This window comes from Gossypium hirsutum, chromosome D04 (assembly GCF_007990345.1).
Source record: "Gossypium hirsutum isolate 1008001.06 chromosome D04, Gossypium_hirsutum_v2.1, whole genome shotgun sequence".
NCBI lineage: Eukaryota > Viridiplantae > Streptophyta > Magnoliopsida > Malvales > Malvaceae > Gossypium > Gossypium hirsutum.
The window spans coordinates 26,409,946-26,544,382 of NC_053440.1; the positions used below are offsets into that span (position 1 = coordinate 26,409,946).

Below are 134,437 nucleotides of genomic sequence, written 5' to 3' on the forward strand. Positions count from 1 at the left end.
ATTCTTTCCTCATATGGACCCAAACCCAATCTCCGGGTTCTAGGACAACCCGTTTGCGCTCCTTGTTTGCTTTGTTAGTGTTGGCATCATTTGTTTTGGCTATTCGTTGCCTAGCCTTCTCATGTAAGGATTTCACCAACTCAGCTTTCTGTTCACCATCTAAATTAACAATGTGTTCAAGTGGTAATGGCGCAAGATCAAGTACTGTTAGTGGGTTAAAACCATAAACAAGTTCAAATGGAGAATAACCAGTTGTAGAATGAATAGATCTATTATATGCAAATTCAACAAACGGTAGGAATTCTTCCCAATTTCTAATGTTCTTTCCCACAACAGATCGTAATAAAGTCCCTAAGATCCGATTAACTACTTCGGTTTGGCCATCAGTTTGGGGGTGACATGTAGTGGAATAAAGTAATTTAGTACCAAGCTTACCCCACAATGCCTTCCAAAAGTTGCTAAGGAATTTGACATCTCTGTCAGAAACAATTATTTTAGGGATGCCATGAAGTCTTACCACCTCTTTAAAGAATAAGTCTACCACATATGTAGCATCATCTGTTTTGTGACAAGAAATAAAATGTGTCATCTTTGAAAACCTGTCAACAACAACAAATATACTATCTCTTCCTTTCTTATTTCGAGGCAAACCTAGAATAAAATCCATGGATAAAATCTACCCAAGGTTAAGTAGGAATCGGTAAATGAGTGTAAAGGCCATGAGGCATTACCTTAGATTTTGCTTGTTTGCATGTAATGCACTTGGAACATACCTTTTCGACATCCTTTTTCATATGTGGCCAATGGAAGTGTTCTTGCAAGATGTCTAGTGTTTTGGCCACTCCAAAATGTCCCATCAAACCCCCACTATGGGCCTCATGAATCAATAAGTCTCTCATGGAACACTTTGGTATGCATAACCTGTTTATATGAAAAAGAAAGCCATCTACAAGATAAAATTTTTCAAAAGTAGTATGTCCACAATTCCTATAGTTAAGGCCGAAATCAGCATCATCATCATATAGCTCCTTAATATGTTCAAACCCTAAGACTTTAGCATTCAATGTAGTTATTAAAGTATATCTTCTAGACAAAGCATCTACAACTACATTATCTTTACCTGTTTTATATTGTATCACATAAGGGAATGTTTCAATGAATTTTACCCATCGGGCATGTCTTTTACTTAACTTACCTTGTCCCTTTAACCATTTAAGGGATTCATGATCTGTGTGTATGACAAACTCATTAGGCAGCAAATAATGTTGCCATACTTGAAGTGCACGAACCAATGCCAAGAGTTCTTTGTCATAAGTTGAATAGTTTAACTGTGCACCATTCAATTTCTCACTAAAATAAGCAATAGGTTACTTATCTTGCATTAAAACAGCGCCGATTCCAATTCCTGAAGCATCACACTCAAGTTCAAAAGTTTTAGCAAAATCAGGTAATTTAAGCAAAGGAGCAGAACATAACTTAGCTTTTAGAGTTTGAAAGGCCTTTTCTTGGGTTTCACCCCATTTGAAACCCACTGATTTCTTTATAACCTCTGTCAATGGGGCAGCAATAGTAGAGAAATCTTTCACAAATCGTCTATAAAAACTAGCTAAACCATGGAAAGATCTCACCTCAGTTACTGATTTAGGAGTCGGCCACTCCTTAATTGCCTTGACTTTGTCCTCGTCGACATGAATACCTTGAGCACTAACTATGAAACCTAAGAATATTAGTTTATCACAACAGAATATGCATTTATCAAGGTTGGCAAATAATTTTTCAGCTCGCAGAATATCCAAAACGGTTCGAACATGGAAAACATGATCATCGAAAGTCTTGGAATAAATTAAGATATCATCAAAGTAAACTACTACAAATTTACCCAAGTATAGCCTTAAAACATGATTCATCAATCTCATAAATGTACTAGGTGCATTAGTAAGGCCAAAAGGCATAACTAACCATTCATACAATCCAAATTTTGTTTTAAAGGCTATTTTCCATTCATCCCCTTCCCTCATTCGAATTTGATGATAACCGCTTTTTAAATCAATTTTTGTAAATATTATTGAACTATGTAATTCATCAAGCATATCATCAAGTCTAGGAATTGGATGTCGATATTTTACCCTTATCTTGTTGATTGGGCGACAATCAACACACATACAAAACGTACCATCTTTCTTTGGTACCAATAAGATAGGAACAACACAAGGGCTTAGGCTTTCACGAATGTACCTTTTATCTAGTAACTCCTCAACTTGTCTTTGCAATTCCTTTGTCTCCTTGGGATTGCATCTATAGGCTGGTCGATTTGGAATCGAAGCTCTGGGTACTAAGTCAAATTGATGTTCAATCCCTCGTAAAGGTGGTAAACCTTTAGGGGCCTCACTAAAAACATCCTCATAATCCTGCAAAAGAGACTGAAACACACTAGGAAAATTTTCGTTAACGTTAGATAAAGATAAATAATTTTGCCTAAACCTCACAATGATACAAGGCTGTTTGTTGAGTAGGGCTCTCCGCACATCTTTTTTTGTTGCTAAAAGATTTTTTTCGTTCATTTTACCTCTTGAGGATTCACTCACCTTTGGGCTTTTTAAATTGTGACTTTTTTCACTATTAGCCTCTTTTCTCTCTGTCTTTTGTACTTGCCCTTTCTCCCTTACCCCCTCACAAAATTTCATCATCCTCTATTGATCTTTGTATACATCAGTGGGATTTAAAGGAGCAAAAGTGAATTTCTTACCTTTAAATACGAGGGAGTATCGATTAAGTTTACCTTGGTGTGTAACATCACGATCAAATTGCCAAGGTCGTCCAAGGAGCAAGTGTACCGCATGCATTGGGACCACATCACACCAAACTTCATCTTCATAATTGCCGAGCTTAAAAGTGACCAAGGACTATTTTGTAACTTTTACTTCAGAACATTCATTAAGCCATTGAAGGTGATATGGCTTAGGGTGTTTGGTACAAGGCAACTTTAAAGAATCCACCAAATAGCTACTCACTACATTCGAGCAACTCCCACTATCAATAATGAGTGAACATAAGTTACCTTTAATAAAACACCGAGAATGGAAAATATTGGTCCTTTGGCTATCATCATCTTTTATCTGAATGTTAAGGGTTCGGCAAACTACAAAGCAATGGAAATTAGCAAAGTCCCTTTCCTTTGGTGGTTCGACCAACTCGTCGCCATTATCACTGTCATCTACAAGTTCTGGCATATCTGGATCTGTATTATCAGAGTCGGAAGTGTACTCACCGTTATCTTTTAGAAGAAGTAATCTCATGTTAGGGCATTCTCTACTATAATGACCACGCCCTTTGCACTTAAAGCATTCAATCTCACGAGTCCTCTTCGTACTCGAATCACCTAAATTGGGCTGATTAGAAGGTGTTTGCGTTTTAGCAGGAGCCCCTTTTTTCCAATCTGATTGCTTACTTCCATTACTCAAAGAAGACTTGTTAGTAACAAAAGGGGATTTCGAACTCTTAAAATCAGAATTGGAGTTGTTACCTCAGTAATATTGTGAAGTCGAGAAGGAACCAAACCTTTGTTCCTTTAGTTGTTGCTCGATCTCAATGGCTTTATGAATTGCTTCTTCCAAATCAATGTAAGTTTGTAGCCTCAATGTATTAGCTATCGGCCTGTTCAAACCATCAATAAATCGAACCATAGTTGTTTCCTCATCCTCCTCCACATTAGCTCTCTGAATGAGCATCTCCATCTCCTTAAAATATTCATCCACTGTCCTACTACCTTGAATAAGTCTTCTAAGCTTTGTTTTAATCTCCCTATAGTAGTGAGGTGGAACAAACCTTTTTCGCATAATTTGTTTCAACTCCTCCCATGTCGAAATCTCACCTTCATAATTCCGATGACGATTTACCCCAAGTTGAGTCCACCAACTTAATGCATAATCTGAAAATTCCAGCGTTGCTAACGCAACTTTCTCATCATCCGGACATTTATAATACCTAAACATTAGTTCAATCTTAGATTCCCATTCACAATAAGCTTCTGGATCATTCTTACCACAAAATTGGGGAATTGTGAACTTCGGTTTTGCTAAGGAGGGTTGCCCACGATCATGAAAATCAGCATCAGTTCTAGGGACACGTCGAGGACCGTGTCTATGAGTAGGAGGTGGGTTATCCCTATCTTCTGTAATTGGATCCCGATAATGAGGATCTTGATTCATTCTCACCTCATTGAAAGTGGTACTCAAGGTGCGAAGTGTGGTAGCGTGTTCATCTAATTGTTGTTGGAGTTTTTGAAACATGTCATAGACATCATTATGGTCAATATCACCTTTAGACATTTTCCAAAAACCTGCAAAAATAAACACTCAACACTCAAAAATAAAAGTTAGCAAACTTCACCGTTAATCACTCAAAAAGAAAATTCAAATTCTCAATGAGGTAGAATTCAGTCTTGTGAGTCCTTTAGGAGAGTTTATATCAACCAATTAGAGAGTGGATGAACCGATCTACCAAAGAATCCTAATATGCACTAGGATGCCAAAAACTGACGAGACACCAATTGATTCGTGTTGCACCGAGGAAGAATTGGGCACACGTTTAAATCCTACAAACACAAGAAACAAGAAAGTGTTAGATAGCGTAAAGGAAGAATAAAGGCAAACAAATGAAAACCTACAGCTAAGAATCAATAAAAATTGTTGAAAACAGAAAACCCGAAAAATTGCAGAGTAACTTGACAACTTCATTCGAGGTGTTCCCGATCTCAAAAAATCATGAAAATAAATCTGGAATGTCCTTAAATATTGAATTTTTGATCTGGAAAGTTTGGGCACTAAACTCAACCCACTGAATGTTTTTTTAAATTTTTATTGGATTTCGTCTTTTTTTAATTTTTTGACTTTTTTGACTATTTTTTGCGGGAATAATTTTTTTATATTCAATCACAGTGCCAAAAATATGTATGTAAAATTTCATATCAATTGGACAACGTTTACCCACCCAAAAATATGTATGTAAAATTTTAGATCAATCTGGGTAAAACTGCTATTTTTGCTTTAAAAAATTGAGATCGGTTTAGAAATCAACCAAGAACACCCAAAACACCCAAAATCTGATACCAAATGATACGGGTTTGCACGCGGACCAAGATCGAGTTGCCAAGTCACGGGAAACTCCTACGAAAACCCTAAACAATCAGATCCGAAACGAAACAGAAAATTAAAAGATTAGAACTTTGAATTTTCAGATTTGAAATAAAATCCCCAAATCAGTAAAGAATCAAATTGAGAATAGAAATAAGTGTAATAAGGGTTCTTGAAACCCTAAAGAAGATTGTGATTCTGCCCAATTGAACACCAAGATAGTTTTCCCCAAATTTCGACAATCTACTTTCACCCAAAAAGAGTATGGAAGAACCCTAGAAATTGGGGATTTTTGGGCTGATTCCTTAAGATAGAAAAAGGCTGAAAACACAATAAGAACAGAAAATAAATTAGATAAAGATTCAGCACAAGCAGAAATAAAGAAAGAATTGACAGCAAGAAATTAAAAGATAAGTCCTAAGAAGCCTTGAAATCCTAAAAGATCTCACAACTCCCTTCAAACGGCTCTAATCTCCCCTCCAAAGAATATCAATGGCAAGAAGAAGGCTGAAGATGGCTCCCACAATCAAAAGATTGTTAAAACAACTTCTAAAGAAAACTCAAGAGAGAATTCTTGGAGAAAAACTCAAAGAGAATTCTGCACTTAAACAAATCTGAAATTTTTGATATAATTGAGAAGTTGTTTACAAGGTGGCTAGCCATGCCTTTAAATAGGCCTTATAACTAGTCCTAATCTAATTAGAAAACTAAAATAAAAAAACTCCTAATTATTTTAATATGGAAATTCAGCCAAGGGTCTTTATTTGGGACTCTGGGACTGAATATTTACATAAAAATTAAACTAAGTAAAAATAAATAAATAAATAAAAATAAAAATAAAACTTTACAACTCGGGCCACTTTGACAATTTGGCCTGATTTTCAACTAAGTATGGGTGGATTTCTTGATTGGGCTTGGAATCTTCTTATTGGGCCTTGGCTTCAAGAATTTGGGCTTGTGATCCATCTCCTACTGAAATTGAATCGTTGATGCTCGTAACAGAGATCCAATGCGCTTCAACTGCAAGATTTGGTTTCTTGGACCAAGATTCCCAATATTTGAAATCTTGATTTTCCCGTTCTTTCATGTACGCATCTAAGGCCTTGCTAACAAACTCCTGAATGGTCCCATTTAGTTTGGAACGCATTTGTCGGGCCTTTGATCTCATATCAACAGTCATGGTCCATACAAGAAGGTAAATTCCATATATCACCTTTACAATCAAATGAACAAAACTTTTTATAAGTTAATGCCTTATCACATAATCGAATAAAAAACACACATGTTTTGAAGCATTCGGTCATCTCAAATTGCATTCACAAGTCATTGTTTAAACAAACTGAATTCGAACGATGGGTCAAGAATTGTAAGTTTTCATCACAATCGGGAAAATGAAAAGATTCACATGTTTCATGATTTTTCATACTTGAACCTTGCAATTGCCGTTTGGCTATAACTTTTCCAACAAACTTATCAACAACACAATTTCCAATAGTGACACTCTCTTTTCCATCTTGTAAAATAATTAGATTATCATCAATCAAAGATTGAAAATTAATCACATCGAAATATAGGTCCTTTCTAGGACTCAAGTCATGAACAAAGTCGTCAATACGAGTCAAATGGAGTTGTTTAGGGAAAAGAGAAATCTTACCTTGCTTACCATTAGAGGTGGGAAAATGATGATCGGTTTTATCTTGTTCAATCCTTGCAAACCTTCTCTCCTCGAAAATGTAGTCAAGAACAAACTTTTTATTTTGATTAACCAGAAATAATGATGAAACACAAAGATAACTTGCGCTTTTCAAAGTGTTGCGTTTACAATCATGAAAGGGATTAATGTCACCATGGAAGATGGACTCAAAGGGTCATGCTGAAACGTTATTCAAACATTGAACGTATAAATCGATACCAGGTTCAAAAGCATGAGTTAATCTTACCCTTTCGAGATGAAACATGAATTTCATGTACAGCCACGTAAAATGATCAAGGAACGTTTTTAAATTGGAATCAAAATTGTCAAATTTTGTTTCCTTAGACAAAGACCAAGCATCAAACAAATTGTTCGCACAAACTTTAGGATGCTTGAGTTTCCCACAAAACGAACCAAAATAGCAAATTCTAGGTTTGAACACACGAGTTTGATTACTTATTCCAAAGTGTAGCAAAAGTTTCATTTTTGTCATTAAATCAAACTTGCCAAACCAAGAAGATTTATGCATACATAGAATCAAACAATCAAACTTCTTTACATTCTTCAGAATAGATTTGCACAAATTCAGGGATTTCTCACTAGGCAGTAATTGATTCACAAAATCATCACAATCGAACAATGTAATCGCTTTTCATGAATAGCCATTATCATGCAAAATCTTATGTTGTGTGTGTTGATCTAATAAGGAAACAACTCCTCATGCTTCCACTTAGAATGAGTTTTCATCACAAACGAAGAATAACAATTAACCACATCAAAATAAGGAAATCTTTTAAAACCTAGGTCATCGAAAATTTTATCGACAACTTTCAAACTTGTCTGTAGCGACTCTATTGCTAAAAATCCTTGCCTTGCTTATCTTTAAGCACTTATGGTGGGGTTTTGTCTTCAACCTTACCTTTTTTGGTCAGATGAAAGCATCTTTCATCAGGAAGGTATTGAAGTTGAAAATTATCATTCGGTTTTCGAAAACCTGAAAAGATACAACACGAGGAAAACTCACATGTTGGTTAGTGGAAACATTCCTCACTTGTTCTCGCTCACTATCTTCTTTTTCTTTCGTTTCTTTTTCTAACTCATTTTCTTTTTCAATTTTCTCTTCTTTCTCACATTTTTTTGTGATTTTTTCTTTCTTTTTATCATTTTTCTTTTCTTTTTCGTTTTCCTTTCTTTCTTTTACAGCTTAATTCTTTTCTTTTTCTTTTGATCAATTTACAGAAGATTTTATTCTCATTTGATCCTCCAAAACTTTTTTTGGTGTCAACGGGGATAAAGTAAAATTCTTTCCCAAACACTTGAACATATACCGATTAGTATACCCATCATGGATGACTCTTCGATCATATTGCCACGGTCTTCCAAGCAACAAGTGTCCCACGTGCATGGGAACTACGTAACAAAGCACTTCGTCCTCGTACTGCCAATTGAAAAAGTAACGCACACTTGTTTGGTTACTTTGATTTCACCATTGTCGTTGAGCCATTGGAGTTTGTAAGGGCTCAGATGTTCGGTGGTCATTAGGCCTAGTCTCTCCACCATGAGGGTACTTGCCACATTGGTACAGCTTCCACCATCGATAATCAAGCTAGAAATGTTTCCTTGAACTTGACACTGGGAGTGGAAGATGTTTTCTCATTGCTGCTCGTTTTTGAGACTTTGAATACTTAGACTTCTTTTGACAATAAGGAGCTCTCTTACACACACGGGCATTGATTCCACCTCTTTATGGTATGTTGTTTCAGCCTCATTCCCACTCATGCTTCGTTCCATGCCTTTTGTCAAAGAAAATGTGATATGAGTCACAAAAGCCCAATCCAAGTTCAAGAATGTGATGGGCTCAAATTACCACAAGGCCCAATAACGAGATCAAAGGCCCAAAAAATGTATTCCAAACTAAATGAGACCATTCAAGAGTTTGTTAGCAATGCCTTAGATGCATACACGAAAGAACAAGAAAATCAAGATTCACTTGCTTGTTTTCAAGAAAATTAAGAAACCGAATCTTGGTCCAATTTTACTGTTTGGAGCAATTTCAAGAGTCAAGAAAATCAAGATTTCAAATCTCTGAAATCTTGGTCCAAGAAATCGAATCTTGTAGCCAAAACGCATTGGATCTCTGTTACGAGCATCAACGACCCAATTTCAGTAAAAGATGGATCACAAGCCCAAATTCTTGAAGGCGAGACCCAATAAGCAAATTCCCAGCCCAATCAAGAAATCCATACATACTTAGTTGAAAATCAGGCCAAAATGTCAAAGGGCCCAATTTGTAAACATTTTATTTGTTAATTTAATTTTTTAGGCTCTAGAGATATTACATGTTAAATTCGGCCCAAAACAACCCATTTAAGTGTTAGGCCGAAATTCTTTTATTATTTTATTATTTAGGGTTAATTTTTAAGTTTTCTAATAAGGTTAGGATTAGTTTGAGGCCTATATAAGTGATGGCCGGCCACCCCTTATATACACTTCTCAAATATATTAAAAATTTTAGATTTGTTTAAGTGCAGAATTCTCCTTGAGTTTTTCTCCAAGAATTCTCTCTTGAGTTTTCTTTAGAAGTTGTTTTAACAATCTTTTGATTGTGGGAGCCATCTTCAGCCTTCTTCTTGCCATTGATATTCTTTAGAGGAGATATTAGAGCCGTTTGAAGGGAGTTCTGAAATCTTTTGGGATTTCAAGGATCCTTAGGAATTTATCTTGATTTTTATTGTTGTTCGTTCTTTTAAGTTTTCTTGCTGTTTGCGTTGAATTCCTTTGACTAATCTTTTTATTCCTTTATTTTTCAGCCATCAAAATCTTCAAGGTCTTATTCGGTGGTCTTATTGGCAGCAAGAAACGTTCATTGTTGTCCCTTTTAATTGATCTTATCGGCTGCACATCCTATTCCCAATTAAATTTGGTTTGCTAAAAAAAATGGTTCTTGAATCCTATTTTCTTTAGTTTCAGAATTAATTATCCTTGTTCGTTTCAGCCCATTCTCAAAGATCCAGATCTATTTTGCATGATATTTGACATCAAGAAACGTTCTCATCTCTTCAATTTCAATTGCTCTTGATGTCCCAATTCCCTATTTTCTGTCCAATCGGTTTTGTTGGAATTATAAAGTTAATTTGCTGTTTTGTGTTGTTCTTTTAGATTTGGCAAATTGGAGCTGATCTAAATTGCTATTCCGTGTTATTGGCTTCCACGAAATCTCTTTCATAAGTGCTTTTGTTTCTTGCTCATCTCTTGCTGTTTTAGGGTTCTAAGTTTAAATCTTGAAATTCTGAAAACTGATCTTACTGTTTCGTTTCAGATCTGCTCATTTAAAGCCTTTCGTAGGAGTTTTCCCATGACTTGGCAACTCGATCTTGGTCTGCGTGCAACCCCCTATCAAAATGTATAATCCTCACCAAAAACCTCACTATTTCACTTACAAAGAAAATTAGAAGGCACTCACACTCGTGTTTGCACTCTTTTACGGCTTTTACTAGCACTCTAATGCACTTACATGCTCTTGCCTTTTACCACTCGATCTTTCTCTCACGATTTCGTATTTAATCTCTTTAGACTTACTTGCTTCTTTGGGGTCGGTTTCAAAGTGGTTAACAAGGGAAATAATGTAGAGGGGTATAAGGTAGCCTGAAATAAAAAAATTAAAGGTGGTTTGAAGTGTGGTGTTTTAAAGAGGGTAGATAGAAAAAGTAGAAAGAACAAACTTTGCTTCATCGAGAAACAAGAATATGATCACAAAACTTTCAATACTTTTTTTAATACTCAAAATTTTTTAACTTCGTATTCTTTTTTTAATTCAAATACAATTGAATAATACAAGAGAACTTTGAATACAACTTGAATTTTTTTTTTAATTCAAAACTTTTTTTACGAACCTATTTCGGGATGAATACAAACGTTGGTACTCCTCATTTTAGTAGCTCTAATACCATAAGATGTGATCCAGCCCAACTAATGTGATCCGGCTCGGATGATTGAGTCGATTCACTTGATTGCTCGATCATCGACGAGGAGTAGTTGGAGTTGTCAAAATTGGGTGATTTAGGCTAAGGTTTGTGGAAGCTTTGAAAGGGGTTTAGACGAGTGGTTTGGTGTTGGTAGGTTTAGTTTAGATTAGAAACAAGGTAGGATAGAAAAGGTAATTGATGGAGATGGAAAATAGAACTTAAATGTCAAGAAAGTTTCAATACTATAATGAGTATCGCCCCAAATCTTATATGGTTTAAGGTGAAAAGATGGAAACAGGAATATGGACGTCGACCCGTTACTTAACAAAGTAAGAACCGAAGGTATATTAAAATGGATAAAAGCCACACCAGGATTGGTGATAAGTTTGGAAGAAGTTCGGTTGACGCCACTAGCACGCTAGATAAGCCAAATCGAGACTTGTACAAAATTGGAGAGGAGAAAACCTCACAGGAACAATAGTTCATTCAATAAAATTCAAAAGTTCTAACCTTAAAATGATTGCAAAAGCAACTATTTATAGCCTCTAAAATTCCTATTGAAATTCGGCTATTGATGTGTTCACACAACAATTAAAAGGGTTCCCACTAAAAACATTAAAGATGATTCATGAGTTCGGCAGATTCATGCATTAGCTGAATAGACACTTTCTTCCCCATTGGTATGTACATGCATACTTAGCCATGAAGAATCCTTAATTCCATGAATGTTCAGCCTTTAATTGCCTTTTAATCCCCCTTGGCTGAATGCTAGATTCATGGGACATGCATCCCTCTTAATTGAAGCTTTAATGATGACTTGAGTCATGAATGGCAGCATGTACCTTGAAAATTCGTTCTCCTCTTTGTGCATGCACATTATTCATTCAATGTGCTGAATTTATGTGTCAACTCCCCCCTTGGAAGTTCTTGAAGGTGAAGGTGCCATGCATATGCTTTAATTGAATCATAATAGCGTCTTAAGCACATAGATGGGCAATTGGCATTTAACTGATTCAGCCCCTTCTTTCGATGCATGTATGTGCTGGTACATGGGCTGAATTAATGAGCTTATTAGTCATGAACTTGGAGCATGTATCTTGGAGATTCAAGGCATGACATTAAATCTCGTACAATTCCCTTTGGAGTGCATAAATGGACAGATTCGTTCCTCTTGATTAATTCCTATATGAGCAAAATTGACAAGCCACAATCTTCACCTTTAAGGAATGCACATGACATGAATTTGGGCTTCCATGTGATCGGTCACAATGCACCTTCATTGAAGCATCTTCATTGTTGTCCATGCATGTATTATCTTCAATGCTGTCCATGCATGTACCTACAAACAAACAAATTAAATTCAGCTAAGAAATTTAGATCAAGACAAATTAAATTCGGCTGGACAAAATTAATTGAAACATGAATTTAATTTGTCCCAAACTTAGACACAATTAAATAACTAATAAACAACTATTAAATATGTGTAAGACACAAATTAAATTTAGCAGCAGCTAATTAATTTGTCTCTTCTTTAGACACATTTAAACCAACCATTAAACTTAAAAACACAAAATTAATAAGTTCAAATTGAGACATATTTATGAGCTGAAACTTATTAACTAACTTAATTTAAAGCATGAAATTTATTCCAGCAAGTAAATCAAATAAAATAAAAAGATGGAAAACGAGTTCATTGAGCTAGAATCGAGCTTATTTAAGCTCAACGAGCTAAATTTGAGCTAGGTAAGCTTGTAAAAGATGATAAGCCTCGCTTGGGAAGCTGATCCAAGGGTGTTCTCAAGTGGGATCGTATCATTCCCTCCCTCTTTGGAGCGATATGTCCCCAAATCAGGCCACTTGCTCGAAAAGAAATTTTACATCGTCACCAGCCCTTTGGTCGATGGAATGTGCATAGTTGCTCCCCAAAACCTACAAATCAGACATGCCTTGAGTAGGACACAAGTTATTTTTATGCCCTCCCTCTTTAGGGGGGAACCACTTCGAAGTGTCACCTACACAAAAATTAAATAGATTAGTGACACCATGGTTTATAAGTTCAAAAGGTCTTCTTAAGATCTTATGCAAAAATTGAACAAATGAACCAATGCCGGTATCAAAAGTAGAAGTTGATTTTTCCTTCCCGCAATGAGTTAAGAATTTCTTCGTTGGAGATATACCAGAATCAAGAAGCATTCGGGAATTATAATTTTGGACAACAAAAGTCCATGACTTAAAACCTTTGAACAATGATGTAGAACCAAAGCTTTGATTTACCATTTGCAACTTGTCATAGTTCAACAACTTTGTTTTTAGATTTAAAGTCATAACATCAAGCAAGCACAAATGGTTCACACATCTATTCACACAAAATTCAGAATGCTTGATTGCATTCAATGATGATCCAAAATAACAAAATGTTCGATAGTTATGGTCTCAAAAATCAAAATCCATTGGTTAAAATCCCTCGATCAATAATAAAGAATAATAAGCACCTGGATTAAAAATGAAGTTTTTGCTTACCATCTCACATTGACTTGAATATTTCTTAGCTGGCAGCTTGGTAGGAACATGAAGCAAACTACAGTTATAAGTATGCAATTCATGTTTGAATCCCTTAAACCACAATATGGAGCAATTTCTAGAATCATAAATTGAATTTTAACTTTGGAAGCCAACAATATTCACATGCTTTGTCTTTACACATAGCGATAAAATTCGGAAAAGATGAGAAGGTTCAACATATTTATTCCAAACAAAATTAGAGTACTCACCTTTATTTAGCAACAACTTAAGATAACTTGCTTCGGGCTTAAACACACGGTTTTGGTCATTCTTTGTTAAAAACAACAAAGGCTTTTTCAAACATGCAAAATTTATACAACAAGGTAGATCCGTCACACTATCACCATGTTCATTTGAACTAAGCACTTTGCATAGCAACCTTTTATTACACAAGCTCGAAATATTTTCATGATGATTGAATCTCACTTCATCCACATATTGATCGATGCAACAATTATCATTAACAAAATTTTCCTTGCCATCATTAAGATCAACCACATCAAGGTATAGTTCTTTTCCAAAACCCACGTCATAAGCAATGTCGTTACTATGAATCAAATAAGGTTGATTAAAGGATATAGAAACCTCACCTTGCTTACTTTTAGGCATAGGTGGACTAGGGCCACCCAGAATGCAACTTTCTCCACCCAAGATGAACCGTCGCTCCTTTGGGAGGTAAAGTAGTTGAAACTCGTCACATGGATCATTAAAAACCAGAAAGAAAGAAACAGAACAAGGACAACTCATATGGGGGTTAGTTAAAATTTCGTTCTCTTTTTCTTGTTCTCGTTCACTATCTTCATTTCCTCTCGTTTCTTTTTCAACATCTTTTTCTTTTTCAATTTTTTCTCAATCTCAAATTCTTTTTCAATTTTCTTTTCTTCATTTTCTTTTTCTCTCACTTTTTCGATTTATTTTTCTTTGCAATTTCTTTTTCTTTTTCTTTTTCTCGCTCGCACTCTTGTTCTTTTTCTTCTTTTTCATTTTTGTTACAATGTGAAGATGATACAAAAGAGTCAAAAAGATAATCGTTTGGCTCAAAGAAAGAGACAGTATTTTCGTAGGCTTCTCGTTCATTTCTTCGGGAATAATCCTTTGGAAAGGACTTCTTTGAAGCGTACAAGGAATAACTCGTCCTTTCTCGTTCGTCATATCGAAAAGTCGCAAGCTCAAAGCTGTCGCATCTTGAATTCCTTGATGAATAGGAATCGCGATAAGAATTCCTTAGCAGGTAGTCTTTAGATGTGTATCACCGTGATGATCTCGGCTCTGTTTCTTGACTTGGTGGATTTTGTTTCTGTCGGGCCTTTTCTTCCACTCGGTCCAAACGTCTTTTTAATGGGCTTAGTTTTTCCTCCAACATTCGGTCCATCTCGTTCACCAAGTATTGAAATTCATCAATAGAGGATTCTTCTCGAGACATGATTTAATTGCTGAAAAAGAATAGTGATTAAAACAAAACAAAAATTAAATACCTCACCACAAAAATCTCACGTTTCACTCGCAAAGAAAATTGGATAGCACTCCACTCGTGTTTACGCTCGTTTAAGGGCTTTTGCTCGCTCTAATGTACTCACCACTCGTGCCTTTTTTTGCTCGTCTCACTCTCATGAATTCGTATTTTGTTTCAAGAAGACTTATTGCGGCTTAGAGGGTCGGCTTCAAATGGGTGCAAAGGATAACGTTAGGGTGTATAGGGTAGGCTGAAACAAGGAAAATAAAAATCAAAGTATGTGTGGCGGTTTGGGGGGGTAGAAGGAAAGGTAGAATGAATGGATGTTCGAAAGTAACAAGAAATGATAACAAAATAAAACTCACAAGACTTTTCACTTTTTTTTTATACTTTGATTTTTTTGAATCTTTTTTTTATTTTTTTTCGATTTTTTTTTACTTTTCCACTTTTTTGATTTTTTTGTTCAATTACAATATGCTGAAATACAAAGAAAAAAATTACAACCTGAATTTTTTTTTGAGTTTTTTTCACATTATGAACCTACTCCGAGCTTGATACGAACGTCAGAATTCCTCATTTTAGTAGCTCTGATACCAAATGATGTGATCCGGCTCGGTTGATTGAGTCAATTCACTTGATTGCCCGATCGTCGACGAGGAGTAGTTGGAGTTGTCAAAATTGGGTGATTTAGGCTAAGGTTTGCGGAAGCTTTGAAAGGGGTTTAGATGAGTGGTTTGGTGTCGGTAGGTTCAGTTTAGATTAGAAACAAGGTAGGATAGAAAAGGTAATTGATGGAGATGGAAAATAGAACTTAAACGTCAAGAAAGTTTCAATACTATAATGAGTATCGCCCCAAATCTTATATAGTTTTAGGTGAAAAGATGGAAACAGGAATATAGATAAGTTCGGAAGTAAGAACCGAAGGTATATTGAAATGGATGAACGCCACACCAGGATTGGTGATAAGTTCGGAAGGAGTTCGGTTGACACCACTAGCACGCTAGATAAGCCAAATCGAGACTCGTACGAAATTGAAGAGGAGAAATCCTCACAGGAACAATAGTTCATTCAATAAAATGTCAAAAGTTCTAACCTTAAAATGATTACAAAAGCAACTATTTATAGGCTCTAAAATGCCTATTGAAATTCGGCTACTGATGTGTTCACACAACAATTAAAAGGGTTCACACTAAAACATTAAAGATGGTTCATGAATTCAGCAGATTCATGCATTAGTTGAATAGACGCTTTCTTCCCCATTGGTATGTACATGCATACTTAGCCATGAAGAATCCTTAAGTCCATGAATGTCCAGCCTTTAATTTCCCTTTAATCCCCCTTGGCTGAATGCTAGATGCATGGGACATGCATCCCTCTTAATTGAAGCTTTAATGATGACTTGAGTCATGAATGGCAACATGTACCTTGAAAATTCGTACTCCTCTTTGTGCATGCACATTATTCATTCAATGTGCTGAATTTATGTGTCAAATCCCCCCTTGGACGTGCTTGAAGGTGAAGGTGCCATGCATATGCTTTAATTGAATCATAATGGCGTCTTGAGCACATAGATGGGCAATTGGAATTTAACTAATTCAGCCCCTTCTTTCGATGCATGTATGTGCTGGTACATGGGCTGAATTAATGAGTTTATTAGTCATGAACTTGGAGCATGTATCTTGGAGATTCAAGGCATGACATTAAATCTCGTACAATTCCCTTTGGAGTGTATAAATGGACAGATTCGTTCCTCTTGATTAATTCATGTATGAGTGATACGAGTCACAAAAGCCCAACCCAAGCTCAAGAACGTGATGGGCTCAAATTACCACAAGGCCCAATAACGAGGTCAAAGGCCCGAAAAATGCGTTCCAAAATAAATGGGACCATTCAAGAATTTGTTAGCAAGGCCTTAGATGCGTACACAAAAGAAAAAGAAAATCAGGATTCACTTTCTTGTTTTCAAGAAAATCAAGAAACCGAATCTTGGCCCAATCTTGCTGTTTGGAGCGATTTCAAGAATCAAGAAAATCAAGATTTCAAATCTTGGAAATCTTGGTCCAAGAAACCGAATCTTGCAGCCAAGGCACATTGGATCTTCGTTATGAGCATCAACGAACCAATTATGGTAGGAGATGGACTACAAGCCCAAGTTCTTGAAGGCAAGGCCCAATAAGACGATTCCAAGCCCAACCAAGAAGTCAATATCATACTTAGTTGAAATCAGGCCAAATCGTTAAAGTGGCCTAATTTGTAAAAATTTGATTCTTAGTTTCAATTTTAGACTTTCTAAATTAATTGTTATGTAATTATTCAGTCCAAGAGGCCCAATTTAAGGCCCTTGACCGAATTTCTCTTTAATATTTAATTAGGAGTTTTTTTAGTTTTAGTTTTCTAATAGGATTAGGAAAATATTAAGGCCTATAAATAGGCATGGCCGGCCACCCTTGTAAATACATTAGAAACACTTTGAAAATTTTAGATTTGTTTTGAGTAAAAATTCTCTTTGAGTTCTCCAAGAATTTTCTCTTGAGTTTTCTTTAGAAGTTGTTTTAACAATCTTTTTGATTGTGGGAGCCATCTTCAACCTTCTTCTTGCCATTGATCTTCATTGGAGGGGAGATTAGAGCCATTTGAAGGGAGTTGTGAAATCTTTCGGGATTTCAAGGCTTCTTAGGACTTTATCTTAATTTCTTGCTGTTCATCCTATCTTTTAAATTCTGCTTGTGTCGATTTTTATTAACTAACTTGTTTGCTGTTCTTATTGCATTTCAGCCTTTCCAATACTCCAAGATCTCTTCATCATTCAAAATCAGATCGGCCCCCTTTGTTCTTGGCAGGAAAGATCGTTCAAGATCCCTAATGATACGAGTCACAAAGGCCCAACCCAAGCTTAAGAAGGTGATGGGCTCAAATCAAGAAAATCAAGATTCACTTTCTTGTTTTCAAGAAAATCAAGAAATCGAATCTTGGCCCAATTTTGCTATTCGGAGCAATTTCAAGAATCAAGAAAATCAAGATTTCAAATCTTGGAAATCTTGGTCCAAGAAATCAAATCTTGCAGCCAAAGCGCGTTGGATCTCCATTACGAGCGTCAACGACCCAATTTCGGTAGGAGATGGATCATAAGCCCAAATTCTTAAAGCGAGGCCCAATAAGCAAATTCCCAGCCCAATCAAGAAATCCATACATATTTAGTTGAAAATCAGGCCAAAATGTCAAAGGGCCCAATTTGTAATCATTTTAGTTGTTTAAGTTAATTTTTAAGTTTTAGGAATATCACATGTTAAATTCGGCCCAAAACAGCCCAATAGGATGCATGGCCGAATTTTCCTTTGTTTTTTTTAATTAAGTTTAAATTTTTTAAGTTTTCTAATTAGATTAGGATTTGTTAGAGGCCTATATAAGCATTGGCCAGCCACCCGTTGTAAACATCTTATTATTATTTTTTTCTATCAAATTTTAGATTTGTTGAGTGCAGAATTTTCTTTGGGGTTTTCTCCAAGAATTCTCTCTTGAGTTTTCTTTAGAAGTTGTTTTAACAATCTTTTGATTGTGGGAGCCATCTTCAACCTTCTTCTTGCCATCGATATTCTTTGGAGGGGAGATTAGAGCCGTTTGAAGAGATTTGTGAAATCTTTCGAGATTTCAAGGATCTTTAGGACTTATCCTTTAATTCTTGCTGTTTTCGATTTCTTTCTTTACTTTTCTTTGCTTATACTTGTGCCGATTTCTCATCTAATATTTTGCTGTTCTTGTTTGTTTTCCAGCATTGATTAAACTCAAGATCTCATCGTTTAAGTTGTTCTCCTATTGGCAGCACCCATTCGAACCCAAAAATCCCCAATTCCTAGGGTTTGGCCGATTGGATTTCTTTCAATTTGGGAATCAATTGATTGCTGGAAATTGGGCATTCTTGGCCGAATCAATTTGTTGACCGATTCGCAATCTTTCTATACTTCCAATTTCATTTGATTCATCTATTCTATTTCTTTGTTTCTTGCTGCTCCTTTAATTGAATTTGGGGATTTAATTTCAGGTTTGATTAGTTTAATCTTGTTATTTGTTTTAATTTTCAGATCTGTTCGTTTAGAGCTTTCGTAGGAGTTTCCCGTGACTTGGCAACTCGATCTTGGTCCGCGCACAATCCTCTATCACCTAAATTCCATTGTTCTTGCCGATTTCTCCTTTTCAAATTTGGTTGAATTCGGTTGCTGGAATTTTGGGGGAAATTAATTTGCTGTTTCAATTTGGGCAAATTGACATCTCCTTGGGCTCCAAGAACCGTTTTCGATTCTTAAATCTTTCTTTTGTTCTTGCCATACATACCCTATCTTTTATTCCATCAATTTGCTGGACTTTTAAAATTAACTTACTGTTTCTGATTGTTCTTTTCAGATTCAGCAGATTGGGGTTTTATTCGATTACCAATTCGTGTTCTTGACATCCAAGATTTGTTATTCTTAGCGGTGTTTGTTTCTTGGCTGCTCTTTATTGTTTTGGATACTATCTATTTAGATCTAATCGAATCTAATCTTAGTTTTCTGTTTCATTTTTAGATCCAATTATCTAGAGCCTCGTAAGAATTTTCCCGTGACTTGACAACTCGATCTTGGTCCACGCAAAACCATCTATCAATGAGCAAAATTGACCAGCCACAATCTTCACCTTTCAGGAATGCACATGACATGAATTTGGGCTTCCATGTGATCGGTCACAATGCACCTTCATTGAAGCATCTTCATTGTTGTCCATGCATGTATTATCTTCAATGTTGTCCATGCATGTACCTACAAACAAACAAATTAAATTCAGCTAAGGAATTAGACCAAGACAAATTAAATTCGGCTAGACAAAATTAATTGAAACATGAATTTAATTTGTCCCAAAATTAGACACATTTAAATAACTAATAAACAACTATTAAATATGTATAAGACACAAATTAAATTTAGCAGCAACTAATTAATTTGTCTCTTCTTTAGACACATTTAAACCAGCCATTAAACTTAAAAACACAAAATTAATAAGTTCAAATTGAGACATATTTGTGAGCTGAAACTATATTAACTAACTTAATTTAAAGCATGAAATTTTCCAGCAAGTAAATCAAATAAAATAAAAAGATGGAAAACGAGTTCATTGAGCTAGAATTGAGCTTATTTAAGCTCAATGAGCTAAATTTGAGCTAGGTCAGCTTGCAAAAGACGACAAGCCTCGCTTAGGAAGCTGATCCAAGGGTGTTCTTGAGCGGGATCGTATCACCAACATTAATTGTCGAGTTGATCTAATTTGCCCTATCATCGTCGAGAAAGTATCGTTCAGTTCTAAAAAATGGATGAATTTGGTTAAGTATAGAAATATAAGTCAATGCCTAAAAGATAGATGGATTTTAGATGGAATAAATTTGGATGGGCTCGGTTTAACAAGTAAGATAGATAAGGTAAGTGATGTAGATGAATGATAGAACTTAAGCGTTAAGAAAGATTCGATACTATAACGAGTATCGCCCTAAATCTTATATGGCCTAAGGTGGAAGATGGTTGGTAGATGGATAAGAGAACGCCACACGTGATAAGTTTAAGAACAAGTTCGGGATGTGATGCGATCTCAGTTTAGTAGTTGAACCCGAGTCGTTTAGTTCCCGATCGTAAACGAAGAAGTATATTAGACAAGAAGAAGAAAGAATATATTTGTGTTCAAAGAAGTAAAATAAGTTTGATCAAAATAAGATGTGGATTTGGCTTAAGTCAAAATGGTATGATTAGTATGGTCGAATTCGGTTTAGGAATAAACAAGAAATGGTATTTGGTTTAGGTACAATTTGGTATTTAGGAATTGGTACGAAATGGTATGGAAGTTGGTACGAAATGGTATGGTATTTGGTATGAATTGGTAATGGTTCAAAAAGGTCAAGAATGAACCAACACTAAAGAAGAGTGTTGACCCGAAACTTATAAGACCAAATTGAGTTGGAAATGGTGGATAAGGACCTTGACCCAATACTTAGTAGAGTATGAACCAAAGGTATCAAAGGTGAATGCCACACTCGGGTTTAGGGAGTGATAAGTTCGAAAGAAAGACTCAGAAAGATGCCACTAGAAACTAGATAAGTCCTACGGGTCTCGAACGAAATTTGAGAGAAAATGCCTCACAAATTTTGGCAGCAATTCATTACTTAAAATGTCAAAAAGTCCTTTACAAAGTAAAAATTCAGCTATTTATAATAATCTCCTAAGCTAGCCGAATGGCCTCTTACAATCCTTAAAGAGTAAGCAAATGAACCACTTAAATGTGCTACCTAGATTCGGCTGAACTTGACAAGCTTCTAGAACTCTCATTGAACCTTGGCCACTTTGAATGGTGCATGAAGGAGTTAGGTTCGGCCAATGTACATAAATGATCTCATTTAAGTTGTATCTTTTGCTGAAAAGTGACCAGACATTAAGATGGATTCGAACGGCCAAATGAAGTGTAAACACTCGGTTTCAAAGAGTCATTATGTGTGAACATTCCAAACCGAAAAGCCAAGAGTGTGAACTTCATGTGTGAACGGCATTATGCTGGTTCTTGAATCATTTAAAATTAGCTGAACATTATTCATGCATGTAACGCCACATTCATTGAACCTATGGTTCATGCACCTAGCTTAAATGCTTCCATCCACATTCGGCCAACCTACACAACATGAAAAAATGAATTTAGTTAATCTTTATTCAGCTGAATCATATATTAAAAACATAATTTAGACAACATTAATCCATAAAATTAAAACAAGACACAATTAATTAAACTAAGTCTAATTAATTCGGTTTGGACAAGACAAATTAAAAACATGTATTAAGACATATTTATAAGCTGTAGGAAATTAATTTGACTTAATAACATGTAAGAAAAACACAATTAATCATGCATAATTAATTCCGACCAGATTTGAGACTAATTAAATAGCAAAAATTAATTGAGCTGGATTTGTAAGTATTTGAGCTAAATTGAGCTGATTTGAACTCATTGAGCTAAATTGGAAGTTAATTCAGCTCGTAGTAAAGTGCACGGAGTGTTCTTCGAGTTGGTTCAAGCTTCTTCGATATGCCCAACTAAAATCTCGCCCCAAACTTTGTCAACTAAAGCTGAAACAGCCTCCTTGAATTGTTTAGCTCGTGATCTAGTGATGGGACCTCAAGGCAGCTCCAAAGGCTCCTTGCTCGGGCTAGGTAGGGCTTGAGGCATGGCCGTATCAGGATGACGCCACTAGCACACTAGGTAAGTCACTCGAGACTCGTATGAAATTGGAGAGGAAGTTAACCTCACAGAAACAAAGTTTCATTTAACAAATTGGAAAAAGTCCCACTAATTGTTTACAATGATGACTACTAAAATTCAGAATCTATTTGTTCACACAATAATAAAAGTGTTCACACTAAAGCATTAAAATTTGGTTCATGTTTGAAGATGGTGCATGAATTGGCCGAACCATCATGTTGCTTCACTTGATGCATTCATGCATACTTAGCCTTGAAGAATAGCCATAATTCTATAAATGTGCAGCCCTTTAATGCTCTTACATCTCCCTTGGCCGAATGAAGCTTTAATGTGCCTTGAATACTTGATGATCATCTTGAATCTGCATGAAGCATGCATGAAAACGACCCAATGCATGTTCCTCCATAAATACGGTCCATGAATCTTCAAATGCATGAACATTTATCAGCTTCCTCTTGCATGAACGTCCCAAATACATGTGCTCCTTTAAATGCCATCCATTGAACCTCAATTGTGCATGCACTCTTCTATGCTTTGCACCAGGCCGTACATTAATCTTGTATTAAATACATCTTCACATTCGGCTGAACCTAGTTCATATAATATCAAGACAAATTAATTAACATACAAAGATAAACAATTAATTATAGACTAACTAGTATATTAAGTTCGGCTAGCTAAAATATGTGAAAATAATTAATGAACTGATTTGAGCTAGGGAATTCAGTCATAGCTGTATCAAATTGAATAAATTAAAAATAATACTTAATTTATTGAAATGATAAAAGAAACGGGCTGAAAGTAAGCTAAATTGAGCTCAAACGAGCTAAAATAAGCTCAAGTGAGCTGATTTGAGCTGAGTGGAGCACGGGAAGCTAGCAATGAGCTAAGTTTAGCTTGCAATAAGGTGCAAGAAGTCTTCAAGGAGCTGGACCAAACTTCCTCATTGACATCGATCTTGTTCTATTCCCAAAATCGAGTGATTAAAGCTGAAACAGCTTCTTGGAATTGCCTAGCTCGAGCTCGAGTCATTAGGCCTTTAAAATGCTCAATGGGGTCTTGGTTCGAATTCGTTGAGCTCCTGGGCGTGCTTACATCACCATAACCCAACCATTTATTTCTAGCCTACCTTCTTGTCCTACAACAATTCCTATCCTTAAATCGACAACGCTTTGCAAATCGACCCACAACGACTGCTTATAAGTCTAACTAGTCCTTTTAAGAACTTAGAGAGGCGAAGTGAGTGAAAAAAGACAAGAGAAAGTGAGACTATTCAAGCATGTAAGAGCCAAGTGAGTGTGATTTCTTTGTGGATGAATAGAGAGGTTTTTTTTTGTGAGTTCCTAAAATGTCACAAAGTCCGAAAAGAAATCCAAATGTAAAAGGTGGGTTCCATCCCATAAGAAATGTTGGAGTAGGTGTGCTAGATCTCACCCTTCAAGCACTCATGCGAGAAATGGAGTGATTATTCGATCGTAAACTTGAACCAATTAAGATCGATTATTTCGAGTCGAGACACGAGAATAGCACGTGGCAAGTCTGAAAGGTGTAAGGCAAGAGCACGAGCGTCCAAACTAGGATCCCTATGAAGAAAGTGATCAAGAATGTGATCATTCATCTGCCTGAAGTGTATGCCAACGAGGCCGACAATGACATCGGGGCCCTAGAGATCAAGATCATCCAGATGATAACCTTAAGAATATTAAGATGACGATTCCACCATTCCAAGGTAAGAATGTCCCTAAAGCTTATTTGGAGTGGGAAAAGAAGATTGAGCTCATTTTTTAATATCACAAGTATTCGGAGAGCAAAAAGGTGAAGCTCGTGACAATCAAGTTTTTGGAATATGCAATTGTGTGGTGGGACCAGCTAGTAACAAGTCGAAGATGAAATGGTGAAAGACCCATCCCCACTTGGGCTAAAATGAATTCTGTCATGCGAAAATGATTTATTCCTTCGTACTACCATCGGGATTTATATCAATGACTCCAAAACCTTACTCAAGGCAATAGAAGTGTTGAAGACTATTATAAAGAAATGGAGATAGCAATGATCCGAGCTGATATCGAGGAGGATTGACAGGCGACAATGGCTAGATTCCTTGCGAGTGTAAACTGTGACATCGCCAACATAGTTGAATTACAACACTATGTTGAAGTGATGGACATGGTCCACATGGTAATTTAGATTGAAAAAAAAACTCAAACGAAAAGGAGTTAGTCGATCCTATGCCAATCCCACCACTAACAAATAGAGCCAAGGAGTCAACAAACCCCCTATTCAAACAAAAGAGCCAGTTGTAGCAGCTAAATCTAATCAGACCGTTGTCGAGTCAAGTCAGAATAGAAATGAGCAAGTGCCAAATCACACGAGAGACAAAATGTTTCAAGTGTCAAGGCCGGGGGCACATAGCTAGCCAATGTCCCAATCGATGTATTATGTTGGTAAGGGCCGACGGTGAAATTAAATCTAAGGAGGAGGATAAAAATGAGCCTAAAATGCCATCTGATGATGAAGAAGAAGATTTAGAGTTACCGGTTGAAGGTGAAATCCTTGTGGTGAAACCAAGCCTCAGCATCCAAAGTGCTAAAACTGATCAACAAAGGGAGAATATTTTCCACACAGGATGCCACATCCAAGGCAAGGTATGTAGTATGATCATTGATGGTGGAAGCTGTACTAATTTAGTAAGTAACATACTGGTGGAAAAGCTAGGTTTTGCCACGACCAAACACCCAACTCCATACAAGTTGCAATGGTTGAATGATGGAGGCGCGCTTAAAGTGACAAAGCAAGCTGTGGTAGCATTTTCCATCATGAAGTACCAAGATGAAGTGGTGTGTGGTGTAGTTCCCATGCACGCAGGACATCTCTTTTTGGGGCATGCATGGCAGTTTGATAGGCGCGTGATCTATGACAGTTATACAAATTGATATACATTTAAGCATCGTGGCAAAAATGTAACCTTAACGCCACTGACTCCAAAAAAAGTGTACCAAGATCAATTGAAATTGAAAGAAAAGAAAGAAAAAGTACAAGAAAAAAAGATTGAAAAAGAGAAAGAAAAAAATGATAAAAAGAAAGGAAAAAGTGAGAGAGTGGAGGTAAAAGTACGAGAGGAACAAGAAAGTCAAAAAGAAAATGAGAGTGGTAAAATGAGCGTATTTGCGAAGGAAAAAGAAATAAGGAAGTCTTTGTTGTTGCACCAGCTCGTGTTTGTACTTATGTACAAGGATTATTTTTTCGATGCTAACGAACTTGATAACTCTTTGCCTTTATGATAGAGGGTTGCGCGCGGACCAAGATCGAGTTGTCAAGTCATGAGAAAACTCCTACGAGGATCTAAACGAACAGATCTGAAATCAGAACAAAGAATAAGATTAAAACGAATCAGTACTGAAATTAAAATCCCCAAAAACAATTAAAAAGAACCAAGAACCAAAGAACGAATGAATAGATGTTTTCGGGGTTCAAGAAGATGAAATCGAACTCCAAGATTGACTCCCCACAAGCCGAATCTGTCTAAGAACACAAAAACAGTAAGTAAATTAAAACAATCAGAAATTTAATTGAATATTAGGGATTGGAACGGTAAGAAGAAAAGAAATAAAATAGATGGATCAAACGATTTCGGAAGTATAGAAGGAATGCGAATCTGCCAAAAAATCAATTCGGCCAAGAATGCCCAAATTCCAGCAGCCGAATTTTACCCAAAAAGAGGTGGCAGAAATCGGCAAGAACCCTAGAAATTAGGGAATTTTGGATCGATTCTCTACTGCCAAGAAGGGGGCCGATTAGACGAAGAGTTCTTGGAGTTTAAACAAGGCTGAAAACGCAAATAAGAATAGCAAAGAGATTAAATAAAGATTCGGCACAAGCAGAACAAAGAAAAGAAATTGAATAGCAAGAAATTAAATTAAAGTCCTAAGAAGCCTTGAAATCCCGAAAGACTTCACAACTCCCTTCAAACGGCTCTAATCTCCCCTCCAAAGAATATCTATGGCAAGAAGAAGGTTGAAGATGGCTCCCACAATTAAAAGATTGTTAAAACAACTTCTAAAGAAAGCTCAAGACAGGATTCTTGGAGAAAACCCCAAAGAAAATTCTGCACTTAACAAATCTTAAAATTTTAATGTATTTGAGTAGTCAATACAAGGGGTGGCCGGCCATCCTTTAAATATAATCCTAATATCATTAGGAAACTTAAAAATTAAACCTAATTAATAAAAATAATAAAGGAAATTCGGCCATGCACTTTAAATGGACTGTTTTGGGCCGAATTTAACATGTAATATTCCTAGAGCCTAAAAAATTAAATTAACAATTAAAATGTTTACAAATTGGGCCCTTTGACAATTTTGCCTGATTTTCAACTAAGTATGTGTGGATTTCTTGATTGGGCCTGGAATCTTCTTATTGGGCCTCGCCTTCAAGATTTTGTGCTTGTGATCCATCTCCTACCGAAATTGGGTCGTTGATGTTCGTAACAGAGATCCAATGCGTCTTGGCTGCAAGATTCGGTTTCTTGGACCAAGATTTCCAAGATTTGAAATCTTGATTTTCTTGATTCTTGAAATCGCTCCAAACAGCAAAATTAGGCCAAGACTCGGTTTCTTGATTTTCTTGAAAACAAGAAAGTGAATCTTGATTTTCTCGTTCCCTCGTGTTTGCATCTAAGGCCCTGCTAACAAACTCCTGAATGGTCCCATTTAGTTTGGAACGCATTTGTCGGGCCTTTGATCTCGTTATTGGGCCTTTGATACGGCCACGCCTCAAGTCCAATCTAGCTCAAGCAAGGAGCCTTTGGAGCTGCCTCAAGGTCCTATCACCCGATCACGAGCCAAACAATTCAAGGAGGTTGTTTTGGCTTTAGTTAACAAAGTTTGGGGCGAGACTTTGGTTGGGCACATCGAAGAAGCTTGGACCAACTCGAAGAACACTCCATGCATTTTACTACGAGCTGAATTAACTTCCAATTTAGCTCAATGAGCTCAAATCAGCTCAATTTAGCTCAAAACTTGCAAATTCAGCTCAAATAATTTTTGCTAGTTAATTTGTCTCAAATCTGGTTGGATTTAATTATGCATGATTAATTGTGTTTTTCTTACATGTTATTAAGTCAAATTAAATTCCTACAGCTTATAAATAAGTCTTAATACATGTTTTAATGTGTCTTGTCCAAACTGAATTAATTAGACTTAGTTTAATTAATTGAGTTTTGTTTTAATTATTTAGATTGATGTTGTCTAAATTTCGTTTTTAATATGATTCAGCTGAATAATGATCAACTAAATTCATTTGTTCATGTTGTGTAGGTTGGCCGAATGTGGATGGAAGCATTTAAGCTAGGTGCATGCATCATAGGTTCAATGAATGTGGCGTTACATGCATGAGGAATGTTCAGCTGATTTTAAATGATTCAAGAACCAGCATAATGCCGTTCACACATGAAGTTCACACTCTTGGCTTTTCGGTTTGGAATGTTCACACACAAAGACTCTTTGAAACCGAGTGTTCACACTTCATTTTGCCATTCAAATCCCTATTAATGGCTGGCCACTTTTCAGCAAAAGATACAACTTAAATGAGTTCATTTATGTACATTGGCCAAATTTAACTTCTTCATGCACCATTCAAAGTGACCAAGGTTCAATGGGAGTTCTAGAAGCTTGTCAAGTTCAGCCGAATCTAGCTAGCACATTCAAGTGGTTCATTTGCTTACTCCTTAAGGATTGAAAGAGACCATTCGACTAGCTTAGGACATTATTATAAATAGCTGAATTTTTTTACTTTGTAAAGGACTTTTGACATTTTAATTAGTGAATTGCTGCCAAATTTGTGAGGCATTTTCTCTCAAATTTCGTTCGAGACCCGTAAGACTTATCTAAGCTTTTAGTGGAGTCTTTCCGAGTCTTTTCCGAACTTATCACTCCTTAAACCCGAGTGTGGCGTTCACCTTTGATACCTTTGGTTCATACTTTCCTAAGTATCGGGTCAAGGTCCTTTTCAACCATTTCCAATTCATTTAGGTCCTATAAGTTTCGGGTCGACACTTTTCTTTAGTGTTGGTTCATTCTTGACCTCTTTGAACCATTACCAATTCGTATCAAATACCATACCATTTCATACCAATTCCATACCATTTCGTACCAATTCCCAAATACCAAAACGTACCAAAACCAAATACCATTTCTTAATTATCCTAAACCGAACTCTTCCATTCTATTCATACCATTTCGACTTAAACCAAATCCACATCCAACTTTCCACGAACTTATCTTACTTCTCTGTACACAAATATATTCTAACTCCTTCTCGTCTAATCTACTTTTTCGTTTACGATCGGGAACCAAACGACTCGGACTCAACTACTAAACCGAGATCATATCATTTGGTATCAGAGCTGGTAAAAACGAGAAGTACGAGCACTCGAAGTCAATTTGAAATAGGTACGTAAAAAAAAGGAGTTCGAAAAAAAATCAAAATAAAAAAAAATCAAAAAAAATTTGAAAAGAAAAAAAAATTGCATACGGTCTAGGTGCGGACGAAAAGAACGTGAAAGATCCGTAAAAAAAAAAAGAGTCTGGAGACACTTCAACAAAAATTTTTCCAAAATCACATTCTACACTCTTTTATATCCTTCTTAGTGAAATTTCACGCTATTAAAAAAAAAATTTTAGTGTTTCGAGTTTGTAAGTTTGATACCTCTTTCTACTCATCTTCTTTTCTTCTACGCTACACTTATCCTAAAAGCCTTTCTTATTTCTTTTAGCCTACCCATAACCTAACATCGATCCTTTGTTAAACCTTTTGAAGCCGACCCACTTGGCTTATGCTCGTCGGTCTCGGCCATTCTTGAATCGCCTTAATCTTTTCGCTATCTACTTCGAGGCCCTCCGAGCTAACCACGAAACCTAAAAAGATAACTTTGTCAGAACAAAATGTACACTTTTAAAGATTAGCATACAAAGTCTCTTTTCTAAGAACTTCCAAAATAGCTCGCAAATGAATTACATGCTCATCCATCGATTTGCTATAAATGAGGATATCATCGAAATACACAACGCAAAACTTACCAATGAAATTTCGTAAAACATAGTTCATAAGTCTCATAAAAGTGCTAGGGGCGTTGGTTAAGCCGAATGGCATTACCAACCATTCATACAAACCAGGTTTCGTTTTAAAAGCGGTTTTTCACTCGTCACCTTCGCGCATTCGAATCTGATGGTATCCGCTTTTGAGATCAATTTTTGAGAATAACTTGGCACCACTTAACTCATTGAGCATATCAATTAATTGAGTTTTGTTTTAATTATTTAGATTGATGTTGTCTAAATTTCGTTTTTAATATGATTCAGCTGAATAATGATCAACTAAATTCATTTGTTCATGTTGTGTAGGTTGGCCGAATGTGGATGGAAGCATTTAAGCTATGTGCATGCATCATAGGTTCAATGAATGTGGCGTTACATGCATGAGGAATGTTCAGCTGATTTTAAATGATTCAAGAACCAGCATAATGCCGTTCACACATGAAGTTCACACTCTTGGCTTTTCGGTTTGGAATGTTCACACACAAAGACTCTTTGAAACCGAGTGTTCACACTTCATTTGGCCATTCAAATCCCTCTTAATGGCTGGTCACTTTTCAGCAAAAGATACAACTTAAATGAGTTCATTTATGTACATTGGCCGAATTTAACTTCTTCATGCACCATTCAAAGTGACCAAGGTTCAATGGGAGTTCTAGAAGCTTGTCAAGTTCAGCCGAATCTAGCTAGCACATTCAAGTGGTTCATTTGCTTACTCCTTAAGGATTGAAAGAGACCATTCGGCTAGCTTAGGACATTATTATAAATAGCTGAATTTTTTTACTTTGTAAAGGACTTTTGACATTTTAATTAGTGAATTGCTGCCCAATTTGTGAGGCATTTTCTCTCAAATTTCGTTCGAGACCCGTAAGACTTATCTAAGCTTTTAGTGGCATCTTTCCGAGTCTTTTCCGAACTTATCACTCCTTAAACCCGAGTGTGGCATTCACCTTTGATACCTTTGGTTCATACTTTCCTAAGTATCGGGTCAAGGTCCTTTTCAACCATTTCCAATTCATTTAGGTCCTATAAGTTTCGGGTCGACACTTTTCTTTAGTGTTGGTTCATTCTTGACCTCTTTGAACCATTACCAATTCGTATCAAATACCATACCATTTCATACCAATTCCATACCATTTCATACCAATTCCCAAATACCAAAACGTACCAAAACCAAATACCATTTCTTAATTATCCTAAACCAAACTCGTCCATTCTATTCATACCATTTCGACTTAAACCAAATCCACATCCAACTTTGCACGAACTTATCTTACTTCTTTGTACACAAATATATTCTAACTCCTTCTCGTCTAATCTACTTCTTCGTTTACGATCGGGAACCAAACGACTCGGACTCAACTACTAAACTGAGATCGTATCATTTGGTATCAGAGCTGGTAAAAACGAGAAGTATGAGCACTCGAAGTCAATTTGAAATAGGCACGTAAAAAAAGGAGTTCGAAAAAAAAATCAAAAAAAAAATTGAAAGCGTATACCATCAGATTCGAATGCGCGAAGGTGACTAGTGGAAAACCGCTTTTAAAACGAAACATGGTTTGTATGAATGGTTGGTAATGCCATTCGGCTTAACCAACGCCCCTAGCACTTTTATGAGACTTATGAACTATGTTTTACGAAATTTCATTGGTAAGTTTTGCGTTGTGTATTTGATGATATCCTCATTTATAGCAAATCGATGGATGAGCATGTAATTCATTTGCGAGCTGTTTTGGAAGTTCTTAGAAAAGAGACTTTGTATGCTAATCTTAAAAAGTGTACATTTTGTTCTGACAAAGTTATCTTTTTAGGTTTCGTGGTTAGCTCGAAGGGCCTCGAAGTAGATAGCGAAAAGATTAAGGCGATTCAAGAATGGCCGAGACCGACGAGCATAAGCCAAGTGGGTCGGCTTCAAAAGGTTTAACAAAGGATCGATGTTAGGTTATGGGTAGGCTAAAGAAATAAGAAAGGCTTTAGGATAAGTGTAGCGTAAAAAAGAAGATGAGTAGAAAGAGTATCGAACTTACAAACTCGAAAAATTTTTTTAATAGCGTGAAATTTCACTAAGAAGGATATAAAAGAGTGTAGAATGTGATTTTAGAAAAATTTTTGTTGAAGTGTCTCCAGACTCTCTTTTTTTTTTTACAGATCTTTCACGTTCTTTTCGTCCGCACCTAGACCGTATGCAATTTTTTTTCTTTTCAATTTTCTTTTGATTTTGATTTTTTTTTCGAACTCCTTTTTTTTACGTACCTATTTCAAATTGACTTCGAGTGCTCGTACTTCTCATTTTTACCAGCTCTGATACCAAATGATACGATCTCGGTTTAGTAATTGAGTCCGAGTCGTTTGGTTCCCGATCGTAAACGAAGAAGTAGATTAGACGAGAAGGAGTTAGAATATATTTGTGTACAAAGAAGTAAGATAAGTTCGTGCAAAGTTGGATGTGGATTTGGTTTAAGTCGAAATGGTATGAATAGAACGGAAGAGTTCGGTTTAGGATAATTAAGAAATGGTATTTGGTTTTGGTACGTTTTGGTATTTGGGAATTGGTATGAAATGGTATGGAATTGGTATGAAATGGTATGGTTTTTGATACGAATTGGTAATGGTTCAAAGAGGTCAAGAATGAACCAACACTAAAGAAAAGTGTCGACCCGAAACTTATAGGACCTAAATGAATTGGAAATGGTTGAAAAGGACCTTGACCCGATACTTAGGAAAGTATGAACCAAAGGTATCAAAGGTGAACGCCACACTCGGGTTTAAGGAGTGATAAGTTCAGAAAAGACTCGGAAAGACACCACTAAAAGCTTAGATAAGTCTTACGGGTCTCGAACGAAATTTGAGAGAAAATGCCTCACAAATTTGGCAGCAATTCGCTAATTAAAATGTCAAAAGTCCTTTACAAAGTAAAAAAATTCAGCTATTTATAATAAAGTCCTAAGCTAGCCGAATGGTCTCTTTCAATCCTTAAGGAGTAAGCAAATGAACCACTTGAATGTGCTAGCTAGATTCGGCTGAACTTGACAAGCTTCTAGAACTCCCATTGAACCTTGGTCACTTTGAATGGTGCATGAAGAAGTTAAATTCGGCCAATGTACATAAATGAACTCATTTAAGTTGTATCTTTTGCTGAAAAGTGACCAGCCATTAAGAGGGATTTGAAAGGCCAAATGAAGTGTGAACACTCGGTTTCAAAGAGTCTTTGTGTGTGAACATTCCAAACTGAAAAGCCAAGAGTGTGAACTTCATGTGTGAACAGCATTATGCTGGTTCTTGAATCATTTAAAATCAGCTGAACATTCCTCATGCATGTAACGCCACATTCATTGAACCTATGATGCATGCACCTAGCTTAAATGCTTCCATCCACATTCGGCCAACCTACACAACATGAACAAATGAATTTAGTTAATCATTATTCAGCTGAATCATATTAAAAACGAAATTTAGACAACATCAATCTAAATAATTAAAACAAAACTCAATTAATTAAACTAAGTCTAATTAATTCAGTTTGGACAAGACACATTAAAACATGTATTAAGACTTATTTATAAGCTGTAGGAATTTAATTTGACTTAATAACATGTAAGAAAAACACAATTAATCATGCATAATTAAATCCAACCAGATTTGAGACAAATTAAATAGCAAAAATTATTTGAGCTGAATTTGCAAGTTTTGAGCTAAATTGAGCTGATTTGAGCTCATTGAGCTAAATTGGAAGTTAATTCAGCTCGTAGTAAAATGCATGGAGTGTTCTTCGAGTTGGTCCAAGCTTCTTCTATTTGCCCAACCAAAGTCTCGCCCCAAACTTTGTTAACTAAAGCCGAAACAGCCTCCTTGAATTGTTTGGCTCGTGATCGGGTGATGGGACCTTGAGGCAGCTCCAAAGGCTCCTTGCTCGAGCTAGATTGGACTTGAGGCGTGACCGTATCAGCCTTGTGGTAATTTGATCCCATCACGTTCTTGAACATGAGTTGGGCATTTAAGACTCGTATCATTCCCCCTTCCTCAAAAAGATTCGTCCTCGAATCTAAAAAATCAAATGAGGACAAGTCAGCCACATTAAAAGTAGAACTTACATTGTACTCACCAGGTAGATCAATTTTATAGGCATTATTGTTGATTCGCTCGAGTACTTGGAAAGGTTCATCGCCCCTTGGGTCCAACTTGGTCTTCCTTTTTGTAGGAAATCGTTCTTTCCTCAAATGGACCCAAACCCAATCTCCGGGTTCTAGTATAACCCGTTTGCGCCCCTTGTTTGCTTTGTTGGTGTTGGCATCATTTGTTTTGGCTATTCGTTGCCTAGCTGATATGAACTCTTTTTGTGATTGATTCGAGTCGTTAGTGTTTGCTCGATCGTGAATTTGAGTAAGGCTAAGTTTGTTTCAAAATAGAAGAAAGGCTACAAACAAATGTTTAAAAGGGAAATGGGTTTAACAACGAATGGAAAAATTTGGCTAAAGGCAGAGAATGAACCAACAATAGAGGTTGTTGACCCGAGACTCAAGGTAGCTCTTAGGTGAATGACAGTATAGGAAAACAAAAAAGAAAAGACCTCGACCCACTATCAAGAATGATAGGAACCTTGGTATATGATGAACGCCACACTATGAAAATGATAAGTTCGAAAACAAGAAATGGATAGACGCCACAAGCTAAGCTTGATAAGTCAAATCAATTCCGTAAGAACAAAGAGAATTGGATAGCTAACAATTCAAATATAACATCTATATTCAGCCAAAAGTTCCCCTCTCTATGGCTGATTACATCTATTTATAATGCTAAAAACAAGGTAACCGAATGGTCAAAAACATCCACTTAATGTGCCATAAAAACTGATGTCTTTTCTTATTCTTTGAACCAAATAACTCCTTCCATAAAATCACTTTAATTCAGCTGATTTGAATGTCTTTAATGGCTTAGAAAATGACTCTTGAGTTGTCCTTGGCTAGTTGAATAGACACCATCTCTTAACCAGCTCCTTAATGACATTCAAAGGATTGATTAATTTCTCTTGAAAGCTCCAAAAACGGCTGGAAGTGGAAGAGTTGCTGCTGAATTTTAAAGGGCATAAAATGCTCTTTAAAAACTCCTTTAATGATTTTAAGCTCCCTTTATAACAGCCCCTTTAAGTGTAACTCAAAAGAACTTGAACAACCACTTAATTAAATGTGTAACAGCCTTGAATTGTAACCACTATAAGCTAAAAAGTCACCTGCAATAAACACATTAAAATGAGTTTATTAAACAAATGAAAACACTTATTAATCATAATAAACATTAAACTTACTTAAATAAATGAACTAAAACATATATGCAATAATTATTCCAGCAACTAGTTTAATTAAAGAAGTATAATTAAATGAACTTAACTCATGCATCAATAAATAATCCTAGGAACTAGATTAATTAAGAACAACACTTATTAAATAAAGTTCAACAAAAACACTTATTAATTAAAACTAAGATGAGTTGAATAAATGTCCAGCAACTCATTTATTAAACTAAGATGCTTACATGCATGGTTTTGAAATGCAAATTTAACTAACATGAAAGTTACATAATTAAACTAACTTGACTTAATTTAATGATGCAAACTTAACTAACATGAAAGTTACATAATGCATGACTTTATTAAATGCAGAACACATATTAATGATGTGCAAACTATGACATAATTAAAAACACAAACTAAAATAACTAAAAATTAATGAATCAAAGTCCTTATTTTCCAGCTGCCAAATTGACAAACTGAAATTAAAAACTTCATTTTGCACTTGGGCCCCTTGAGTTTGGGCCAATCTCGGTAGCATCGAGTTGTGTCGTAACATGATGTGACCGGGATCGCATCACTAGCCTTCTCATGTAAGGATTTCACCAACTCAGCTTTCTGTTCGCCATCTAAATTAATAATGTGTTCAAGAGGTAATGGCACAAGATCAAGTACTGTTAGTGGGTTAAAACCATAAATAAGTTCAAATGGAGAATAACCAGTTGTAGAATAAATAAATCTATTATATGCAAATTCAAAAAATGGTAGGCATTCTTCCCAATTTCTAATGTTCTTTCCCACAACAGATCATAATAAAGTCCCTAAGATCCGATTAACTACTTCAGTTTGGCCATCAGTTTGGGGGTGACATGTAGTAGAATAAAGTAATTTAGTACCAAGCTTACCCCACAATACTTCCAAAAGTGGCTAAGGAATTTGACATCTCTGTCAGAAACAATTATTTTAGGAATGCCATGAAGTTTTACCACTTCTTTAAAGAATAAGTCTGCCACATGTGTAGCATCATCTGTTTTGTGACAAGGAATAAAATGTGCCATCTTTGAAAACCTGTCAACAACAACAAATATACTATCTCTTCCTTTCTTAGTTTGAGGCAAACCTAAAATAAAATATATGGATAAATCTACCCAAGGTGAAGTAAGAATCAGTAAAGGAGTGTAAAGGCCATGAGGCATTACCTTAGATTTTGCTTGTTTGCATGTAATGCAGTTGGAACATACCTTTTCAACATCCTTCTTCATATGTGGCCAATGGAAGTGTTCTTGCAAGATATCTAGTGTTTTGGCCACTCCAAAATGTCCCATTAAACCTCCACTATGGGCTTCATGAATCAATAAGTCTCTCATGGAACACTTTGGTATGCATAACCTGTTTATTCGAAAAAGAAAGCCATCTACAAGATAAAACTTTTCAAAAGTAGTATGTCCACAATTCTATAGATATGGCCAAAATTAGCATCATCATCATATAACTCCTTAATATGTTCAAACCCTAATACTTTAGCATTCAATGTAGTTATTAAAGAATATCATCTAGACAAAGCATCGACAACTACATTATCTTTACCTGTTTTATATTTTATCACATAAGGGAGTGTTTCAATGAATTCTACCTATCGGGCATGCTGTTTACTTAACTTACCTTGTCCCTTTAACCATTTAAGGGATTCATGATCTGTATGTATGACAAATTCATTAGGCAGCAAGTAATGTTGCCATACTTGAAGTGCACGAACCAATGCCAATAGTTCTTTGTCATAAGTCGATTAGTTTAATTGTGCACCATTCAATTTCTTACTAAAATAAGCAATAGGTTGCTCATCTTGCATTAAAACGGCGCCAATTCCAATTCCTGAAGCATCACACTCAAGTTCAAAAGTATTGAAAAATCAGGTAATTTAAGAAGAGGAGCAGAACATAACTTAGCTTTTAGGGTCTGAAAAGCCTTTTCTTGGGTTTCACCCCGTTTGAAACCTACTGATTTCTTTATAACTTCTGTCAATGGGGCAGCAATAGTAGAGAAATCTTTCACAAATCGTCTATAAAAACTAGCTAAACCATGGAAAGATCTCACCTCAGTTACCGATTTAGGAGTCGGCCACTCCTTGATTGCCTTGACTTTGTCCTCATCGACATGAATACCTTGAGCACTAACTATGAAACCTAAGAATATTAGTTTATCACAACAGCATGTGCATTTATCAAGGTTGGCAAATAATTTTTCAGCTCGCAGAATATCCAAAACGGTTCTAACATGGAAAACATGATCATCTAATGACTTGGAGTAAATTAAAATATCATCAAAGTAACTACTACAAATTTACCCAAGTGAAGCCTTAAAACATGATTCATTAATCTCATAAATGTACTAGGTGCATTAGTAAGGCCGAAAGGCATAACTAACTATTCATACAATCCAAATTTTGTTTTAAAGGCTGTTTTTCATTCATCCCCTTCCCTCATTCGAATTTGATGATAACCGCTTTTTAAATCAATTTTAGTAAATATAACTGAACCATGTAATTCATCAAGTATATCATCAAGTCTAGGAATTGGGTGTCGATACTTTACCGTTATTTTGTTGATTGGACGACAATCAACACACATTCGATATGTACCATCTTTCTTTGGTACCAATAAGACAGGAACGGCACAAGGACTTAGGCTCTCACGAATGTACCCTTTTTCTAGTAACTCCTCAACTTGCCTTTGCAGTTCCTTTGTCTCCTCGGGATTGCATCTATAGGCTGGTCGATTTGGGATTGAAGCTCCGAGTACTAAGTTAATTTGATGTTCTATCCCTCGTAAAGGTGGTAAACCTTTAGGGGCCTCACTAAAAATATCCTCATAATCCTGCAAAAGAGACTGAAACATACTAGGCAAATTTTCGTTAACGTTAGATAAGGATAAATAATTTAGCCTAATCCTTACAAGGATACAAGGCTGTTTATTGAGTAGGGCTCTCCTTACATCTTTTTTTGTGGCCAAAAAATTTTTTCCGCTCATTTTACCACTTGTGGATTCACTCACCTTTGGGCTTTTTAAATTTGGACTTTTTCCACTACTAGCCTCTTTTCTCTTTGTCTTTTGTACTTGTCCTTTCTCCCTTACCCCCTCACAAAATTTCATCATCTTCAATTGATCTTTATATACATCAGTGGGATTTAAAGGAGCAAAAGTGAATTTCCTACCTTTAAACACGAGGGAGTATTGATTAAGTTTACCTTGGTGTGTAACATCGTGATCAAATTGCCAAGGCCGACCAAGGAGCAAGTGTGCCGCATGCATTGGGACCACATCACACCATACTTCATCCTCATAATTCCCGAGCTTAAAAGTAACCAAAGACTGTTTCGTAACTTTAACTTCAGAACATTCATTAAGCCACTGAAGGTGATATGTCTTAGGGTGTTTGGTACAAGGCAACTTTAAAGAATCCACCAAATAGCTACTCACTACATTGAGCAACTCCCACTATCAATAATGAGTGAACATAAGTTACCTTTAATAAAACACTGAGAATGGAAAATATTGGTCCTTTGGTTGTCATCATCTTTCATCTGGATGTTAAGGGTTCGGCAAACTACAAGGCATTGAAAATCAGCAAAGTCCCCTTCTTTTGGTGGTTCGACCAACTCTTCTCCATTATCACTGTCATCCAAAAGTTCTGGCATGTCTGGATCTATTTTATTAGAGTTGGAAGTATACTCACCATTATCTTTCAGAAGAAGTAATCTCATGTTAGGGCATTCCCTACTATAATGACCACGCCCTTTGCACTTAAATCACTCAATCTCACGAGTCCTCTTCACACTCGAATCACCTAAATTGGGCTGCTTAGAAGGTGTTTGCATTTTAACAGGAGCCCCTTTTTTCCAATCTGATAGCTTACTTCCATTACTCAAAGAAGACTTATTAGTAACAAAAGGTGACTTTGAACTCTTAAAATCAGAATTGGAATTGTTACCTCGGTAATATTGTGAAGTAGAGAAGGAACCAAATCTTTATTCCTTTTATTGTTGCTCGATCTTAATGGCTTTATGAACTGCTTCTTCCAAATCAATGGAAGTTTGTAGCCTCAATGTATTAGCTATCAGCCTGTTCAAACCATCAATAAATCAAACCATCGTTGTTTCCTCATCCTCCTCTACATTAGCTCTCTGAATGAGCATCTCCATCTCCTTAAAATATTCATCCACCGTCCTACTACCTTGAATAAGTCTTCTCAGCTTTGTTTTAATCTCTCTATAATAGTGAGGTGGAATAAACCTTTTACGCATAATCTGTTTCAACTCATCCCATGTCGAAATCTCACCTTCATAATTCTGATGACGATTTATGATATAGAGGCGTGCGCGGACCAAGATCGAGTCGTCAAGTCACGAGAAACTCCTACGAAAGGCTCTAGACGAATAGATCTGAAAGGAAACAGCAAGATAAGTTTAAACCAATCAGATCTGGAATTAAAATTATCAATGAATAGCTAGATTAAAGAAACTCTTAAAGACGGCTTATTCTTGGAAGCCAAGAACCGATTTATGCTTAGAAAGTGATTTCCCAACAGCCGACCTATTAGATTAAGAAAGAAACAATGAATCAGATCTCAGATCAATAGAAAAAATAACAATTAGATTAATAATGGAAGATTAGGGCTTAGTGCGATAAGTAGAAGAGGAAGAAAAATTGATGAAGTAAAACGAATCTTGAACCCCCAAATCAGATTGCGAATATGTTTAATTGAATTCCCAAGATGAATTCCCCTAAATAACAGCAACCGAAAACACCCCAAAAAGATTAAACAAGAATCGGCAAATCCCTAAAATTTGGGGATTTTTGGATCAAGTAATTGCTGTCAATAAGAAATCAATTGAATGAGGCGATCTTGGAGTTTAATCAAGGGTGAAACACAAACAAGAATAGCAAAGAAGTGAGAAGAAGAATCGGCACAAGCAATAATAAAGAAAATAAATTGAACAGCAAGAAATAACAATAAGTCCTAAGAACCCTTGAATTCCCGAAAGAATTCACAAATTCCTTCAAACGGCTCTAATCTCCCCTCCAAAGAATATCGATGGCAAGAAGAAGGTTGACGATGGCTCCCACAATCAAAAGATTGTTAAAACAACTTCTAAAGAAAACTCAAGAGAGAAATCTTGGAGAAAACTCAAAGAAAATTCTGCTCTCAACAAATCTGAAATTTAAGAATAAATCTAAGTGTGTTGTGTACAAGGGGTGGCCGGCCATACCTTTAAATAGGCCTCAAGTAATCCTAATCTAACAAGTAACTAATAAAATTAAACCTAATTAATAAAATAAAAAGGGAAAATTAAATTAAACAATTAAAATGTTTATAAATTGGGCCCTTTGACATTTTGGCCTGATTTTCAACTAAGTATGAAGGAACTTCTTGATTGGGCTGGAATTTGGTTATTGGGCCTCGCCTTTAAGAATTTGGGCTCGTGATCCATCTCCTTCCGAAATTGGGTCGTTGATGCTCATAACGGAGATCCAATGCATGTTGGCTGCAAGATTTGGTTTCTTGGACCAAGATTTCCAAGATTTGAAATCTTGATTTTCTTGATTCTGAAATCTCTTCGAACAGCATAATTGGGCCAAGATTCAGTTTCTTGATTTTCTTGAAAACAAGAAAGTGAATCTTGATTTTATTGTTCTCTCGTGTATGCATCTAAGGCCTTGCTAACAAACTCTTGAATGGTCCCATTTAGTTTGGACCGTATTTGTCTGGCCTTGGATCTCGTTATTGGGCCTTGTGGCAACTTGAGCCCATCACTTTCTTGAATTTGGGTTGGGCCTTTACGACTCGTATCATTCCCCCTTCCTCAAAAGGATTCATCCTCGAATCTGAAAAATCAAATGGGGACAAGTCTGCCACATTAAAAGTAGAACTTACATTGTACTCACCAGGTAGATCAATTTTATAGGCGTTGTCGTTGATCCTCTCGAGTACTTGGAAAGGCCCATCGCCCCTTGGGTCCAACTTAGTCTTCCTTTTTGTAGGAAATCATTCTAGTACAACCCATTGCGTCCCTTGTTTGCTTTGTTGGTGTTGGCATCATTTGTTTTGGCTATTCGCTGCCTAGCCTTCTCATGTAAGGATTTCACCAACTCAGCTTTCTGTTCGCCATCTAAATTAATAATGTGTTCAAGAGGTAATGGCACAAGATCAAGTACTGTTAGTGGGTTAAAACCATAAATAAGTTCAAATGGAGAATAACCAGTTGTAGAATAAATAAATCTATTATATGCAAATTCAAAAAATGGTAGGCATTCTTCCCAATTTCTAATGTTCTTTCCCACAACAGATCATAATAAAGTCCCTAAGATCCGATTAACTACTTCAGTTTGGCCATCAGTTTGGGGGTGACATGTAGTAGAATAAAGTAATTTAGTACCAAGCTTACCCCACAATACTTCCAAAAGTGGCTAAGGAATTTGACATCTCTGTCAGAAACAATTATTTTAGGAATGCCATGAAGTTTTACCACTTCTTTAAAGAATAAGTCTGCCACATGTGTAGCATCATCTGTTTTGTGACAAGGAATAAAATGTGCCATCTTTGAAAACCTGTCAACAACAACAAATATACTATCTCTTCCTTTCTTAGTTTGAGGCAAACCTAAAATAAAATCTATGGATAAATCTACCCAAGGTGAAGTAAGAATCGGTAAAGGAGTGTAAAGGCCATGAGGCATTACCTTAGATTTTGCTTGTTTGCATGTAATGCAGTTGGAACATACCTTTTCAACATCTTTCTTCATATGTGGCCAATGGAAGTGTTCTTGCAAGATATCTAGTGTTTTGGCCACTCCAAAATGTCCCATTAAACCTCCACTATGGGCTTCATGAATCAATAAGTCTCTCATGGAACACTTTGGTATGCATAACATGTTCATACGAAAAAGAAAGCCATCTACAAGATAAAATTTATCAAAAGCAGTATGTCCAGAATTCTTATAGATATGGCCGAAATCAACATCATCATCATATAGTTCCTTAATATGTTCGAACCCTAAGACTTTAGCATTCAATGTAGTTATTAAAGCATATCGTCTAGACAAAGCATTTGCAACTACATTATATTTACCTGTTTTATATTGTATTACATAAGGAAATGTTTCAATGAATTCTACCCATCGGGCATGCCGTTTACTCAATTTACCTTGGCCCTTTAACCATTTAAGGGATTCATGACCTGTATGTATGACAAACTCATTGGGTAGCAAGTAATGTTGCCATACTTGAAGTGCACGAACTAACGCTAATAGTTCTTTGTCATAGGTCGAGTAGTTTAATTGTGCACCATTCAATTTCTCAGTAAAATAAGCAATAGGTTGCTTATCTTGCATTAAAACGGCGCCGATTCCAATTCCTGAAGCATCACACTCAAGTTCAAAAGTTTTAGCAAAATTAGGTAATTTAAGCAAAGGAGCAGAACATAACTTAGCTTTTAGAGTTTGAAAGGCCTTTTCTTGGGTTTCACCCCATTTGAAAGCCCACTGATTTCTTTATAACCTCTGTCAATGGGGCAGCAATAGTAGAGAAATCTTTCATAAATCATCTATAAAAACTAGTCAAACCATGGAAAGATCTCACCTTAGTTACCGATTTAGGAGTCGGCCACTCCTTAATTGCCTTGACTTTGTCCTCGTCGCCATAAATACCTTGAGCACTAACTATGAAACCTAAAAATATTAGTTTATCACAATAGAATGTGCATTTTTCAAGGTTGGCAAATAATCTTTCATCTCGTAGAATATTCAAAACGGTTTGAACATGGAAAACATGATCATCTAATGTCTTTGAGTAAATTAAAATATCATCAAAATAAACTACTACAAGTTTACCCAAGTGAAGCCTCAAAACATGATTCATTAATCTCATAAATGTACTAGGTGCATTAGTAAGGCCGAAAGGCATAACTAACCATTCATACAATCCAAATTTTGTTTTGAAGGCTGTTTTCCATTCATCCCCTTCCCTCATTCGAATTTGATGATAACAACTTTTTAAATCAATTTTTGTAAATATAATTGAACCATGTAGTTCATCAAGCATATCATCAAGTCTAGGAATTGGATGTCGATACTTTACCGTTATTTTGTTGATTGGGCGACAATCAACACACATACAAAACGTACATCTTTCTTTGGCACCAATAAGACAGGAACAGCACAAGGGCTTAGGCTTTCACGGATGTACCTTTTGTCTAGTAACTCCTCAACTTGCCTTTGCAATTCTTTTGTCTCCTCGAGATTGCATCTATAGGCTGGTCGATTCGGAATCGAAGCTCCGGGTACTAAGTCAATTTGATGTTCAATCCCTCGTAAAGGTGGTAAACCTTTAGGGGCCTCACTAAAAACATCCTCATAATCCTGCAAAAGAGATTGAAACACACTAGGCAAATTTTCGTTAACGTTAGATAAAGATAAATAATTTTGCCAAAACCTCACAAGGATACAAGACTGTTTATTGAGTAGGGCTCTCCTCACATCTTTTTTTATTGCCAAAAGAATTTTTTCGCTCATTTTACCACTTGTTGATTCACTCACCTTTGGGCTTTTTAAATTTTGAATTTTTTTACTATTAGCCTCTTTACTCTCTGTCTTTTGTATTTGCTCTTTCTCCTTTACCCCCTCACAAAATTTTATCATCTTCAATTGATCTTTGTATACATCAGTAGGATTTAAAGGAGCAAAAGTGAATTTCTTACCTTCAAATATAATGGAGTATCGATTAAGTTTACCTTGGTGTGTAACATCACGATCAAATTGCCAAGGCTGTCCAAGAAGCAAATGTGCCGCATGCATTGGGACCACATCACACCATACTTCATCCTCATAATTGCCAATCTTAAAAGTGACCAAGGACTGTTTCGTAACTTTGACTTTGGAGCATTCATTAAGCCATTGAAGGTGATATGGCTTAGGGTGTTTAGTACAAGGCAACTTTAAAGAATCCACCAAATAGCTACTCACTACATTCGAGCAACTCCCACTATCAATAATGATTGAACATAAGTTACCTTTACTAAAACACCGAGAATGGAAAATATTGGTCCTTTGGTTGTCATCATCTTTCATCTGGATGTTAAGTGTTCGGCAAACTACAAGGTACGAAAAATCAGCAAAGTCCCCTTCGTTTGGTAGTTCGACCAACTCTTCGCCATTATCACTGTCATCTACAAGTTCTGGCATATCTGGATCTGTTTTATCAGAGTCGGAAGTGTACTCACCATTATCTTTTGGAAGAAGTAATCTCGTGTTAGGGCATTCCCTACTATAATGACCACGCCCTTTGCACTTAAAGCATTCAATCTCACGAGTCCTCTTCGCACTCGAATCACCTAAATTGGGCTGCTTAGAAGGTGTTTGCGTTTTAGCAGGAGCCCCTTTTTTCCAATCTGATTGCTTGTTACTCAAAGAAGACTTATTAGTAACAAAAGGTGGTTTTGAACTCTTAAAATCAGAATTGGAATTGTTACCTCGATAATATTGTGAAGTAGAGAAGGACCCAAACCTTTGTTCCTTTAATTGTTGCTCGATCTCAATGGCTTTGTGAACTACTTCTTCCAAATCAATGTAAGTTTGTAGCCTCAATGTATTAGCTATCGGCCTGTTCAAACCATCAATGAATCGAACCATAGTTGTTTCTTCATCCTCCTCCACATTAGCTCTCTGAATGAGCATCTCCATCTCTTTAAAATATTCATCCATCGTCCTACTACCTTGGATAAGTCTTCTCAGCTTTGTTTTAATTTCTCTATAGTAGTGAGGTGGAATAAACCTTTTACGCATAATCTGTTTCAACTCATCCCATGTCGAAATCTCACCTTCATAATTCCGATGGCAGTTTACCCCAAGTTGAGTCCACCAACTTAATGCATAATCAGAAAATTCCAGTGTTGCTAACGCTACCTTTTCATCATCCGGACATTTATAATACCGAAACATAAGTTCAATCTTAGATTCCCATTCACAATAAGCGTCAGGATCATTCTTACCACGAAATTGGGGAATTGTGAATTTCAGTTTTGCCAAAGAAGGTTGCCCACGATCATGAAAATCATCATCCATTCTAGGGACACGTCGAGGGCCGCGCCTTTGGGGTTGGTTATCCCTATCTTCTTTGATTGGATCTCGATATTGATACGAACTCGTCTCGTGATGTTTTGAGTCGTATGTGTTGCCCAATCGTGAATTGAGTAAGGATGGATTTGTTTCAGTTTTAAAATGAAACAAAATAGAGATACTGGCTTCAAACAAAGGTAAAACAAAATAAAGAGGAAACAATAACAAATTAATTGGCTAAGACCAAAAATGAACCAACAATAACAAATTGTTGACCCGAATCTCAAAATGGTCTTTAGGTGTTTTCGGTTAAAGGAAACAGGAAAGGAACCTTGACCCACTATCAACTATGATAGGAACCAAAGGTATATTGAACGCCACACCAAAGGTGATAAGTTCAGCAACAAAGAAAAGATGGACGCCACAAGCTATGCTTGATAAGTCAAATCAATTCCGAAAGAACAAAGAGAATTGGATAGCTCACAATTCAAATATTTCATCTATATTCAACAAAAAGTTGTTCCCTCTATGGCTGATTACATCTATTTATAATGCTAGAACAAGGTAACCGAATGGTCAAAAACATCCACTTAATGTGCCATAAAAAACTGATGTCTTTTCTTATTCTTTGAACCAAATAGCTCCTTCCATAAAATCACTTTAATTCAGCTGATTTGAATGTCTTTAATGGCTTAGAAAATGACTCTTGAGTTGTCCTTGGCTAGTTGAATAGACACCATCTCTTACCAGCTCCTTAATGACATTCAAAGGCTTGATTAATTTCTCTTAAAAGCTCCAAAAACGGCTGGAAGTGGAAGAGTTGCTGCTGAATTTTAAAGGGCATAAAATGCTCTTTAAAAACTCCTTTTAATGATCTTTAAGCTCATTTTTTTAACAGCCCCTTTAATTGTAACTCAAAAGAACTTGAACAGCCACTTATTAAATGTGTAACAACCTTGAATTGTAACCACTATAAGCTAAAAAGTCATCTGCAATAAACACATTAAAATGAGTTAATTAAACACATTAAAACACTTATTAATCATAACACATATTAAACTTACTTAAATAAATGAACTAAAACATATATGCAATAATTATTCCAGCAACTAGTTTAATTAAAGAAGCATAATTTAAAGAACTTAATTTATGCATCAATAAATAATCCTAGGAACTAGATCAATTAAGAAGCATCTTATTTAATAAAGTTCAATAACTAACTCATGTATTAAAACTTTAAGATAAGTTAAATTAATTGATCAGCAACTTATTTATTAAACTAAAACAAGTTAATTAAAAGAAACAAATTCAGCTTGCAATAAATTGCAAGTAATGCCTTTTGAACGGTTTGAAGCACGACTATCAAATCCGGCCACTCCCTCTTCCCAAGCTCGTTCCACATAGCTTGCTATTGCATTTCGAAATCTCTTAGCTCGTGATCGAGTTATTGGTCCTCGTGGCAGCTCAATGGATTCGGTAGTAATTTCTCGGGCTAAGGTTGCATCAGATATTGAGGTTCTTGATTCAATCACACTTCATTGATGGTAGCAGTCAAAGCTCGAAGTGCAGCAGCCTGTTCATCCAACTGTTGTTGGAATTTCTTAAATATGTCACCATTATTATCACCTGTAGACATTTTTTTTAAAAACCTGCAAAACACTTAACACTCAAAAATAAAAGTTATCAAACCTCACCGTTAATCACTCAAAGGAAAATTTAAATTTTCAATGAGCTAGAATTCAGTCTTGTGAGTCCTTTAGGAGAGTTTATATCAACCAATTAGATAGTGGCTGAACCGATCTACCAAAGAATCCTAATTTGCACTAGGATGCCAAAAACTGACGAGACACCAATTGATTCGTGTTGCACCGAGGAAGAAGTTGTGCACACGTGTAAATCCTACTAACACAAGAAACAAGAAGGTTTTAGATAACGTAATGGAAGAACAAAGGCAAACAAATGAAAACCTACAGCTAAGAATCAATAAAAATTGCTGAAAACAGAAAAACCCGAAAAACTACGGAGTAACTTGACAACTTCGTTCGAGGTGTTCCCGATCTCCAAAAATCACGAAATTAAATCTGGAGTGTCCTTATATATTTAATTTTTGATCTAGAAATTTTGGGCACCAAATTCAACCCGCTGAATCTTTTTTTAAATTTTTATTGAATTTCGTATTTTTTGATTTTTTTGACATTTTTGACTGATTTTTTTGTGATATTAATTTTTTTAAATTCTATCAAAGTTCCACAAATATGTATGTAAAATTTCAAATCAATCGGACAACGTTTACCCAATCAAATGAATTTTTTTTGAACATTTTTTCTGGGTAAAACTGCTGTTTGTGCTTTAAAAAATAGAGATCAGTTTAGAAATCAACCAAGAACACCCAAAACGCCCAAAATCTGATACCAAATTATATAGAGGCGCGCACGGACCAAGATCGAGTCGTCAAGTCACGGGAAACTCCTACGAAAGGCTCTAGACGAATAGATCTGAAACGAAACAGCAAGATAAGTTTAAACCAATCAAATCTGGAATTAAAATTATCAATGAACAGCAAGATTAAAGAAACTCTTAAAGACGGCTTATTCTTGGAAGCCAAGAACCGATTTATGCTTAGAAAGTGATTTTTCCAACAGCCGACCTATTAGATTAAGAAAGAAACAACGAATCAGATCTCAGATCAATAGAAAAAATAACAATCAGATTAATAATGGAAGATTAGGGCTTAGTGCGACAAGTAGAAGAGGAAGAAAAATTGATGAAGTAAAACGAATCTTGAACCCCCAAATCAGATTGCGAATATGTTTAATTGAATTCCCAAGATGGATTCCCCCAAATAACAGCAACCGAAAACACCCCAAAAAGATTAAACAAGAATCGGCAAATCCCTAAAATTTGGGGATTTTTGGATCAAGTAATTGCTGTCAATAAGAAATCAATTGAATGAGGCGATCTTGGAGTTTAATCAAGGCTGAAACACAAACAAGAACAGCAAAGAAGTGAGAAGAAGAATCGGCACAAGCAATAATAAAGAAAATAAATTGAACAGCAAGAAATAACAATAAGTCCTAAGAACCCTTGAATTCCCGAAAGAATTCACAAATTCCTTCAAACGGCTCTAATCTCCCCTCCAAAGAATATCGATGGCAAGAAGAAGGTTGAAGATGGCTCCTACAATCAAAAGATTGTTAAAACAACTTCTAAAGAAAACTCAAGAGAGAAATCTTGGAGAAAACTCAAAGAAAATTCTGCTCTCAACAAATTTGAAATTTAAGAATAAATCTAAGTGTGTTGTGTACAAGGGGTGGCCGGCCATGCCTTTAAATAGGCCTCAAGTAATCCTAATCTAACAAGTAACTAATAAAATTAAACCTAATTAATAAAATAAAAAGGGAAAATTCGGCCAAGCATATATATGGGCTGTTTTTGGGCCGAATTTTACATGTATGTTCCTAAAGCTTAAAAAATTAAATTAAACAATTAAAATGTTTATAAATTGGGCCTTTTGACATTTTGGCCTGATTTTCAACTAAGTATGAAGGAACTTCTTGATTGGGCTGGAATTTGGTTATTGGGCCTCGCCTTTAAGAATTTGGGCTCGTGATCCATCTCCTTCCGAAATTGGGTCGTTGATGCTCGTAACAGAGATCCAATACGTGTTGGTTGCAAGATTTGGTTTCTTGGACCAAGATTTCCAAGATTTGAAATCTTGATTTTCTTGATTCTTGAAATCTCTTCGAACAGCATAATTGGGCCAAGATTCGGTTTCTTGATTTTCTTGAAAACAAGAAAGTGAATCTTGATTTTCTTGTTCTCTCGTGTATGCATCTAAGGCCTTGCTAACAAACTCTTGAATGGTCCCATTTAGTTTGGACCGCATTTGTCTGGCCTTTGATCTCGTTATTGGGCCTTGTGGCAACTTGATGTGACAGCCCAAAATTGACCCTAGTCGGGAAGTGGTTTCGGGACCACAAAACCGAGTTATAAAAATAATTAATTGCTATGTTCTATGTTTATTATGTGTGTGTACATGCATATGTGGAAGTTTCATTCCCTAATTTTGCCAATTGCATGAGGAATTATTAAATAGGGATCAACATGAGACATGGTGAAATATGATAGGCTAATTTTAAAGGGCTTATTAGTGCATGTCAACACAAGGGTGGACTTGCATGTCAAATTGCCCAATTCCCTTATAGTGGCCGGCCAAGATGGATTGATGATGGGCAATATATTTGTTGAATTTGATATTATAATAAGAAATTGGGTTATTGGAGTTATAATGAATAAAAGAAAGAATAAAAGAAAAAAGAAAGGTAATGAAAACAAAGCTTGTATCCTTGGTTCTTCTTGGCCGATTGTAAAGAGGAAGATAGGAGGGATGTGACAGCCCAAAGTTGACCCTAGTCGGGAAGTGGTTTCAGGACCGCTAAACCGAGTCACCGAAATGTTGAATGTGATATTTATTGTCTAGAATATGTAATTATGAATGTGTGAAAATTTCAAGCTTCGATTTAGTCGATTGCATGTGAATTTAGTCAATAGGACTTATGTGAGAAAATTTTAAAATGTGATAGGTCAATGTGTGAGGACCTATTAGTGCATGTGGACAAAAGGGGGGACTTGCATGTCAAATTTCCCCCCTAATGAGTAGTGGCCGGCCATGACAAGGAATGATGGGCAAAACATGTCATGAAACATGTTTTGTTAATGGAAGAATAAAATAAGGAGTATGGGTAATAAAGAAATGGAAACAAAAGAAAAAAAAATGTGTGGTTGCCCCCCCATTGCCGTGAGCTAAAGAGAAGAAAGGAGAAAAATTTGTGTTCATCCTTTCTCACCTTCATTTAGCCTAAATTAGAAAGAAAAACAAAGAAAAAAAATTTCTCATCCTTTGGTTCATCCTTGGCCAAAAATTTTAAGGAGGAAAGAAGAAGAAAGGTGAAGAGATTCGGCCATGCATGTAGCTAGGCTAAGGTATGTTTGATGATGTTCCATGAGATGCATGCATGTTTTAGTTGTTAGCTTGAGTTCTACCTAGCCCATGGTCTAAATCTTGCTATGTGATGGAAATGGCACTTGACCATGGATGCATCATTCTTGGTTGATGTTTGATGTTGTGGTGATGAGGCATGAGGATGAGTTAAGATTCGGCCTAGGTGGAGGTTGTGTTAATGCCATTGCATGCAAAATATGAAGCTTGTTAATGATGCATGTGATGATGGCTTGATGATTCTTGAACCTCCTTTTTAGCATTTTTGTGTGAGCACATATGTGCATTGGTTGCTAAATGGAGAAGAATCGGCTAGCAAGATGTGTGCTAAGGCCGAATGTAACTTTGCATGTTAATGAGCAATGCATGTGTTAAATTGATGAAAAGGGGGAGGATGCTTTACTAGTGTGTATATGTGTGTATTAAGTGTTGAAATCGACCCCAAAAATAGACATGCATATTCGGCCAAGGGGAAAGAAATTAGCTAATATGTTGTGTTGATGCATGATTTTTGCACGTATGAGACTTTAATGTCTAATGTATAAATATGGGCTAAGTGCCTTGTGTTCATCTTTTTGATGCCTAAATGATGAAATCAATTTATTTGTTTAATTAAGCTCAAGAGCAAAGGGGAAATAAATCCGATAAAGGGAAGGAAAAAGTGGTCGAATAGCTAGCGGAATCGTTCGACAACACCCAAGGTAAGTTCTTGAGTAAGAGAGCTTAAATTACGATGTGATTAAATCATGTTTTAAGCAAATTAAAATCATGCTCTATGAGTGGCTATTGAGCCGAATGTGCAAGGATGGTGTGTGCCTTGTGTTTGAGTTTTGCTAATGAAAAAGAAATACGAATGTGCCATGAATTATTGTTAGAGGTGCATGATTAATTGAATGCTGTCCGGGCTAAGTCCCGAAGGCTTTGTGCTAAGTGAATATATCCGGACTAAGATCCGAAGGCATTTGTGCGAGATACAAATTCCGGGTTAAGCCCCGAAGGCATTTGTGCGAGATACAAATTCCGGGTTAAGCCCCGAAGGCCTTTGTGCGAGATACTAAATCCGGGTTAAGTCCCGAAGGCATTCGTGCGAGTTGTTAAATCCGGGTTATGTCCCGAAGGCATTGTGTGAGTTACTAAAACCGGGCTATGTCCCGAAGGCATTTGAACGAGGAGCTATATCCGGTTAAATCCCGAAGGTACGTGATTTGGTAATGAATGAGCTTGCTGTAAAATTCCAGCGAATACTCGAAAAACATCCCAATATGGGGATATGTTACGTATGTGTTGAATTTAATCGAGCCCTTACAAATAAATGTTCGCTCAGTTGATAAACGAGCTACCGGCCTTCGGCTAAGTTAGTTTATTGTGTATGTACATAAGGGTTGTTAATGTTGTGAAGCAAGTTTGATATCGGTAAATTGCGTATTATGAAATATTCCGTTTAGCTAAATGTGTGCTATTCTTTGTGTATGCTGGAATTCCTTGCTCAAAACTTACTAAGCATAAATTGCTTACTCGTTACATTGCTCCTCTGTTTTATAGATTTTTGGTTCTCCAGCTATCGGACTCGGGATCTTGAAGTCGAAGTCGCCCACACTATCAAAGGCTCTTTTGGGTACTATTTTGGTTGAATTTTGATATGGCATGTATAGGACTACCCATTGTTGTCTTTCGAGTACTTTATGAAATGTATAAGTGTACAGCCATGCGAAAATGGCTTGTAGAAGTGGAGTATGGCATTAGACCATTCGTGTTTATGAATGTATAAATGGTTTCATGATGTAACTATAGCTGGAATGGAAGTGTTGAGCAAATGATCAGCCATTGGAATGGCTGAGTATGATCATATGTGGGCATATGTATGACAAGGCCCTAGTTGGTCCATGAAACCCCGAAAATAGGTAAGGTTTACTTTGAAAACAGAGGCTGACAGCAGCAGTGGTGTGGATTGGAAAAATCACAAGAATTCGTAGGAGTGGAATTAAATAGTGAATAAATTATGTAATCGAACCTTGATGAATCTACTTTCATATGAAAGTAACGAAACAATCATATGAACAGTACAGTAAGAGATATTCAGGTTCTTGTGGGACAGGGCCAGAACAGTTTCTGGATTCCCTGTTCCGACTTTGGAAATTCACTATAAATTTACCAGAGATAATTAGGAGTCATACCATATATGTATGGATTCCTCTCTGAGTCTAGTTTCCATAGAAACAAACGGCATCAGTATTGAAGCTCTGTGCAGAGAGATATCCAAGTTGTAATGAGCAAAGGTCAGTGTAGTCGACCCCTGTAACATGGGAGACTTTGACTAATAAACTGTACTAATTGGCCCAACCAAAAATTCTAGAAAAAAATACATAGATGGGAACATGAGTCTAGTTTCAGGGAAAAATCACAAAACTGATTTTCGAGTTGTGAAACTCAAGATATGATTTTTGAAGCGACTAGTACTCAGACTGGGCAGTGTCTGGAAAAATTTTTCAAAGTTTGTTAACATCTCGTGTCCGACTCCGGTGTCGGTCTCGGGTTCGGGGTGTTACAAGGGAAACATTCGGTCACTTGAAGCTTGAGAAGGTTAGTAAAAATTTTGTTAGTTTTTGAAATTTTAAGTTTAGTTTAAGTCAATTAGCTAGTTCCATATTAGCCCATTTGAAAACTTGGAATTTTAGACGTTGGTTTGAGCTTTCGGTTGTGGTTGTCAAGGGAGGAAATGAGATTTTGTTTGTCTTCAACAATTGATTGGTATATAAGTGTTAAATGTGAGAAAATTTTGTTTGGGTAATTGTAATAAATAATTAGAGGCTTAATTATCAAAAGGTTTCGGTTTTGATATTATTTTTATAAGCATAATTAGTTCAATTTGATAATAAGGTATGAGGTGATAAGTAAAATTTTTATGGTGGTTTAGGTTTAATGACATTCGGCTATGGTATTTGACAATGGTAAATTTTGTTGTTTCATGATAAAGATAGATGAGTGTTTGAGCTATACAAATAATCATATGTGAGCAATGGGTGCTAAAGGGAAAGGAATCGACCACCTTATTATGTACCAAGGCCGAATGTGTACTTGAATTAGGAAGTTATTGAGTAATGTTTGTACCTTAAGTGATAGAATAGAGTGAATGCTTGGAATGTGATATGTGTGAATTATATGTTAAATTAAGGTTTGCTAAGCTAGCTATTAAGGTGAAATGCAAATGTTAGTATTTGATTTGGTAATAATCTGCTTGGGGACAGCAGCAGTAAGGTGATTTTGGAAAATCGCCATAATTTGTAGGAGTTGAATTAGAAGCTGAGTAAATTATGTCATTAAAGCTTGAAGAGTCTATTTTCTTACAAAAGAAACTATAAGAACTAAAGAGTTACCGATCTTGAGATATTTGAAGTATTGTGGGGCTGAGTCAAAATGACTACTAGATTCCCTGTTCTGTTTTTAGGAAATCATTATAAATTGTACAAAAATGATTATAAGATAAAATTTATATGCTTAAACTCCTTAATGAGTCTAGTTTCAAATGAAATCAAATACAACACATTTGGAATTCTGTAAAATGAGAAATTTGATTCGTAGTGAAGAGTGGTCAGATTAGTCAAACAGTGAAACAGGGAAAACTTCAAGAAAAATCTGGTATTGATTGGCCAAGCCTAAAATTCTGAAAATTTTATGGACGGAATAGATACGAGTCTATATTCAGGGAAAATTAACGGCAAGTGATTTGGAGTTTTGTAGCTCCAGTTATAAATAATTTAGTGACTGCTGCTCAGGGAAAACAGCTCGTAGTGAATATGTGATTTTGTTGTAAACATTAATGAAAATTTGCTAATGAATTATTTATTGATTTTTATAAAGCTTACTATAATCTATGTGTGTGAAAGTCGAATCAATTTATATATTATTCTGAAAGTAATACTTGAATAGTCGATTAATGACTATTTTAAAATTTGTTGAACTTAAGCTCAAGAGCAAAGGGGAACTAAATCCGATAAAGGGAAGGAAAAAGTAATTGAATAGCCATTGAAGTCGTTCGACAACATCCGAGGTAAGTCTTCGAGTAATGACCCTACTTGAATTATATTGAAATGATTAGTCATACTATGATGGATAGCCGAATGTGCATAGAGACTATGTTATAAAGCCAAATGAAATCATGCTCTTTGTGTGTGGCTATTGAGCCGAAATTGGAAAGGTTTAATAAATGTTTTGTGTTTGAGCCTTAGTAACGAAAATGAAATATGGATGTGCTAAGACTGTTGATTTATGTGTGCATGAGCATTTGAATATATCCGGGCTAAGACCCGAAGGCATTTGTGCGAGTTGATATATCCGGGCTAAGACCCGAAGGCATTTGTGCGAGTTGATATATCCGGGCTAAGACCCGAAGGCATTTGTGCGAGTTGATATATCCGGGCTAAGACCCGAAGGCATTTGTGCGAGTTGATATATCCGGGTTAAGACCCGAAGGCATTTGTGCGAGTTGATATATCCGGGCTAAGGCCCGAAGGCATTCGTGCGAGTTGCTATGCCCGGGTTAAGACCCGAAGGCAATTGTGCTTGTGGTAATATCCGGCTAAATTCCGAAGAAACTTGGGTATGAATGTGAGCGTTTTGTTCTGTAACAAATTCAATTAATACGCTCAACAAACCCAAACGATAAGGTATGTTTGCATGTGATTCGGAAAAGTCGATTCGTTTTAAGTAGTATTCGTTCAATCGACTAACGAACTTTTGGGCTTTTATATGGGTTGATACCTTGTGTGTGTATATATGTTGACGAATTGTGAAGTAAGCATGATTATGAGAATGTGTATTAATAAAGTGATTCATTTAGCTATGTGAATGTAATACTTTAGTCAAAGCCGATTTCATTACTTGAAACTTACTAAGCTTTAAAATGCTTACCCCGTTGCTTTGGCTCTCTGTTTTATAGATTTTGTTCGTTAGCTATCGGATTCGGGATCATCGAAGTCGAAGTCATCCACACTATCAAAGCTCTTTTGGTACTCTTTTAGTTGAACTCTGGATATGGCATGTATAGGACTACCCCTTGTTGTTTTAAGCACTTTTTGTGATGTATGTGTGTACAGCCATGCGAAAATGGCTTGTAGAAGTGGAGTATGGCATTAGACCATTTGTGTTTATGTATGTATATATGGTTTCATGATGTGACTATGGTTTGGAATGGAAGTGTTGGGCAAATGATCAGCCATTGGAATGGCTAAATATGATCATATGTGGACCTATGTATGACAAAACCCTAGTTGGTCCATGGTAACCACGAAATAGGTAAAGTTTACCTTGAAAACAGATGCTGACAGCAGCAGTGGTGTGGATTTGAAAAATAACAAAAATTTGTAGGAATGGAATTAAATAGTGAATAAATTATGTAATCGAACCTTGATGAATATATTTTCATATGAAAGTAACGAAACAATCATATGAACAGTATATTAAGAGATATTAAAGTTCTCGTGAAACAGGGCCAGAACAGTTTCTGGATCTCCTGTTTCGACTTTGAAAATTTACCATAAATTAACCAGAGATAATTAGGAGTCATACCATATATGTATAGATTCCTCTCTGAGTCTAGTTTCTATAGAAACAAACGGCATCAGTATTGGAGCCCTGTACAAGGAGATATCCAAGTCGTAATGCGCAAAGGTCAGGGTAGTCGATCCCTGTAACATGGGAGACTTTGACTAATAAACTGTACTAATTGGCCTGACCAAAAATTCTAGAAAAAAATATGTAGATGGGAATATGAGTCTAGTTTCAGGGAAAAATCACGAAACTGATTTTTGAGTTGTGAAACTCAAGATATGATTTTTAAAGCGACTATTACGCAGATTGGCAGTGTCTGGAAAATTTTTAAAAGTCTGTTAACACCTCGTGTTCGACTCCGGTGACGGTCTCGGGTTCGGGGTGTTACACTTGAGCCCATCACTTTCTTGAATTTGGGTTGGGCCTTTATGACTCGTATCAATTTACCCCAAGTTGAGTCCACCAACTTAATGCATAATCTGAAAATTCCAACGTTGCTAATGCTACCTTTTCATCATCCGGACATTTATAATATCGAAACATAAGTTCAATCTTAGATTCCCATTCACAATAAGCTTCTGGATCATTCTTACCACAAAATTGGGGAATTGTGAACTTCGGTTTTGCCAAAGAAGGTTGTCCACGATCATGAAAATCAGAATCGGTCCTAGTGATACGTCGAGGACTGCGCCTATGAGTAGGAGGCTAGTTATCCATATCTTCTTTAATTGGGTCTCGATATTGAGACTCTTGATTCAATCGCACCTCATTGATGGTAGCAGTCAAAGCTCGAAGTACGGCAGCCTGTTCGTCCAACTGTTGTTGGAATTTTTTAAATGTGTCATCATTATTATCACCTCTAGACATTTTCAAAAACCTCCAAAAATAAACACTTAACACTCAAAAATAAAAGTTAGCAAACCTCACCGTTAATCACTCAAAAAGAAATATCAAGTTCTCAATGAGGTAGAATTCAATCTTGTGCGTTCTTTAGTAGAGTTTATATCAACCAATTAGAGAGTGTATGAACCAAACTACCAAAGAATCCTAATTTACTCTATGATGTCAAAAACTGACGAGACACCAACTAATTCGTGTTGCACCGAGGAAGGATTGTGCACACGTTTAAATCCTACTAACACAAGAAACAAGAAGGTGTTAGATATTGTAAAGGGAGAATAAAAGCAAACAAACGAAAACCTACAGCTAATAAAAATTGCTGAAACCAAAAAACCTGAAAAACTGCGGAGTAACCTGACAACTTCGTTCAAGGTGTTCCTGATCTCCAAAAATCACGAAATTAAATCTGGAATGTCCTTAAATATTGAATTTTTTATCTGGAAAGTTTGGGCACCAAACTCAACCCTCTGAATCTTATTTTAATTTTTTATTGGATTTCGTATTTTTCAATTTTTTTGACTTTTCGACTGAATTTTTTGCGGGAAATATTTTTTTTATATTCAATAACAGTGCCAAAAATATGTATGTAAAATTTCAGATCAATCGGACAATTTTTACCCACTCAAATAAATTTTTTTCGAAAAATTTTTCTGGGTAAAACTGCTGTTTGTAGTTTAAAAAATAGAGATCAGTTTAGAAATCAACCAAGAACACCCAAAACGCCCAAAATCTGATAAAAATGATAAAGGATTGCGCACGGACCAAGATCGAGTTGTCAAGTCACGAGAAAACTCCTACGAGGTTCTAAACGAACAGATCTGAAATCAGAACAAAGAATAAGATTAAAACGAATCAGCACTGAAATTAAAATCCCCAAAAATAATTAAAAACAGCCAAGAACCAAAGAACGAATGAATAGATGTTTTCGAGGTTCAAGAAGACGAAATCAAACTCCAAGATTGACTCCCCACAAGCCGAATCTGTCCAAGAACACAAAAACAGTAAGTAAATTAAAACAATCAGAAATTTAATTGAATATTAGGGATTGGAACGGTAAGAAGAAAAGAAATAAAATAGATGGGATCAAACGATTTCGGAAGTATAGAAGGAATGCGAATCTGCCAAAAAATCAATTTGGCCAAGAATGCCCAAATTCCAGCAGCTGAATTTTACCCAAAAAGAGGAGGCAGAAATCGGCAAGAACCCTAGAAATTAGGAAATTTTGGATCGATTCTCTACTGCCAAGAAGGGGGCCGATTAGACGAAGAGTTCTTGGAGTTTAAACAAGGCTGAAAACGCAAATAAGAACAGCAAAAAGATTAAATAAAGATTCGGCACAAGCAGAACAAAGAAAAGAAATTGAACAGCAAGAAATTAAATTAAAGTCCAAAGAAGCCTTGAAATCCCGAAAGAGTTCACAACTCCCTTCAAACGGCTCTAATCTCCCCTCCAAAGAATATCTATGGCAAGAAGAAGGTTGAAGATGGCTCCCACAATCAAAAGATTGTTAAAACAACTTCTAAAGAAAGCTCAAGATAGAATTCTTGGAGAAAACCCCAAAGAAAATTCTGCACTTAACAAATCTAAAAATTTTAATGTATTTGAGTAGTCAATACATGATACGAACTCGTCTCGTGATGTTTTGAGTCGTATGTGTTGCCCAATTGTGAATTGAGTAAGGATGGATGCGTTTCGGTTTTAAAATGAAACAAAATAGAGATATTGGCTTCAAACAAAGGTAATAAACAAAATAAAGAGGAAACAATAACAAATTAATTGGCTAAGACCGAAAATGAACCAACAATAATGAATTGTTGACCTGAATCTCAAAATGGTCTGTAGGTGTTTTTCGGTTAAAGGAAACAGGAAAGGAACCTTGACCCACTATCAACTATGATAGGAACCAAAGGTATATTGAATGCCACACAAAAGGTGATAAGTTCAGCAACAAAGAAAAGATGGACGCCACAAGCAATGCTTGATAAGTCAAATCAATTCCGAAAGAACAAAGAGAATTGGATAGCTCACAATTCAAATATTTCATCTATATTCAGCAAAAAGTTTTTTTCCCTCTATGGCTGATTACATCTATTTATAATGCTAGAACAAGGTAACCGAATGGTCAAAAACATCCACTTAATGTGCCATAAAAAACTGATGTCTTTTCTTATTCTTTGAACCGAATAACTCCTTCCATAAAAACACTTTAATTCAGCTGATTTGAATGTCGTTAATGGCTTAGAAAATGACTCTTGAGTTGTCCTTGGCTAGTTGAATAGACACCATTTCTTAACCAGCTCCTTAATGACATTCAAAGGCTTGATTAATTTCTCTTGAAAGCTCCAAAAACGGCTAGAAGTGGAAGAGTTGCTGTTGAATTTTAAAGGGCATAAAATGCTCTTTAAAAACTCCTTTAATGATTTTTAAGCTCCCTTTATAACAGACCTTTTTAATTGTAACTCAAAAGAACTTGAACAGCCACTTAATTAAATGTGTAACAACCTTGAATTTAACCACTATAAGCTAAAAAGTCACCTGCAATAAACAAATTAAAAGGAGTTTATTAAACAAATGAAAACACTTATTAATCATAACAAACATTCAACTTACTTAAATAAATGAACTGAAACATATATGCAATAATTATTCCAGGAACTAGTTTAATTAAAGAAGCATAATTTAAAAAAAAAACTTAATTTATGCATCAATAAATAATCCTAGGAACTAGATCAATTAAGAACAACACTTATTAAATAAAGTTAAACAAAAACACTTATTAATTAAAACTAAGATGAGTTGAATAAATGTCCAGCAACTCATTTATTAAACTAAGATGCTTAAATGCATGGTTTTGAAATGCAAATTTAACTAACATGAAAGTTAGATAATTAAACTAAATTGACTTAATTTAATGATGCAAACTTAACTAACATGAAAGTTACATAATGCATGACTTTATTAAATGCAGAACACATATTAATGATGTGCAAATTATGACATAATTAAAAACACAAACTAAAATAACTAAAAATTAATGAATCAAAGTCCTTATTTTCCAGCAGCCAAATTGACAAACTAAAATTAAAAACTTCATTTTGCACTTGGGCCCCTCGAGTTTGGACCAATCTCGGTAGCATCGAGTTGTGTCGTAACATGATGCGACCGGGATCGCATCATACCCTCCCTCTTGAAAACGATTTGTCCTCAAATCGGGCCACTTGCTCGAGAAAAAATTTTCAAGATCATGACCCCCTTTGTTCATGATCCGGACAGAATTATTTTCAAAATTCTGAGAACCACAAATGGCTCAGCTAGAAAGAAGGTCATTTGCATGCCATCCCTCTTTAGGAGGGTACCACCTAACATCGTCACCTACAAAACAATAAAACAAATTATTGACACAATGAAGGTTAAACACAAAAGAACTTTCCAGGATTTTAGTCACAACTTGAACAAATAAACTCAAAAGAACAACACATGAATCAATACCGGGATCAAAAATAGAAATTGGTTTTACCTTTTTCTTCGATGGAAACAAACCTGATTCACAAGGTATTTGAAGATTATAGTTTTGAAAATTAGAATTCCATGGTCCAAATCCCTTGAACAATGATATGGAACAGCATTCTCCGGGATCAAAGACAAAGTTTTTGTTCACCATTTCAATTTGACCAGAAAAATTTGTGGCTAGTAACTTATGAAGAACTTGAAGCACATTAAAGTTAAAATCATGCAACACATGTTCGAATCCATTAAGCAACAATATACAACAACCTCCAGAATAAAAAATTTGATTTTGACTTGGCAAGCCAACGAAATTCACATGTTTGGTTTTCGAACTAAATAAAGATAAAACTTGAAGCAAATAGAAGGGGTCAACACATTGATTCAAAATACAATTTTGCTACTCACCTTCGCTTGACGTCAACTTAGGAATACAGGCTCCGGGTTTAAAAAATGGTTTTGTTCGGTCGTTTCGTAACGTAACAAAAACTTCACTTTCACCAAGACATCACACATGCCAAATAAAGAAGATGTAGGGAAAAATAAATTCAAACAATAAAATCTCTCAAATCTCATGCAAATATACGAAGATTTCACACTAAGAGTTAAAAAAGTTTCATTACCATCACGATCAAACAAATTGAGAGTTTCACATGAAAACTCACATGATCAGATTTTGTATTTGTGGATTTAATCGAACAACATCAAAAGATTTTTCAACACAAAACTTATTGAGTGAACAACTCTTCATGCCTCCACTTAAAACGAATTTATCAACCACAAATAGCGAGTAACAATTAACCAAATTAAAATAAAGAGATCTTTTTAAAACTAAGTTATCAGAAATTTTATCAACAACTTTCAAACCTGATTGCCATGATTCATTGACTAAAAACTCCTTACCTTGCTTACCTTTAAGCGCTTGAACCTTACCTTTTTCGATCAAATGGAATCGTCTCTCATTAGGAAGGTAATGAAGTTGAAACTTGTCATTTGAATCTCTAGAAACCTGGAAAGAAGAAACAATATGAGGACAACTTGCAGATTGGTTAGTAAAAACATTCCTCGCTTTTTCTTGTTGACTTTCATCTTTTCCACTCGTTTCTTTTTCAACTTCTCTTTCTTTTTCCACAATATCTTTGTTTGTTGAAAACTCACTTTCACTCATCAATTCTCTTTCATTTTCAACAACACTTGTTTCTCGCACTCTTTCTTTTCTTTCTCCAATCTTTTTCTCTTTTTCAATTTTTGTTTCTTTTTCGATTTCTTTTTCTCTCGTCACTCTTTTTCTTCTCTCAATTTTATTACAAAATGGAGATAATACAAAAGAATCAGAACAATAGACTTTTCGTTGGAAAGAAGTGGAAGAATCTTCATAAGAGTCACGATCAACTCTTCGTGAATAAACCTCCATGGATGAGTTCTTATACGAAACACATTCACTTCTTCGTAAGGATTTTTTCGTAGATGAATACTTTGTTGCATACGAAGAATGACTTGTGCTTTCTCGTTCGTTACCTTGATAGGCTTCAAACTTGTAGCTGGATTTATTTCAGCCTAAATTCCTTGAAGAATAGGAATCTGGATAAGGGTCTCTTTTCACATATTCGTCGAATGTTTGTCTCCTTGATGATCTCATTTTCGTCCTTTCATTTGGATAAATTTTCTCTCGTTGGGTTATTGCTCGATGACTCCGCTCTTCGACATGATCCAATCGTTTCTTGATAGGTTTGAGTTTTCAATCAAATAGATGCTCCATTTCATGCGTAAAGGCTTGGACTGTAAAATCTGGCACACTTCCTCCAACAATTCTTACAGGACGGAATCCAACTCCCTTGTCTAAATTTTTTTCTAGACTTCGTGACATTTTTAAAGAACTCACAACAAAAAAATCTCACTATCCACTCACAAAGAAATCTCACTTCCTTGGCTTTTTTTTCTCTCGAATAAACTCACTACTCTCTTGCCTCTTTCCACTCACTCCTCCTCTCTAAGTTCTTAGGAATTATTTAAACTTAATAGGCAGTTGTTGTGGGTCGGCTTACAAACTTGATGTTTGGGCTTGGAAAGAATATTGTAGGACAAAGGAAAGTAGGCTTGAAATAAAGAAATGTAAATGTTTGGTGTGGCGAAAAGTAGAAGGTAGTAATGACTAAAATTTTGGGCAGCAAACAAAAACTAAATTTCAAAACTAGCTCTTTTTTTTTTCAAATTTTTTTTCACAATTTTTTTTTCAATTTTTTTTCACAACTTGATATCCAATCTTTTAAGTTCGAATGGAAACTAGTTTTTTTTTTTGAATTTTTTTTGAATTCTTTTTTGAGTTTTTTTCGAGAAACTACTATACCGTAATGCCGACAACGTCGATTCTTACTCCAAATTCGCTAGCTCTGATACCAATTTGATACGAACTCGTCTCGTGATGTTTTGAGTCGTATGTGTTGCCCAATCGTGAATTGAGTAAGGATGGATTCGTTTCGATTTTAAAATGAAACAAAATAGAGATATTGGCTTCAAACAAAGGTAATAAACAAAATAAAGAGGAAACAATAACAAATTAATTGGCTAAGACCGAAAATGAACCAACAATAACGAATTGTTGACCCGAATCTCAAAATGGTTTGTAGGTGTTTTTCGATTAAAGGAAAAAGGAAAGGAACCTTGACCCACTATCAACTATGATAGGAACCAAAGGTATATTGAATGCCACACCAAAGGTGATAAGTTCAGCAACAAAGAAAAGATGGACGCCACAAGCAATGCTTGATAAGTCAAATCAATTCTGAAAGAACAAAGAGAATTGGATAGCTCACAATTCAAATATTTCATCTATATTCAGCAAAAAGTTTTTTCCCTCTATGGCTGATTACATCTATTTATAATGCTAGAACAAGGTAACCGAATGGTCAAAAACATCCACTTAATGTGCCATAAAAAACTGATGTCTTTTCTTATTCTTTGAACCGAATAACTCCTTCCATAAAAACACTTTAATTCAGCTGATTTGAATGTCGTTAATGGCTTAGAAAATGACTCTTGAGTTGTCCTTGGCTAGTTGAATAGACACCATCTCTTAACCATCTCCTTAATGACATTCAAAGGCTTGATTAATTTCTCTTGAAAGCTCCAAAAACGGCTAGAAGTGGAAGAGTTGCTATTGAATTTTAAAGGGCATAAAATGCTCTTTAAAAACTCCTTTAATGATTTTTAAGCTCCCTTTATAACAGACCTTTTTAATTGTAACTCAAAAGAACTTGAACAGCCACTTAATTAAATGTGTAACAACCTTGAATTCAACCACTATAAGCTAAAAAGTCACCTGCAATAAACAACTTAAAATGAGTTTATTAAACAAATGAAAACACTTATTAATCATAACAAACATTCAACTTACTTAAAAAAATGAACTGAAACATATCTGCAATAATTATTCCAGGAACTAGTTTAATTAAAGAAGCATAATTTAAAAAAAACTTAATTTATGCATCAATAAATAATCCTAGGAACTTGATCAATTAAGAACAACACTTATTAAATAAAGTTCAACAAAAACACTTATTAATTAAAACTAAGATGAGTTGAATAAATGTCCAGCAACTCATTTATTAAACTAAGATGCTTAAATGCATGGTTTTGAAATGCAAATTTAACTAACATGAAAGTTAGATAATTAAACTAACTTGACTTAATTTAATGATGCAAACTTAACTAACATGAAAGTTACATAATGCATGACTTTATTAAATGCAGAACACATATTAATGATGTGCAAATTATGACATAATTAAAAACACAAACTAAAATAACTAAAAATTAATGAATCAAAGTCCTTATTTTCCAGCAGCCAAATTGACAAACTAAAATTAAAAACTTCATTTTGCACTTGGGCCCTTCGAGTTTGGACCAATCTCGATAGCGTCAAGTTGTGTCGTAACATGATGCGACCGGGATCGCATCAATACAAGCAGTGGCCGGCCATCCTTTAAATAGGCCTTAAAATAATCCTAATCTCATTAGGAAACTTAAAAATTAAACCTAATTAATAAAAATAATAAAGGAAATTCAGCCATGCACTTTAAATGGACTGTTTTGGGCCGAATTTAACATGTAATATTCCTAGAGCCTAAAAAATTAAATTAACAATTAAAATGTTTACAAATTGGGCCCTTTGACAATTTTGCCTGATTTTCAACTAAGTATGTGTGGATTTCTTGATTGGGCTTGGAATCTTCTTATTGGGCCTCGCCTTCAAGAATTTGGGCTTGTGATCCATCTCCTACCAAAATTGGGTCGTTGATGTTCGTAACGGAGATCCAATGCGTCTTTGTTGCAAGATTCGGTTTCTGGACCAAGATTTCAAAGATTTGAAATCTTAATTTTCTTGATTCTTGAAATCGCTCCAAACAGCAAAATTGGGCCAAGATTCGGATTCTTGATTTTCTTGAAAATAAGAAAGTGAATCTTGATTTTCTCGTTCCCTCGTGTACGCATCTAAGGCCTTGCTAACAAACTCCTGAATGGTCTCATTTAGTTTCGAACGCAGTTGTCGGGCCTTTGATCTCGTTATTGGGCCTTGTGGTAATTTGAGCCCATCACGTTCTTGAACTTGAGTTGGGCCTTTATGACTCGTATCACTTTGTCTGTTGTTTCATTGCTTCAGGAATTTGAAGATGTTTTCCCGAAAGAAGTGCCTAGCGGATTGCCTCCTTTTCAAGGTATCGAACACCAAATAGACTTTTTTCTCGGGGCTACAATTTTGAATCGACCAACTTATCAAAGCAACCCTGAGGAAACTAAGGAGTTGTAATGACAAGTAGTAGAATTAATGGAGAAAGGATATATACGGGAGAGTCTAAGTCCATGCGCGATACCCGTTTTGTTGGTGCTTAAAAAGGATGGTTCATGGAGGATGTGCGTAGACTGCTGAGCCATCAACAAGATTACCGTCAAATACCGTCATCCCATCCCTAGACTTGATGATAAGTTGGACGAGCTTAGCGGTGCTAAGTTGTTCTCTAAGATCGATCTGAAAAGTGACTATCATCAAATTCGCATACGGGAGGGGGACGAGTGGAAGATCGCATTCAAGACCAAATACGATTTGTATGAGTGGCTAGTGATGCCATTCGACCTCACCAATGCTGATACGACCTTGGTTTAGTAGTTGAACCCGAGTCGTTTAGTTCCCGATCGTAAACGAAGAAGTATATTAGACAAGAAGAAGATAGAATATATTTGTGTATAAAGAAGTAAGATAAGTTCGTGCAAGGTTGAATGTGGATTTAGTTTAGGTCGAAATGGCATGAATAGAATGGAAGAGTTCGGTTTCGGATAACTAAGAAAGGGTATTTGGTTTTGGTACGTTTTGGTATTTGGGATTTGGTACGAAATGGTAATGGTTCAAAAAGGTCAAGAGTGAACCAACACTAAAGAAAAGTGTCGACCCGAAACTTATAGGACCAAATTGAGTTGGAAATGGTTGATAAGGACCTTGACCCGATACTTAGTAAAGTATGAACCAAAGGTATCAAAGGTGAACGCCACACTCGGGTTTAGGGAGTGATAAGTTCGGAAAAGACTCGGAAAGACGCCACTAAAAGCTTAGATAAGTCTTACGGGTCTCAAACGAAATTTGAGAGAAAATGCCTCACAAATTTGGCAGCAATTTGCTAATTAAAATGTCAAAAGTCCCTTACAAAGTGAAAATTCAGCTATTTATAATAATCACCTAAGCTAGCCGAATGGTCACTTACATTACTTAAAATTTAAGCAAATGAATCACTTAAATGGACTAATTAGATTCGGCTGAACTTGGAGCTCCAATAGTCACCTTCTAGATGGATAATTGAACTTGGAACTTGAGTGAATAAATGGCAGCAGCTACATTCGGTTGATGTGCTTAAAAGAGCTCATTTAATTGGCAACCATTGCTGAAAAATTACCAGCAATTAAGGAGATGCTGAATAGTCACTTTGAGTGTGAAAACCAAGTTTTGAAGAGTCCTTGAATATGAACACCTTGAACCGAACAGCCATGATGTATCCAGCAATGTGTAAGCAATAAATTCGGCTGAATGGTCACCTAGAAAACTTCAAACAGCAGCCAACTTCATTTTCCCATTCATGCATGTGCCGTCCCCTTCATGTACCTCCTTTTAATACCTTTCATGCACCAAGGACGTTCATGGGTAATGTACCTGCAGCAACATTCATCAATTCAATCAAATACATGTTTAGACACATTAAATTAACTCTAAAATTCTGCACATTAAATTCGGCAGCCTTAGGACATAATTAAAACAAATAATAAAGTTGACACATTAAAAACATGCATAAAAACATATTTATAGGCTGTAGGAATTAATATGACTTAATAACATGTAAGAAGAAGAAAAAAAACATATTTAACATGCTTATTTAAATTCGTCCAGATTTAAGACCAATTAAACGACAAAAATTAATTAAGCTGTAATAAACTAATTAAATGATGCAAATAATTAGTTCAGCTACTATAATAAAGGTCTTAAAGATATGGAGCTGAAATTGAGCTGGTTCGAGCTCATTGAACTTGAAGGAGCTGGAAATGAGCTAAATGAAGCTCCACAAAAAAAATAATTGAGCTACGTCCAGCTTGCAAACACGACGAGCCTCGCTTGTAGGCTGATGCAATGGCCGTTCCCAAGGGCGGTCGTATCATCCCCTCCCTCTTTAGAGCGATTTGTCCCCAAATCGGGCCACTTGCTCGCAAAGAAACTTTCATTATCAAAGACCCCTTGGTTGTTGAATTTGATAAACTTGCGCCCAGTAACCAGAAATTCATGAGGAGATTGAAAATAACACCGATTAGTTACTTGCCCTCCCTCTTTAGGGCAAAGCCACTTCAAAGTGTCACCTACACAATAGAGAAAATTATGAATGACACAATGAACTACAAACTTGCGAACTCTTTCCAAATTTTCAATCCCAATTAGAGCAAAAGAACTATTGCCGAATTCAAAAATATAAATAAGCCTTACCTTTCCACATTGATTTTCCAAATTCATCAAGGAACTAGACATGGGAAATAATTCTACGAATATGAACAGTTCATGCAAATAAACACATATCTCACAACACACTCCATCAAATGGATTCGAAGACTCATGAATCAAACAATTAAATCGATTGGTCAAATCTTCACCATGAAAAATCCCATCCAATGGACGAATAGATTTTAACGAATAACTACAAATCCACAAAAAGTCTTTTAAACAAAGATGTGGGAAAAATATTAATCGGCCAAAAGAAACAAGATCACTTAGTCGAATCAAGTTTTGCAAATGTAAATTCAGTAGTGGCCAATAGTATTTCACTTCTTCATCAAACTTGTCAGTTTCATGATTGCCATCACCTTTTGAATAAAATAGAGATGTTTTTAGTTCTTCAGAAACCAAACCTTGTCTATCCTTGAGATTATGAATTTGAGGATCGGTTTTACCATTCTCTCGCAATATGAATCTTCTCTTCTCAGGAATATAATGTAATCGTAATTCCTTGCTTGGTTTAACCTGAAAAAATGAAGAGACAGGAAGACAACGATTAATCAAAACATTTTTCGTTCTCTCACTCAAATTTCTTTCACTTTCTTTTTCTTTGATCTTGTTTTTCTCACAATCTCGATTCTTTTCTTTTGAATCATTTTTCTTTTCTTTTTCACTCTCTCTCAATTTCTTTTTTGTTCATTCAAATCTTCCAAGGATTGCTTTAATCGTTGTTGATCTTCCATCACTTGTTGTGGAGACAATGGGGCCAAAGTGATATTTTTGCCTTTGTGCTTGAACGAATATTGGTTAGAATACCCATCGTGCTTGACTCGCCGATCAAATTGCCACGGCCTCCCAAGCAGTAAATGGCCCGCATGCATGGGCACAACGTCGCACAAAATCTCGTCTTGGTATCTTCCAATTGAAAAGGGAATCAAGGCTTGTTTGGTAACCTTAAGTTCGACTCCTTCATTGTGCCATTGTAACTTGTAGGGACTCGGGTGCTTAAGGGTCGGCAAGGACAGCTTCTCGATCATAAGTGTGCTTGCAACATTTGTGCAACTCCCGCCATCGATTACAATGCTACAAACCTTTCCATGAACATAACACCGGATATGAAACAAATTCTCGCGTTGTGGTTCACCCATAGAGCTTTGCACACTAAGACTTCTTTTTACAACGAGCATTTCACCTTCAACAGCAAATTCTACTTCATCTTCATTTTCGGATGGATGTTGAACTTCTTCGTCGTTTTTGTCTACTTCATCCTCCGATTCAATCTCACCATTGGGAAGCATGATCATTGTGTTACGATTTGGGCATTGGCTTGCGATGTGCCCTCTCCCTTGACACTTAAAACACTTAATATCACGTGTTCGGGATTGAATATTTTCAATGGCCTTACCTTTGCTAGATTCGGCCACAGATTTGTTGGACTTCATGGGCACCACAGTTTCTTTTGATTGATTTGTTGAAACATTCTTACTTGCCCCTTGGTTCCACTTAGATGCATTCGAAGAGGAATAACCACGTACGGCTCCTTTCATCTTGAGTTGCTTTTCGACCTTGATCGCCATGTGAACCATATCGACGATCTCTACGTAGTGTTGCAACTCAACTATGTTGGCAATTTCACGGTTAAGTCCGGCTAAGAAACGAGCCATAGTTGCCTCTCGATCTTCCTCTACATCCGCTCGAATCATGGCCACTTCCATCTCCTTGAAGTAATCCTCCACGCTTCTCGTCCCTTGTGTAAGATTTTGAAGTTTTTGGTACAACTCTCGATGGTAGTACGAAGGGATGAAACGTCGTCGCATTACAGCCTTCATCTCGGACCATGTTTGGATAGGACGCTCGCCATTTCGTCTTCGGCTAGTTGTAAGTTGGTCCCACCACACCATTGCGTAGTCCGAAAATTCGATAGCAGCCAACTTAACTTTCTTGGCCTCAGAATAGTTATGGCATTCAAATATAAGCTCGATCTTTTTCTCCCATTCGAGATAAGCTTCGGGATCCGATCGGCCTTGGAATGAAGGGATTGACAACTTAATGCTTTTCAAGTCATCATCGAACCTCCCTCGATTTCGTTGGCCTCGGTTGCGTTGGCCTCTTCGTTGAACATTCGCATTGGACCCTTGATCACTTTCGTATTCAATCGACTCGGAAGATTCATCATCTAAATCAGATTGCCGTCCTCGATTTCTTGGAGGGCTTAAGGGAGTTCTCCTTCGTTGGGCTCTTCCTTCCACACGATCAAGTCTATCTTGAATCGGTTCTAACTTTTGATCGAACATTCGTTCCACCTCGCGTAGCAATGCTTGCAAATTCAAGTCCGGCACATTTCGAACAGGTTGCCTTTCGGCCATGTTTATTGTAGGGCTTCTTGATATATGAAACTACAACCTCACAACAAAAACTCACAAGTCACTCAAAAAGAGAATAATTCGGCACTCCACTCGTGTTTCACTCAATTTCGGCTTTTAACTTGATGTAACTCTCGTGCCTTTTACCACTCACTTTCCTCTCGTGATTTCGTAAGCGACTCGTAGTGCCTTAGTCTTAGTTCAGTGGGTCGGCTTCAAATGGCTTTACAAGGGTTTGATGTTAGGTTACGGGTAGGCTAAAAGAAACAAGAAAGGCTTTAGGCTAAGTGTGGCTTAGAAGATGAATAGAAAAGAATACCAAACTTACAAACTCGAAACACTTTTTTTTTTATATCAAAAAAATTTTTTTTTTAATTGCGTGAAATTTCACTACGGGGGATATAAAAGGGTGTAGAATGAGATTTTTTTTTTACGGATCTTTCACGTTCTTTTCGTCCGCACCTAGACCGTATGCAATTTTTTTTTTCAAAATATTTTTTTTTAATTAATTTTTTTTTTCGATTTTTTTTTTCACGTTTCGAACCTACTTGCGGCCTTATTACGAATGTCGGTACTCCTCGTTTTAGTAGCTCTGATACCAAATGATGCGACCTCGGTTTAGTAGTTGAACCCGAGTCGTTTAGTTCCCGATCGTAAACGAAGAAGTATATTAGACAAGAAGAAGATAGAATATATTTGTGTATAAAGAAGTAAGATAAGTTCGTGCAAGGTTGAATGTGGATTTAGTTTAGGTCGAAATGGCATGAATAGAATGGAAGAGTTCGGTTTCGGATAACTAAGAAAGGGTATTTGGTTTTGGTACGTTTTGGTATTTGGGATTTGGTACGAAATGGTAATGGTTCAAAAAGGTCAAGAGTGAACCAACACTAAAGAAAAGTGTCGACCCGAAACTTATAGGACCAACTTGAGTTGGAAATGGTTGATAAGGACCTTGACCCGATACTTAGTAAAGTATGAACCAAAGGTATCAAAGGTGAACGCCACACTCGGGTTTAGGGAGTGATAAGTTCGGAAAAGACTCGGAAAGACGCCACTAAAAGCTTAGATAAGTCTTACGGGTCTCAAACGAAATTTGAGAGAAAATGCCTCACAAATTTGGCAGCAATTTGCTAATTAAAATGTCAAAAGTCCCTTACAAAGTGAAAATTCAGCTATTTATAATAATCACCTAAGCTAGCCGAATGGTCACTTACATTACTTAAAATTTAAGCAAATGAATCACTTAAATGGACTAATTAGATTCGGCTGAACTTGGAGCTCCAATAGTCACCTTCTAGATGGATAATTGAACTTGGAACTTGAGTGAATAAATGGCAGCAGCTACATTCGGTTGATGTGCTTAAAAGAGCTCATTTAATTGGCAACCATTGCTGAAAAATTACCAGCAATTAAGGAGATGCTGAATAGTCACTTTGAGTGTGAAAACCAAGTTTTGAAGAGTCCTTGAATATGAACACCTTGAACCGAACAGCCATGATGTATCCAGCAATGTGTAAGCAATAAATTCGGCTGAATGGTCACCTAGAAAACTTCAAACAGCAGCCAACTTCATTTTCCCATTCATGCATGTGCCATCCCCTTCATGTACCTCCTTTTAATACCTTTCATGCACCAAGGACGTTCATGGGTAATGTACCTGCAGCAACATTCATCAATTCAATCAAATACATGTTTAGACACATTAAATTAACTCTAAAATTCTGCACATTAAATTCGGCAGCCTTAGGACATAATTAAAACAAATAATAAAGTTGACACATTAAAAACATGCATAAAAACATATTTATAGGCTGTAGGAATTAATATGACTTAATAACATGTAAGAAGAAGAAAAAAAAACATATTTAACATGCTTATTTAAATTCGTCCAGATTTAAGACCAATTAAACGACAAAAATTAATTAAGCTGTAATAAACTAATTAAATGATGCAAATAATTAGTTCAGCTACTATAATAAAGGTCTTAAAGATATGGAGCTGAAATTGAGCTGGTTCGAGCTCATTGAACTTGAAGGAGCTGGAAATGAGCTAAATGAAGCTCCACAAAAAAAAATAATTGAGCTACGTCCAGCTTGCAAACACGACGAGCCTCGCTTGTAGGCTGATGCAATGGCCGTTCCCAAGGGCGGGTCGTATCAAATGCCCCGGGTACTTTCATGAGATTGATGAAGCACGTTTTGAGGCCTTTCATGAGGTCATTTCTGTGTAGTTTATTTTGACAATATTTTAATTTATAGAAAATCCTTATCTAATCATCTTGAACATTTGCATGTTGTTTTGGAGGTTTTACGAAAGGAAGTATTATATGCAAACCTTAAGAAATGTAACTTTTGTACTAAAAAAGTTGTTTTTCTAGGTTTCGTTGTAAGTGCGAGTGGCCTTGAGGTGGATCAAGACAATATTAAAGCAATACAAGAATGGCCATGTCCGACCAACATCAGCCAAGTTAGAAGCTTTCATGGCCTTGCAAGCTTCTATAGGAGATTTGTACCAAACTTTAGCACTCTTGCGCCCCATTAACCGGTATTATCAAAAAAAATCAAAGATTGTTTAACTAATGCTCCACTTTTGTGTTTATCGAATTTTAGCAAAATTTTCGAAGTGGAATCTGGTGCTTCTGGCATAGGAATAGGTGCGATTTTAACACAAGATAGGCGTTCGGTGGCTTATTTCAGTGAGAAACTTAACAAGGCTACGCTCAACTACCCCACCTATGACAAAGAAATGTACACGTTGATATGTGCATTAGAGACATGGCAGCATTACCTTTGTTCGAAGGAGTTCGTTATACACACGGACTATGAGGCTTTGAAGCATTTGAGAGGGAAAACCAAGCTCAACAAATGTCACACAAAATGGGTCAAGTTCTTAGAATCCGTTCCATATGTCATTAAATATAAGCAAGGTGAGAAAAATATCGTTGCAGATGCTTTGTCACGAAGGTATGCTCTTTTAAATCGTTTGGATGTTAAATTGCTTGGTTTCGCTTATTTGAAGGATTTATATGCTGATGATTCTGATTTTGGAGAAATTTACAAGTTATGTGTGCAAGGTGCGTATGATAGGTACTATCGGCAAGACGGATTCCTTTTTAGAGAAAACAAATTTTGCATACCCCAAGGATCAACTAGAGACATGTTGGTTCATGAAGCGCACAGCGGGGGTTTAATGGGACATTTTGATATTGCCAAAACTTTGGTTGTTCTTCAAGAACACTTCTATTGGCCGAAGATGAAATGAGATGTCACTAAAGTATGCGATCGTTGTATTGCTTGCAAGAAGGCGAAATCAAGGATCCAGCCATATGGACTCTATACTCCATTGCCAATTTCAGAAGCACCATGGATGGATATTTTTATGGATTTTGTTTTAGGCCTTCGTAGAACAAAGAACGGCAAAGACTCTGTGTTTGTTGTAGTTGATCGGTTTTCAAAAATGGCTCATTTCATTACGTGTAATAAAACTGACGATTCTTTAAATGTTGCTAATCCATTTTTTAGGGAGATTGTACGGCTACATGTAGTTCCAAGGACCATCATTTCAAATCGAGACACCAAGTTTCTCAGCCATTTTTGGAGGACCTTATGGGGAAAGCTTGGCACTAAGCTGTTATTTTCAACAACAAGCCATTCCCAAATCAACAACCAAACAGAGGTCATTAATCGAGTTTTGTTAACATTACTGTAGGCCATTATTCAAAAGAATCTAAAGACTTGGGAGGAGTGTCTACCTCACATTGAATTTGTGTACAATCGACCGGTACACTCGGCTACCAAGTATTCACCATTTGAGGTAGTGTATGGATTTAATCCCTTAACTCCATTGGATTTGTTACCTTTACATTCTAATTAGTTGGTGCATGTAGATGGAAAGAAAAAGGTAGATTTTGTGAAACAATTGCATCAGCGAGTTAGTGATAATATTGAACGAAGAACTGAGCAATATGTTCGTAAAGTCAACAAGGGACGTAAAGGAGTGATGTTTGAACTTGGTGACTGGGTTTGGATTCACATGCATAATGAGAGATTCCCAGTTCAAAGATGATCCAAACTTTTGCCAAGGGGAGACGGTCCTTGTCAAATCTTGGAAAGGATTAATGATAACGCCTATAAGTTAGACTTACCTGGTGAGTATGGGGTTAGTGCTACTTTTAATGTTGTTGATTTATCCCTTTTTGATGTAGGTGACAATTTGGGGACAAATCGCCTCGAAGAGGGAGGGATGATGGGACCCTAGCTCGGGAAGTTACCACCAAACCCGTTGAGCTACCACAAGGACCTATAACTCGGTCACGAGCTAAGAGGTTTCAAGTTGCATTAGCAAGCTATGTTGATCAAGCTTGGGGAGAGTAAGTAGCCAAATCCATTGATCATGTTTGGACCAACTCAATAGGCGTCCCTTGCAATTTATTGCAAGCTGAACTTTAATTTAATTAAACTCATCTTAGTTAATAATTGAGTTGTTGGACTTTGTTTTTTTATTAAACTCATTTTAGTTAATTAATTGCTAGAATAAATGCTTATCTTAGTTTATTTAATTGCTGGAATAACTTATTGTTAAATATGTTTATTTACAGTTTATTAAATTAAGTTAAGTGTTTACAGTTTATTAATTAAGCTTATTAAGTTTAGTGTGTTTAAATGTGTTTTAATGTGTTTGTTAATAAATGCTTGTAGGTGACTATTTAAGTTGGAACTAGTTATGTACAAGGGCTGTTACAAAGTGATAAATGCGACTATTCAACTGGAATTGGTTTCATACAAAAGGTTGTTACAACAATAAAAGGAGAGCAATATGCATCATTAAAATTCGGCAGCCTCTCCATCTTCCAAAAGGAGCAGTTCAAGAATAGCAATGGACAAAAGAGTGATTACAAATTCCATAATCGATTGCCTCTTTAAGAACACTCCATGGTCTGTTTGTGTGCCAAAAAATATCATGAATGTTGTTGGTGTCTATTCGGCTGTCCAAGGGAGAATTTAAATCTTATCCTAAACTCTTTGACTACTCAAGAATGAAACCTAGGCATTCAAGCTTATTAAATCAGTTGAATTAGAACATTAAATCTTATTGATAGTTGCTGTTACTTAGGCCTAGAATTTCAAGAGTTTGTGCTTAGTGATTAAGTTTTATTTTAGCTCATTATTAGCTCATTTAAGCTGACCAATTATGACTTTTGAGCTAGGCCTTATCTAGCACTATAAATACTTGTAATCAGCTCATTGTAAGGGACTTTTTGCCAAATTTATGCTTAAACTAAAACTTGTGAGATTTCTAACTCTCCTAGTTCACTTCAAGACTGAATTGACTTATCAAGTTTTTCTTGTGGCGTCATTCTTTCTTTTGTTCAAACCAAACTTATCACCTTTTTTTGGTGTGGCATTCATATACCTTTGGTTCCTATCACTTTTGATAGCAGTTCAAGGTCCTTGTTGTTTGTTATTATTTTTTTTAAAATCGTAAATCACCTAAGAGCCATTTTGAGACTCGGGTCAACAATCCAATATTGTTGGTTCATTCTCGGTCTTAGTCAAAATATCCATTATTTACTTAACTATTTTGCCTACTACCATTGTTTGAAGCCATTTATCCTATTTTGTTTCGTTTAACCCCGAGACGAACTTATCCTTACTCAATTCACGATCAAGCAATCTAAATGACTCTAATCATTTCGAAACGAGTTCATATCACCACCATAATGTATCTACTTAATCCTTAATATGTATGGCCAGATGTCTATAATCATGTAGTTTAAGATCAAATAAAAGGGTAAGCAAAAATTATCTCTTTTAGCTTTGATTTTGTATAGAGGTTCATCAAGAAGTGTTTTTTTGGCTAAAAAATATGTACTAAGGATGAATAAATAAGGTTAGCTTTTTGGCTCTAGGTGTATACCAAACAATGCCTTAGGTCATTCGTAGGTATCTCAATATTCACAAATTTAGTTAACCAAACAATCACAAATTCAAAAATTTATCATTCATACTAGCATGCTCGTCTCCTTGTATTCTCTATATCATTTAGTACACTTGATTGCTTAATGCCTACTTATAGTGTAATACATAGAACTTAATAGTCTAATAATAAAAAATTTAAAATCACCTATCATCATGCCAAATTTACCGTAAATACAATCAACCTATGTACATGATCCTAATTAATCACTTGTATTTCTATAAGCTCAAGCACACAATTGACATGAAAAATCAAAGAAAAGCGTAGACATCAAATAAATTTTCTATGTTACCCCCCACATTTTAGATAACATATTGTCCTCAATGTGTACCCCAGAAAAGATAAGGAACGAAGTTACCCGATTGATCGTGATAGTTCCATAGGTGATAAGGCGTTGCGCGCGGACCAAGATTGAGTTGCCAAGTCACAGAAAACTTCTAAGAAAACTCTAAACGATCAGATCTGAAACGAAACATAGAATTGATGTTAGATTCGATTAGATCTGAAATAAAAACTATCAATGAACAGTAAGAATCAAGAACACCCTTAGAGACGGCTATTCTTGGAAACCAAGAATTGATTTGAACTTAGGAAGTAATTCCCCAACAGTCGATCCTATCAATTACGAAAGAAAACGAATTAGAATTCAAATCAAAGAAAATAATCAGATTTTAAATAGAAAATTAGGGATTTGGGTCGGCAAAAAAAGAAAAGAAAAAATTCAGGAATTGAAATGGTTCTTGAAACCCAAGGAGATGTTGATTTGCCCAAATCGAAACAGCAACTAATTTTCCCCAAAAATTCCAGCAACTGAATCAATCAGATTTGAAAAGAAGAAATCGGCAAGAACAATGAATTTTAGGGATCTTGAACGATCTTTGCGGCCAATAACAAGGGGGGCGATCTGATCTTTAATGAAGAAGGGGGCGAATCAACTCTTGGATGTTTTGGAAAGTCTGAAACGAACCAAGAATAGTAAAAAAATTAATTAAATAAAAATCAACGCAAGCAGGATTTAAAAAAGAAAGAATGACATCAAGAAATAAATATAAGTCCTAAGAAGCCTTGAAATTGAGACAGATTTCACAACTCCCTTCAAACGGCTCTAATCTCCCCTCCAATGAAGAACACTGGCAAGAAGAAGGCTGAAGATGGCTCCCACAATCAAAAAGATTGTTAAAACTACTTCTAAAGAAAATTCAAGAGAGAATTCTTAGAGAAAACTCAAAGAGAATTTCTACTCAGAAAAATCTAAAATTTTTAATATAATGTATTGTGTTTTCAAGGGTGGCCGGCCATGCCTATTAATAGGCCTTCAATCTATTTCCTAATCTCATTAGGAAAACTAAAAAAAACCTAATTAATTAAAATAAGAGGGAAATTCGGCCAAGGCATTTTTAATGGGCTTCTTGGGCCGAATTTTGACAAATAAAATTCTTAAAGTCTAAAAATTAAACTAGATATTCAAATAATTAAATTTGTTACAAATTGGGCCACTTTAACAATTTGGCCTGATTTTCAACTAAGTATGGTTTGACTTCCTGATTGGGCTTGGAATCGTCTTAATGGGCCTCGCCTTCAAGAACTTGGGCTTGTAGTCCATCTCCTCCCGAAATTGGTTCGTTGATGCTCGTAACGGAGATCCAATGCGCTTTGGCTGCAAGATTCGATTTCTTGGACCAAGATTTCCAAGATTTGAAATCTTGATTTTCTTGATTCTTAAAATCGCTCCAAACAGCAAAATTGGGCCAAGATTTGGTTTCTTGATTTTCTTGAAAATAAGAAAGTGAATCTTGATTTTCTCTTTCTTTCGTGTATGCATCTAAGGCCTTGCTAACAAATTCCTGAATGGTCCCATTTAGTTTGGAGCGCATTTGTCTGGCCTTTGACCTCGTTATTGGGCCTTGTGGTAATTTGAGCCCATCACGTTCTTGAGCTTGGGTTGGGCCTTTGTGACTCGTATCAATAGGCAATTGGTGGGTGCTTCCTCATTTGATTGTTGAAAGTTCACATTTTGTGTGTTTCTACTATGTGGGGATTTTGTATAGAAATTCATAAAATATCAATTGAATTCTAGTAATTTATTCAACATGACTAATTATGATATCCTAAGAATTAACTTAACTTTCCTAACAGAATTTAAACCTAAAAAAATCATACATATGTATATATTATTTTACTGTATTATTCATCTTCCTCTTGGAGTCCTCTTTTTCTCCTCTCATCCTTTTTTTTTCCTTTGTAAAATCATGCACTGCTTATAGACATCATCTCTTAGCAGTTTATTCGATGGATTCATCTATTTGTCTAGCTGCTCCATAGGCACTCTTGCTCTTGTACATGATTCTGTGATCAGATGTGGAAAGAATGCTCATTTTTCTAATTTTGTGCACATTCGATCATATTTCAATATATCCATGTATGAATGCATACTTGCTTCTTTTGCAAGATGGCATAAACTAGAATAGCTTGGACCAGGCTAATATAAAAAAGATTAGTTCTAGGCCAAATCCTTGAACACATAAATTTCATCCATATTTTTACTTTTGGAGTCATCAGTGCTTGGTTGAATGCCTTGGGTATTGTTGTGCCTGTCTGATATGTCCAAGCTTTTTTTCCCTCTGTTAAAAATCTCAAAATCTCTTCCATGTCTACGTTCTTGAATTCTTTAAGATCTACTTTGTACAAGTAATCACAATAATAATATGGAGCATCATAAAACTGACAAATACTTCTTTCAGTTGCTAGGACATTAACTTCTCTAACTTTAACAAAGGTTTGCATATCATAGAAGTGATACGAGTCTCCAAGGCCCAACCCAAGAACGTGATGGGCTCAAATTACCACAAGGCCCAATAACGAGAGCAAAGGCCTGACAAATGCGTTCCAAACTAAATGGGACCATTCAAGAGTTTGTTAGCAAGGCCTTAGATGCGTACGCGAAAGAACAAGAAAATCAAGATTCACTTTCTTGTTTTCAAGAAAATCAAGAAACCGAATCTTGGCCCAATTTTGCTGTTTGGAGCGATTTCAAGAATCGAGAAAATCAAGATTTCAAATCTTGGAAATCTTGGTCCAAGAAACCGAATCTTGCAGCCAAAGTGCATTGGATCTCCGTTACGGGCGTCAACGACCCAATTTTGGTAGAAGATGGATCACAAGCCCAAATTCTTGAAGGCGAGACCCAATAAGCAAATTCCAGCCCAATCAAGAAATCCATACATACTTAGTTGAAAATTAGGCCAAAAATGTCAAAGGGCCCAATTTGTAGAACTTTTTAATTGTTAATTTAATTTTTAGGCTCTAGGAATAGGATATGTTAAATTCGGCCCAAAAAAGCCCATTTAAAGTGTTTGGCCGAAATTCTCTTATTATTTTATTAATTAGGGTTAATTTTTAAGTTTTCTAATAAGATTAGGATTAGTTTGTGGCCTATATAAGTGATGGCCGGCCACCCCTTGTAATTATTACTCAATACATTAAAATTTCAGTTTTGATAAAGTGTAGAATTTTTTTGGGGTTTTCTCCAAGAATTCTCTCTTGAGCTTTCTTTAGAAGTTGTTTTAGCAATCTTGTGATTGTGGGAGCCATCTTCAACCTTCTTCTTGCCATTGATATTCTTTGGAGGGGAGATTAGAGCCGTTTGAAAGGATTTGTGAAATCTTTCGGGATTTCAAGGATTCTTAGGACTTTTCTTTAATTCTTGCTGTTCAATTTATTTTCTTTAATTCTGCTTGTGCCTATTCTTCTTCTAATTCTTTTGCTGTTCTTGTTTGTGTTTCAGCCTTGATTAAACTCCAAGAACTCTTCGTTTAATTGATCTCTTGTTGGCAGCTCCTAAATCGATTCAATTTTTCCCCAATTTCTAGGGTTTTGTCGATTGCTATTTGATACGCCCTCGCCTCGTTAACGAATTGAGTCGTAGAAATTGCCCGATCGTGAATTAAGAGTAATTTGAAAGCTTTACAAAATAGGCTAGAAGAAAAAGATGGTTAAGGCTCAAATGAGTTTGGTTGATTTAGGAAATGAAACAAAAGTCAAAGAATGCAATTTGGCTAAGGATTCAAAGCCGAACTAACACAATGATAGTGTGTTAACCCGTATCTTATGAGAATGCTTAGGTTGGTAAGGTGTTGATGGAAGGTTTGTGAAATGGATAAAGACTTCGACCCACTATCAAAATATGATAGGAACCTCAGTATGAATTGAACGCCACACTTTTGGGATTAAAGTGATAAGTTTGAGTATAAACAAAGACAAGTTTGACGCCACAAAGATGTTTGATAAGTCTCACTAGTCCTTGGAGAATAACGAGAGTTGAAAACAACCTCACAATTTAGCAAAGCTATAAAATTGTTCATTAACCTCAAAATGTGAATTACATGGCCTATTTATAGGATGGACTAAGGTAGCCGAATAGCCTAATCAGATTCTTATGCCTTAAGCTTCTTTAAGAAACTTCCTAGCAATTTCCTAGATACATTCATAAACAAAAATCTGAATAATAACCTTTTAGAAGAGATGATTCAGCTGGCCCCTTTTATGGCTAAAATTCACATTCAACTAATGTTTTAAAAGAGATTAATTGCTGCTTTGGAGAAGAGAAATGGGCAGCTTGAAAAGTTATGCTTCTTTGGCCGAATATGAGCAGCCACCAAGTGAATTGGCTGCTGGAAATTATGAAGCACTCTTTGGCCATTGATATCCACGAAATTGACCCTTAGAGAAGCTCAAAACAGCAGCTTGAAGTCCATTGAGCTGCACGAAAAGTCAGCTGGAAACACAAGGAAGCTGCACTTTAAATGCCGTCCATGCATGTGCCCAAATACATGCTCCTTTTTTAATTGCCTTCCTTTGCCTTTAAGCTAGCTGATGCATCTGAAAAATATCAAATACATTCAGTTAAAAACATATTTAAAGCTCATGAAATCAGCAGCTGAACAAATTAAAATGCTGCACATTAATTCGGCTAAGACAAATTAATTAGCAGCCACTAATAAATTTGTCTTAATCTAGACACATTAAAACTTTGTAATTAACTAAACATATTTAATTTGTGACTTAATATAGACATATTAAAGATATGTACTAATATAAGACACATTTAATAAGCTAAATTAAAATGTCCAAATTTAAAACACATTTATTCAATTAAATGATTTGAGCTGATTCTAAACTAACACAACTAATGTAATTTATTCAAAATGAATATAATCAGCTCCTTGAATTAATTAAGTGCCGAATTGAGCTGAATTGAGTTGATACGAGCTAAAATCAGCTTGTAGAAAAGTGCGAATCAAACTAGTTGAGCTGGGCATTTTGTGTGCAGCCAACCCATCACTCCACACTCGAGCAATATAGCTTGCTACTGATGTGATCCGGCCTGATTAATTGCGTCAGGTTCACTTAAGATGCCCGATCGTCGACGAGAAGCTCGTTCAAATTTGTAGATAGATGGAGTTTGAATGTTTTATAAGCGGAAGGTAGGCAAAATGGGTTCAAAGGATGGGTTTTGGTTTGATGAAAGATAGGTTCGGTTTAACAAAGAATTAAGTTACAAAGATGATAAATAAATGGAAATGGATAAAGAACTCAAACTTTAAGAATGATTCAATACTAAAAAGTATTGCCCCGAGTCTTATATTGCTTAAGGTGAATTTTGATGAAGGATAGAAGCGGACCTTGACCCGTTACCTATATGGAGGTAAGAACCAAAGGTATAGGAAGATGGTTGAACGCCACACCGATTCGGTGATAAGTTCAATGGAGTTCGGATTGACACCACTAGCAAGCTAGATAAGTCGCTTCGAGACTCGAACGAAAGAAGAGAGGAGGTAACCTCACAAGAACAAAAGTTCTATTAAGTTTAATTGATCAAATTCTGTAACCTTTTACAATAAACAAGTAAGCTATTTATAAGCCTAAAATGCCTATTGATATTCGGCATCTATGTTGTTCACACTAACTTAAATTCTGTTCACACAGGTATTTAACATGTTCACACAAATAGCATTAAAATCCAGTTCATGCTTGAAGATGGTACATGAATTGGCCGAACCATCATGATGCTTCACTTGATGCATTCATGCATCCTTAGCCTTGAAGAATCTCCATAATTCCATGAATGTGCAGCTCTTTAATGATCCTACATCTCCCTTGGCTGAATGAGGCATTAATGTGCCTAAAATACTTGAATGGTCATCTTGAAAATGCATGAATCATGCATGAAACGTCCCATGTATTTTCCCCCATAAATATGATCCATGAATCTTCAAATACATGAACTTTCAGCAACTCCCTCTTGCATGAACGTCCCAAATGCATGTGCTCCTTTAAATGCCATCCATTGAACCTCAATTGTGCATGCACACTCCCATACATTGCACCAATCCGTTCATGAACCTGCAGCAAATTAAATCAGCAAGTTAAATGCATTTCAAACACATTAAATTAGCAGCATATGAACTCAATAATTTGCACATTAAATTTGGCCATACATATTAACAATTTTAGACATATTTAAAACATCATAATTAATTAAGTATTTAATTTAGATATAATTAAAACACTTAATTAATTATTTGTCTAGATTTTAACAAATTAACTAACTTAAGATAAACAACTAATTTAACTAATGACAAATTAAATGGTTTATTTCAGCAAAATAAATGCAAGCTAAAGAAAGCTAAAAATAAGCTCATTGGGTTAAGATTGAGCTGAATTGAGCTTGAGTGAGTTGACTTGAGCTCGAGTGAGCTGGAAACGAGCTAAACGGAGCTTAACGAAATGAAATTGAACTAATTCAGCTCGCATGGATTTGCAAACAATGCTTAGGGAGCTGATCCAAAAGTGTGCCCGGGGCATGGTCGTATCAGCTACGGCATCTTGGAATTTCTTGGCACGTGCTCGAGTAATTGGCCTCATAGGCAACTCCATGGATTCGGCACCTATCTTCATGGGCGAGCTCATATCACTATTTCCACGTGTTGGGTGAAATTCGGCTGTTGGAATTTGGGCATTCTTGGCCGAATCAATTTGTTGGCCGATTCGCATTCTTTCTATACTTCCAATTTCGTTTGAGTCATCTATTCTATTTCTTTGTTTCTTGCTGCTCATTTAGTTGAATTTGGGGATTTAAATTCAAATCTGATTCGGTTTAATCTTAATCTTTGTTTGTGTTTTCAGATCTGTTCATCTAGGGCCTCTCATAGGAGTTTCTCGTGTCTTGGCAACTCGATCTTGGTCCGCGTGCAACCCCCTATCATTTGGTATCAGATTTTGGGCGTTTTGGGTGTTCTTGGTTGATTTCTAAACTGATCTCAATTTTTTAAAGCAAAAACAGCAGTTTTACCCAGAAAAATCTTTCAAAAAAATTCATTTGAGTGGGTAAACATTGTCTGATTGATCTAAAATTTTACATACATATTTTCAGCACTATTATTGAATATAAAAAAATTATTCCTGCAAAAAAATCAGTCAAAAAAGTCAAAAAATTGTAAAAATACGAAATCCAATAAAAATTTTAAAAAAATATTCAGCGGGTTGAGTTTGGTGCCAAAACTTTCCAGATCAAAAATTCAATATTTAAGGACATTCCAGATTTAATTTTGTGATTTTTTGAGATCAAAAACACCTTGAACGAAGTTGTCAAGTTACTCCGCAGTTTTTCGGGTTTTCTGTTTTCAGCAGTTTTTATTGATTCTTAGCTGTAGGTTTTCATTTGTTTGCTTTTTATTCTCCCTTTAAAATATCTAACACCTTCTTGTTTCTTGTGTTAGTAGGATTTAAACGTGTGCACAATCCTTCCTCGGTGCAACACGAATCAATTGGTGTCTCGTCAGTTTTTGGCATCCTAGTGCAAATTAGGATTCTTTGGTAGTTCGGTTCATACACTCTCTAATAGGTTGATATAAACTCTACTAAAGAACTCACAAGACTGAATTCTACCTCATTGAGAATTTGATTTTTCTTTTTGAGTGATTAACGGTGAGGTTTGCTAACTTTTATTTTTGAGTGTTGAGTGTTTATTTTTGCAGGTTTTTTTTTTTGAAAATGTCTAAAGGTATAATAATGATGACACATTTAAAAAATTCCAACAACAGTTGGAAGAACAGGTTGCTGCACTTCGAGCGTTGACTGCTACCATCATGAGGTGCGATTGAATCAAGAGTGATGTGCTCCTGATCGCATCATGTAATGTCACAACCCAACGCCGTCGAGATTGGCCTAAACACGAGGGCCCCAAGTGCAAGATGAAGCTAATTTTTAGCTCATTTGAATTTCTTTTCGTGTGGTTCATCTCACTGAGCTTTGTTTAGCTCGTTTCCAGCTCAATGAGATCGTTTTGCTCAATTTGAGTTTATTTTAATTCTTCTGATTTCATTTGCTGAAATAAATTGAATAAGTTAGTTTATTTATTTAATTCAGCTCAAATAAGTGTTAGTAAATTAATATGTTTAAATCTGAACATCTTTAATAATTTTTTTAGTTTAATTGATTGTGTTTTATTTATTACATCTATTTAATATGCTGAATTTATTAATGTTTTTTATTAGTTTCAGCCGAATTAAAGAGTAGTATTAAATGTGTCTTAAGTTCTTTAAAAGTGACGAATTTATTGTTGTTTTTATTGTCCAGCCAAAATTAATATGTTAATTAACTTGTTTGTTTCATGCATGAGTTAATTATGTATTAAAGGAGGCTGCCGAATTTAATGAGGTTTAATTTATGTCTTGACCGAATTTATTTTGTGTCTGCAGGTAATTAATTCAGCTGGAAACAACTACTTAATGGCAAAGGAGACATGCATTTAAGTTGTTGTTCTACATGCAAGGAACGGAATTTAATGTAAAGCATAGACATGCATTTAAGGTGATGTTCAACAGCAGCAATAAAGAAGGTGTTGGCTGAATTTAATGTAAAGCATAGACATGTATTTAAGGTGCTGTTGGGCATGCAAGAGTCGGCCATTCAATGAGATGCTGGAATGCATTAAAGTGGCTGGCCGAATTCAATGTACAGCAGAACACGTTTTAAAGGAGTTGTCCAGCATGCAAGGGAAGTCCATTAATTAGCTGCTGAAAAGAGAATACATGAAGCATTAAAAGTGCTATTTTCGTGAACATCAAAGGGCTGCTGGTTGGTATTTTCAAGTAGCCATTCGGCCAACAACATGCTTGGCGTTTCCTCTCTTTAAGGCTGAACTTTACACTACCCAAAGAAGCTGTTTTGTGTGCCAAGACGTCACTAATGCTGCTGCTGATCATTAGGATTCTCAAGGCTGATTTAATGAAGAGAATTTAAGTCATTATCTACTAAAAACGTTGAACTCTTCCAGCCTTAGAAATCAACTCATTTGTTCAGCTGAATTGGGATTTAAGCTGCTGCCCATTACCGTTTCCAAGGCCTAGAATATTTCAAAAAGCATTGAGCTTAGTTATTAAGATATTTCAGCTTATTAATTTAGCTCAATTAAATCTGTTTATTGTGACTATTCGGTTGGGCACTTCTTAGACTATAAATAGTTTGTTTGTAATCATTTTCGGGTTAGACAATATACTTTTGAATCTTATATGATATATGATTACTTTGTGAGTTTGTTTTCAACTCTCATTGTTCTCCAAAGACTCGTCTGACTTATCAAGTAACCCTTGTGGCGTCAACCGTCTTTCTATCCGAACTTATCACTTTAATCCCAAAAGTGTGGCGTTCAAGTTATACCGAGGTTCCTATCATCTTTGATAGTGGGTCAAGGTTCCATTTTATTCGTTTTCCATCCATACAACATTTAACCTTTCTTAAGTATTCGTATAAGTCCCGGGTTAACACACTTATATTGTGTTGGTTCAACTTGAATACTTGGTTTTCATTCACCTATCATCCTCAATACATTTCATAACCCCTTTTGAACTAAATTTGAGCCTTTATCTCTTATTTCTTAACCTATTTCGTCCACCCTCGAGTATTACTCCAATTCACGATCGGGCACATCTACGACTCGACTCTCCTCCCCGAGCCGGGGCATATCAAAAAGTCTCAATATCGAGACCTAATTAAAGAAGATATGGATAATCAGCCTCCTGCTTATAGGCGCGATCCTCGACGTGTCACTAGGACTGATTTTGATGTTCATGATCGTGGACAACCTTCTTTGGCAAAACTGAAGTTCACAATTCCCCAATTTCATGGTAAGAATGATCTAGAAGCTTATTGTGAATGGGAATCTAAGATTGAACTTATGTTTAGGTACTATAAATGTCTGGATGATGAAAAGGTTGCATTAGCAACGCTGGAATTTTCAGATTAAGCATTAAGTTGGTGGACTCAACTTGGGGTGAATCATCATCAGAATTATGAAGGTCAGATTTCGACATGGGATAAGTTGAAACAGATATGCGTAAAAGGTTTATTCCACCTCACTACTATAGAGAGATTAAAACAAAGCTGAGAAGACTTATTCAAGGTAGTAGGACGGTGGATGAATATTTTAAGGAGATGGAGATGCTCATTCAGAGAGCTAATGTGGAGGAGGATGAGGAAACAACGATGGTTCGGTTTATTGATGGCTTGAACAGACCGATAGCTAATACTTTGAGGCTACAAACTTACATTGATTTGGAAGAAGCAGTTTATAAAGCCATTGAGATCGAGCAACAATTAAAGGAATAGAGTTTGGTTCCTTCTCTTCTTCACAATATTACCGAGGTAACAATTCCAATTCTGATTTTAAGAGTTCAAAATCACCTTTTGTTACTAATAAATCTTCTTTGAGTAACGGAAGTAAACAATCAATTGGAAAAAAGGGGTTTATGTTAAAATGCAAACACCTTCTAAGCAGCCCAATTTAGGTGATTCGAGTGTGAACAGGACTCGTGAGATTGAATGCTTTAAGTGCAAAGGGCGAGGTCATTATAGTAGGGATTGCCCTAACACGAGATTACTTCTGATGTGATCCGGCCCGATTGATTGAGTCGGGTTCACTTAAGATGCCCGATCGTCGACGAGAAGCTCGTTCAAATTTGTAGATAGATGGAGTTTAAATGTTTTATAAGCGGAAGGTAGGCAAAATGGGTTCAAAGGATGGGTTTTGGTTTGATGAAAGATAGGTTCAGTTTAACAAAGAATTAAGTTACAAAGATGATAAATAAATGGAAATGGATAAAGAACTCAAACTTTAAGAATGATTCAATACTAAAAAGTATTGCCCCGAGTCTTATATTGCTTAAGGTGAATTTTGATGAAGGATAGAAGCGGACCGTGACCCGTTACCTATATGGAGGTAAGAACCAAAGGTATAGGAAGATGGTTGAACGCCACACCGATTCGGTGATAAGTTCAATGGAGTTCGGATTGACACCACTAGCAAGCTAGATAAGTCGCTTCGAGACTCGAACGAAAGAAGAGAGGAGGTAACCTCACAAGAACAAAAGTTCTATTAAGTTTAATTGATCAAATTCTGTAACCTTTTACAATAAACAAAATAAACTATTTATAGGCTCTCTAATGCCTATTAAAATTCAGCTACTAATGTGTTCAAACAACAATTAAAAATGTTCACACTTCAAGCATTAAATCTCTGTTCATGGATAGTGTAAGTTCATGCATGGTTGAATAATCATGTTTCTTCCCAAAACCCGTTCATGCATGCTTAACCAATAAGAAAGCTTCCTTGTTCCATGAATGTGCATCTTCAATTCATATCCAACCCCTCTTGGATGAATGCTAGGTGCATGGGTAATGCATCTCTCTTAATTAAAGCTTTAATGATGGGCTGGTTCATGAATGGAAGCATGTACCTTGTAAATTGTTCTCCCCTTTGTACATGCACATTATACATTCAATGTGATGAATTAAGGTAATATTCCCTCCCTTTGGACGTTCATGAATCCACCCATACATGTATAGGAGCTGATTGGTCAAATTGAGGTGTGAATGGCTTAGATGCTGCCTTGGGAATACAATCGGCCAAGCTTGTGCTTTAAGTTGCTGGACACCTTTTGGCCAAATAGGTGCCTTGGGGAGCCAAATGGATCAGCCACCATTCATTGAAAGAGGCCTTACATGCACCGTCCCATACATTGAACCTATCATGCATGAACCTTGTTTAATTACTCTCCAAATTCAACTCACCTACAAAAACACATGAACCAAAATTAAATCACATAAAATTCAGCTGAACAAACATTAACATAATTTAGACACACTAATTAAACATAAATTAAATTAGAAAAATTTAATAAAGTCTTAACAAGACATATTAAATTCGGCCAAGACACATTTAAAACATGTAATAAGTCAAAACATAATTATAAGCTGTAGTAATTTAAGCTAAATTAATAAATTACTTAATTTATTCAGACATTAAAATAAATGAGTTGAAATAAACTTAAGCCAAGCTCAAACGAGCTAAAGTAAGCTAAATTAAGCTCATGTGAGCTAAATCGAGATGGGAAAAACTAAGATTGAGCTTGTTGAGCTGAGATTGAGCTTCATCTTGCACTTGGGGCCCTCGTGTTTAGGCCAATCATGATAGCAACGAGTGGTGCCACAACATGATGCGATTGAGATCACATCATACCCTCCCTCTTGAAGACGATTTGTCCTCAAATCGGGCCACTTGCTCGCGAAAATTTTTTCGAGATCACAAGCCCTTTTGTTCATGATCCGAAAAGTATTGTTTTTAAAACTCCAGGAACCACAAATGGTTTGAAAAGAAAATGATTTAGTTCCATGCCCTCCCTCTTTAGGAGGAAACCATTCCAAAGTGTCACCTACATAGAAATGGAACGAATTAGTGACACTAAAATTTATAAACTCAAACGATCTTTTCAGAATCTTATTCAAAATTAGAATGCATAATCCAATGCCGGGATCAAATGTAGAAGTGGATCTTACCTGTTCACAATGGTTTTCCATACTTGGTAATAAAGGATGCATCAGAATCAAATCAAATTTATAATCAAAATTTATCAAGGAGTCCTCCAAATGATCATGTAATCTAAGTTCCACTCGATCAATCTTACTTAAACATGTAGAATTTATATAGCAAGGCAGATTTGAGTCACCATCTTCAAATTCAAATGCACTAACCATTTTACATGCCATCGTCTTATCACATATTCGGATCAAAAGAAAATTAAACAAGCATGCCTTTAAACATTCATATGTCTTGATTCTGTTAAACAAAAATAAACAACATTCTCCACAATAAAAATTTGATTTTGTCTTAACAAGCCAACAAGATTCACACGTCTCGTTTTCAAACTTAAAGACAAAGTATCATACAAACAAAGATTGTTTACACATTCATTCAAACAAAATTTACGATGCTTGCTTTCTTTCATGGATGATTCATAATAGCAAACTCCAGGATTAAAGACATGATTTTGACTACTCGATCCAAATGGCAAAAAGAGTCCTTTTATCTCCAACAATTTACACAAATTAAACGACGAGGGTGTTAGCATACTCAAATTCAAACAAGCAAACCCTTTAAATTTCATTCGAAAAGATTTACAAAAACATGGAAATTTCACACCAAAAATTAGATAATCCACATGATCAACACAACCAAGCAGATGATATGTCAACTTTTGATCACACAATTCCAGATTTTGTTGGTGCTGATTTATTCGCTCTTCATCAAAAATCTTGCCAATGGCGTATTCATCAATACATTTCCATTCCTTTTCAACATGATCAGTGAGAATGAACATTTTATATGGACTTTCATCTTGCGGATCCAAAACATGTATTCCATTGCAAGTTAAAGACAAACAACTAATATCATCAAGAAAATAATATTTTTCAAAAGCAAGAATCTTTTTATCATCAGACAAAACAAATGGGTCATCATCAATCAAAGAATGACAAGTAGCCACGTCAAAGTTTAGATTCTTTCTAAAGACCAAATCATCAACAAAGGACCCATCAACAATCGAAAAAGGCAGAGGTGCTTTAAAAATTTCAAGACTCATACCTTGCTTATCTTTTGGCATAGGCGAACTAGGATCGTTGAGAACACTACCTTTTTCAGCCAAAGTGAACCTTCTATCCATGGAAAGGTATTGAAGTCGAAACTTGTCAATCGGTTCCTTGGAAACCTGGAAAGAAGAAAATTTACACGGCAAATTGCAAATGGGTTAGTTAGAACATTCCTCACTTTTGCTCGATTGCTTTCTCCCTTTTCACTCTTCTCTTTTTCAAACTCTTTTCTAATCTCAACTTCTTTTTTTCTCTTTTCATTTCCTCTCTCATTTTCAATTTTATTTTTGACCTCACTCCCTTTTTGGATTTCTTTTTCTTTTTCAATCTTTTCTTCTTTTCTTTCGATTTCTCTTTCTCGCTTGCACTCTTGTTCAATCTCAATTTCTTTTTCAATTCTTTCTCTTCATTTTCTTTTTCTCTCACTTTTTTGATTTCTTGTTCCTTTTCTTTCATTTCTTTTTTTCGTCTCTCGATTTCATTCCATATATGCTCATTTTCTCTCATCAACATTTCTTGTCTTTCTTTTCTTCTTATTTCTTTTTCTTTTTGCCTCGCTCCTTCATTATAGGATGGAGATGTTACAAATGAATCAGCACTAAATGACTCTTGTTGGGTATAATTGGATCGACTTTCATACAAAAAATGATCACCTCTTCGAGATTGATTCTTGGCAGATGAATACCTTGGTGCATACGAATGACTACTTGTGATTTCTCGTTCGTCACCTTGAAAAGCTTCAAACTCAAAACTTGCTTTGCTTCGTCTTGAGTTCCTCATTGAATAGGAATCATGGTATGAATCTCTTCTCGAATAATCATTGGATGTGTGCTTTCGTGATGATCTTGTCTTCGTCTCTTGACCCGGTGAGTTTGGCTTCCATCGGGCTCTTTCCTCCACTCGATCCAATCGATCATGCAACTTATCAAAATTTGATTTCACCATTCTACGCATCTCTTGCATCAAATATTGGAATTCTGATTCGGAAAATGTTTCTCGAGACATGATTAAGTAATGGAAAAGAAAATGTTAAAAAAAATAAAGAAAATAAATACCTTACCACAAACCTCACAAATTCGCTCAAAAAGAAAAATTCACTCACTCTCGAGTTTGAACTCTCTTTTAGGCTTTTGCTCACTCTAATGTACTCACGCTCTCTTGCCTTTTACCACTCAACCTCGTCTCACAAATTCGTAATTCGTCTCGATAGACTTAATTTGCTGCTTGAGGGTCGGTTTCAAAATGGGTTACAAGGGATAACGTCGGGTGTAGGGTAGGCTAAATAAAGAAAAAAATTGGTTTAAAGTGTGGCTTGGGATGGGTAAATAATGGTAGGAAGGGAAATTGATGATCGGAGTAATAAGAGATGAAAATAAAACTCGTAAGACTTTTCACTTTTTTTTTGTTCTTTTTTTTACTTTTTTTCTTTTTTTGCTCACTTCTTTTTTTTTGAATTTCGATTTTTTTTTGTGATACTCCAATACAATAGTAAGGTAAATACAATAAAGAAAAGAGAAAATAAAATAAAATTACAACTCGAGATTTTTTTGATTTTTTTTTGAAACTTTTTTTACAAACCTATCTTTTGAGATAGCTACGAACGTCGGTGCTCCTCATTTTGCAAGCTCTGATACCAAATGATGTGATCTGGCCCGATTGATTAGTCGGGTTCACTTAAGATGCCCGATCGTCGATGAGAAGCTCGTTCAAATTTGTAGATAGATGGAGTTTAAATGTTTTATAAGCGGAAGGTAGGCAAAATGGGTTCAAAGGATGGGTTTTGGTTTGATGAAAGATAGGTTCAGTTTAACAAAGAATTAAGTTACAAAGATGATAAATAGATGGAAATGGATAAAGAATCAAACTTTAAGAATGATTCAATACTAAAAAGTATTGCCCCGAGTCTTATATTGCTTAAGGTGAATTTTGATGAAGGATAGAAGCGGACCGTGACCCGTTACCTATATGGAGGTAAGAACCAAAGGTATAGGAAGATGGTTGAACGCCACACCGATTCGGTGATAAGTTCAATGGAGTTCGGATTGACACCACTAGCAAGCTAGATAAGTCGCTTCGAGACTCGAACGAAAGAAGAGAGGAGGTAACCTCACAAGAACAAAAGTTCTATTAAGTTTAATTGATCAAATTCTGTAACCTTTTACAATAAACAAAATAAACTATTTATAGGCTCTCTAATGCCTATTAAAATTCAGCTACTAATGTGTTCAAACAACAATTAAAAATGTTCACACTTCAAGCATTAAATCTCTGTTCATGGATAGTGTAAGTTCATGCATGGTTGAATAATCATGTTTCTTCCCAAAACCCGTTCATGCATGCTTAACCAATAAGAAAGCTTCCTTGTTCCATGAATGTGCATCTTCAATTCATATCCAACCCCTCTTGGACGAATGCTAGGTGCATGGGTAATGCATCTCTCTTAATTAAAGCTTTAATGATGGGCTGGTTCATGAATGGAAGCATGTACCTTGTAAATTGTTCTCCCCTTTGTACATGCACATTATACATTCAATGTGATGAATTAAGGTAATATTCCCTCCCTTTGGACGTTCATGAATCCACCCATACATGTATAGGAGCTGATTGGTCAAATTGAGGTGTGAATGGCTTAGATGCTGCCTTGGGAATACGATCGGCCAAGCTTGTGCTTTAAGTTGCTGGACACCTTTTGGCCAAATAGGTGCCTTGGGGAGCCAAATGGATCAGCCACCATTCATTGAAAGAGGCCTTACATGCACCGTCCCATACATTGAACCTATCATGCATGAACCTTGTTTAATTACTCTCCAAATTCAACTCACCTACAAAAACACATGAACCAAAATTAAATCACATAAAATTCAGCTGAACAAAATTAATATAATTTAGACACACTAATTAAACATATATTAAATTAGACAAATTTAATAAAGTCTTAACAAGACATATTAAATTCGGCCAAGACACATTTAAAACATGTAATAAGTCAAAACATAATTATAAGCTGTAGTAATTTAAGCTAAATTAATAAATTACTTAATTTATTCAGACATTAAAATAAATGAGTTGAAATAAACTTAAGCCAAGCTCAAACGAGCTAAAGTAAGCTAAATTGAGCTCAAACGAGCTAAATTAAGCTCATGTGAGCTAAATCGAGCTGGGAAAAACTAAGATTGAGCTTGTTGAGCTGAGATTGAGCTTCATCTTGCACTTGGGGCCCTCGTGTTTTAGGCCAATCATGATAGCAACGAGTGGTGCCACAACATGATGCGATTGAGATCACATCAACTTCTTCTGAAAGATAATGGTGAGTACACTTCCAACTCTCATAAAACAGATCCAGATATGCCAGAACTTGTGGATGACAGTGATAATGGCGAAGAGCTGGTCGAACCACCAAAAGAAGGGGACTTTGCTGATTTTCAATGCCTTGTAGTTCGCCGAACCCTTAACATCCAGATGAAAGATGATGACAACCAAAGGACCAATATTTTCCATTCTCAGTGTTTTATTAAAGGTAACTTATGTTCACTCATTATTGATAGTGGGAGTTGCTCGAATGTAGTGAGTAGCTATTTGGTGGATTCTTTAAAGTTGCCTTGTACCAAGCACCCTAAGCCATATCACCTTCAGTGGCTTAAGGAATGTTTTGAAGTTAAAGTTACGAAACAGTCATTGGTCACTTTTAAGCTCGGCAATTATGAGGATGAAGTATGGTGTGATGTGGTCCCAATGCATTCGGCACACTTGCTCCTTGGACGACCTTGGCAATTTGATCGTGATGTTACACACCAAGGTAAGCTTAATCGATCCTCCCTTGTGTTTAAAGGTAGGAAATTCACGTTTGCTCCTTTAAATTCCACTGATGTATACAAAGATCAATTGAAGATAATGAAATTTTGTGAAGGGGTAAGGGAGAAAGGGCAAGTACAAAAGACAGAGAGAAAAGAGGCTAGTAGTAAAAAAAGTCAAAATTTCAAAAGCCCATAGGTGAGTGAATCCACAAGTGGTAAAATGAGCGGAAAAAAATTTTTGGCAACAAAAAAAGATGTGAGGAGAGCCCTACTCAATAAACAGCCTTGTATCCTTGTGAGGTTTAGGCAAAATTATTTATCTTTATCTAACATTGACGAAAATTTTCCTAGTGTGTTTCAGTCTCTTTTGCAGGATTATGAGGATGTTTTTAGTGAGGCCCCAAAAGGGTTACCACCTTTAAGAGGGATAGAGCATCAAATTGACTTAGTACCTGGAGCTTCAATACCAAATCGACCAGCCTATAGGTGCAATCCCGAGGAGACAAAGGAATTGCAAAGGCAAGTTGAGGAATTACTAGACAAAGGGTACATTCGTGAGAGCCTAAGCCCTTGTGCCGTTCCTGTCTTATTAGTACCAAAGAAAGATGGTACGTATCGAATGTGTGTTGATTGCTGCCCAATCAACAAAATAACGGTAAAGTATCGACACCCAATTCCTAGACTTGATGATATGCTTGATGAATTACATGGTTCAGTCATATTTACTAAAATTGATTTAAAAAGCGGTTATCATCAAATTCGAATGAGGGAAGGGGATGAATGGAAAACAGCCTTTAAAACAAAATTTGGATTGTATGAATGGTTAGTTATGCCTTTCGGCCTTACTAATGCACCTAGTACATTTATGAGATTAATGAATCATGTTTTAAGGCTTCACTTGGGTAAATTTGTAGTGGTTTATTTTGATGATATCTTAATTTATTCCAAGACATTAGATGATCATGTTTTCCATGTTAAAACCGTTTTGGATATTCTGTGAGCTGAAAAATTATTTACCAACCTTGATAAATGCACATTTTGTTGTGATAAACTAATATTCTTAGGTTTCATAGTTAGTGCTCAAGGTATTCATGTCAACGAGGACAAAGTGAAGGCAATTAAGGAGTGGCCGACTCCTAAATCGGTAACTGAGGTGAGATCTTTCCATGGTTTAGCTAGTTTTTATAGACGATTTGTCTACTATTGCTGCCCCATTGACAGAGGTTATAAAGAAATCAGTGGGTTTCAAATGGGGTGAAACCCAAGAAATGGCTTTTCAGACCTTGAAAGATAAGTTATGTTCTGCTCCTCTTCTTAAATTACCTGATTTTTCTAATACTTTTGAGCTTGAGTGTGATGCTTCAGGAATTGGAATTGGCATCGTTTTAATGCAAGATAAGCAACCTATTGCTTATTTTAGTGAGAAATTGAATGGTGCACAGTTAAACTACTCAACTTATGACAAAGAACTCTTGGCATTGGTTCGTGCACTTCAAGTATGGCAACATTATTTGCTGCCTAATGAGTTTGTCATACATACAGATCATGAATCCCTTAAATGGTTAAAGGGACAAGGTGATACGATCTCGGTTTAGTAGTTGAGTCCGAGTCGTTTGGTTCCCGATCGTAAACGAAGAAGTAGATTAGACGAGAAGGAGTTAGAATATATTTGTGTACAAAGAAGTAAGATAAGTTCGTGCAAAGTTGGATGTGGATTTGGTTTAAGTCGAAATGGTATGAATAGAATGGAAGAGTTCGTTTAGGATAATTAAGAAATGGTATTTGGTTTTGGTACGTTTTGGTATTTGGGAATTGGTACGAAATGGTATGGAATTGGTATGAAATGGTATGGTATTTGGTACGAATTGGGAATGGTTCAAAGAGGTCAAGAATGAACCAACACTAAAAAAAGTGTCGACCCGAAACTTATAGGACCTAAATGAATTGGAAATGGTTGAAAAGGACCTTGACCCGATACTTAGGAAAGTATGAACCAAAGGTATCAAAGGTGAACGCCACACTCGGGTTCAAGGAGTGATAAGTTCGGAAAAGACTCGGAAAGACGCCACTAAAAGCTTAGATAAGTCTTACGGGTCTCGAACAAAATTTGAGAGAAAATGCCTCACAAATTTGACAGCAATTCGCTAATTAAAATGTCAAAAGTTCTTTACAAAGTAAAAAAAATTCAGCTATTTATAATAATCTCCTAAGCTAGCCGAATGGTCTCTTTCAATCCTTAAGGAGTAAGCAAATGAACCACTTGAAGGTGCTAGCTAGATTCGGCTGAACTTGACAAGCTTCTAGAACTCCCATTGAACCTTGGTCACTTTGAATGGTGCATGAAGAAGTTAAATTCGGCCAATGTACATAAATGAACTCATTTAAGTTGTATCTTTTGCTGAAAAGTGACCAGCCATTAAGAGGGATTTGAATGGCCAAATGAAGTGTGAACACTCGGTTTCAAAGAGTCTTTGTGTGTGAACATTCCAAACCGAAAAGCCAAGAGTGTGAACTTCATGTGTGAACGGCATTATGCTGGTTCTTGAATCATTTAAAATCAGCTGAACATTCCTCATGCATGTAACGCCACATTCATGAACCTATGATGCATGCACCTAGCTTAAATGCTTCCACCCACATTCGGCCAACCTACACAACATGAACAAATGAATTTAGTTGATCATTATTCAGCTGAATCATATTAAAAACGAAATTTAGACAACATTAATCCAAATAATTAAAACAAAACTCAATTAATTAAACTAAGTCTAATTAATTCAGTTTGGACAAGACACATTAAAACATGTATTAAGACTTATTTATAAGCTGTAGGAATTTAATTTGACTTAATAACATGTAAGAAAAACACAATTAATCATGCATAATTAAATCCAACCAGATTTTAAACCAAATAAATAATGAATATTAATTGAGCTATAATAAACTAATTAAATGACTCAAATAATTATTTCAGCTACTATAATAAGGTCTTAATAAAATTGAGCTAGTTCGAGCTCATTGAGCTTGAAAGGAGCTGGAAACGAGCTAAATGAAGCTCCACAAAATAAGATTGAGCTACGTCTAGCTTGCAAACACGACGAGCCTCGCTTGTAGGCTGATGCAATGGCCGTTCCCAAGGGCGGGTCGTATCACAAGGTAAGTTGAGTAAACGACATGCCAGATGGGTAGAATTCATTGAAACATTCCCTTATGTGTTAAAATATAAAACAGGTAAAGATAATGTAGTTGCCGATGCTTTGTCTAGACGATATACTTTAATAACTACATTGAATGCTAAAGTTTTAGGGTTTGAACATATTAAGGAGCTCTATGATGATGATGCTGATTTCGGCCATATCTATAAGAATTGTGGACATACTACTTTTGAAAAATTTTATCTTGTAGATGGCTTTCTTTTTCGTATAAACAAGTTATGCATACCAAAGTGTTCCATGAGAGGCTTATTGATTCATGAAGCCCATAGTGGGGGTTTAATGGGACATTTTGGAGTGGCTAGAACACTAGACATCTTGCAAGAACACTTCCATTGGCCACATATGAAGAAGGATGTCGAAAAGTTATGTTCCAAGTGCATTACATGCAAACAAGCAAAATCTAAGGTAATGCCTCATGGCCTTTACACTCCTATACCGATTCCTACTTCACCTTGGGTAACTCGAACTAAGAAAGGAAGAGATAGTATATTTGTTGTTGTTGACAGGTTTTCAAAGATGTCACATTTTATTCCTTGTCACAAAACAGATGATGCTACACATGTGGCAGACTTATTCTTTAAAGAAGTGGTAAGACTTCACGGCATCCCCAAAACGATTGTTTCTGATAGAGATGTCAAATTCCTTAGCCACTTTTGGAAAGTATTGTGGGATAAGCTTGGTACTAAATTACTTTATTCTACTACATGTCACCCCTAAACTGATGGCCAAACTGAAGTAGTTAATCGAATTTTAGGGTCTTTATTGTGATCTGTTGTGGGAAAGAACATTAGAAATTGGGAAGAATGCCTACCATTTTTTGAATTTGCATATAATAGATCTATTCATTCTACAACTGGTTATTCTCCATTTGAACTCGTTTATGGTTTTAACCCACTAACAGTACTTGATCTTGCGTCATTACCTCTTGAACACATTATTAATTTAGATGGAGAATAGAAAGCTGAGTTGGTGAAATCCCTACATGAGAAGGCTAGGCAATGTTTCCAAGTACTCGAGCGGATCAACGATAATGCATATAAAATTGATCTACCTGGTGAGTACAATGTAAGTTCTACTTTTAATGTGGCTGACTTGTCCCCATTTGATTTTTCAGATTCGAGGTCGAATCTTTTTGAGGAAGAGGGGAATGATACGAGTCTCCAAGGCCCAACCCAAGAACGCGATGGGCTCAAATTACCACAAGGCCCAATAACGAGAGCAAAGGCCCGACAAATGCATTCCAAACTAAATGGGACCATTCAAGAGTTTGTTAGCAAGGCCTTAGATGCGTACGTGAAAGAACATGATACGACCCCGCCCTGGAATCATCCTTGGCTCAGCCCACAAGCGAGGCTCGACATTTTCACAAGCTCGTCCCAGTTCAATTCGGGTGGATTCTAGCTCATTGAGCTAGAATGCAATTTATTTTATTAAGATTGCATTTATTTTTGCTGGAATAAATAAGTTGTGTTAGTTAAATTAGTTAATTAAATAAGTTAATTAATTTGTTTAAAAATCTGGACATATTAATTTCCATGTTAAATATGTTTTATTTGTTTTAATGCATGCTTTAATTTGTCTTAAGCCTAATTAATGTGTTTTGTCATAGTTAATGCTGTTGTTTAATGTGTCTGGACGAATTTAATTAGTCTTGCTACAACCGAATTTAATTAGTCCAGTTGAAGTTAATTATGGCTGCTGAATTAAATGTGCTTTAGGTTGCCGAATTTATTGTGCATATTTTTTCATATTTTGTGCAGCCGAATTTATGTTATGTCTCCAACTAACACTTAAGTGCATGTTATTAATATGCTGTAGTTAATGTTGTGTTTACTGCCGAATTAATGTGTGTCTAAATGTTGGCCGAATTTAATGTGCAGGCAAACATGTATTAAATGAAATGTTAGCATGCAAGGAACGACATTTAAAGAAGGTAGCTACTGCATTTTTCCTAAACAGCCGAATTTAATGTGCCCACAATGGATTTAATTTGCTGGTACATCTTCCCTAGGACGACATTAAAAGCTGCTGATGCAAAGACAAGAATTAATGAGATGTTCCACATGCAATGGACAGCCATTCAATGAGATGTTGAAGAAAGCATGAATTTGGGCATGGACGACATTTAAATGAGGGAGAGTGATGAGGGCACCATGCGTGAACACAAATTAAGAGCCAATTGAAGATGCATGGACAGCAAGATTTAACAAATGGGAAAGTGCATGGATGTCTAGCTACATTAATTTATGCAATGAATCTTTGGCCTCCAAGATGATTGTTCGGCCAAGAGACACTTATTGGTTAATACATTCATGCTATAGCCGAACCTAGACAAGGCTGATGGGCTACCATTCATTCATCTACATTCAAGAACTATGTTTGCTTAATCAAGAAGGAGTCTATTGATGTTCCATTCAGCCGAATATGGACTGCCTTTAAAGTACATTTCTCTAGTTTAATTTAACTCATTAATAGCTGAATCACTTAGTCATTAAGCTGGTTTACTTTGTCCATTAGGCTATCAAATGTAGGCTATAAATAGTTTGTTATCACATTTTGTAAAGGATTTTTTGACTTTTGATCATTTGAATGAACTTTGTTCAAAGAGTGATTTTCTCCTCTCTAAATTCATACGAGTTCGATCTAACTTATCTAGCGTGCTATGGCGTCTATCGTTCTCCTTTGAACTTATCACATTGATTTGGTGTGGCGTTCAACCTTTCTACAATTCTGTAATCCCACCTTGAACCGAATAGAAATCGGGGTGACACTTTTTAGTGTTGAATCGTTTCTGGTGTTTAAGCTCATTTATCCATTCCACCGACTATCCTAGATTTTACCCAACTATAATATCTTTTTACAAAACTGAGCCTTCATTTATCCAACTTCCATTTTCTTATTTTTATCCTTAAATCGAGCCTACTACCCCTTATAAATTTACTATCACCTTAGCCAACCTTTAAAACCATTTGAAAGCTTCCGCATCTTTAGCCTTATTTTCATCCTATTTCCGATAACTCAACTATTCCTCGTCAATGTCGGACAATTATGTGAAACGACTCGATTAACCCGGGTCGGATCACATCATTTGGTATAGAGCTACTAAAACGAGGAGCGCCGACGTTCATATCAAGCTCGGAGTAGGTTCGTAACGTGAAAAAAAAATTCAGGTTGTAAATTTTTTTCTTCCTTTATATTTCAGCATATTGTAATTGAAAAAAAAATCGCAGTATAAAAAAAAGTGAAAAGTCTTGTGAGTTTTATTTTGTTATTATTTCTTGTTGCTTCCGAGCATCCATTCATTCTATCATTCCCTCTACCCCCCAAAACGCCACACATACTTTGATTTTTATTTTCCTTGCTTCAGCCTACCCTATACACCCTAACGTTATCCTTTGCACCCATTTGAAGCTGGCCCTCTAAGCCGCAATAAGTCTTCTTGAAAAGAAATACGAATTCACGAGAGTGAGACGAGCGAAAAAAGGCACGAGTGGTGAGTACATTAGAGCGAGCAAAACCATTAAACGAGTGTAAACACGTGATGTGATCCTGATCGCATCATGTAATGTCACAACCCAACGCCGTCGAGATTGGCCTAAACACGAGGGCCCCAAGTGCAAGATGAAGCTAATTTTTAGCTCATTTGAATTTCTTTTCATGTGGTTCAACTCATTCAAGCTCAAGTTAGCTCATTCAAGCTCAATTTAACTCGTTGAGCTCGTTATTAGCTCTTTAGCTCTTTTAATTTAATTTGCCGGAATAAATTAATTAGTTGAGTTAGTTATTTTAGCTCAAATAATTACTAAGTGTTTAATTAAGAAATCTAGACATTTTAATTATGTTTGTTTATTGCATGTTTAATTTGTTTTAATTATTACCTAGCATAAATGTGTTTGCCTTATTACAATTATTTAATGTGTCTTATTGCTGATTTATTATGCCTAAGCTGTTATTTAATGTTCAGCCAAATTTAATTAACTTGTCTAGGATGCTGAATTAAATGTGTCTTAGTTGCCGAATTTATTGATGTTTTTCATTAGTTTCAGCCGAATTTATGAGCATATTTATTGATCAAATTGCTGCCAATTTAATTTGTCTTAAGATGATGATTTTTAATGAGCAGATATTAATGACCGAATTTAATTATTTGGCTGCAGGTTTAATGGCTTGGACGGCAATTTAAGGAAGTGGATGTTGGTCGAATTTAATGTACAGCAAGACATGCATTAAAGATGCTGTTCTACATGCAAGGAACGGCATTAAAGGAGTTGTTTGTGCTTTTTCATGTGGCCATTTAATGGACGAAATTAAAGAAGCTGCTTGCTGATTTAATGTGCAGCAAAGACATGAATTAAATGAGATGTTCCCATGTATGGAACGGCATTTAAAGGGAAGCAAAACATGAATTAAATGAGATATTCACCATGCATGGACGGCATTAATGAAAGCATGCAAGGGGGGACGTTATTGAACAGCATTAAAGCTGGTATTGCTTCGGGTACAGCAAAGAGCTGTTGTTTGGGGAATTTCCAAGTGACCATTCGGCCAAAGCATGTCTGTTGCTTAATTAACCAAGGTTGACGTTTCATACTCCCAAGAAGCATTTAGGAGCTGTGATACGGGGTTGCGCGCAGACCAAGATCGAGTTGCCAAGTCATGAGAAACTCCTATGAAAACCGTAAACAATTAGATCTGAAACGAAACAGAAAATTAAAAGATTAGATTTTTGAATTTTCAGATCTGAAATAAAATCCCCAAAACAGTAAAGAATCAAATAGAGAATAGAAATAAATGTTAATAAGGAATCTTGAAACCCTAGAAGAGATTGCGATTCTGCCCAATTGAACACCCAGATAGTTTTTCCCAAATTTCGGCAATCTAATTTCTCCCAAAAAGAGTATGGATGAATCGGCAAGAACCCTAGAAATTGGGGATTTTTGGGCTAATTCCTTAAGATAGAAAAAGGCTGAAAACACAATAAGAACAGAAAATAAATTAGATAAAGATTCGGCACAAGCAGAAATAAAGAAAGAATTGACAGTAAGAAATTAAAAGATAAGTCCTAAGAAGCCTTGAAATCCCGAAAGATCTCACAACTCCCTTCAAACGGCTCTAATCTCCCCTCCAAAGAATATCAATGGCAAGAAGAAGGTTTAAGATGGCTCCCACAATCAAAAAGATTGTTAAAACAACTTCTAAAGAAAACTCAAGAGAAAATCCTTGAAGAACTCAAAGAGATTTTCACTCAAATCAAATCTGAAATTTTCAATGTAATTGTAATGTAATGCAGGGTGGCTGCCAAGCCATATAAATAGGCCTTTCAGATGTTTTCCTAATTTAATTAGAACACTAAAACTAAAACTAAAAAAAAACTCCTAATTATTTTAATATGGAAATTCGGCCAAGGGTCTTTTATTTGGGACTCTTGGACTGAATATAAAAATTTAAACTAAGTAAAATAAATAAATAAATAAATAAAAATAAAACTTTACAACTTGGGCCACTTTGACAATTTGGCCTGATTTTCAACTAAGTATGGGTGGATTTCTTGATTGGGCTTGGAATCTTCTTATTGGGCCTTGCCCTCAAGAATTTGGGCTTGTGATCCATCTCCTACCGAAATTGAATCGTTGATGCTCATAATGGAGATCCAATGCACTTTGGCTGCAAGATTTGGTGTCTTGGACCAAGATTCCCAATATTTGAAATCTTGATTTTCCCTTTCTTTTGTGTACGCATCTAAGGCCTTACTAACAAACTCCCGGATGGTCCCATTTAGTTTGGAAGCATTTGTTGAGCCTTTGATCTCGTATCATTCCCCCCTTCCTCAAAAAGATTCAACCTCGAATTGAAAAATCAAATGGGGACAAGTCAGCCACATTAAAAGTAGAACTTACATTGTACTCACCAGGTAGATCAATTTTATAGGCATTATCGTCGATCCTCTCGAGTACTTGGAAAGGCCTATCGCCCCTTGGGTCTAACTTGGTCTTTCTTCTTGCAGGAAATCATTCTTTCCTCATATGGACCCAAACCCAATCTCCGGGTTCTAGGACAACCCGTTTGCGCCCCTTGTTTGCTTTGTTGGTGTTGGCATCATATGTTTTGGCTATTCGTTGCCTAGCCTGCTCATGTAAGGATTTCACCAACTCAGCTTTCTGTTCACCATCTAAATTAACAATGCGTTCAAGTGGTAATGGCGCAAGATCAAGTACTGTTAGTGGGTTAAAACCATAAACAAGTTCAAATGGAGAATAACCAGTTGTAGAATGAATAGATCTATTATATGCAAATTCAACAAACGGTAGGCATTCTTCCCAATTTCTAATGTTCTTTCCCACAACAGATCGTAATAAAGTCCCTAAGATCCGATTAACTACTTCAGTTTGGCCATCAGTTTGGGGTGACATGTAGTGGAATAAAGTAATTTAGTACCAAGCTTACCCCACAATACCTTCCAAAAGTGGCTAAGAAATTTGACATCTCTGTCAGAAACAATTGTTTTAGGGATGCCATGAAGTCTTACCACCTCTTTAAAGAATAAGTCTGCTACATGTGTAGCATCATCTATTTTGTGACAAGAAATAAAATGTGCCATCTTTGAGAACCTGTCAACAACAACAAATATACTATCTCTTCCTTTCTTATTTCGAGGCAAACCTAGAATAAAGTCCATGGATAAATCTACCCAAGGTGAAGTAGGAATCGGTAAAGGAGTGTAAAGGCCATGAGGCATTACCTTAGATTTTGCTTGTTTGCATGTAATGCACTTGGAACATACCTTTTCCACATCCTTCTTCATATGTGGCCAATGGAAGTGTTCTTGCAATATGTCTAGTGTTTTGGCCACTCCAAAATGTCCCATTAGTCCCCCACTATGGGCTTCATGAATCAACAATTCTCTCATGGAACACTTTGGTATGCATAACCTGTTTAAAGAAAAAGAAAGCCATCTACAAATAAAATTTTTCAAAAGCAGTATGTCCACAATTCTTATAGATATGGCTGAAATCAGTATCATCATCATATAACTCTTTAATATGTTCAAACCCTAAGACTTTAGCATTCAATGTAGTATTAAAGTATATCGTCTAGACAAAGCATCTGCGACTACATTATCTTTACCTGTTTTATATTGAATCACATAAGGGAATGTTTCAATGAATTCTACCCATCGGGCATGTCTTTTACTCAACTTACCTTGTCCCTTTAACCATTTAAGAGACTCATGATCTGTATGTATGACAAACTCATTAGGCAGCAAATAATGTTGCCATACTTGAAGTGCACGAACTAATGCCAATAGTTCTTTGTCATAAGTCGAGTAATTTAACTGTGCACCGTTCAATTTCTCACTAAAATAAGCAATAGAGCTTATCTTGCATTAAAACGGCGCCGATTCCAATTCCTGAAGCATCACACTCAAGTTCAAAAGTGTTAGCAAAATCAAGTAATTTAAGCAAAGGAGCAGAACATAACTTAGCTTTTAGAGTTTGAAAAGCTTTTTCTTGGGTTTCACCCCATTTGAAACCCACTGATTTCTTTATAACTTCAGTCAATGGGGCAGCAATAGTAGAGAAATCTTTCACAAATCGTCTATAAAAACTGGCTAAACCATGGAAAGATCTCACCTCAGTTACCGATTTAGGAGTCGGCCACTCCTTAATTGCCTTAACTTTGTCCTCGTCGACATGAATACCTTGAGCACTAACTATGAAACCTAAGAATATTAGTTTATCACAACAGAATGTGCATTTATCAAGGTTGGCAAATAATCTTTCAGTTCGTAGAATATCCAAAACGGTTCGAACATGGAAAACATGATCATCTAATGACTTTGAGTAAATTAAAATATCATCAAAGTAAACTACTACAGATTTACCCAAATGTAGCCTCAAAACATGATTCATTAATCTCATAAATGTACTAGGTGCATTAGTAAGGCCGAAAGGCATAACTAACCATTCATACAATCCAAATTTTGTTTTAAAAGCTGTTTTCCATTCATCCCCTTCCCTCATTCGAATTTGATGATAACCGCTTTTTAAATCAATTTTTGTAAATATTATTGAACCATGTAATTCATCAAGCATATCATCAAGTCTAGGGATTGGGTGTCGATACTTTACCGTTATCTTGTTGATTGGGCGACAATCAACACACATACGAAACGTACCATCTTTCTTTGGCACCAATAAGACAGGAACAGCACAAGGACTTAGGCTCTCACGAATGTACCCTTTGTCTAGTAATTCCTCCACTTGCCTTTGCAATTCCTTTGTCTCCTCGGGATTGCATCTATAGGCTGGTCGATTTGGGATTGAAGCTCCGGGTACTAAGTCAATTTGATGTTCTATCCCTCGTAAAGGTGGTAAACCTTTAGGGGCCTCACTAAGAACATCCTCATAATCCTGCAAAAGAGATTGAAACACACTAGGCAAATTTTCGTTTATGTTAGATAAAGATAAATAATTTTGCCTAAACCTCACAAGGATACAAGCTGTTTATTAAGTAGGGCTCTCTTCACATCTTTTTTTGTTGCCAAAAGATTTTTTCCGCTCATTTTACCATTAGAGGATTCACTCACCTTTGGGCTTTTTAAATTTTGACTTTTTCCACTACTATTAGCCTCTTTTCTCTCTGTCTTTTGTACTTGCTCTTTCTCCCTTACCCCTCACAAAATTTTATCATCCTCAATTGATCCTTATATACATCAGTAGGATTTAAAGGAGCAAAAGTGAATTTCTTGCCTTTAAATACAAGGGAGTATCGATTAAGTTTACCTTGGTGTGTAACATCGCGATCAAATTGCCAAGGTCGTCCAAGGAGCAAGTGTGCCGCATGCATGGGGACTACATCACACCATACGTCATCCTCATAATTGTCGAGTTTAAAAGTGACCAAGGACTGTTTCGTAACTTTAACTTCGGAACATTCATTAAGCCACTGAAGGTGATATGGCTTAGGGTGTTTGGTACAAGGCAACTTTAAAGAATCCACCAAATAACTACTCACTACATTCGAGCAACTCCCACTATCAATAATGAGTGAACATAAGTTACCTTTAATAAAACACCGAGAATGGAAAATATTGTCCTTTGGCTCTCATCATCTTTTATCTGAATGTAAGGGTTCGACGAACTACAAGGCATTGAAAATTAGCAAAGTCCCCTTCCTTTGGTGGTTCGACCAACTCGTCGCCATTATCACTGTCATCCACAAGTTCTGGCATATCTGGATCTGTATTATCAGAGTCGGAATGTACTCACCGTTATCTTTTAGAAGAAGTAATCTCGTGTTAGGGCATTCTCTACTATAATGACCACGCCCTTTGCACTTAAAGCATTCAATCTCACGAGTCCTCTTCGCACTCGAATCACCTAAATTGGGCTGCTTAGAAGGTGTTTGCGTTTTTGCAGAGCCCCTTTTTTCCAATCTGATTGTTTACTTCCATTACTCAAAGAAGACTTGTTAGTAACAAAAGGTGGTTTTGAACTCTTAAAATCAGAATTGGAATTGTTACCTCGATAATATTGTGAAGTAGATAAGGACCCAAACCTTTGTTCCTTTAATTGTTGCTCGATCTCAATGGCTTTGTGAACTACTTCTTCCAAATCAATGTAAGTTTGTAGCCTCAATGTATTAGCTATCGGCCTGTTCAAACCATCAATGAATCGAACCATAGTTGTTTCTTCATCTTCCTCCACATTAGCTCTCTGAATGAGCATCTCCATCTCTTTAAAATATTCATCCACCGTCCTACTACCTTGGATAAGTCTTCTCAACTTTGTTTTAATTTCTCTATAGTAGTGAGGTGGAATAAACCTTTTACGCATAATCTGTTTCAACTCATCCCATGTCGAAATCTCACCTTCATAATTCCGATGGCGGTTTACCCCAAGTTGAGTCCACCAACTTAATGCATAATCAGAAAATTCCAGTGTTGCTAACGCTACCTTTTCATCATCCAGACATTTATAATACCGAAACATGAGTTCAATCTTAGATTCCCATTCACAATAAGCGTCAGGATCATTCTTACCACGAAATTGGGGAATTGTGAATTTCGGTTTTGCCAAAGAAGGTTGTCCACGATCATGAAAATCATCATCCATTCTAGGGACACGTCGAGGGCCGCGCCTATGGGGCTGGTTATTCCTATCTTCCCTGATTGGATCTCGATATTGAAGTTCTTGATTCATTCGTACCTCATTCAAAGTAGTATTCAATGCTTGAAGGTAGCATTTATTTGTGTGATTGCAGCAGCGTGTCCTTCTAACTGTTGTTGGACTTCCATAAGTGTATCATTATGGTCATCTTTAGACATCTTCCAAAAAAACTGCAAAAATAAACACTCAACACTCAAAAATAAAAGTTAGCAAACCTCACCATTAATCACTCAAAAAGAAAAATCAAATTCTCAATGAGGTCGAATTCAATCTTGTGAGTTCTTTATCAGAGTTTATATCAACCAATTAGAGAGTGTGAACCAAACTACCAAAGAATCCTAATTTGCACTAGGATGCCAAAAACTGACGAGACACCAATTGATTCGTGTTGCACCGAGGAAGAAGTTGTGCACACCTTTAAATCCTACTAACACAAGAAACAAGAAGGTGTTAGATAACGTAAAGGAAGAATAAAGGTAAACAAATGAAAACCTACAGCTAAGAATCAATAAAAATTGCTGAAAACAGAAAACCCGAAAAACTACGGAGTAACTTGACAACTTCGTTTGAGGTGTTCCGATCTCCAAAAATCACAAATTAAATCTGGAGTGTCCTTATATATTGAATTTTTGATCTGGAAATTTTGAGCACCAAATTCAACCCGCTGAATCTTTTTTTAAATTTTTATGGAATTTCGTCTTTTTTGATTTTTTTGACTTTTTTGACTGATTTTTTTGCGGGAATAATTTTTTTATATTCAATCACAGTGCCAAAAAATGTATGTAAAATTTCAGATCAATCGGACAACGTTTACCCACTCAAATGAATTTTTTTTGAACAATTTTTTGGGTAAAACTGCTGTTTATGCTTTTAAAAAATAGAGATCAGTTTAGAAATCAACCAAGAACACCCAAAACCCCAAAATCTGATACCAAATGATACGGGGTTGCGCGCGACCAAGATCGAGTTGCCAAGTCACGAGAAACTCCTACGAAAACCCTAAACAATTAGATTTGAAACGAAACAGAAAATTAAAAGATTAGATTTTTGAATTTCAGATCTGAAATAAAATCCCCAAAACAGTAAAGAATCAAATAGAGAATAGAAATAAATGTTAATAAGGAATCTTGAAACCCTAGAAGAGATTGCGATTCTGCCCAATTGAACACCCAGATAGTTTTTCCCAAATTTCGGCAATCTAATTTCTCCCAAAAAGAGTATGGATGAATCGGCAAGAACCCTAGAAATTGGGGATTTTTGGGCTAATTCCTTAAGATAGAAAAAGGCTGAAAACACAATAAGAACAGAAAATAAATTAGATAAAGATTCGGCACAAGCAGAAATAAAGAAAGAATTGACAGTAAGAAATTAAAAGATAAGTCCTAAGAAGCCTTGAAATCCCGAAAGATCTCACAACTCCCTTCAAACGGCTCTAATCTCCCCTCCAAAGAATATCAATGGCAAGAAGAAGGTTTAAGATGGCTCCCACAATCAAAAAGATGTTAAAACAACTTCTAAAGAAAACTCAAGAGAAAATCCTTGAAGAACTCAAAGAGAATTTTCACTCAAATCAAATCTGAAATTTTCAATGTAATTGTAATGTAATGTAGGGTGCTGCCAAGCCATATAAATAGGCCTTTCAAATGTTTTCCTAATTTAATTAGAACACTAAAACTAAAACTAAAAAAAAACTCCTAATTATTTTAATATGGAAATTCGGCCAAGGGTCTTTTATTTGGGACTCTTGGACTGAATATAAAAATTTAAACTAAGTAAAATAAATAAATAAATAAATAAAAATAAAACTTTACAACTTGGGCCACTTTGACAATTTGGCCTGATTTTCAACTAAGTATGGGTGGATTTCTTGATTGGGCTTGGAATCTTCTTATTGGGCCTTGCCCTAAGAATTTGGGCTTGTGATCCATCTCCTACCGAAATTGAATCGTTGATGCTCGTAATGGATCCAATGCGCTTTGGCTGCAAGATTTGGTGTCTTGGACCAAGATTCCCAATATTTGAAATCTTGATTTTCCCTTTCTTTTGTGTACGCATCTAAGGCCTTACTAACAAACTCCTGGATGGTCCCATTTAGTTTGGAACGCATTTGTCGAGCCTTTGATCTCGTATCAAGCTGTTTTGTGTGCCCAAAACGTCAATAAAAATGGTCAAGCTGTTCAACTCACAAGGAGGCTTCATTAAGGTGCATTCAACTTCATTGGCCGAACCAAGACCCCTTATTCAGCTCACCAATACTTCCATTAATGTCCAGCTGAATGGATTACATCTAGAAGCTGTCCAATTGACTTCTTCATGCATGAAGCTTCCCAAAAATGTCTTAGGAAGGTTGCTGGAAATTTCTAGTCTCTTTTGTTTTAATTTTGGCTGACCATTCAGCATCTTATTAGTCCATTCGGCTACCGTAGGAATTTAGCTATAAATAGCTTGCTTTGTATTCGTTTTAAGGCTAGACAATATATTTTTAAAACTTATATGAAATTTGTTTACTTTGTGAGTTTTTTTCAACTCTCATTGTTCTCCAAGGACTGGTTAGACTTATCAAGTAACCCTTGTGGCGTCAACCCGTTTTTGTATTTCGAACTTATCACTTTGCACCCAAAGTGTGGCGTTCAAGTTATACCGAGGTTCCTATCATCTTTGATAGTGGGTCAAGGTTCCATTTTATTTGTTTTCCATCCATACAACATTTAACCTTTCCTAAGTATTCGTATAAGTCCCGGGTTAACACACTTATATTGTGTTGGTTCAACTTGAATACTTGGTTTTCATTCACCTATCATCCTCAATACATTACCCTTTTGAACTAAATTTGAGCCTTTATCTCTTCTTTCTTAACCTATTTCATCCACCCTCGAGTATTACTCCAATTCACGATTGGGCACATTTACGACTCGACTCTCCTTCCCGAGCCGGGGCGTATCATTTGGTATCAGAGCTAGCTGAATTGGAGTAAGAATCGAAGTTATCGGCATTTCGGTATTGTAAAAAAAAGGAAAAAAATTAAAAAAAATTTGAAAAAAAAATTGTATTCAATTTTTTTCTTGTCTTCTTTTGTATTCAGTACTGAAAAAAAAGAGAAATTCAAAAAAAAGAAAAAAAAAGAAGTTTCAGAAGTAAAAAAAAATTAGAATTAAAAAAAAAAGAAGAGGTCATAGTTGGATTGTAAAAGCATTGCTTGATGCCCGAAGGACCTTATCTATATAGCCACACTTAACCATTTCTAGTTTGTTTGATAGCCTACCATTTCTGACATCATTACCCACCAAGCCAAATCAATTTTGTAAGCCGACGTCAAACGGTATTGATTCGTCAATTTAGTTTGCGAAGAACTTCGAGAGGTGAAAAATCGAGTGGAAAAAGGCAAGAGTGATTGGTGAGACCATTCGAGAGAAGTAAAAGCCAAATAGTGTGAATTTTTTTTATGTGAGAGAAGTGTGAGTTTTTTGTGTGATTAAAAAAAAAGATGTCAAGAAGTTTTGAAGGGATTGATGATGAAGAATATGACGATGTTTTGATCGACCCAACATATCAAACGATTATTCACGAGGTGGGTCAAATGCTTCAAAGAAAATTGGAACCAATTAAAGAACGATTGAAGAAGTTGGATGAACGATTCCAACGGGAGCAAATTTCTTCAAGTCAAGAGACGAAGAAAAGATCGTCACGACGACACTACTCGACAAGAGACTCTTATCAAACTTCTATTCAACAAGGCGTTCGAGACCAAGAGAAGCAAACTCCGAGTTTGAGTCCTTCGAGATGATAAACGAAAAAGTAAACGTGTCTCTACAAGTGCTTCAATTTATTCATCTACAAAGGATTATTTACGAAGAGGTGCACGTGTTTCAAGAGTGTCAAAGTACTCGGCTACGGAAGATCTATCACAAAGAGAAGATTGCCATTTGTATGAAGAATCCTTTTCTTATTCTCAACGAAAGGCTTCTCATTTTGATGATTTCTACTTTTGTAATGGAATTGAAATAGCATGTGAAAAAAAAAGAGCGCGAGCGAGAAAATGAAAATGAAAAAGAAATGAAAGAAAAAGAAGATGAGTGTGAGATAGAAAAGAAAATTGAAAATGAGATTGAGAATAAAAACGAGTGTGAAAAAGAAAAGAAAACTGAAAAAGAGAGTGAGATTGAAGGAAGAAATGAGAGTGCAAAAGAAATGAGTGATATGGTAAAGGAAAGAGGATTTGAAAATGAGTTGGAAAAAGAAATAAGCGAAAAAGATGAAAGTGAACAAGAAATGAGTGTTGTTACTAACCATCCTATGAATTTTCCTTGTTTTGTTTCTACTTTTCAGGTTTCTCGAAATCCCATCGATCAATTTCAACTTCAATACTTTTCTGAGGAGAGACGATTTCGATTAGTCGAGAAAGTAAAATCATAGATGACTCTATTCCACCAGCGCCTAAAGGTAAGCATGGTAAGGGTTCTATGTTAGTCGAACTTCAACGAATTCATATGCATGATAATGTTGAGATTGCTGAAGAATTAGTTAGTAGAAGACTTTCCTATCCTGATTTGTCTAAGTATCAATTTTTGATTGGTGATGACTTTGATTGGGATGATGGATTGAAAAGTTTTCCTCATGATATTTCTGATGTTTACAAGCTTGATGATGAAGCCAGATTAAAACAACACAAACAAAATTTGGGATTGTGTGATGAAAAGTTGACATCTAATCTGTTTGCTTGTGATGATCATGTGAATTATCTAAATTGTGGTGTGAACTTTTCTTGTTTACGTGTGCGAATGAAATATGAAGGGTTTGATTGCTCGAATGTATGTATGCCTAACTCCTATTTGCTTGACATGTGTGAAGTCTTGGTGAAGAAGAGGAAGCTTCGTTTTTGACCCCGGAGATTATTATTCTTTGTTCTTGTTAAAAGGGTTTGGATTTTGCAATTTTGACTTTCGAGATTATGCCTTTCGACTGTTTTGTGGTTCTGATTTGTTTCTATCCATGAACTTTTTGATTCATTTTGGAAAGGTAAGACCGAATTTCATTTTTGATCCTGGCATTGGGTTAAGCATCCCAATTTTGAATAAGCATCTAAAAAGATCATTTGTGTTTATAATTTTTAGTGTCTCTAATTCCTTTCATTCTCGTGTAGGTGACACTCTAAATTGGTTCCCTCCAAAAGAGGGAGGGCGTGGAAATAATTCAAAATTTTCTCGAACCATTCGTGATTTTCAAAGTTTTGGAAATGATTCTATTCGGGTCATGAACAAAAGGGTTCGAGATCTTGAAAAAAAATTTTCGAGCAAGTGGCCCGATTTGAAGACAAATCGTCTTCAAGAGGGAGGGTATGATGTGATCCTGATCGCATCATGTAATGTCACAACCCAACGCTGTCGAGATTGGCCTAAACACGAGGGCCCCAAGTGCAAGATGAAGCTAATTTTTAGCTTATTTGAATTTCTTTTCGTGTGGTTCAACTCATTCGAGCTCAAGTTAGCTCATTCGTGCTCAAGTCAGCTCATTCAAGCTCAATTTAACTCGTTGAGCTCGTTATTAGCTCTTTAGCTCTTTTAATTTAATTTGCCGGAATAAATTAATTAGTTGAGTTAGTTACTTTAGCTCAAATAATTACTAAGTGTTTAATTAAGAAATCTGGACATTTTAATTATGTTTGTTTATTGCATGTTTAATTTGTTTTAATTATTACCTAGCATAAATGTGTTTGCCTTATTACAATTATTTAATGTGTCTTATTGCTGATTTATTATGCCTAAGCTGTTATTTAATGTTCAGCCAAATTTAATTAACTTGTCTAGGATGCTGAATTAAATGTGTCTTAGTTGCCGAATTTATTGATGTTTTTCATTAGTTTCAGCCGAATTTATGAGCATATTTATTGATCAAATTGCTGCCAATTTAATTTGTCTTAAGATGCTGATTTTTAATGAGCAGATATTAATGACCGAATTTAATTATTTGGCTGCAGGTTTAATGGCTTGGACGGCAATTTAAGGAAGTGGATGTTGCCGAATTTAATGAACAGCAAGACATGCATTAAAGATGCTGTTCTACATGCAAGGAACGGCATTAAAGGAGTTGTTTGTGCTTTTCAATGTGGCCATTTAATGGACGAAATTAAAAAGCTGCTTGCTGATTTAATGTGCAGCAAAGACATGAATTAAATGAGATGTTCCCATGTATGGAACGGCATTTAAAGGGAAGCAAAACATGACTTAAATGAGATATTCACCATGCATGGAGACATTAATGAAAGCATGCAGGGGGGATGTTATTGAACAGCATTAAAGCTGGTATTGCTTCGGGTACAGCAAAGAGCTGTTGTTTGGGGAATTTCCAAGTGACCATTCGCCAAAGCATGTCTGTTGCTTAATTAACCAAGGTTGACATTTCATACTCCCAAGAAGCATTTAGGAGCTGTTTTGTGTGCCCAAAACGTCAATAAAAATGGTCAAGCTGTTCAACTCACAAGGAGGCTTCATTAAGGTGCATTTAACTTCATTGGCCGAACCAAGACCCCTTATTCAGCTCACCAATACTTCCATTAATGTCCAGCTGAATGGATTACATCTAGAAGCTGTCCAATTGACTTCTTCATGCATGAAGCTTCCCAAATGTCTTAGGAAGGTTGCTGGAAATTTCTAGTCTCTTTTGTTTTAATTTTGGCTGCCATTCAGCATCTTATTAGTCCATTCGGCTACCGTAGGAATTTAGCTATAAATAGCTTGCTTTGTATTCGTTTTAAGGCTAGACAATATATTTTTAAAACTTATATGAAATTTGTTTACTTTGTGAGTTTGTTTTCAACTCTCATTGTTCTCCAAGGACTAGTTAGACTTATCAAGTAACCCTTTTGGCGTCAACCCGTTTTTGTATTTCGAACTTATCACTTTGCACCCAAAGTGTGGCGTTCAAGTTATACCGAGGTTCCTATCATCTTTGATAGTGGGTCAAGGTTCCATTTTATTCGTTTTCCATCCATACAACATTTAACCTTTCCTAAGTATTCGTTAAGTCCCGGGTTAACACACTTATATTGTGTTGGTTCAACTTAATACTTGGTTTTCATTCACCTATCATCCTCAATACATTTCATAACCCCTTTTGAACTAAATTTGAGCCTTTATCTCTTCTTTCTTAACCTATTTCGTCCACCCTCGAGTATTACTCCAATTTACGATCGGGCACATCTACGACTCGACTCTCCTTCCCGAGCCGGGGCGTATCAACACGAGTGGAGTGTCATCTAATTTTCTTTGCGAGTGAAACATAAGATTTTTTGTGGTGAGGTATTTACTTTCTATTTTATTTTAATCATTTTTTTCCTCTTTTTAGCAAAAAAATCATGTCACAAGAATTTTCCGAATCAGAATTCCAATATTTGATGCAAGAGATGCATAGAATGGTGAAATCAAAATTTGATAAATTGCATGATCAACTGGATCGAGTGGAGGAAAGAGCCAGACGGAAACAAAATCCACCAAGTCGAGAAACGGAGTCGAGATCGTCAAGGCGATACGTGTCCAAAGACTACTCGCTAAGAGATTCTTATCGGGATTCCTATTCGTCAAGGAATACAAGACGCGATAGCTTCGAGCTTGCGACTTTTCGACATGACGAACGAGAAAGGACGAGTTATTCCTTGTATGCTTCAAAGAAGTCCTTCCCGAAGGATTGTTCTCGAAGAAATAGACGAGAAGCCTATGAAAATATTTTCTCTTCCTTTAGGGGATTATATTTTTGATTCTTTTGTGTCGACTGCACATTGTAAAGAATTCGAAAAAGAAATTGAGATTGTACAAGAGTGCGAGCGAGAAAAAGAAATCGAAAGAAAAGAAAAAGAAATCAAAAAAAGAGAGTGAGGTCGAAAATAAAATTGAAAATGAGAGAGGAAATGAAAAGAGAAAAAAAGAAGTTGAGATTAAAAAAGAAACGAGAGAAAAAGAGACAAATGAACCAGAAAAAGTGAGGAGCATTCCAACTAATCCATATGAAATTTGTTCTTGTTCTGTTTCTGCTTTTCAGGTATCCAAAAGGCCGAGTGATGATAATTTACAACTCTAATACCTTTCCAAAGAGAGAAGTTCACCTTGGTTGAAAAAGGTAACGTTCTCAACTATCTTAGTTCGCCTTTGCCAAAAGAGGAGCAAGGTATGAGTTTTGAAATTCTTAAAGCACCTCTGTCTTATTCGATTGTTGATGGAAACCTTGTTGATGAATTGTCCTTTAGAAGTGATCTGAACTTTGATGTGGTTACTTGCCATCCTTTGATTGATGATAATACATTTGCGTGGAATGATGGCAAGAAGAATAACGCTTTTGGAAATTGCGATGCTGATGAGTTTGTTAGTGAAATAATAATTATTCAGCATTTGCAAGATAAGAAGATATATAAGCCATTCCATCAGCTTGATTTGGGTAAAAATATGCACTCATTGATCTTTTATGAGAAACTACTTTGTATAAACAAGAATGTGGGTATGAGATTTGAAACGTATGAATGTTTGACAACATGCATGTCTTTGATTTGTTTGTTTGATATGACGATGACATGTAAAATGGTTAGTGCACTTAAAGTTGAAGATGGTGTCTCAAATCTGCTTTGTTATCCAAATTCTGCATTTTTAAGCAAAATTGACCGACTGAAATTTAGATTACATGATCACTTGGATGAGTTCTCGATGTTTTTTATTATAATTCCAATTTGATTATGATGCATGCTCTATTGTCGAGTATGGAGATCCATTTTGAAAAGGTTAATTCAAGCAAGGAATTTCGACTACTCTACATCGCCAAGGAGCGAAGGTTTTTGTTAAGCGAGCGAGGTAAAAATGAACTTTATTTTCCTACTCCAAAAGGTAAGCCTCCTGAAATTTCTAAAATATTTTTGTTTTCCTCGAATGGTAATAACAATCTTGTTCGTGAATTGGTTTTTGAAAGATACTTTGATTGTGATATGGTTAATTGTTTTGCCTCAATTGAACACGATCTATCTATTTTTAATGGTGACAAAAAGATTCTTGTTTTTGATAATTGTGTTGATGTAATTGTAATAGAATCGATAGTCAATCGTCTAATGCACGGTATGATTGTGCAACTTCGAGAACCATGTAAATATTTTTCATTACCTGTTTGTGATGCCTATGTGCATATTTTGACTCATTACTCGGGATCCAATTATAGCTTGTGTAATCAATTTAAGATGTATGGATGCTCAGAAATCTATTTTATTTTGTTTTGAACAATTTTCATGGCCTTGTCGAGTAAACTAGTTCGCTTGCATGGTAATCTGAATCTTTCCAATCGCCTGCATTACATTTGTCTTGTTATACTCGAATTGCAAATTTGTTTGTACTGCTTTTTGCTAACTCATGGATATTCTTTTCAGTTGCTTCAATTGCCATTCGTTCCATTTGATCGAGGAAAGATGAGTAAGCGAAGTTATGATCGAATGAACCAACGGCTCGACTTGAGGACAAGTCGTTCTAAAGAAGGGGGGATGATACGACCCCGCCCTGGAATCATCCTTGGCTCAGCCCACAAGCGAGGCTCGACATTTTCACAAGCTCGTCCCAATTCAATTCGGGTGGATTCTAGCTCATTGAGCTAGAATGCAATTTATTTTATTAAGATTGCATTTATTTTTGCTGGAATAAATAAGTTGCTGTTAGTTAAATTAGTTAATTAAATAAGTTAATTAATTTGTTTAAAAATCTGGACATATTAATTTCCATGTTAAATATGTTTTATTTGTTTTAATGCATGCTTTAATTTGTCTTAAGCCTAATTAATGTGTTTTGTCATAGTTAATGCTGTTCTTTAATGTGTCTGGACGAATTTAATTAGTCTTGCTACAACCGAATTTAATGATGTCTTAAATGATGTCCAGTTGAAGTTAATTGTGGCTGCTGAATTAAATGTGCTTTAGGTTGCCAAATTTCTTGTGCATATTTTTTCATATTTTGTGCAGCCGAATTTATGTTATGTCTCCAACTAACACTTAAGTGTAGGTTATTAATATGCTGTAGTTAATGTTGTGTTTACTGCCGAATTAATGTGTCTAAATGTTGGCCGAATTTAATGTGCAAGCAAACATGTATTAAATGAAATGTTAGCATGCAAGGAGCGGTATTTAAAGAAGGTGATACGCCCTCACCTCGAGATCGAATTGAGTCGTAAAGATCGCCCGATCGTGAATTAGGAGTAAATTGAGGCTTTACAAAATAGGCTAGAAGAAAGAGGTTTATTTAGGCTCAAAAAGGGTTTTGTTGGTTTAGGAAATGAATTAGAAAACAATGGAAGCAATTTGGCTAAGGATTCGAAAGCCGAACTAACACAATAGGAATGTGTTAACCCGTAACTTAGGAGAATGCTTAGGTTGGTAAGGATGGATGGAAGGTTTGTTAAATGGAAAGAAACTTCGACCCACTATCAATGGTGATAGGAACCTTAGTATGAATCGAACGCCACACTTTTGGGATTAAAGTGATAAGTTCGGGAAGAAACAAAAACAAGTTTGACGCCACAAAGATGTTTGATAAGTCTCACAAGTTTTTGGAGAATAACGAGAGTTGAAAACAACCTCACAATTTAGCAAAGCTATCAAATTGTTCATTAACCTCAAAATGTGAATTACATGACCTATTTATAGCTTGACTAAGGCAGCCGAATAGCCTATCTAATCAGATCCTTATGCCTTAAGTTTCTTGAGGAAACTTCCTAGAAATTTCCTAGTTACATTCATGTGATGAAATTCTGAAAATTAACCTTCTAGAAAAAGATGATTCGGCTGGCCCCTTTAATGGAGAAAATTCAGATTCGGTTAATGTTTTAAAAGAGCTTAATTGCTGCTATGGAGAAGAGAAATGGACAGCTTCAAAAATTATGCTTTTTGGCCGAATATGAATAGCCTCCACATGAATTGGCTGCTGGAATTTATGAGGCACTCTTTGGCCATTGCTCTCCACGAAATTGGCCCTTGGAGAAGCTCAAAAACAGCAGCTAGAAGTCCATTGAGCTGCACGAAAAGTCAGGTGGAAACACAAGGCAGCTGCACTTTAAATGCCGTCCATGCATGTGCCCAAATACATGCTCCTTCTTTATGAGCTTTCTTTGCCATTAAGCTAGCTGAAAAAAACATCAAATAAATGTGATTACGACAAGTTTAATACTCATGAAATCAGCAGCTGGACATATTAAAATTCTGCACATTAATTCGGCTAAGACAAATTAATTAGCAGCCACTAATAAATTTGTCTTAGTCAAGACACATTAAAACTTTTTAATTAAACTAAACACATTTAATTTATGACTTAATATGGACATATTAAAGGCATGTACTAATATAAAACATATTTAATAAGCTGAATTAAAAATGTCCAGATTAAGACACATTTATTTAATTAAATGATTTGAGCTGATTCTAAACTAACACAACTAATTAAATTTATTAAAAATAAATTTAATCAGCTCCTTGAACTAATTAAGTGCCGAATTGAGCTAAATTGAGCTGACACAAGCTAAAATCAGCTTGTAGGAAATTGCGAATCAAGCTAGTTGAGCTGGGCGTTTTATGGGCAATCAACCCATCACTCCACAATCGAGCAATATAGCTTGCTACAGCATCTTGGAACTTCTTGGCACGTGCTCGAGTAATTGGCCCCAAAGGCAACTCCATGGATTCGGCACCTATCTTCATGGGCGAGCTCATATCATCCTCCCTCTCTTCGAAGCGATTCGTCCTCGAATCGTCACCTACATCAAAAGGAGAAAGGTCAGCAACGTTAAAACTTGCACTCACTGCATACTCACCCGGTAGGTCAATCTTGTAGACGTTGTCATTGATCCGTTCCAATACTTGAAAAGGGCCATCACCCCTTGATTGAAGCTTGGATTTTCTTTGATCGGGAAACCGTTCTTTGCGCATGTGGATCCAAACCCAGTCACCGGGTTCGAACACGACTCGTTTGCGCCCTTTATTTGCCCCTCGAACATATTGTTCGGTTCTCCTCTCAATATTATCCTTAACATTTTTGTGCAATTGTTTAACAAATTCGGCCTTCTTTTTGCCATCTACATGTACTAATTCATTAGAAGGCATAGGAATCAAATCAAGAGGAGTAATGGGATTAAAACCGTATACTACCTCAAAAGGAGAAAATTTCATAGCAGAATGAACGGTTCGATTGTATGCGAACTCCACATGAGGTAAGCAATCTTCCCACATCTTCAAATTCTTTTTCAAAATAGCTCGAAGCAAAGTTGATAGCACACGGTTGACTACTTCGGTTTGGCCATCCGTTTGAGGGTGGCATGTCGTCGAAAATAGAAGTTTGGTGCCCAATTTCCCCCACAACGTCCTCCAAAAATGACTTAGAAACTTTGTGTCGCGATCAGAGACAATGGTTCGAGGGATCCCATGCAACCTAACAACTTCCTTGAAAAATAGACTAGCAACGTTAGTAGCATCATCAGTTTTATTACAATGTATAAAATGGGCCATTTTTGAAAAACGGTCTACAACAACAAATATTGAATCTCTCCCTCTTTTGGTTCTTGGAAGGCCCAGAACGAAGTCCATTGAAATGTCTACCCACGGAGCATCAGGAATAGGCAACGGGATGTATAATCCATGCGGTTTGATTCGTGACTTTGCCTTCTTACAAGTGATGCAACGATCACATTTCCTTATTACGTCACGTTTCATTTTGGGCCAATAGAAATGTTGATGCAATATTGCTAAAGTTTTAGCAATTCCGAAGTGGCCCATAAGTCCTCCGCTATGAGCTTCTTCTACAAGGACGTTTCTCACAGAACTTTGAGGCACACAAAGCTTGCCTTCACGAAATAAATAGCCCTCATGCTGAAAATACTTTTCACAAGCACCATGAGAACAAGACTCATAAATTTCACCAAAGTCAGCATCAGATTTATAAAGATCTTTGATAAATTCGAAACCAAGCAATTTAGAATCCATTAAATTGACAAGTGCGTACCTTCGTGATAGGGCGTCGGCTACAACATTTTCCTTACCCTTTTTATACTTGATCACGTACGGAAACGACTCCAAATACTCCACCCACTTGGCATGACGTTTATTGAGCTTGGTTTGTCCCTTCAAATGCTTTAGAGCCTCGTGGTCCGAATGAATTACGAATTCCTTCAGCCATAAATAGTGTTGCCATGTTTCGAGAGCTCGGACCAATGCATATAGTTCCTTATCATACGTTGGATAATTCAACGTAGATCCGTTAAGCTTTTCACTAAAGTATGCAATAGGCCGTCCATCTTGCATCAAAGCAGCGCCAATGCCGATACCTGAAGCATCACACTCTATCTCGAATGTTTTGTTAAAATCAGGTAAAGACAACAATGGTGCATTAGTTAGACATTCTTTAAGCTTATTAAAAGAATTTTCTTGTTCATCAGTCCACACAAAAGGAGAATTTTTCTTAATTATACCTGTCAAGGGGGCAGCTACAGAACTAAAATTAGGCACAAACCTTCGATAGAAGCTTGCCAACCCGTGAAAACTCCTCACTTGGCTGATGTTCGTTGGACGCGGCCATTCGTTGATCGCCTTGACCTTTTCTTGGTCAACTTCTAATCCACGAGCACTTACCACAAAGCCTAGAAAAACAACTTCATTAGTGCAAAAAGAACATTTCTTTAAATTGGCATAAAGTACCTCTTTTCGTAAGACTTCAAGCATGGCAAGTAGATGTTGAATATGATCTTCCAAGCTCTTGCTATAGACTAAAATATCATCAAAATACACAACACAGAATTTTCCAATGAACGAACGTAAAACATAATTCATGAGACGCATGAAAGTACTCGGAGCGTTGGTAAGTCCGAATGGCATTACCAACCATTCATACAAACCATATTTAGTTTTGAACGCAGTTTTCCATTCGTCTCCCTCCCGCATTCTAATTTGATGATACCCACTTTTTAAATCGATCTTCGAAAACAATTGGGCTCCACTAAGTTCATCAAGCATGTCGTCGAGGCGGGGAATAGGATGGCGATATTTTATTGTGATTTTGTTGATAGCGCGGCAGTCAACGCACATTCGCCAGGATCCATCCTTTTTAGGAACCAACAATACCGGAACCGCGCACGGACTTAAGCTTTCACGGATGTAGCCCTTCTCCATTAATTCGGCTACTTGCTTTTCTAATTCCTTCGTTTCCTCAGGATTACTTCTATATGCTGGCCTATTTGGAATTGCAGCACCGGGCACAAAATCGATTTGGTGCTCGATTCCTCGAATGGCAGGTAGGCCATTTGGCACTTCTTCAGGAAAAACATCTTCGAATTCCTGCAACAAAGAAACGATAGGAGTAGGCAAAGTATTGTCAAGTTCGTTAGTTTCCAATAAACACTCTTTATACATAAGTAGAAAGATAGGTTGCCTTGCCAACATCAATTTTCGAATCTCTCTTTTTCTAGCAAAAACACTTATTTTTTATTTTCACACTCTTGCTCTTTTTCTTTTGTCACTCTTGTTTTTATCTCACTCTCCTCATTCTTTTCTTTCTTTTTCTTTTCACTCTTTTTGTTTTTCTCTTTTTCTTTTTCTCGATCAATAGATTGCTTCATCTCGAGTTGGTCTTCATGCACTTGCTTCGGTGTGAGAGGAGCTAATGTAACATTCCTTCCAAGGTGCTTAAATGAATATCGGTTTGTATAGCCGTCGTGGACTACTCGCCTGTCAAATTGCCAAGGACGCCCCAATAGCAAATGTCCCGCGTGCATTGGTACGACATCACAAACCATCTCATCTTGGTACTTGCCTATGGAAAATGCCACCCTTGCTTGCTTCGTCACCTTGAGTTCGCCTCCGTCATTTAGCCATTGTAACTTGTAAGGAGTTGGATGCTTTGTGGTGGCTAAACCAAGTTTTTAACCAGCAAAGAACTTGCGACATTGGTGCAACTACCTCCGTGAATAATTAAACTACACACCTTACCTTGAACATGGCAACGAGTGTGAAAGATGTTGTCTCGTTGTTGTTCTTCCTCGGCTACTTGGATATTCAACCTCCTTTTGATAACAAGTAATTCTCCTTCAACGGGCAGCTCGAGCTCTTCACCTTCCTCCATGGGAATTTCAGGCTCCTCCTCTTGTTCATCTTCGGACTCAATCTCGCCATTTGAACGAACCACCATCACTCGTCGATTAGGACATTGACTCGCAATGTGGCCTCTTCCTTGACACTTGAAACACTTGATATCACGAGAACGATTCGAGACAGCCTCGTTTTTATTTTTCCTAGCATCGGCACTTACTTGATTGGGTTTGGCAGCAACGAAAGGCTCCTTAGGCCGATTGGGAGCTTTGCTAGTCCCTTGAGTCCAGTTGTTGGTAGAAGCCGTTGGATATGTCCGAATGGGTCCTTTCCGTTTCAATTATTTTTCAACTTTTATTGCCATATGCACCATGTCCATAACTTCTACATAGTGTTGAAGCTCGACGATATTGGCAATATCCCGATTTAGGCCAGCTAAAAATCTCGCCATTGTTGCTTCACGATCCTCCTCCATGTCGGCTCTTATCATAGCGATTTCCATGTCTTTATAGTAGTCCTCGACAGTTCGGTTGCCTTGTGTGAGATTTTGCAATCGTTGGTACAACTCCCGATGGTAATAGGAGGGAACAAAACGCTTGCGCATAACGGCCTTCATTTCGGCCCACGTAGAGATAGGCCTCTCCCTATTCCTCCTTCGGCTAGTCACCAATTGATCCCACCACACGATCGCATAATCCGAGAATTCAATGGCAGCGAGCTTTACCTTTTTATTTTCCGAATAGTTATGGCACTCAAAGACGTGTTCCATTTTCTTTTCCCACTCCAAGTAAGATTCGGGATCATTCTTCCCTTGAAACGGCGGAATAGACATCTTAATATTTTTGAGATTGTCATCCGAACGGTCTCGATTTCTTGGGACTCGATTTCGTTGGAACCGTTGAGGGTTTCCTTGTTCAGATAAGTGATCACCTTCAGATTCTTCTTCATCATGGTTTTCAATTGGTTGCTCTCGTCCTCGCCTTGCATCTTCCGGAGTCACTTCGCGTTGCCTTCGGGTTTCGACTCGATATAGGCGGTCTTCGATTGGTTCAAGCTTGCGATCAAACATTCGCTCCATTTCTTGCATAATGGCTTGCAAAGTGAGATCCGGCACTCCCCTTCCAACGTTTCTTATTGGACGAAATCCACCTCCCTCGTTTGGATTCCTTTCCGGGCTCCGAGACATTTTAAAAAAAAATGTTCTTTAAAGAATCACAACAAGAACTCACCAATCACTCACAAGAATAAACACTCACTTTGGCTTTTCTACTCTTTAATAGTCTCACTAATCTCTCTTGCCTTTTACCACTCAATTTTCACTTCCCAAAATTCTCCGCAAACTAAGTTTGACAAATCAAAATCGTTTGGGGTCGGCTTACAAAATAGATGTGGCTTGGTAGGGTAATATTTTAGGATCGGGTAGGCTAACAATCAAAGAAAATAGAAGGAAATTAGTGTGGCTGTATAGATGTGGTCCTTCGGGCAGCAAGCAATGCTTTTACAAGCTCAAAATGAATTTTAATCACTTCTCTTTTTTTTTTAATTCCGATTTTTTTTAATACTGAATACACAAAGAAAAAGAAAACAAAAAATAAATTGAATACAAACTTGTTTTTTTTTACAATCTCATAATACTGAAGACGACGATTCTTACTCCAATTCAGCTAGCTCTGATACCAACTTGATACGCCCTCACCTCGAGATCGAATTGAGTCGTAAAGATCGCCCGATCATGAATTAGGAGTAAATTGAGGCTTTACAAAATAGGCTAGAAGAAAGAGGTTTATTTAGGCTCAAAAAGGGTTTTGTTGGTTTAGGAAATGAATTAGAAAACAATGGAAGCAATTTGGCTAAGGATTCGAAAGCCGAACTAACACAATAGGAATGTGTTAACCCGTAACTTAGGAGAATGCTTAGGTTGGTAAGGATGGATGGAAGGTTTGTTAAATGGAAAGAAACTTCGACCCACTATCAATGGTGATAGGAACCTTAGTATGAATTGAACGCCACACTTTTGGGATTAAAGTGATAAGTTCGAGAAGAAACAAAAACAAGTTTGACGCCACAAAGATGTTTGATAAGTCTCACAAGTTTTTGGAGAATAACGAGAGTTGAAAACAACCTCACAATTTAGCAAAGCTATCAAATTGTTCATTAACCTCAAAATGTGAATTACATGACCTATTTATAGCTTGACTAAGGCAGCCGAATAGCCTATCTAATCAGATCCTTATGCCTTAAGTTTCTTGAGGAAACTTCCTAGAAATTTCCTAGTTACATTCATGTGATGAAATTCTGAAAATTAACCTTCTAGAAAAAGATGATTCGGCTGGCCCCTTTAATGGAGAAAATTCAGATTCGGTTAATGTTTTAAAAGAGCTTAATTGCTGCTATGGAGAAGAGAAATGGACAGCTTCAAAAATTATGCTTTTTGGCCGAATATGAATAGCCTCCACATGAATTGGCTGCTGGAATTTATGAGGCACTCTTTGGCCATTGCTCTCCACGAAATTGGCCCTTGGAGAAGCTCAAAAACAGCAGCTAGAAGTCCATTGAGCTGCACGAAAAGTCAGCTGGAAACACAAGGCAGCTGCACTTTAAATGCCGTCCATGCATGTGCCCAAATACATGCTCCTTCTTTATGAGCTTTCTTTGCCATTAAGCTAGCTGAAAAAAACATCAAATAAATGTGATTACGACAAGTTTAATACTCATGAAATCAGCAGCTGGACATATTAAAATTCTGCACATTAATTCGGCTAAGACAAATTAATTAGCAGCCACTAATAAATTTGTCTTAGTCAAGACACATTAAAACTTTTTAATTAAACTAAACACATTTAATTTATGACTTAATATGGACATATTAAAGGCATGTACTAATATAAAACATATTTAATAAGCTGAATTAAAAATGTCCAGATTAAGACACATTTATTTAATTAAATGATTTGAGCTGATTCTAAACTAACACAACTAATTAAATTTATTAAAAATAAATTTAATCAGCTCCTTGAACTAATTAAGTGCCGAATTGAGCTAAATTGAGCTGACACAAGCTAAAATCAGCTTGTAGGAAATTGCGAATCAAGCTAGTTGAGCTGGGCGTTTTATGGGCAATCAACCCATCACTCCACAATCGAGCAATATAGCTTGCTACAGCATCTTGGAACTTCTTGGCACGTGCTCGAGTAATTGGCCCCAAAGGCAACTCCATGGATTCGGCACCTATCTTCATGGGCGAGCTCATATCATCCTCCCTCTCTTCGAAGCGATTCGTCCTCGAATCGTCACCTACATCAAAAGGAGAAAGGTCAGCAACGTTAAAACTTGCACTCACTGCATACTCACCCGGTAGGTCAATCTTGTAGACGTTGTCATTGATCCGTTCCAATACTTGAAAAGGGCCATCACCCCTTGATTGAAGCTTGGATTTTCTTTGATCGGGAAACCGTTCTTTGCGCATGTGGATCCAAACCCAGTCACCGGGTTCGAACACGACTCATTTGCGCCCTTTATTTGCCCCTCGAACATATTGTTCGGTTCTCCTCTCAATATTATCCTTAACATTTTTGTGCAATTGTTTAACAAATTCGGCCTTCTTTTTGCCATCTACATGTACTAATTCATTAGAAGGCATAGGAATCAAATCAAGAGGAGTAATGGGATTAAAACCGTATACTACCTCAAAAGGAGAAAATTTCATAGCAGAATGAACGGTTCGATTGTATGCGAACTCCACATGAGGTAAGCAATCTTCCCACATCTTCAAATTCTTTTTCAAAATAGCTCGAAGCAAAGTTGATAGCACACGGTTGACTACTTCGGTTTGGCCATCCGTTTGAGGGTGGCATGTCGTCGAAAATAGAAGTTTGGTGCCCAATTTCCCCCACAACGTCCTCCAAAAATGACTTAGAAACTTTGTGTCGCGATCAGAGACAATGGTTCGAGGGATCCCATGCAACCTAACAACTTCCTTGAAAAACAGACTAGCAACGTTAGTAGCATCATCAGTTTTATTACAATGTATAAAATGGGCCATTTTTGAAAAACGGTCTACAACAACAAATATTGAATCTCTCCCTCTTTTGGTTCTTGGAAGGCCCAGAACGAAGTCCATTGAAATGTCTACCCACGGAGCATCAGGAATAGGCAACGGGGTGTATAATCCATGCGGTTTGATTCGTGACTTTGCCTTCTTACAAGTGATGCAACGATCACATTTCCTTATTACGTCACGTTTCATTTTGGGCCAATAGAAATGTTGATGCAATATTGCTAAAGTTTTAGCAATTCCGAAGTGGCCCATAAGTCCTCCGCTATGAGCTTCTTCTACAAGGACGTTTCTCACAGAACTTTGAGGCACACAAAGCTTGCCTTCACGAAATAAATAGCCCTCATGCTGAAAATACTTTTCACAAGCACCATGAGAACAAGACTCATAAATTTCACCAAAGTCAGCATCAGATTTATAAAGATCTTTGATAAATTCGAAACCAAGCAATTTAGAATCCATTAAATTGACAAGTGCGTACCTTCGTGATAGGGCGTCGGCTACAACATTTTCCTTACCCTTTTTATACTTGATCACGTACGGAAACGACTCCAAATACTCCACCCACTTGGCATGACGTTTATTGAGCTTGGTTTGTCCCTTCAAATGCTTTAGAGCCTCGTGGTCCGAATGAATTACGAATTCCTTCGGCCATAAATAGTGTTGCCATGTTTCGAGAGCTCGGACCAATGCATATAGTTCCTTATCATACGTTGGATAATTCAACGTAGATCTGTTAAGCTTTTCACTAAAGTATGCAATAGGCCGTCCATCTTGCATCAAAGCAGCGCCAATGCCGATACCTGAAGCATCACACTCTATCTCGAATGTTTTGTTAAAATCAGGTAAAGACAACAATGGTGCATTAGTTAGACATTCTTTAAGCTTATTAAAAGAATTTTCTTGTTCATCAGTCCACACAAAAGGAGAATTTTTCTTAATTATACCTGTCAAGGGGGCAGCTACAGAACTAAAACTAGGCACAAACCTTCGATAGAAGCTTGCCAACCCGTGAAAACTCCTCACTTGGCTGATGTTCGTTGGACGCGGCCATTCGTTGATCGCCTTGACCTTTTCTTGGTCAACTTCTAATCCACGAGCACTTACCACAAAGCCTAGAAAAACAACTTCATTAGTGCAAAAAGAACATTTCTTTAAATTGGCATAAAGTACCTCTTTTCGTAAGACTTCAAGCATGGCAAGTAGATGTTGAATATGATCTTCCAAGCTCTTGCTATAGACTAAAATATCATCAAAATACACAACACAGAATTTTCCAATGAACGAACGTAAAACATAATTCATGAGACGCATGAAAGTACTCGGAGCGTTGGTAAGTCCGAATGGCATTACCAACCATTCATACAAACCATATTTAGTTTTGAACGCAGTTTTCCATTCGTCTCCCTCCCGCATTCTAATTTGATGATACCCACTTTTTAAATCGATCTTCGAAAACAATTGGGCTCCACTAAGTTCATCAAGCATGTCGTCGAGGCGGGGAATAGGATGGCGATATTTTATTGTGATTTTGTTGATAGCGCGGCAGTCAACGCACATTCGCCAGGATCCATCCTTTTTAGGAACCAACAATACCGGAACCGCGCACGGACTTAAGCTTTCACGGATGTAGCCCTTCTCCATTAATTCGGCTACTTGCTTTTCTAATTCCTTCGTTTCCTCAGGATTACTTCTATATGCTGGCCTATTTGGAATTGCAGCACCGGGCACAAAATCGATTTGGTGCTCGATTCCTCGAATGGGAGGTAGGCCATTTGGCACTTCTTCAGGAAAAACATCTTCGAATTCCTGCAACAAAGAAACGATAGGAGTAGGCAAAGTATTGTCAAGTTCGTTAGTTTCCAATAAACACTCTTTATACATAAGTACAAAGATAGGTTGCCTTGCCAACATCAATTTTCGAATCTCTCTTTTTCTAGCAAAAACACTTATTTTTTATTTTCACACTCTTGCTCTTTTTCTTTTGTCACTCTTGTTTTTATCTCACTCTCCTCATTCTTTTCTTTCTTTTTCTTTTCACTCTTTTTGTTTTTCTCTTTTTCTTTTTCTCGATCAATAGATTGCTTCATCTCGAGTTGGTCTTCATGCACTTGCTTCGGTGTGAGAGGAGCTAATGTAACATTCCTTCCAAGGTGCTTAAATGAATATCGGTTTGTATAGCCGTCGTGGACTACTCGCCTGTCAAATTGCCAAGGACGCCCCAATAGCAAATGTCCCGCGTGCATTGGTACGACATCACAAACCACCTCATCTTGGTACTTGCCTATGGAAAATGCCACCCTTGCTTGCTTCGTCACCTTGAGTTCGCCTCCGTCATTTAGCCATTGTAACTTGTAAGGAGTTGGATGCTTTGTGGTGGCTAAACCAAGTTTTTCAACCAGCAAAGAACTTGCGACATTGGTGCAACTACCTCCGTCAATAATTAAACTACACACCTTACCTTGAACATGGCAACGAGTGTGAAAGATGTTGTCTCGTTGTTGTTCTTCCTCGGCTACTTGGATATTCAAGCTCCTTTTGACAACAAGTAATTCTCCTTCAACGGGCAGCTCGAGCTCTTCACCTTCCTCCATGGGAATTTCAGGCTCCTCCTCTTGTTCATCTTCGGACTCAATCTCGCCATTTGAACGAACCACCATCACTCGTCGATTAGGACATTGACTCGCAATGTGGCCTCTTCCTTGACACTTGAAACACTTGATATCACGAGAACGATTCGAGACAGCCTCATTTTTATTTTTGCTAGCATCGGCACTTACTTGATTGGGTTTGGCAGCAACGAAAGGCTCCTTAGGCCGATTGGGAGCTTTGCTAGTCCCTTGAGTCCAGTTGTTGGTAGAAGCCGTTGGATATGTCTGCATGGGTCCTTTCCGTTTCAATTATTTTTCAATTTTATTGCCATATGCACCATGTCCATAACTTCTACATAGTGTTGAAGCTCGACGATATTGGCAATATCCCGATTTAGGCCGGCTAAAAATCTCGCCATTGTTGCTTCACGATCCTCCTCCATGTCGGCTCTTATCATAGCGATTTCCATGTCTTTATAGTAGTCCTCGACAGTTCGGTTGCCTTGTGTGAGATTTTGCAATCGTTGGTACAACTCCAGATGGTAATAGGAGGGAACAAAACGCTTGCGCATAACGGCCTTCATTTCGGCCCACGTAGAGATAGGCCTCTCCCTATTCCTCCTTCGGCTAGTCACCAATTGATCCCACCACACGATCGCATAATCCGAGAATTCAATGGCAGCGAGCTTTACCTTTTTAATTTCCGAATAGTTATGGCACTCAAAGACGAGTTCCATTTTCTTTTCCCACTCCAAGTAAGATTCGGGATCATTCTTCCCTTGAAACGGTGGAATAGACATCTTAATATTTTTGAGATTGTCATCCGAACGGTCTTGATTTCTTGGGACTCGATTTCGTTGGAACCGTTGAGGGTTTCCTTGTTCAGATAAGTGATCACCTTCAGATTCTTCTTCATCATGGTTTTCAATTGGTTGCTCTCGTCCTCGCCTTGCATCTTCCGGAGTCACTTCGCGTTGCCTTCGGGTTTCGACTCGATATAGGCAGTCTTCGATTGGTTCAAGCTTGCGATCAAACATTCGCTCCATTTCTTGTATAATGGCTTGCAAAGTGAGATCCGGCACTCCCCTTCCAACGTTTCTTATTGGACGAAATCCACCTCCCTCGTTTGGATTCCTTTCCGGGCTCCGTGACATTTTAAAAAAAAAAAGTTCTTTAAAGAATCACAACAAGAACTCACCAATCACTCACAAGAATAAACACTCACTTTGGCTTTTCTACTCTTTAATAGTCTCACTAATCTCTCTTGCCTTTTACCACTCAATTTTCATTCCCAAAATTCTCCGCAAACTAAGTTTGACAAATCAAAATCGTTTGGGGTCGGCTTACAAAATAGATGTGGCTTGGTAGGGTAATATTTTAGGATCGGGTAGGCTAACAATCAAAGAAAATAGAAGGAAATTAGTGTGGCTGTATAGATGTGGTCCTTCGGGCAGCAAGCAATGCTTTTACAAGCTCAAAATGAATTTTAATCACTTCTCTTTTTTTTTTAATTCCGATTTTTTTTAATACTGAATACACAAAGAAAAAGAAAACAAAAAATAAATTGAATACAAACTTGTTTTTTTTTTTACAATCTCATAATACTGAAGACGACGATTCTTACTCCAATTCAGCTAGCTCTGATACCAACTTGATACGCCCTCACCTCGAGATCGAATTGAGTCGTAAAGATCGCCCGATCATGAATTAGGAGTAAATTGAGGCTTTACAAAATAGGCTAGAAGAAAGAGGTTTATTTAGGCTCAAAAAGGTTTTGTTGGTTTAGGAAATGAATTAGAAAACAATGGAAGCAATTTGGCTAAGGATTCGAAAGCCGAACTAACACAATAGGAATGTGTTAACCCGTAACTTAGGAGAATGCTTAGGTTGGTAAGGATGGATGGAAGGTTTGTTAAATGGAAAGAAACTTCGACCCACTATCAATGGTGATAGGAACCTTAGTATGAATTGAACGCCACACTTTTGGGATTAAAGTGATAAGTTCGAGAAGAAACAAAAACAAGTTTGACGCCACAAAGATGTTTGATAAGTCTCACAAGTTTTTGGAGAATAACGAGAGTTGAAAACAACCTCACAATTTAGCAAAGCTATCAAATTGTTCATTAACCTCAAAATGTGAATTACATGACCTATTTATAGCTTGACTAAGGCAGCCGAATAGCCTATCTAATCAGATCCTTATGCCTTAAGTTTCTTGAGGAAACTTCCTAGAAATTTCCTAGTTACATTCATGTGATGAAATTCTGAAAATTAACCTTCTAGAAAAGATGATTCGGCTGGCCCCTTTAATGGAGAAAATTCACATTCGGTTAATGTTTTAAAAGAGCTTAATTGCTGCTATGGAGAAGAGAAATGGACAGCTTCAAAAATTATGCTTCTTGGCCGAATATGAATAGCCTCCACATGAATTGGCTGCTGGAATTTATAGGCACTCTTTGGCCATTGCTCTCCACGAAATTGGCCCTTGGAGAAGCTCAAAAATAGCAGCTAGAAGTCCATTGAGCTGCACGAAAAGTCAGCTGGAAACACAAGGCAGCTGCACTTTAAATGCCGTCCATGCATGTGCCCAAATACATGCTCCTTCTTTATGAGCTTTCTTTGCCATTAAGCTAGCTGAAAAAAACATCAAATACATGTGATTACGACAAGTTTAATACTCATGAAATCAGCAGCTGGACATATTAAAATTCTGCACATTAATTCGGCTAAGACAAATTAATTAGCAGCCACTAATAAATTTGTCTTAGTCAAGACACATTAAAACTTTTAATTAAACTAAACACATTTAATTTATGACTTAATATGGACATATTAAAGGCATGTACTAATATAAAACATATTTAATAAGCTGAATTAAAAATGTCCAGATTAAGACACATTTATTTAATTAAATGATTTGAGCTGATTCTAAACTAACACAACTAATTAAATTTATTAAAAATAAATTTAATCAGCTCCTTGAACTAATTAAGTGCCGAATTGAGCTAAATTGAGCTGACACAAGCTAAAATCAGCTTGTAGGAAATTGCGAATCAAGCTAGTTGAGCTGGGCGTTTTATGGGCAATCAACCCATCACTCCATAATCGAGCAATATAGCTTGCTACAGCATCTTGGAACTTCTTGGCACGTGCTCGAGTAATTGGCCCCAAAGGCAACTCCATGGATTCGGCACCTATCTTCATGGGCGAGCTCATATCATCCTCCCTCTCTTCGAAGCGATTCGTCCTCGAATCGTCACCTACATCAAAAGGAGAAAGGTCAGCAACGTTAAAACTTGCACTCACTGCATACTCACCCGGTAGGTCAATCTTGTAGACGTTGTCATTGATCCGTTCCAATACTTGAAAAGGGCCATCACCCCTTGATTGAAGCTTGGATTTCTTTGATCGGGAAACCGTTCTTTGCGCATGTGGATCCAAACCCAGTCACCGAGTTCGAACACGACTCGTTTGCGCCCTTTATTTGCCCCTCGAACATATTGTTCGGTTCTCCTCTCAATATTATCCTTAACATTTTTGTGAAATTGTTTAACAAATTCGGCCTTCTTTTTGCCATCTACATGTACTAATTCATTAGAAGGCATAGGAATCAAATCAAGAGGAGTAATGGGATTAAAACCGTATACTACCTCAAAAGGAGAAAATTTCATAGCAGAATGAACGGTTCGATTGTATGCGAACTCCACATGAGGTAAGCAATCTTCCCACATCTTCAAATTCTTTTTCAAAATAGCTCGAAGCAAAGTTGATAGCACACGGTTGACTACTTCGGTTTGGCCATCCGTTTGAGGGTGGCATGTCGTCGAAAATAGAAGTTTGGTGCCCAATTTCCCCACAACGTCCTCCAAAAATGACTTAGAAACTTTGTGTCGCGATCAGAGACAATGGTTCGAGGGATCCCATGCAACCTAACAACTTCCTTGAAAAATAGACTAGCAACGTTAGTAGCATCATCAGTTTTATTACAATGTATAAAATGGGCCATTTTTGAAAAATGGTCTACAACAACAAATATTGAATCTCTCCCTCTTTTGGTTCTTGGAAGGCCCAGAACGAAGTCCATTGAAATGTCTACCCACGGAGCATCAGGAATAGGCAACGGGGTGTATAATCCATGCGGTTTGATTCGTGACTTTGCCTTTTACAAGTGATGCAACGATCACATTTCCTTATTACGTCACGTTTCATTTTGGGCCAATAGAAATGTTGATGCAATATTGCTAAAGTTTTAGCAATTCCGAAGTGGCCCATAAGTCCTCTGCTATGAGCTTCTTCTACAAGGACGTTTCTCACAGAACTTTGAGGCACACAAAGCTTGCCTTCACGAAATAAATAGCCCTCATGCTGAAAATACTTTTCACAAGCACCATGAGAACAAGACTCATAAATTTCACCAAAGTCAGCATCAGATTTATAAAGATCTTTGATAAATTCGAAACCAAGCAATTTAGAATCCATTAAATTGACAAGTGCGTACCTTCGTGATAGGGCGTCGGCTACAACATTTTCCTTACCCTTTTTATACTTGATCACGTACGGAAACGACTCCAAATACTCCACCCACTTGGCATGACGTTTATTGAGCTTGGTTTGTCCCTTCAAATGCTTTAGAGCCTCGTGGTCCGAATGAATTACGAATTCCTTCGGCCATAAATAGTGTTGCCATGTTTCGAGAGCTCGGACCAATGCATATAGTTCCTTATCATACGTTGGATAATTCAACGTAGTCCGTTAAGCTTTTCACTAAAGTATGCAATAGGCCGTCCATCTTGCATCAAAGCAGCGCCAATGCCGATACCTGAAGCATCACACTCTATCTCGAATGTTTTGTTAAAATAGGTAAAGACAACAATGGTGCATTAGTTAGACATTCTTTAAGCTTATTAAAAGAATTTTCTTGTTCATCAGTCCACACAAAAGGAGAATTTTTCTTAATTATACCTGTCAAGGGGGCAGCTACAGAACTAAAATTAGGCACAAACCTTCGATAGAAGCTTGCCAACCCGTGAAAACTCCTCACTTGGCTGATGTTCGTTGGACGCGGCCATTCGTTGATCGCCTTGACCTTTTCTTGGTCAACTTCTAATCCACGAGCACTTACCACAAAGCCTAGAAAAACAACTTCATTAGTGCAAAAAGAACATTTCTTTAAATTGGCATAAAGTACCTCTTTCGTAAGACTTCAAGCATGGCAAGTAGATGTTGAATATGATCTTCCAAGCTCTTGCTATAGACTAAAATATCATCAAAATACACAACACAGAATTTCCAATGAACGAACGTAAAACATAATTCATGAGACGCATGAAAGTACTCGGAGCGTTGGTAAGTCCGAATGGCATTACCAACCATTCATACAAACCATATTAGTTTGAACGCAGTTTCCATTCGTCTCCCTCCCGCATTCTAATTTGATGATACCCACTTTTTAAATCGATCTTCGAAAACAATTGGGCTCCACTAAGTTCATCAAGCATGTCGTCGAGGCGGGGAATAGGATGGCGATATTTTATTGTGATTTTGTTGATAGCGCGGCAGTCAACGCACATTCGCCAGGATCCATCCTTTTTAGGAACCAACAATACCGGAACCGCGCACGGACTTAAGCTTTCACGGATGTAGCCCTTCTCCATTAATTCGGCTACTTGCTTTTCTAATTCCTTCGTTTCCTCAGGATTACTTCTATATGCTGGCCTATTTGGAATTGCAGCACCGGGCACAAAATCGATTTGGTGCTCGATTCCTCGAATGGGAGGTGGCCATTTGGACTTCTTCAGGAAAAACATCTCGAATTCCTGCAACAAAGAAACGATAGAGTAGGCAAAGTATTGTCAGTTCGTTAGTTCCAATAAACCTTTATACATAAGTACAAGAAGGTTGCTTGCAACATCAATTTTCGAATCTCTCTTTTTCTAGCAAAACACTTATTTTTTTATTTTCACACTCTTGCTCTTTTTCTTTTGTCACTCTTGTTTTTATCTCACTCTCCTCATTCTTTTCTTTCTTTTTCTTTTCACTCTTTTTGTTTTTCTCTTTTTCTTTTTCTCGATCAATAGATTGCTTCATCTTGAGTTGTCTTCATGCACTTGCTTCGGTGTGAGAGGAGCTAATGTAACATTCCTTCCAAGGTGCTTAAATGAATATCGGTTTGTATAGCCGTCGTGGACTACTCGCCTGTCAAATTGCCAAGGACGCCCCAATAGCAAATGTCCCGTGCATTGTACGACATCACAAACCACCTCATCTTGGTACTTGCCTATGGAAAAGCCCCCTTGCTTGCTTCGTCACTTGAGTTCGCTCCGTCATTTAGCATTGTAACTTGTAGAGTTGGATGCTTGTGGTGGCTAACCAAGTTTTCACCAGCAAGAACTGCGACATTGGTGCAACTACCTCCGTCAATAATTAAACTAACACCTTACCTTGAACATGGCAACGAGTGTGAAAGATGTTGTCTCGTTGTTGTTCTTCCTCGGCTACTTGGATATTCAAGCTCCTTTTGACAACAAGTAATTCTCCTTCAACGGGCAGCTCGAGCTCTTCACCTTCCTCCATGGGAATTTCAGGCTCCTCTCTTGTTCATCTTCGGACTCAATCTCGCCATTTGAACGAACCACCATCACTCGTCGATTAGGACATTGACTCGCAATGTGGCCTCTTCCTTGACACTTGA

The 134,437-nt window shown here is 36.5% G+C and overlaps 2 protein-coding genes across 2 annotated transcripts; one reads left to right on the plus strand and one right to left on the minus strand.

The window, feature by feature from the left end:
- Positions 1-24,566: 24,566 nt before the first annotated feature.
- On the plus strand, positions 24,567-96,159 carry LOC121216101 (uncharacterized; the record flags this gene model as incomplete). The annotated part of the gene is made up of 5 exons (XM_041091398.1): positions 24,567-24,970; positions 92,918-93,540; positions 93,703-93,782; positions 94,207-94,213; positions 95,795-96,159. Coding segments are annotated over exons 1-5 (1,479 nt in total), but the record flags the coding sequence as incomplete, so codon positions are not given.
- Positions 96,160-97,134: 975 nt separating this feature from the next.
- On the minus strand, positions 97,135-121,201 carry LOC121216102 (uncharacterized). Its single transcript, XM_041091399.1, is given in 4 exon segments — positions 97,135-97,263; positions 119,716-120,509; positions 120,551-120,922; positions 121,003-121,201. Coding segments are annotated over 4 exon segments (1,494 nt in total).
- Between the last annotated feature and the right edge of the window lie 13,236 nt (positions 121,202-134,437).